Source organism: Cervus elaphus, chromosome 1 (assembly GCF_910594005.1).
Source record: "Cervus elaphus chromosome 1, mCerEla1.1, whole genome shotgun sequence".
Taxonomy (NCBI): domain Eukaryota; kingdom Metazoa; phylum Chordata; class Mammalia; order Artiodactyla; family Cervidae; genus Cervus; species Cervus elaphus.
The window spans coordinates 9,264,373-9,408,551 of NC_057815.1; positions in this window are offsets into that span (position 1 = coordinate 9,264,373).

Sequence of the window (144,179 nt, forward strand, 5' to 3'; positions counted from 1 at the left end):
GATAGACTTTATCTTTCACACGGTCCGTGGCTGTGTGGTAGACTTTATCTTTATATATTCCGTGGCTGTGGGAGTAGACTTTATCTTTCACACGGTCCGTGGCTGAGGGAATAGACTTTATGTTTCACAAGGTCCGTTGGTCTGCGAATATACTTTATCTTTCACATGGTCCGTGACTGTGGGGTAGACTTTATGTTTCACACGGTCCATGCCTGTGGGATAGACTTTATCTTTCACACGGTCCGTGGCTTTGGGAATACACTCTATCTTTCACACGGTCCGTGCCTGTGGGATAGACTTTATCTTTCACACGGTCCCTGGCTGTGTGGTAGACTTTATCTTTCACACGGTCCGTGGCTGTGGGGTTGACTTTATTTTTCACACGGTCCGTGCCTGTGGGATAGACTTTATCTTTCACACGGTCCGTGGCTGTGGGATAGACTTAATTTTCACATGGTCCGTGGCTGTGGGATAGACTTTATCTTTCACACGGTCCGTGCCTGTGGGATAGACTTTTTCTTTCACACGGTCCGTGGCTGTGGGATAGACTTTATCTTTCACACGGTCCGTGGCTGTTGGAGTAGACTTTATCTTTCACACGGTCCATGGCTGTGGGAGTAGAGTTTATGTTTCACACGGTCCGTGGCTGTGGGAATAGCCTGTATCTGTCACACGGTCCGTGCCTGTGGGTTAGACTTTGTCTTTCACACGGTCCGTGGCTTTGGGGTAGACTTTGTCTTTCACATGGTCCATGCCTGTGAGATAGACTTTTTCACAGGGTCCGTGCCTGTGGGATAGACTTTATGTTTCACACGGTCCGTGGCTGTGGGATTGATTTTTTCACACGGTCCTTGGCTGTGGGATAGAGTTTATCTTTCACCCGGTCCGTGCCTGTGGGGTAGACTTTATCTTTCACACGGTCCGTGGCTGTGGGATACACTTTAGCTTTAACATGGTGCGTGGCTGTGGGATAGACTTTACCTTTCACACGCTGTGTGGCTGTGGGGTAGACTTTATCTTTCACACGGTCCGTGCCTGTGGGATAGACTTTATCTTTCACATGTTCCGTGCCTGTGGGATAGACTCTATCTTTCACATGGTCCGTGCCTGTGGGATAGACTCTATCTTTCACATGGTCCGTTGCTCTGGGATTAGACTCTATCTTTCACACTGTCCATGGCTGTGGGGTAAACTTTATCTTTCACATGGTCCGTGGCTGTGAGGTAGACTTTATCTTTCACACGGTATGTGGCTGTGGGATAGATTTCATCTTTCACATGGTCCGTGGCTGTGGGATAGACTTTATCTTTCACACGGTCCGTGGCTGGGGGGTAGACTTTATCTTTCAAATGGCCCGTGGCAATGGGGTAGACTTTATCTTTCACACGGCCCATGCCTGTTGGATAGAGTTTATCTTTCACACGGCCCGTGGTTGTGGAGTAGACTTTATCTTTCATATGGCCCGTTCCTGTGGGATAGACTTTATCTTTCACACGGTCCGTGCCTATGGGATAGACTTTGTCTTTCACTCGGCCCGTGGCTGCGGGGTAGACTTTACCTTTCACACGGTCTGTGGCTGTGGGGCAAACTTTATCTTTCACATGGTCCGTGCCTCTAGGACAGACTTTGTCTTTCACACGGTCCGTGCCTGTGGGATAGACTTTTTCACAAGGTCCGTGGCTGTGGGATAGACTTTATCTTTCACACGGTCCGTGCCTGTGGGATAGACTTTATCTTTCACATGGTCCGTGCCTGTGGGATAGACTCTATCATTCACCCGGTCCGTGGCTGTGGGATAGACTCTATCTTTCACATGGCCCGTGGCTGTGGGATTAGACTCTGTCTTTCACACGGTCCATGGCTGTCGGGTAGACTTTATCTTTCACATGGTCCGTGGCTGTGGGGTAGACTTTATCTTTCACACGGTATATGGCTGTGGGATAGATTTTATCTTTCACATGGTCCGTGGCTGTGGGGTAGACTTTATCTTTCACACGGTCCAAGGCTGTGGGAACAGACTCTATTTTTCACACTGTCCGTGCCTGTGGGAAAGACTTTCTCTTTCACACGGTGGTGCCTGTGGGATAGACATTATATTTCACATGGTCCGTGGCTGTGGGATAGACTTTATCTTTCACGCGGTCCGTACCTGTGGGATAGACTTTATCTTTCACATGGTCCGTGGCTGTGGGATAGACTTTATCTTTCACACGGTCCGTGGCTGTGGAAATAGACTTTATCTTTCACACGGTCCGTGCCTGTGGGGTAGACATTATCTTTCACACGGTCCGTGGATGTGGGGTAGACTTTATCTTTCACACGGTCTGTGGCTGTGGGGTAGACTTTATCTTTCACACGGCCCGTGGCTGTGGGGTAGAGTTTATCTTTCACACGGCCTGTGGCTGTGGAGTAGACTTTATCTTTCACATGGTCCGTGGCTGAGGGGTAGACTCTATCTTTCACGCGGTCCGTGCCTGTGGGATAGACTTTATCTTTCAAACGGTCCCTGGCTGTGTGGTAGACTTTATCTTTCACACGGTCCGTGGCTGTGGGGTTGACTTTATTTTTCACACGGTCCGTGCCTGTGGGATAGACTTTATCTTTCACACGGTCCGTGGCTGTGGGATAGACTTAATTTTCACATGGTCCGTGGCTGTGGGATAGACTTTATCTTTCACACGGTCCGTGGCTGTTGGAGTAGACTTTATCTTTCACACGGTCCATGGCTGTGGGAGTAGAGTTTATGTTTCACACGGTCCGTGGCTGTGGGAATAGCCTGTATCTGTCACACGGTCCGTGCCTGTGGGTTAGACTTTATCTTTCACACGGTCCGTGGCTGTGGGATAGACTTTATCTTTCACACGCTCCGTGGCTCTGGGATAGACTTTATATTTCACATGGTCCGTGGCTGTGGGATAGACTTTGTCTTTCACACGGTCCGTGGCTTTGGGGTAGACTTTGTCTTTCACATGGTCCATGCCTGTGAGATAGACTTTTTCACAGGGTCCGTGCCTGTGGGATAGACTTTATGTTTCACACGGTCCGTGGCTGTGGGATTGATTTTTTCACACGGTCCTTGGCTGTGGGATAGAGTTTATCTTTCACCCGGTCCGTGCCTGTGGGGTAGACTTTATCTTTCACACGGTCCGTGCCTGTGGGATACACTTTAGCTTTAACATGGTGCGTGGCTGTGGGATAGACTTTATCTTTCACACGGTCCGTGGCTGTGGGGTAGACTTTATCTTTCACACGGTCCGTGCCTGTGGGATAGACTTTATCTTTCACATGTTCCGTGCCTGTGGGATAGACTCAATCTTTCACATGGTCCGTGCCTGTGGGATAGACTCTATCTTTCACATGGTCCGTTGCTCTGGGATTAGACTCTATCTTTCACACTGTCCATGGCTGTGGGGTAAACTTTGTCTTTCACATGGTCCGTGGCTGTGAGGTAGACTTTATCTTTCACACGGTATGTGGCTGTGGGATAGATTTCATCTTTCACATGGTCCGTGGCTGTGGGATAGACTTTATCTTTCACACGGTCCGTGGCTGAGGGGTAGACTTTATCTTTCAAATGGCCCGTGGCAATGGGGTAGACTTTATCTTTCACACGGCCCATGCCTGTTGGATAGAGTTTATCTTTCACACGGCCCGTGGTTGTGGAGTAGACTTTATCTTTCATATGGCCCGTTCCTGTGGGATAGACTTTATCTTTCACACGGTCCGTGCCTATGGGATAGACTTTGTCTTTCACTCGGCCCGTGGCTGCGGGGTAGACTTTACCTTTCACACGGTCTGTGGCTGTGGGGCAAACTTTATCTTTCACATGGTCCGTGCCTCTAGGACAGACTTTGTCTTTCACACGGTCCGTGCCTGTGGGATAGACTTTTTCACAAGGTCCGTGGCTGTGGGATAGACTTTATCTTTCACACGGTCCGTGCCTGTGGGATAGACTTTATCTTTCACATGGTCCGTGCCTGTGGGATAGACTCTATCATTCACCCGGTCCGTGGCTGTGGGATAGACTCTATCTTTCACATGGTCCGTGGCTGTGGGATTAGACTCTGTCTTTCACACGGTCCATGGCTGTCGGGTAGACTTTATCTTTCACATGGTCCGTGGCTGTGGGGTAGACTTTATCTTTCACACGGTATATGGCTGTGGGATAGATTTTATCTTTCACATGGTCCGTGGCTGTGGGGTAGACTTTATCTTTCACACGGTCCAAGGCTGTGGGAACAGACTCTATGTTTCACACTGTCCGTGCCTGTGGGAAAGACTTTCTCTTTCACTCGGTGGTGCCTGTGGGATAGACATTATCTTTCACACGGTCCGTGGCTGTGGGATAGACTTAATTTTCACATGGTCCGTGGCTGTGGGATAGACTTTATCTTTCACGCGGTCCGTACCTGTGGGATAGACTTTATCTTTCACATGGTCCGTGGCTGTGGGATAGACTTTATCTTTCACACGGTCCGTGGCTGTGGAAATAGACTTTATCTTTCACACGGTCCGTGCCTGTGGGGTAGACATTATCTTTCACACGGTCCGTGGATGTGGGGTAGACTTTATCTTTCACACGGTCTGTGGCTGTGGGGTAGACTTTATCTTTCACACGGCCCGTGGCTGTGGGGTAGAGTTTATCTTTCACACGGCCTGTGGCTGTGGAGTAGACTTTATCTTTCACATGGTCCGTGGCTGTGGGGTAGACTTTATCTTTCACGCGGTCCTGTCCTGTGGGAAAGACTCTATCTTTCACACGGTCCGTGGCTGTTGGATAGACTTTTTCTTTCACATGGTCCGTGGCTGTGGGAATAGACTCTATCTTTCACACGGTCCGTGGCTGTGGGATAGATTCTATCTTTCAACGGTCCCTGGCTGTGGGAATAGACTCTATCTTTCACACGGTCCGTGGCTGTGGGAAAGACTTTATCTTTCACACGGTCCGTGGCTGTGTGGTAGACGTTATCTTTCTTAGAGTCCGTGGCTGTGGGGTAGACTTTATCTTTCACACGGTCCGTGCCTGTGGGGTAGACTTTATCTTTCACATGGTCCGTGGCTCTGGTACAGACTTTATCTTTCACACGGTAAGTGGCTGTGTGATAGAATTTTTCACACGGTCCATGCCTGTGGGATAGACTTTATCTTTCACATGGTCCGTGGCTGTGGGATAGACTTTTTGACACGGTCCGTGCCTGTGGGATAGACTTTATCTTTCACACGGTCCGTGGCTGTCGGATAGACTTTATCTTTCACAAGGTCCGTGCCTGTGGGATAGACTTTATCTTTCACACGGTCCGTGGCTGTGGGAATAGATTCTATCTTTCACACGGTCCGTGCCTGTGGGATAGACTTTATCTTTCACACGGTCCGTGGCTGTGGGGTAGACTTTATCTCTCACACGGCCCGTGGCCGTGGGGTAGAGTTTATGTTTCACACGTCCCGTAGCTATGGATTAGACTTTATCTTTCACACGGTCCGTGGCTGTGGGGTAGACTTTATCTTTCATACGGTCCGTGCCTGTGGGAAAGACTCTATCTTTCACACGGTCTGTGGCTGTGGGAGAGACGTTATCTTTCACACGGTCCGTGCCTGTGGGATAGACTTTATTTTTCACACGGTCCGTGGCTGTGGTATAGACTTTATCTTTCACACGGTCCGTGCCTGTGGGACAGACTTTATCTTTCACACGGTCCGTGGCTTTCGGATAGACTTTATCTTTCACACGGTCCGTGGCTGTGGGTAGACTTTGTCCTTCACACGGTCCGTGGCTGTGGTGTAGACATTATCTTTCACACGGCCCATGGCTGTGCGGTAGACTTTATGTTTCACACGGCCTGTGGATGTGGGGTAGACTTTATCTTTCACACGGACCATGGCTGTGGGGTAGACTTTATCTTTCACACGGTCCGTGACTGTGGGGTAGTCTTTATCTTTCACACGGTCCGTGCCTGTGTGAAAGACTCTATCTTTCACACGGTCAGTGGCTGTGGGATAGACTTTTTCTTTCACATGATCCGTGGCTGTGGGAATAGACTCTATCTTTCACACGGTCCATGGCTGTGGGTTAGACTTTATCTTTCACACGGTCCGTGGCTGTGTGGTAGACTTTATCTTTATATATTCCGTGGCTGTGGGAGTAGACTTTATCTTTCACACGGTCCGTGGCTGAGGGAATAGACTTTATGTTTCACAAGGTCCGTTGGTCTGCGAATATACTTTATCTTTCACATGGTCCGTGACTGTGGGGTAGACTTTATGTTTCACACGGTCCGTGCCTGTGGGATAGACTTTATCTTTCACACGGTCCGTGGCTTTGGGAATACACTCTATCTTTCACACGGTCCGTGCCTGTGGGATAGACTTTATCTTTCACACGGTCCCTGGCTGTGTGGTAGACTTTATCTTTCACACGGTCCGTGGCTGTGGGGTTGACTTTATTTTTCACACGGTCCGTGCCTGTGGGATAGACTTTATCTTTCACACGGTCCGTGGCTGTGGGATAGACTTAATTTTCACATGGTCCGTGGCTGTGGGATAGACTTTATCTTTCACACGGTCCGTGGCTGTGGGATAGACTTTATCTTTCACACGGTCCGTGGCTGTTGGAGTAGACTTTATCTTTCACACGGTCCATGGCTGTGGGAGTAGAGTTTATGTTTCACACGGTCCGTGGCTGTGGGAATAGCCTGTATCTGTCACACGGTCCGTGCCTGTGGGTTAGACTTTATCTTTCACACGGTCCGTGGCTGTGGGATAGACTTTATCTTTCACACGCTCCGTGGCTCTGGGATAGACTTTATCTTTCACATGGTCCGTGGCTGTGGGATAGACTTTGTCTTTCACACGGTCCGTGGCTTTGGGGTAGACTTTGTCTTTCACATGGTCCATGCCTGTGAGATAGACTTTTTCACAGGGCCCGTGCCTGTGGGATAGACTTTATGTTTCACACGGTCCGTGGCTGTGGGATTGATTTTTTCACACGGTCCTTGGCTGTGGGATAGAGTTTATCTTTCACCCGGTCCGTGCCTGTGGGGTAGACTTTATCTTTCACACGGTCCGTGGCTGTGGGATACACTTTAGCTTTAACATGGTGCGTGGCTGTGGGATAGACTTTATCTTTCACACGGTCCGTGGCTGTGGGGTAGACTTTATCTTTCACACGGTCCGTGCCTGTGGGATAGACTTTATCTTTCACACGTTCCGTGCCTGTGGGATAGACTCTATCTTTCACATGGTCCGTGGCTGTGGGATAGACTCTATCTTTCACATGGTCCGTTGCTCTGGGATTAGACTCTATCTTTCACACTGTCCATGGCTGTGGGGTAAACTTTATCTTTCACATGGTCCGTGGCTGTGAGGTAGACTTTATCTTTCACACGGTATGTGGCTGTGGGATAGATTTCATCTTTCACATGGTCCGTGGCTGTGGGATAGACTTTATCTTTCACACGGTCCGTGGCTGGGGGGTAGACTTTATCTTTCAAATGGCCCGTGGCAATGGGGTAGACTTTATCTTTCACACGGCCCATGCCTGTTGGATAGAGTTTATCTTTCACACGGCCCGTGGTTGTGGATTAGACTTTATCTTTCATATGGCCCGTTCCTGTGGGATAGACTTTATCTTTCACACGGTCCGTGCCTATGGGATAGACTTTGTCTTTCACTCGGCCCGTGGCTGCGGGGTAGACTTTACCTTTCACACGGTCTGTGGCTGTGGGGCAAACTTTATCTTTCACATGGTCCGTGCCTCTAGGACAGACTTTGTCTTTCACACGGTCCGTGCCTGTGGGATAGACTTTTTCACAAGGTCCGTGGCTGTGGGATAGACTTTATCTTTCACACGGTCCGTGGCTGTGGGATAGACTTTATCTTTCACATGGTCCGTGCCTGTGGGATAGACTCTATCATTCACCCGGTCCGTGGCTGTGGGATAGACTCTATCTTTCACATGGCCCGTGGCTGTGGGATTAGACTCTGTCTTTCACACGGTCCATGGCTGTCGGGTAGACTTTATCTTTCACATGGTCCGTGGCTGTGGGGTAGACTTTATCTTTCACACGGTATATGGCTGTGGGATAGATTTTATCTTTCACATGGTCCGTGGCTGTGGGGTAGACTTTATCTTTCACACGGTCCAAGGCTGTGGGAACAGACTCTATCTTTCACACTGTCCGTGCCTGTGGGAAAGACTTTCTCTTTCACACGGTGGTGCCTGTGGGATAGACATTATATTTCACATGGTCCGTGGCTGTGGGATAGACTTTATCTTTCACGCGGTCCGTACCTGTGGGATAGACTTTATCTTTCACATGGTCCGTGGCTGTGGGATAGACTTTATCTTTCACACGGTCCGTGGCTGTGGAAATAGACTTTATCTTTCACACGGTCCGTGCCTGTGGGGTAGACATTATCTTTCACACGGTCCGTGGATGTGGGGTAGACTTTATCTTTCACACGGTCTGTGGCTGTGGGGTAGACTTTATCTTTCACAAGGCCCGTGGCTGTGGGGTAGAGTTTATCTTTCACACGGCCTGTGGCTGTGGAGTAGACTTTATCTTTCACATGGTCCGTGGCTGAGGGGTAGACTTTATCTTTCACGCGGTCCGTGCCTGTGGGAAAGACTCTATCTTTCACACGGTCCGTGGCTGTGGGGTAGACTTTATCTTTCACACGGTCCGTGGCTGTCGGATAGACTTTATCTTTCACAAGGTCCGTGCCTGTGGGATAGACTTTATCTTTCACACGGTCCGTGGCTGTGGGAATAGATTCTATCTTTCACACGGTCCGTGCCTGTGGGATAGACTTTATCTTTCACACGGTCCGTGGCTGTGGGGTAGACTTTATCTCTCACACGGCCCGTGGCCGTGGGGTAGAGTTTATGTTTCACACGGCCCGTAGCTATGGATTAGACTTTATCTTTCACACGGTCCGTGGCTGTGGGGTAGACTTTATCTTTCATACGGTCCGTGCCTGTGGGAAAGACTCTATCTTTCACACGGTCTGTGGCTGTGGGAGAGACGTTATCTTTCACACGGTCCGTGCCTGTGGGATAGACTTTATTTTTCACACGGTCCGTGGCTGTGGTATAGACTTTATCTTTCACACGGTCCGTGCCTGTGGGACAGACTTTATCTTTCACACGGTCCGTGGCTTTCGGATAGACTTTATCTTTCACACGGTCCGTGGCTGTGGGTAGACTTTGTCCTTCACACGGTCCGTGGCTGTGGTGTAGACATTATCTTTCACACGGCCCATGGCTGTGCGGTAGACTTTATGTTTCACACGGCCTGTGGATGTGGGGTAGACTTTATCTTTCACACGGACCATGGCTGTGGGGTAGACTATATCTTTCACACGGTCCGTGACTGTGGGGTAGTCTTTATCTTTCACACGGTCCGTGCCTGTGTGAAAGACTCTATCTTTCACATGGTCAGTGGCTGTGGGATAGACTTTTTCTTTCACATGATCCGTGGCTGTGGGAATAGACTCTATCTTTCACACGGTCCATGGCTGTGGGATAGACTTTATCTTTCACACGGTCCGTGGCTGTGTGGTAGACTTTATCTTTATATATTCCGTGGCTGTGGGAGTAGACTTTATCTTTCACACGGTCCGTGGCTGAGGGAATAGACTTTATGTTTCACAAGGTACGTTGGTCTGCGAATATACTTTATCTTTCACATGGTCCGTGACTGTGGGGTAGACTTTATGTTTCACACGGTCCGTGCCTGTGGGATAGACTTTATCTTTCACACGGTCCGTGGCTTTGGGAATACACTCTATCTTTCACACGGTCCGTGCCTGTGGGATAGACTTTATCTTTCACACGGTCCCTGGCTGTGTGGTAGACTTTATCTTTCACACGGTCCGTGGCTGTGGGGTTGACTTTATTTTTCACACGGTCCGTGCCTGTGGGATAGACTTTATCTTTCACACGGTCCGTGGCTGTGGGATAGACTTAATTTTCACATGGTCCGTGGCTGTGGGATAGACTTTATCTTTCACACGGTCCGTGGCTGTGGGATAGACTTTATCTTTCACACGGTCCGTGGCTGTTGGAGTAGACTTTATCTTTCACACGGTCCATGGCTGTGGGAGTAGAGTTTATGTTTCACACGGTCCGTGGCTGTGGGAATAGCCTGTATCTGTCACACGGTCCGTGCCTGTGGGTTAGACTTTATCTTTCACACGGTCCGTGGCTGTGGGATAGACTTTATCTTTCACACGCTCCGTGGCTCTGGGATAGACTTTATCTTTCACATGGTCCGTGGCTGTGGGATAGACTTTGTCTTTCACACGGTCCGTGGCTTTGGGGTAGACTTTGTCTTTCACATGGTCCATGCCTGTGAGATAGACTTTTTCACAGGGTCCGTGCCTGTGGGATAGACTTTATGTTTCACACGGTCCGTGGCTGTGGGATTGATTTTTTCACACGGTCCTTGGCTGTGGGATAGAGTTTATCTTTCACCCGGTCCGTGCCTGTGGGGTAGACTTTATCTTTCACACGGTCCGTGCCTGTGGGATACACTTTAGCTTTAACATGGTGCGTGGCTGTGGGATAGACTTTATCTTTCACACGGTCCGTGGCTGTGGGGTAGACTTTATCTTTCACACGGTCCGTGCCTGTGGGATAGACTTTATCTTTCACATGTTCCGTGCCTGTGGGATAGACTCTATCTTTCACATGGTCCGTGCCTGTGGGATAGACTCTATCTTTCACATGGTCTGTTGCTCTGGGATTAGACTCTATCTTTCACACTGTCCATGGCTGTGGGGTAAACTTTATCTTTCACATGGTCCGTGGCTGTGAGGTAGACTTTATCTTTCACACGGTATGTGGCTGTGGGATAGATTTCATCTTTCACATGGTCCGTGGCTGTGGGATAGACTTTATCTTTCACACGGTCCGTGGCTGGGGGGTAGACTTTATCTTTCAAATGGCCCGTGGCAATGGGGTAGACTTTATCTTTCACACGGCCCATGCCTGTTGGATAGAGTTTATCTTTCACACGGCCCGTGGTTGTGGAGTAGACTTTATCTTTCATATGGCCCGTTCCTGTGGGATAGACTTTATCTTTCACACGGTCCGTGCCTATGGGATAGACTTTGTCTTTCACTGGGCCCGTGGCTGCGGGGTAGACTTTACCTTTCACACGGTCTGTGGCTGTGGGGCAAACTTTATCTTTCACATGGTCCGTGCCTCTAGGACAGACTTTGTCTTTCACACGGTCCGTGCCTGTGGGATAGACTTTTTCACAAGGTCCGTGGCTGTGGGATAGACTTTATCTTTCACACGGTCCGTGCCTGTGGGATAGACTTTATCTTTCACATGGTCCGTGCCTGTGGGATAGACTCTATCATTCACCCGGTCCGTGGCTGTGGGATAGACTCTATCTTTCACATGGCCCGTGGCTGTGGGATTAGACTCTGTCTTTCACACGGTCCATGGCTGTCGGGTAGACTTTATCTTTCACATGGTCCGTGGCTGTGGGGTAGACTTTATCTTTCACACGGTATATGGCTGTGGGATAGATTTTATCTTTCACATGGTCCGTGGCTGTGGGGTAGACTTTATCTTTCACACGGTCCAAGGCTGTGGGAACAGACTCTATCTTTCACACTGTCCGTGCCTGTGGGAAAGACTTTCTCTTTCACACGGTGGTGCCTGTGGGATAGACATTATATTTCACATGGTCCGTGGCTGTGGGATAGACTTTATCTTTCACGCGGTCCGTACCTGTGGGATAGACTTTATCTTTCACATGGTCCGTGGCTGTGGGATAGACTTTATCTTTCACACGGTCCGTGGCTGTGGAAATAGACTTTATCTTTCACACGGTCCGTGCCTGTGGGGTAGACATTATCTTTCACACGGTCCGTGGATGTGGGGTAGACTTTATCTTTCACACGGTCTGTGGCTGTGGGGTAGACTTTATCTTTCACAAGGCCCGTGGCTGTGGGGTAGAGTTTATCTTTCACACGGCCTGTGGCTGTGGAGTAGACTTTATCTTTCACATGGTCCGTGGCTGAGGGGTAGACTTTATCTTTCACGCGGTCCGTGCCTGTGGGAAAGACTCTATCTTTCACACGGTCCGTGGCTGTTGGATAGACTTTTTCTTTCACATGGTCCGTGGCTGTGGGAATAGACTCTATCTTTCACACGGTCCGTGGCTGTGGGATAGACTCTATCTTTCAACGGTCCCTGGCTGTGGGAATAGACTCTATCTTTCACACGGTCCGTGGCTGTGGGAAAGACTTTATCTTTCGCACGGTCCGTGGCTGTGTGGTAGACGTTATCTTTCTTACAGTCCGTGGCTGTGGGGTAGACTTTACCTTTCACACGGTCCGTGCCTGTGGGGTAGACTTTATCTTTCACATGGTCCGTGGCTCTGGTACAGACTTTATCTTTCACACGGTAAGTGGCTGTGTGATAGAAGTTTTCACACGGTCCATGCCTGTGGGATAGAGTTTATCTTTCACATGGTCCGTGGCTGTGGGATAGACTTTTTGACACGGTCCGTGCCTGTGGGATAGACTTTATCTTTCACACGGTCCGTGGCTGTCGGATAGACTTTATCTTTCACAAGGTCCGTGCCTGTGGGATAGACTTTATCTTTCACACGGTCCGTGGCTGTGGGAATAGATTCTATCTTTCACACGGTCCGTGCCTGTGGGATAGACTTTAACTTTCACACGGTCCGTGGCTGTGGGGTAGACTTTATCTCTCACACGGCCCGTGGCCGTGGGGTAGAGTTTATGTTTCACACGGCCCGTAGCTATGGATTAGACTTTATCTTTCACACGGTCCTTGGCTGTGGGGTAGACTTTATCTTTCATACGGTCCGTGCCTGTGGGAAAGACTCTGTCTTTCACACGGTCTGTGGCTGTGGGAGAGACGTTATCTTTCACACGGTCCGTGCCTGTGGGATAGACTTTATTTTTCACACGGTCCGTGGCTGTGGTATAGACTTTATCTTTCACACGGTCCGTGCCTGTGGGACAGACTTTATCTTTCACACGGTCCGTGGCTTTCGGATAGACTTTATCTTTCACACGGTCCGTGGCTGTGGGTAGACTTTGTCCTTCACACGGTCCGTGGCTGTGGTGTAGACATTATCTTTCACACGGCCCATGGCTGTGCGGTAGACTTTATGTTTCACACGGCCTGTGGATGTGGGGTAGACTTTATCTTTCACACGGACCATGGCTGTGGGGTAGACTTTATCTTTCACACGGTCCGTGACTGTGGGGTAGTCTTTATCTTTCACACGGTCCGTGCCTGTGTGAAAGACTCTATCTTTCACACGGTCAGTGGCTGTGGGATAGACTTTTTCTTTCACATGATCCGTGGCTGTGGGAATAGACTCTATCTTTCACACGGTCCATGGCTGTGGGATAGACTTTATCTTTCACACGGTCCGTGGCTGTGTGGTAGACTTTATCTTTATATATTCCGTGGCTGTGGGAGTAGACTTTATCTTTCACACGGTCCGTGGCTGAGGGAATAGACTTTATGTTTCACAAGGTCCGTTGGTCTGCGAATATACTTTATCTTTCACATGGTCCGTGACTGTGGGGTAGACTTTATGTTTCACACGGTACGTGCCTATGGGATAGACTTTATCTTTCACACGGTCCGTGGCTTTGGGAATACACTCTATCTTTCACACGGTCCGTGCCTGTGGGATAGACTTTATCTTTCACACGGTCCCTGGCTGTGTGGTAGACTTTATCTTTCACACGGTCCGTGGCTGTGGGGTTGACTTTATTTTTCACACGGTCCGTGCCTGTGGGATAGACTTTATCTTTCACACGGTCCGTGGCTGTGGGATAGACTTAATTTTCACATGGTCCGTGGCTGTGGGATAGACTTTATCTTTCACACGGTCCGTGCCTGTGGGATAGACTTTATCTTTCACACGGTCCGTGGCTGTTGGAGTAGACTTTATCTTTCACACGGTCCATGGCTGTGGGAGTAGAGTTTATGTTTCACACGGTCCGTGGCTGTGGGAATAGCCTGTATCTGTCACACGGTCCGTGCCTGTGGGTTAGACTTTATCTTTCACACGGTCCGTGGCTGTGGGATAGACTTTATCTTTCACACGCTCCGTGGCTCTGGGATAGACTTTATCTTTCACATGGTCCGTGGCTGTGGGATAGACTTTGTCTTTCACACGGTCCGTGGCTTTGGGGTAGACTTTGTCTTTCACATGGTCCATGCCTGTGAGATAGACTTTTTCACAGGGTCCGTGCCTGTGGGATAGACTTTATGTTTCACACGGTCCGTGGCTGTGGGATTGATTTTTTCACACGGTCCTTGGCTGTGGGATAGAGTTTATCTTTCACCCGGTCCGTGCCTGTGGGGTAGACTTTATCTTTCACACGGTCCGTGGCTGTGGGATACACTTTAGCTTTAACATGGTGCGTGGCTGTGGGATAGACTTTATGTTTCACACGCTGTGTGGCTGTGGGGTAGACTTTATCTTTCACACGGTCCGTGCCTGTGGGATAGACTTTATCTTTCACATGTTCCGTGCCTGTGGGATAGACTCTATCTTTCACATGGTCCGTGCCTGTGGGATAGACTCTATCTTTCACATGGTCCGTTGCTCTGGGATTAGACTCTATCTTTCACACTGTCCATGGCTGTGGGGTAAACTTTATCTTTCACATGGTCCGTGGCTGTGAGGTAGACTTTATCTTTCACACGGTATGTGGCTGTGGTATAGATTTCATCTTTCACATGGTCCGTGGCTGTGGGATAGACTTTATCTTTCACACGGTCCGTGGCTGGGGGGTAGACTTTATCTTTCAAATGGCCCGTGGCAATGGGGTAGACTTTATCTTTCACACGGCCCATGCCTGTTGGAGAGAGTTTATCTTTCACACGGCCCGTGGTTGTGGAGTAGACTTTATCTTTCATATGGCCCGTTCCTGTGGGATAGACTTTATCTTTCACACGGTCCGTGCCTATGGGATAGACTTTGTCTTTCACTCGGCCCGTGGCTGCGGGGTAGACTTTACCTTTCACACGGTCTGTGGCTGTGGGGCAAACTTTATCTTTCACATGGTCCGTGCCTCTAGGACAGACTTTGTCTTTCACACGGTCCGTGCCTGTGGGATAGACTTTTTCACAAGGTTCGTGGCTGTGGGATAGACTTTATCTTTCACACGGTCCGTGCCTGTGGGATAGACTTTATCTTTCACATGGTCCGTGCCTGTGGGATAGACTCTATCATTCACCCGGTCCGTGGCTGTGGGATAGACTCTATCTTTCACATGGCCCGTGGCTGTGGGATTAGACTCTGTCTTTCACACGGTACATGGCTGTCGGGTAGACTTTATCTTTCACATGGTCCGTGGCTGTGGGGTAGACTTTATCTTTCACACGGTATATGGCTGTGGGATAGATTTTATCTTTCACATGGTCCGTGGCTGTGGGGTAGACTTTATCTTTCACACGGTCCAAGGCTGTGGGAACAGACTCTATCTTTCACACTGTCCGTGCCTGTGGGAAAGACTTTCTCTTTCACACGGTGGTGCCTGTGGGATAGACATTATATTTCACATGGTCCGTGGCTGTGGGATAGACTTTATCTTTCACGCGGTCCGTACCTGTGGGATAGACTTTATCTTTCACATGGTCCGTGGCTGTGGGATAGACTTTATCTTTCACACGGTCCGTGGCTGTGGAAATAGACTTTATCTTTCACACGGTCCGTGCCTGTGGGGTAGACATTATCTTTCACACGGTCCGTGGATGTGGGGTAGACTTTATCTTTCACACGGTCTGTGGCTGTGGGGTAGACTTTATCTTTCACACGGCCCGTGGCTGTGGGGTAGAGTTTATCTTTCACACGGCCTGTGGCTGTGGAGTAGACTTTATCTTTCACATGGTCCGTGGCTGTGGGGTAGACTTTATCTTTCACGCGGTCCGTGCCTGTGGGAAAGACTCTATCTTTCACATGGTCCGTGGCTGTTGGATAGACTTTTTCTTTCACATGGTCCGTGGCTGTGGGAATAGACTCTATCTTTCACACGGTCCGTGGCTGTGGGATAGACTCTATCTTTCAACGGTCCCTGGCTGTGGGAATAGACTCTATCTTTCACACGGTCCGTGGCTGTGGGAAAGACTTTATCTTTCGCACGGTCCGTGGCTGTGTGGTAGACGTTATCTTTCTTACAGTCCGTGGCTGTGGGGTAGACTTTACCTTTCACACGGTCCGTGCCTTTGGGGTAGACTTTATCTTTCACATGGTCCGTGGCTCTGGTATAGACTTTATCTTTCACACGGTAAGTGGCTGTGTGATAGAATTTTTCACACGGTCCATGCCTGTGGGATAGACTTTATCTTTCACATGGTCCGTGGCTGTGGGATAGACTTTTTGACACGGTCCGTGCCTGTGGGATAGACTTTATCTTTCACACGGTCCGTGGCTGTCGGATAGACTTTATCTTTCACAAGGTCCGTGCCTGTGGGATAGACTTTATCTTTCACACGGTCCGTGGCTGTGGGAATAGATTCTATCTTTCACACGGTCCGTGCCTGTGGGATAGACTTTAACTTTCACACGGTCCGTGGCTGTGGGGTAGACTTTATCTCTCACACGGCCCGTGGCCGTGGGGTAGAGTTTATGTTTCACACGGCCCGTAGCTATGGATTAGACTTTATCTTTCACACGGTCCGTGGCTGTGGGGTAGACTTTATCTTTCATACGGTCCGTGCCTGTGGGAAAGACTCTATCTTTCACACGGTCTGTGGCTGTGGGAGAGACGTTATCTTTCACACGGTTCGTGCCTGTGGGATAGACTTTATTTTTCACACGGTCCGTGGCTGTGGTATAGACTTTATCTTTCACACGGTCCGTGCCTGTGGGACAGACTTTATCTTTCACATGGTCCGTGGCTTTCGGATAGACTTTATCTTTCACACGGTCCGTGGCTGTGGGTAGACTTTGTCCTTCACACGGTCCGTGGCTGTGGTGTAGACATTATCTTTCACACGGCCCATGGCTGTGCGGTAGACTTTATGTTTCACACGGCCTGTGGATGTGGGGTAGACTTTATCTTTCACACGGACCATGGCTGTGGGGTAGACTTTATCTTTCACACGGTCCGTGACTGTGGGGTAGTCTTTATCTTTCACACGGTCCGTGCCTGTGTGAAAGACTCTATCTTTCACACGGTCAGTGGCTGTGGGATAGACTTTTTCTTTCACATGATCCGTGGCTGTGGGAATAGACTCTATCTTTCACACGGTCCATGGCTGTGGGATAGACTTTATCTTTCACACGGTCCGTGGCTGTGTGGTAGACTTTATCTTTATATATTCCGTGGCTGTGGGAGTAGACTTTATCTTTCACACGGTCCGTGGCTGAGGGAGTAGACTTTATGTTTCACAAGGTCCGTTGGTCTGCGAATATACTTTATCTTTCACATGGTCCGTGACTGTGGGGTAGACTTTATGTTTCACACGGTCCGTGCCTGTGGGATAGACTTTATCTTTCACACGGTCCGTGGCTTTGGGAATACACTCTATCTTTCACACGGTCCGTGCCTGTGGGATAGACTTTATCTTTCACACGGTCCCTGGCTGTGTGGTAGACTTTATCTTTCACACGGTCCGTGGCTGTGGGGTTGACTTTATTTTTCACACGGTCCGTGCCTGTGGGATAGACTTTATCTTTCACACGGTCCGTGGCTGTGGGATAGACTTAATTTTCACATGGTCCGTGGCTGTGGGATAGACTTTATCTTTCACACGGTCCGTGCCTGTGGGATAGACTTTTTCTTTCACACGGTCCGTGGCTGTGGGATAGACTTTATCTTTCACACGGTCCGTGGCTGTTGGAGTAGACTTTATCTTTCACACGGTCCATGGCTGTGGGAGTAGAGTTTATGTTTCACACGGTCCGTGGCTGTGGGAATAGCCTGTATCTGTCACACGGTCCGTGCCTGTGGGTTAGACTTTATCTTTCATACGGTCCGTGGCTGTGGGATAGACTTTATCTTTCACACGCTCCATGGCTCTGGGATAGACTTTATCTTTCACATGGTCCGTGGCTGTGGGATAGACTTTGTCTTTCACACGGTCCGTGGCTTTGGGGTAGACTTTGTCTTTCACATGGTCCATGCCTGTGAGATAGACTATTTCACAGGGTCCGTGCCTGTGGGATAGACTTTATGTTTCACACGGTCCGTGGCTGTGGGATTGATTTTTTCACACGGTCCTTGGCTGTGGGATAGAGTTTATCTTTCACCCGGTCCGTGCCTGTGGGGTAGACTTTATCTTTCACACGGTCCGTGGCTGTGGGATACACTTTAGCTTTAACATGGTGCGTGGCTGTGGGATAGACTTTATCTTTCACACGGTCCGTGGCTGTGGGGTAGACTTTATCTTTCACACGGTCCGTGCCTGTGGGATAGACTTTATCTTTCACAGGGTCCGTGGCTGTGGGATAGACTTTATCTTTCACACGGTCTGTGCCTGTGGGAATAGACTTTATCTTTCACACGGTCCGTGGCTGTGGGATAGACTTTTTCACACGGTTCTTGGCTGTGGGAATAGACTTTATCTTTCACATGGTCCGTGGCTGTGGGATAGACTTTATCTTTCACAGGTTCCGTGCCTGTGGGATAGACTTTATCTTTCACACGGTCCGTGACTGTGGGATAGACTTTATCTTTCACACAGCCCGTGGCTGTGGGAAGAGACTCTATCTTTCACACGGTCCGTGCCTGAGGGATAGACTCTATCTGTCACACGGTCCGTGGCTGTGGGGTAGACTTTATCTTTCAGACGGTCCATGGCTGTGGGATAGACTTTATCTTTCACACGGCCCGTGGCTGTGTGGTAGACGTTATCTTTCACACGGTCCGTGTCTGTGGTGTAGACTTTATCTTTCACACGGCCCGTGCCTGTGGGGTAGACTTTATCTTTCACACGGCCCATGGCTGTGGGGTAGACTTTATCTTTCACACGGTCCTTGGCTGTGGGGTAGACTTTATCTTTCACACGGTCCGTGGCTTTGAGTAGACTTAAACTTTCACAAGGTCCGTGGCTTTGTGTAGACTTTATCTTTCACACGGCCCGTGTCTGTGGGGTAGACTTTATCTTTCACATGGCCCGTGGCTGTGAAGTGGACTTTATCTTTAACTCGGTCAGTGGCTGTGCGATAGACATTATCTTTCACACGGTCCATGGCTGTGGGGTAGACTTTATCTTTCACACGGTCCATGGCTGTGGGAATAGACTTTATTTTTCACACGGTCCGTTCCTGTGGGCATATACTTTATGTTTCACACGGTCGGTGGCTGTGGGAATAGTCTTTAACTTTCACACGGTCCGTGCCTGTGTGTTAGACTTTATCTTTCACACGGTCCGTGGCTTTGGGATAGACTCTATCTTTCACACGGTCCGTGCCTGTGGGATAGACTCTATCTTTAACACGGTCCGTGCCTGTGGGATAGACTCTATCTTTCACAAGGTCCGGGGCTGGGGGTAGACTTTATCTTTCACATGGCCCGTGGCTGTGGAGTAGAGTTTATCTTTCACACGGCCCGTGCCTGTGGATTAGACTTTATCTTTCACATGCTCCGTGGCTGTGGGGTAGACTATATCTTTCACACGGTCCGTGCCTGTGGGAAAGACTCTGTCTTTCACACGGTCCGTGGCCGTGTGATAGACTTTTTCTTTCACATGGTCCGTAGCTGTGGGAATAGACTCTATCTTTCACACGGTTCATGGCTTTGGGATAGACTTTATCTTTCACACGGTCCGTGGCTGTGGGAATAGACTCTATCTTTCACACGGTCCGTGCCTGTGGGATAGACCTTATCTTTCACACGGTCCGTGGCTGTGAGGTAGACTTTATTTGTCACACGGTCCGTGGCTGTGGTAGTAGACTTTATCTTTCACACGGTCCGTGGCTGTGGGAATAGACTTTATGTTTCACACGGTCCCTGGCTCAGGGAATAGACTTTATCTTTCACACGGTCCGTGCCTGTGGGGTAGACTTTATCTTTCACACGGTCCGTGCCTGTGGGATAGACTCTATCTTGCACATGGTCTGTCGCTTTGGGAATAGCCTCTATCTTTCACACGGTCCATGGCTGTGGTTTAGACTTTATCTTTCACACGGTCCATGGCTGTGGGGTAGACTTTATCTTTCACACGATCCATGCCTGTGGGACAGACTTTATATTTCACACCGTCCATGCCTGTCGGATAGACTTTTTCACATGGTCCGTGGCTGTGGATAGACTTTATCTTTCACACGGTTCGTTCCTGTGGGTTAGACTTTATCTTTCACACGGTCCGTGGCTGTGGGATAGACTTTTTCACACGGTCCGTGACTGTGGGAAAGACTTTATCTTTCACACTGTCCGTGTCTGTGGGATAGACTTTATCTTTCACACGGTCCGTGGCTGTGGGAATAGACTATATCTTTCACACGGTCCGTGCCTGTGGGATAGACTTTATCTTTCACACGGTCCCCGGCTGTGGGATAGACTTTATCTTTCACACGGTCCATGTCTGTGGGGTAGACTTTATCTTTTACACGGTCCTTGCCTGTGGGAGTAGACTTTATCTTTCATACGGTCCGTGGCTGTGGGAATAGACTTTATGTTTCACAAGGTCCGTGGCTCTGGGAATAGACTTTATCTTTCACATGGTCTGTGCCTGTGGGATAGAGTTTATTTTTCACATGGTCCGTGGCTGTGGTATAGTCTACATTTTTCACACGGTCCGTAGCTGTGGGATAGACTTTATCTTTCGCATGGTCCGTGGCTGAGGGATAGACTTTTTCACAAGGTCCGTGGCTGTGGGATAGACTTTATCTTTCACAGAGTCCGTGCCTGTGGGATAGACTTTATCTTTCACACGGTCCGTGCCTGTGGGATAGACTTTATCTTTCACATGATCCGTGGCTGTGGGATAGATTTATCTTTCACACGGTCGTTGGCTGTGGGAATAGACACTATCTTTCACACGGTCCGTGGCGGTGGGGTAGACTTTATCTATCACACGGCCCGTGGCTGTGAGGTAGACTTTCTCTTTCACACGGCCCGTGGCTGTGGATTAGACTTTATCATTTACACGGTCCATGGCTGTGAGATAGACTTTATCTTTCACACGGTCCGTGCCTGTGGGAAAGACTCTATCTTTCACACGGTCCGTGGCTATGGGATAGCCTCTATCTTTCACACGGTCCGTGGCTGTGGGAATGGACTCTATCTTTCACACGGTCCATGGCTGTGGGATAGATTTTATCTTTCACACGGTCCGTGGCTGTGGGAATAGACTTTATGTTTCAAAAGGTCCGTGGCTGTGGGAATAGAATTTATCTTTCACATGGTCCGTGGTTGTGGGGTAGATTTTATTTTTCATACGGTCCGTGCCTGTGGAACAGACGTTATCTTTCACATGGTCCGTGGCTGTCGTATAGACTTTATCTTTCACACGGTCCGTGGATGTGTCATAGACTTTATCTTTAACACGGTCCGTGTCTGTGAGACAGACTCTATCTTTCACCCTGTCCGTGGCTGTGGGATAGACTCTATCGTGCACATGGTCTGTGGCTTTGGGAATAGACTGTATCTTTCACACGTTCCCTGGCTGTGGGGTAGACTTTATCTTTCACACGGTCCGTGGCTGCAGTGTAGACTTTATCTTTCACACGGTCCGTGGCTGCGAGATAGACTTTATCTTTCACACGGTCCGTGGCTGTGGGGTAGACTTTATCTTTCACATGGCCCGTGGCTGTGGGGTAGTCTTTATCTTTCACTCGGTCCATACCTATGGGATAGCCTCTATCTTTCACACGGTCCGTGGCTGTGGGATAGCCTCTATCTTTCACATGGTCCGTGGCTGTGGGGTAGACTTTATCTTTCACAAGCTCCGTGGCTGTGGGATAGACTTTATCTTTCACACGGTCCGTGTCTTTGTGGTAGACTTTATCTTTCACACGGTCCGTGGCTGTGGGAGTAGACTTTATCTTTCACACGGTCCGTGGCTGTGGGAATAGAGATTATCTTTCACATGGTCCGTGGCTGTGGGATAGACTTTTTCACACGGTCCGTGGCTGTGGGATAGACTTTATCTTTCAAACGGTCCGTCCCTGTGGGATAGACTTTATCTTTCACACGGTCCGTGCCTGTGGGATAGACTTTACCTTTCACATTATCCGTGGCTGTGGGATAGACTTTATCTTTCACAAGGTCCGTGCCTGTGGGATAGACTTTATCTTTCACACGGTCCGTGGCTGTGGGGTAGACTTTATCTTTCACACGGTCCATGCCTGTGGGATAGACTTTATCTTTCACACGGTCCGTGGATGTGTCATAGACTTTATCTTTAACACGGTCCGTGTCTGTGAGATAGACTCTATCTTTCACCCTGTCCGTGGCTGTGGAATGGACTCTATCGTGCACATGGTCTGTGGCTTTGGGAATAGACTGTATCTTTCACACGTTCCCTGGTTGTGGGGTAGACTTTATCTTTCACACGGTCCGTGGCTGCAGTGTAGACTTTATCTTTCACATGGTCCGGGGCTGCGAGATAGACTTTATCTTTCACACGGTCCGTGGCTGTGGGGTAGACTTTATCTTTCACATGGCCCGTGGCTGTGGGGTAGTCTTTATCTTTCACTCGGTCCATACCTCTGGGATAGCCTCTATCTTTCACACGGTCCGTGGCTGTGGGATAGCCTCTATCTTTCACACGGTCCGTGGCTGTGGGATAGCCTCTATCTTTCACACGGTCCGTGGCTGTGGGGTAGACTTTATCTTTCACAAGCTCCGTGGCTGTGGGATAGACTTTATCTTTCACACGGTCCGTGTCTTTGTGGTAGACTTTATCTTTCACACGGTCCGTGGCTGTGGGAGTAGACTTTATCTTTCACACGGTCCGTGGCTGTGGGAATAGACTTTATCTTTCACATGGTCCGTGGCTGTGGGATAGACTTTTTCACACGGTCCGTGGCTGTGGGATAGACTTTATCTTTCACACGGTCCGTCTCTGTGGGATAGACTTTATCTTTCACACGGTCCGTGCCTGTGGGATAGACTTTACCTTTCACATTATCCGTGGCTATGGGATAGACTTTATCTTTCACACGGTCGTTAGATGTGGGAACAGACTCTATCTTTCACACGGTCCGTGGCTGTGGGATAGACTCTATCTTTCACACGGTTCGTGGCTGTGGGGTAGACTTTATCTTTCACACGGTCCGTGGCTGTGGGGTAGACTTCATCTTTCACACGGCCCGTGGCTGTGGGGTAGACTTTATCTTTCACACGGCCCGTGGCTGTGGGGCAGACTTTATCTTTCACACGGTCCGTGCCTGTGGGGTAGACATTATCTTTCACACGGTCCGTGGCTGTGGGGTAGACTTTATCTTTCACACGGTCCGTGGCTGTGGGGTAGACTTTATCTCTCATACGGCCCGTGGCCGTGGGGTAGAGTTTATGTTTCACACGGCCCGTAGCTGTGGATTAGACTTTATCTTTCACACGGTCCGTGGCTGTGGGGTAGACTTTATCTTTCATACGGTCCGTGCCTGTGGGAAAGACTATATCTTTCACACGGTCTGTGGCTGTGGGATAGACTTTATCTTTCACAAGGTCCGTGCCTGTGGGATAGACTTTATCTTTCACACGGGCCGTGGCTGTGGGATAGACTCTATCTTTCACATGGTCCTTTCCTGTGGGATAGACTCTATCTTTCACACGGTTCATGGCTGTTGGAATAGACTTTATCTTTCACACGGTCCGTGGCTGTGGGATAGACTTTATTTTTCACACGGACGTGGATGTGGGGTAGACATTTTTCTTCCACAAGGTCCGTGCCTGTGGGACAGACTTTATCTTTCACACGGTCCGTGGCTTTCGGATAGACTTTATCTTTCACACGGTCCGTGGCTGTGGGTAGACTTTGTCCTTCACACGGTCCGTGGCTGTGGTGTAGACTTTATCTTTCACACGGCCCATGGCTGTGTGGTAGACATTATGTTTCACAAGGCCCGTGGATGTGAGGTAGACTTTATCTTTCACACGGACCGTGGCTGTGGGGTAGACTTTATCTTTCACATGGCCCATGGCTGTGGGGTAGACTTTATGTTTCACACGGTCCGTGCCTGTGTGAAAGACTCTATCTTTCACACGGTCTGTGGCTGTGGGATAGACTTTTTCTTTCACATGGTCCGTGGCTGTGGGAATAGACTCTATCTTTCACACGGTCCATGGCTGTGGGATAGACTTTATCTTTCCCACGGTCCGTGGCTGTGTGGTAGACTTTATCTTTATATATTCCGTGGCTGTGGGAGTAGACTTTATCTTTCACATGGTCCGTGGCTGTGGGAATAGACTTTATGTTTCAAAAGGTCTGTGGCTCTGCGAATAGACTTTATCTTTCACACGGTCCGTGACTGTGGGGTAGACTTTATCTTTCACACGGTCCGTGCCTGTGGGATAGACTTTATCTTTAACCGGTCTGTGGCTGTCGGTAGACTTCATCTTTCACATGGTCCGTGCCTGTGGGATAGACTTTATCTTTCACACGGTCCGTGGCTGTGGGAATACTCTGTATATTTCACACGGTCCGTGCCTGTGGGATAGAGTTTATCTTTCACACGGTCCCTGGCTGTGGGGTAGACTTTATCTTTCACACGGTCCATGGCTGTGGGAGTAGACTTTATGTTTCACACGGTCTGTGGCTGTGGGAATAGCCTGTATCTTTCACACGGTCCTTGCCTGTGGGGTAGACTTTATCTTTCACACGGTCCGTGGCTGTGGGATAGATTTTATCTTTCACACGCTCCGTGGCTCTGGGATAGACTTTATCTTTCACACGGTCCGTGGCTATGGAATAGACTTTGTCTTTCACACGGTCCGTGGCTTTCGGGTAGAGTTTGTCTTTCACATGGTCCATGCCTGTGGGATAGACTTTTTCACACGGTCCGTGGATGTGGGATAGACTTTATCTTTCACACGGTCCGTGCCTGTGGGATAGACTTTATGTTTCACACGGTCCGTGGCTGTGGGATTGATTTTTTCACACGGTCCGTGGCTGTGGGATAGAGTTTATCTTTCACCCGATCCGTGCCTGTGGGATAGACTTAATCTTTCACACGGTCCGTGGCTGTGGGATACACTTTAGCTTTCACACGGTGCGTGGCTGTGGGATAGACTTTATCTTTCACATGGTCCGTGGCTGTGGGGTAGACTTTATCTTTCACACGGTCCGTGCCTCTGGGGTATACATTATCTTTCACACGGTCCGTGCCTGTGGGGTAGACTTTATCTTTCACACGGTCCGTGGATGTGGGGTATACTTTATCTTTTACACTGCCCGTGGCTGTGGAGTAGAGTTTATCTTTCACACGGCCCGTGGCTGTGGATTAGACTTTATCTTTCACATGGTCCGTGGCTGTGGGGTAGGCTTTATCTTTCACACGGTCCGTGCCTGTGGGAAAGACTCTATCTTTCACACGGTCCGTGGCTGTGTGATAGACTTTTTCTTTCACATGGTCCGTGGCTGTGGGAATAGACTCTATCTTTCACACGGTCCATTGCTGTGGGATAGACTTTATCTTTCACACGGTCCATGGCTGTGGGAATAGACTCTATCTTTCACACGGTCCGTGGCTGTGGGAAAGACTTTATCTTTCGCACGGTCCGTGGCTGTGTGGTAGACTTTATCTTTCATACAGTCCGTGGCTGTGTGGTAGACTTTATCTTTCACACGGTCCTTGCCTGTGGGGTAGACTTTATCTTTCACTTGGTCCGTGGCTCTGGTATAGACTTTATCTTTTACATGGTAAGTGGCTGTTTGATAGACTTTTTCACACGGTCCGTGCCTGTGGGATAGACTTTATCTTTCACATGGTCCGTGGCTGTGGGATAGACTTTTTCACACGGTCCGTGGCTGTGGGATAGACTTTATCTTTCACACGGTCCGTGCCTGAGGGATAGACTTTATCTTTCACACGGTCCGAGGCTGTCGGATAGACTTTATCTTTCACATGGTCCGTGCCTGTAGGATAGACTTTATCTTTCACACGGTCCGTGGCTGTGGGAATAGACTCTATCTTTCACACGGTCCGTGCCTTTGGGATAGACCTTATCTTTCACACGGTCCGTGCCTGTGAGGTAGACTTTATCTTTCACATGGCCCGTGGCCGTGGGGTAGAGTTTATGTTTCACACGGCCCATAGCTGTGGATTAGACTTTATCTTTCACACGGTCCGTGGCTGTGGGGTAGAGTTTATCTTTCACACGGTCCGTGCCTGCGGGAAAGACTCTATCTTTCACCCGGTCTGTGGCTGTGGGATAGACTTTTTCTTTCACATGGTCCGTGGCTGTGGGAAAAGACTCTATCTTTCACACGGTCCATGGCTGTGGGATAGACTTTATCTTTCACACGGTCCGTGCTTGTGGGATAGACTTTATCTTTCAAACGGTCCGTTTCTTTCGGGTAGACTTTATGTTTCACACGGTCCATGGCTGTGGGATAGACTTTATCTTTCACACGGTCCGTGCCTGTGGGATAGACTTTATCTTTCACACGGTCCGTGGCTTTCGGGTAGACTTTATCTTTCACACGGTCCGTGGCTGTGGGTAGACTTTATCTTTCACACGGTCCGTGGCTGTGGTGTAGACTTTATCTTTCAAACGGCCCGTGGCTGTGCGGTAGACTTTATCTTTCACACGGCCCGTGGATGTGGGGTAGACTTTATCTTTCACACGGTCCGTGGCTGGGGGTAGACTTTATCTTTCACATGGTCCGTGGCTGTGGGGTAGACTTTATCTTGCACACGGTCCATGGTTGTGGGATGAGACTTTATCTTTCACACGGTCCGTGGCAGTGGGAATAGACTTTATGTTTCACATGGTCCGTGACTGTGGAATAGATTTTATCTTTCACATAGTCCGTGCATGTGGGATAGACTTTATCTTTCACACGGTCCGTGGCTGTGGGGTAGACTTTATCTTTCACATGGCCCGTGGCTGTGGGGTAGTCTTTATCTTTCACTCGGTCCATACCTCTGGGATAGCCTCTATCTTTCACACGGTCCGTGGCTGTGGGATAGCCTCTATCTTTCACATGGTCCGTGGCTGTGGGGTAGAATTTATCTTTCACAAGCTCCGTGGCTGTGGGATAGACTTTATCTTTCACACGGTCCGTGTCTTTGTGGTAGACTTTATCTTTCACACGGTCCGTGGCTGTGGGAGTAGACTTTATCTTTCACACGGTCCGTGGCTGTGGGAATAGATATTATCTTTCACATGGTCCGTAGCTGTGGGATAGACTTTTTCACACGGTCCGTGGCTGTGGGATAGACTTTATCTTTCACACGGTCCGTCCCTGTGGGATAGACTTTATCTTTCACACGGTCCGTGCCTGTGGGAAAGACTTTACCTTTCACATTATCCGTGGCTGTGGGATAGACTTTATCTTTCACAAGGTCCGTGCCTGTGGGATAGACTTTATCTTTCACACGGTCCGTGGCTGTGGGGTAGACTTTATCTTTCACACGGTCCATGCCTGTGGGATAGACTTTATCTTTCACACGGTCCGTGGATGTGTCATAGACTTTATCTTTAACACGGTCCGTGTCTGTGAGATAGACTTTATCTTTCACCCTGTCCGTGGCTGTGGGATAGACTCTATCGTGCACATGGTCTGTGGCTTTGGGAATAGACTGTATCTTTCACACGTTCCCTGGCTGTGGGGTAGACTTTATCTTTCACACGGTCCGTGGCTGCAGTGTAGACTTTATCGTTCACATGGTCCGGGGCTGCGAGATAGACTTTATCTTTCACACGGTCCGTGGCTGTGGGGTAGACTTTATCTTTCACATGGCCCGTGGCTGTGGGGTAGTCTTTATCTTTCACTCGGTCCATACCTCTGGGATAGCCTCTATCTTTCACACGGTCCGTGGCTGTGGGAATAGACTTTATCTTTCACACAGTCCATGCCTGTGGGATAGACTCTATCTTTCACATGGTCCGTGGCTGTGGGATAGCCTCTATCTTTCACACGGTCCGTGGCTGTGGGATAGCCTCTATCTTTCACACGGTCCGTGGCTGTGGGGTAGACTTTATCTATCACAAGCTCCGTGGCTGTGGGATAGACTTTATCTTTCACACGGTCCGTGTCTTTGTGGTAGACTTTATCTTTCACACGGTCCGTGGCTGTGGGAGTAGACTTTATCTTTCACACGGTCCGTGGCTGTGGGAATAGACTTTATCTTTCACATGGTCCGTGGCTGTGGGATAGACTTTTTCAACGGTCCGTGGCTGTGGGATAGACTTTATCTTTCACACGGTCCGTCTCTGTGGGATAGACTTTATCTTTCACACGGTCCGTGCCTGTGGGATAGACTTTACCTTTCACATTATCCGTGGCTATGGGATAGACTTTATCTTTCACACGGTCGTTAGATGTGGAAACAGACTCTATCTTTCACACGGTCCGTGGCTGTGGGATAGACTCTATCTTTCACACGGTTCGTGGCTGTGGGGTAGACTTTATCTTTCACACGGTCCGTGGCTGTGGGGTAGACTTCATCTTTCACATGGCCCGTGGCTGTGGGGTAGACTTTATCTTTCACACGGCCCGTGGCTGTGGGGCAGACTTTATCTTTCACACGGTCCGTGCCTGTGGGGTAGACATTATCTTTCACACGGTCCGTGGATGTGGGATAGACTTTATCTTTCACACGGTCCGTGGCTGTGGGAATAGATTCTATCTTTCACACGGTCCGTGCCTGTCGGATAGACTTTATCTTTCACACGGTCCGTGGCTGTGGGGTAGACTTTATCTCTCATACGGCCCGTGGCCGTGGGGAAGAGTTTATGTTTCACACGGCCCGTAGCTGTGGATTAGACTTTATCTTTCACACGGTCCGTGGCTGTGGGGTAGACTTTATCTTTCACACGGTCCGTGCCTGTGGGAAAGACTATATCTTTCACACGGTCTGTGGCTGTGGGATAGACTTTATCTTTCACAAGGTCCGTTCCTGTGGGATAGACTTTATCTTTCACACGGGCCGTGGCTGTGGGATAGACTCTATCTTTCACATGGTCCTTTCCTGTGGGATAGACTCTATCTTTCACACGGTTCATGGCTGTTGGAATAGACTTTATCTTTCACACGGTCCGTGGCTGTGGGATAGACTTTATTTTTCACACGGACGTGGCTGTGGGGTAGACATTTTTCTTTCACAAGGTCCGTGCCTGTGGGACAGACTTTATCTTTCACACGGTCCGTGGCTTTCGGATAGACTTTATCTTTCACACGGTCCGTGGCTGTGGGTAGACTTTGTCCTTCACACGGTCCGTGGCTGTGGTGTAGACTTTATCTTTCACACGGCCCGTGGCTGTGTGGTAGACTTTATGTTTCACATGGCCCGTGGATGTGGGGTAGACTTTATCTTTCACACGGACCGTGGCTGTGGGGTAGACTTTATCTTTCACATGGCCCATGGCTGTGGGGTAGACTTTATCTTTCACACGGTCCGTGCCTGTGTGAAAGACTCTATCTTTCACACGGTCTGTGGCTGTGGGATAGACTTTTTCTTTCACATGGTCCGTGGCTGTGGGAATAGACTCTATCTTTCACACGGTCCGTGGCTGTGGGGTAGACTTTATCTTTCACACGGCCCGTGGCTGTGTGGTAGACTTTATCTTTATATATTCCGTGGCTGTGGGAGTAGACTTTATCTTTCACATGGTCCGTGGCTGTGGGAATAGACTTTATGTTTCAAAAGGTCTGTGGCTCTGCGAATAGACTTTATCTTTCACACGGTCCGTGACTGTGGGGTAGACTTTATCTTTCACACGGTCCGTGCCTGTGGGATAGACTTTATCTTTAACCGGTCTGTGGCTGTCGGTAGACTTCATCTTTCACATGTTCCGTGCCTGTGGGATAGACATTATCTTTCACACGGTCCGTGGCTGTGGGAATACACTGTATATTTCACACGGTCCGTGCCTGTGGGATAGCGTTTATCTTTCACATGGTCCCTGGCTGTGGGGTAGACTTTATCTTTCACACGGTCCATGGCTGTGGGAGTAGACTTTATGTTTCACACGGTCTGTGGCTGTGGGAATAGCCTGTATCTTTCACACGGTCCTTGCCTGTGGGGTAGACTTTATCTTTCACACGGTCCGTGGCTGTGGGATAGATTTTATCTTTCACACGCTCCGTGGCTCTGGGATAGACTTTATCTTTCACACGTTCCGTGGCTATGGAATCGACTTTGTCTTTCACACGGTCCGTGGCTTTGGGGTAGAGTTTGTCTTTCACATGGTCCATGCCTGTGGGATAGACTTTTTCACACGGTCCGTGGATGTGGGATAGACTTTATCTTTCACACGGTCCGTGCCTGTGGGATAGACTTTATGTTTCACACGGTCCGTGGCTGTGGGATTGATTTTTTCACACGGTCCGTGGCTGTGGGATAGAGTTTATCTTTCACCCGATCCGTGCCTGTGGGATAGACTTAATCTTTCACACGGTCCGTGGCTGTGGGATACACTTTAGCTTTCACACGGTGCGTGGCTGTGGGATAGACTTTATCTTTCACATGGTCCGTGGCTGTGGGGTAGACTTTATCTTTCACACGGTCCGTGCCTCTGGGGTATACATTATCTTTCACACGGTCCGTGGATGTGGGGTATACTTTATCTTTTACACTGCCCGTGGCTGTGGAGTAGAGTTTATCTTTCACACGGCCCGTGGCTGTGGATTAGACTTTATCTTTCACATGGTCCGTGGCTGTGGGGTAGACTTTATCTTTCACACGGTCCGTGCCTGTGGGAAAGACTCTATCTTTCACACGGTCCGTGGCTGTGTGATAGACTTTTTCTTTCACATGGTCCGTGGCTGTGGGAATAGACTCTATCTTTCACACGGTCCATTGCTGTGGGATAGACTTTATCTTTCACACGGTCCATGGCTGTGGGAATAGACTCTATCTTTCACACGGTCCGTGGCTGTGGGAAAGACTTTATCTTTCGCACGGTCCGTGGCTGTGTGGTAGACTTTATCTTTCATACAGTCCGTGGCTGTGTGGTAGACTTTATCTTTCACACGGTCCTTGCCTGTGGGGTAGACTTTATCTTTCACTTGGTCCGTGGCTCTGGTATAGACTTTATCTTTTACATGGTAAGTGGCTGTTTGATAGACTTTTTCACACGGTCCGTGCCTGTGGGATAGACTTTATCTTTCACATGGTCCGTGGCTGTGGGATAGACTTTTTCACACGGTCCGTGGCTGTGGGATAGACTTTATCTTTCACACGGTCCGTGCCTGAGGGATAGACTTTATCTTTCACACGGTCCGAGGCTGTCGGATAGACTTTATCTTTCACATGGTCCGTGCCTGTAGGATAGACTTTATCTTTCACACGGTCCGTGGCTGTGGGAATAGACTCTATCTTTCACACGGTCCGTGCCTTTTGGATACACCTTATCTTTCACACGGTCCGTGGCTGTGAGGTAGACTTTATCTTTCACACGGCCCGTGGCCGTGGGGTAGACTTTATCTTTCACACGGCCCGTAGCTGTGGATTAGACTTTATCTTTCACACGGTCCGTGGCTGTGGGGTAGACTTTATCTTTCACACGGTCCGTGCCTGCGGGATAGACTCTATCTTTCACCCGGTCTGTGGCTGTGGGATAGACTTTTTCTTTCACATGGTCCGTGGCTGTGGGAAAAGACTCTATCTTTCACACGGTCCATGGCTGTGGGATAGACTTTATCTTTCACACGGTCCGTGCTTGTGGGATAGACTTTATCTTTCAAACGGTCCGTTTCTTTCGGGTAGATTTTATGTTTCACACGGTCCGTGGCTGTGGATAGACTTTATCTTTCACACGGTCTGTGGCTGTGGGGCAGACTTTATCTTTCACACGGTCCGTGCCTGTGGGATAGACTTTATCTTTCACACGGTCCGTGGCTTTCGGGTAGACTTTATCTTTCACACGGTCCGTGGCTGTGGGTAGACTTTATCTTTCACACGGTCCGTGGCTGTGGTGTAGACTTTATCTTTCAAACGGCCCGTGGCTGTGCGGTAGACTTTATCTTTCACACGGCCCGTGGATGTGGGGTAGACTTTATCTTTCACACGGTCCGTGGCTGTGGGGTAGAGTTTATCTTTCACACGGTCCGTGCCTGCGGGAAAGACTCTATCTTTCACCCGGTCTGTGGCTGTGGGATAGACTTTTTCTTTCACATGGTCCGTGGCTGTGGGAAAAGACTCTATCTTTCACACGGTCCATGGCTGTGGGATAGACTTTATCTTTCACACGGTCCGTGCTTGTGGGATAGACTTTATCTTTCAAACGGTCCGTTTCTTTCGGGTAGACTTTATGTTTCACACGGTCCATGGCTGTGGGATAGACTTTATCTTTCACACGGTCCGTGCCTGTGGGATAGACTTTATCTTTCACACGGTCCGTGGCTTTCGGGTAGACTTTATCTTTCACACGGTCCGTGGCTGTGGGTAGACTTTATCTTTCACACGGTCCGTGGCTGTGGTGTAGACTTTATCTTTCAAACGGCCCGTGGCTGTGCGGTAGACTTTATCTTTCACACGGCCCGTGGATGTGGGGTAGACTTTATCTTTCACACGGTCCGTGGCTGGGGGTAGACTTTATCTTTCACATGGTCCGTGGCTGTGGGGTAGACTTTATCTTGCACACGGTCCATGGTTGTGGGATGAGACTTTATCTTTCACACGGTCCGTGGCAGTGGGAATAGACTTTATGTTTCACATGGTCCGTGACTGTGGAATAGATTTTATCTTTCACATAGTCCGTGCATGTGGGATAGACTTTATCTTTCACACGGTCCGTGGCTGTGGGGTAGACTTTATCTTTCACATGGCCCGTGGCTGTGGGGTAGTCTTTATCTTTCACTCGGTCCATACCTCTGGGATAGCCTCTATCTTTCACACGGTCCGTGGCTGTGGGATAGCCTCTATCTTTCACATGGTCCGTGGCTGTGGGGTAGACTTTATATTTCACAAGCTCCGTGGCTGTGGGATAGACTTTATCTTTCACACGGTCCGTGTCTTTGTGGTAGACTTTATCTTTCACACGGTCCGTGGCTGTGGGAGTAGACTTTATCTTTCACACGGTCCGTGGCTGTGGGAATAGATATTATCTTTCACATGGTCCGTGGCTGTGGGATAGACTTTTTCACACGGTCCGTGGCTGTGGGATAGACTTTATCTTTCACACGGTCCGTCCCTGTGGGATAGACTTTATCTTTCACACGGTCCGTGCCTGTGGGAAAGACTTTACCTTTCACATTATCCGTGGCTGTGGGATAGACTTTATCTTTCACAAGGTCCGTGCCTGTGGGATAGACTTTATCTTTCACACGGTCCGTGGCTGTGGGGTAGACTTTATCTTTCACACGGTCCATGCCTGTGGGATAGACTTTATCTTTCACACGGTCCGTGGATGTGTCATAGACTTTATCTTTAACACGGTCCGTGTCTGTGAGATAGACTCTATCTTTCACCCTGTCCGTGGCTGTGGGATAGACTCTATCGTGCACATGGTCTGTGGCTTTGGGAATAGACTGTATCTTTCACACGTTCCCTGGCTGTGGGGTAGACTTTATCTTTCACACGGTCCGTGGCTGCAGTGTAGACTTTATCGTTCACATGGTCCGGGGCTGCGAGATAGACTTTATCTTTCACACGGTCCGTGGCTGTGGGGTAGACTTTATCTTTCACATGGCCCGTGGCTGTGGGGTAGTCTTTATCTTTCACTCGGTCCATACCTCTGGGATAGCCTCTATCTTTCACACAGTCCGTGGCTGTGGGAATAGACTTTATCTTTCACACAGTCCATGCCTGTGGGATAGACTCTATCTTTCACATGGTCCGTGGCTGTGGGATAGCCTCTATCTTTCACACGGTCCGTGGCTGTGGGATAGCCTCTATCTTTCACACGGTCCGTGGCTGTGGGGTAGACTTTATCTATCACAAGCTCCGTGGCTGTGGGATAGACTTTATCTTTCACACGGTCCGTGTCTTTGTGGTAGACTTTATCTTTCACACGGTCCGTGGCTGTGGGAGTAGACTTTATCTTTCACACGGTCCGTGGCTGTGGGAATAGACTTTATCTTTCACATGGTCCGTGGCTGTGGGATAGACTTTTTCAACGGTCCGTGGCTGTGGGATAGACTTTATCTTTCACACGGTCCGTCTCTGTGGGATAGACTTTATCTTTCACACGGTCCGTGCCTGTGGGATAGACTTTACCTTTCACATTATCCGTGGCTATGGGATAGACTTTATCTTTCACACGGTCGTTAGATGTGGAAACAGACTCTATCTTTCACACGGTCCGTGGCTGTGGGATAGACTCTATCTTTCACATGGTTCGTGGCTGTGGGGTAGACTTTATCTTTCACACGGTCCGTGGCTGTGGGGTAGACTTCATCTTTCACATGGCCCGTGGCTGTGGGGTAGACTTTATCTTTCACACGGCCCGTGGCTGTGGGGCAGACTTTATCTTTCACACGGTCCGTGCCTGTGGGGTAGACATTATCTTTCACACGGTCCGTGGATGTGGGATAGACTTTATCTTTCACACGGTCCGTGGCTGTGGGAATAGATTCTATCTTTCACACGGTCCGTGCCTGTCGGATAGACTTTATCTTTCACACGGTCCGTGGCTGTGGGGTAGACTTTATCTCTCATACGGCCCGTGGCCGTGGGGAAGAGTTTATGTTTCACACGGCCCGTAGCTGTGGATTAGACTTTATCTTTCACACGGTCCGTGGCTGTGGGGTAGACTTTATCTTTCACACGGTCCGTGCCTGTGGGAAAGACTATATCTTTCACACGGTCTGTGGCTGTGGGATAGACTTTATCTTTCACAAGGTCCGTGCCTGTGGGATAGACTTTATCTTTCACACGGGCCGTGGCTGTGGGATAGACTCTATCTTTCACATGGTCCTTTCCTGTGGGATAGACTCTATCTTTCACACGGTTCATGGCTGTTGGAATAGACTTTATCTTTCACACGGTCCGTGGCTGTGGGATAGACTTTATTTTTCACACGGACGTGGCTGTGGGGTAGACATTTTTCTTTCACAAGGTCCGTGCCTGTGGGACAGACTTTATCTTTCACACGGTCCGTGGCTTTCGGATAGACTTTATCTTTCACACGGTCCGTGGCTGTGGGTAGACTTTGTCCTTCACACGGTCCGTGGCTGTGGTGTAGACTTTATCTTTCACACGGCCCGTGGCTGTGTGGTAGACTTTATGTTTCACATGGCCCGTGGATGTGGGGTAGACTTTATCTTTCACACGGACCGTGGCTGTGGGGTAGACTTTATCTTTCACATGGCCCATGGCTGTGGGGTAGACTTTATCTTTCACACGGTCCGTGCCTGTGTGAAAGACTCTATCTTTCACACGGTCTGTGGCTGTGGGATAGACTTTTTCTTTCACATGGTCCGTGGCTGTGGGAATAGACTCTATCTTTCACACGGTCCATGGCTGTGGGATAGACTTTATCTTTCCCACGGTCCGTGGCTGTGTGGTAGACTTTATCTTTATATATTCCGTGGCTGTGGGAGTAGACTTTATCTTTCACATGGTCCGTGGCTGTGGGAATAGACTTTATGTTTCAAAAGGTCTGTGGCTCTGCGAATAGACTTTATCTTTCACACGGTCCGTGACTGTGGGGTAGACTTTATCTTTCACACGGTCCGTGCCTGTGGGATAGACTTTATCTTTAACCGGTCTGTGGCTGTCGGTAGACTTCATCTTTCACATGTTCCGTGCCTGTGGGATAGACATTATCTTTCACACGGTCCGTGGCTGTGGGAATACACTGTATATTTCACACGGTCCGTGCCTGTGGGATAGCGTTTATCTTTCACATGGTCCCTGGCTGTGGGGTAGACTTTATCTTTCACACGGTCCATGGCTGTGGGAGTAGACTTTATGTTTCACACGGTCTGTGGCTGTGGGAATAGCCTGTATCTTTCACACGGTCCTTGCCTGTGGGGTAGACTTTATCTTTCACACGGTCCGTGGCTGTGGGATAGATTTTATCTTTCACACGCTCCGTGGCTCTGGGATAGACTTTATCTTTCACACGGTCCGTGGCTATGGAATCGACTTTGTCTTTCACACGGTCCGTGGCTTTGGGGTAGAGTTTGTCTTTCACATGGTCCATGCCTGTGGGATAGACTTTTTCACACGGTCCGTGGATGTGGGATAGACTTTATCTTTCACACGGTCCGTGCCTGTGGGATAGACTTTATGTTTCACACGGTCCGTGGCTGTGGGATTGATTTTTTCACACGGTCCGTGGCTGTGGGATAGAGTTTATCTTTCACCCGATCCGTGCCTGTGGGATAGACTTAATCTTTCACACGGTCCGTGGCTGTGGGATACACTTTAGCTTTCACACGGTCCGTGGCTGTGGGATAGACTTTATCTTTCACACGGTCCGTGGCTGTGGGGTAGACTTTATCTTTCACACGGTCCGTGCCTCTGGGGTATACATTATCTTTCACACGGTCCGTGGATGTGGGGTATACTTTATCTTTTACACTGCCCGTGGCTGTGGAGTAGAGTTTATCTTTCACACGGCCCGTGGCTGTGGATTAGACTTTATCTTTCACATGGTCCGTGGCTGTGGGGTAGACTTTATCTTTCACACGGTCCGTGCCTGTGGGAAAGACTCTATCTTTCACACGGTCCGTGGCTGTGTGATAGACTTTTTCTTTCACATGGTCCGTGGCTGTGGGAATAGACTCTATCTTTCACACGGTCCATTGCTGTGGGATAGACTTTATCTTTCACACGGTCCATGGCTGTGGGAATAGACTCTATCTTTCACACGGTCCGTGGCTGTGGGAAAGACTTTATCTTTCGCACGGTCCGTGGCTGTGTGGTAGACTTTATCTTTCATACAGTCCGTGGCTGTGTGGTAGACTTTATCTTTCACACGGTCCTTGCCTGTGGGGTAGACTTTATCTTTCACTTGGTCCGTGGCTCTGGTATAGACTTTATCTTTTACATGGTAAGTGGCTGTTTGATAGACTTTTTCACACGGTCCGTGCCTGTGGGATAGACTTTATCTTTCACATGGTCCGTGGCTGTGGGATAGACTTTTTCACACGGTCCGTGGCTGTGGGATAGACTTTATCTTTCACACGGTCCGTGCCTGTGGGATAGACTTTATCTTTCACACGGTCCGAGGCTGTCGGATAGACTTTATCTTTCACATGGTCCGTGCCTGTAGGATAGACTTTATCTTTCACACGGTCCGTGGCTGTGGGAATAGACTCTATCTTTCACACGGTCCGTGCCTTTTGGATACACCTTATCTTTCACACGGTCCGTGGCTGTGAGGTAGACTTTATCTTTCACACGGCCCGTGGCCGTGGGGTAGAGTTTATGTTTCACACGGCCCGTAGCTGTGGATTAGACTTTATCTTTCACACGGTCCGTGGCTGTGGGGTAGACTTTATCTTTCACACGGTCCGTGCCTGCGGGAAAGACTCTATCTTTCACCCGGTCTGTGGCTGTGGGATAGACTTTTTCTTTCACATGGTCCGTGGCTGTGGGAAAAGACTCTATCTTTCACACGGTCCATGGCTGTGGGATAGACTTTATCTTTCACACGGTCCGTGCTTGTGGGATAGACTTTATCTTTCAAACGGTCCGTTTCTTTCGGGTAGATTTTATGTTTCACACGGTCCGTGGCTGTGGATAGACTTTATCTTTCACACGGTCCGTGGCTGTGGGGCAGACTTTATCTTTCACACGGTCCGTGCCTGTGGGATAGACTTTATCTTTCACACGGTCCGTGGCTTTCGGGTAGACTTTATCTTTCACACGGTCCGTGGCTGTGGGTAGACTTTATCTTTCACACGGTCCGTGGCTGTGGTGTAGACTTTATCTTTCAAACGGCCCGTGGCTGTGCGGTAGACTTTATCTTTCACACGGCCCGTGGATGTGGGGTAGACTTTATCTTTCACACGGTCCGTGGCTGGGGGTAGACTTTATCTTTCACATGGTCCGGGGCTGTGGGGTAGACTTTATCTTGCACACGGTCCATGGTTGTGGGATGAGACTTTATCTTTCACACGGTCCGTGGCAGTGGGAATAGACTTTATGTTTCACATGGTCCGTGACTGTGGGAATAGATTTTATCTTTCACATAGTCCGTGCATGTGGGATAGACTTTATCTTTCACACGGTCCGTGGCTGTGGGGTAGACTTTATCTTTCACATGGCCCGTGGCTGTGGGGTAGTCTTTATCTTTCACTCGGTCCATACCTCTGGGATAGCCTCTATCTTTCACACGGTCCGTGGCTGTGGGATAGCCTCTATCTTTCACATGGTCCGTGGCTGTGGGGTAGACTTTATCTTTCACAAGCTCCGTGGCTGTGGGATAGACTTTATCTTTCACACGGTCCGTGTCTTTGTGGTAGACTTTATCTTTCACACGGTCCGTGGCTGTGGGAGTAGACTTTATCTTTCACACGGTCCTTGGCTGTGGGAATAGATATTATCTTTCACATGGTCCGTGGCTGTGGGATAGACTTTTTCACACGGTCCGTGGCTGTGGGATAGACTTTATCTTTCACACGGTCCGTCCCTGTGGGATAGACTTTATCTTTCACACGGTCCGTGCCTGTGGGATAGACTTTACCTTTCACATTATCCGTGGCTGTGGGATAGACTTTATCTTTCACAAGGTCCGTGCCTGTGGGATAGACTTTATCTTTCACACGGTCCGTGGCTGTGGGGTAGACTTTATCTTTCACACGGTCCATGCCTGTGGGATAGACTTTATCTATCACACGGTCCGTGGATGTGTCATAGACTTTATCTTTAACACGGTCCGTGTCTGTGAGATAGACTCTATCTTTCACCCTGTCCGTGGCTGTGGGATAGACTCTATCGTGCACATGGTCTGTGGCTTTGGGAATAGACTGTATCTTTCACACGTTCCCTGGCTGTGGGGTAGACTTTATCTTTCACACGGTCCGTGGCTGCAGTGTAGACTTTATCTTTCACATGGTCCGGGGCTGCGAGATAGACTTTATCTTTCACACGGTCCGTGGCTGTGGGGTAGACTTTATCTTTCACATGGCCCGTGGCTGTGGGGTAGTCTTTATCTTTCACTCGGTCCATACCTCTGGGATAGCCTCTATCTTTCACACGGTTCGTGGCTGTGGGAATAGACTTTATCTTTCACACAGTCCATGCCTGTGGGATAGACTCTATCTTTCACATGGTCCGTGGCTGTGGGATAGCCTCTATCTTTCACACGGTCCGTGGCTGTGGGATAGCCTCTATCTTTCACACGGTCCGTGGCTGTGGGGTAGACTTTATCTTTCACAAGCTCCGTGGCTGTGGGATAGACTTTATCTTTCACACGGTCCGTGTCTTTGTGGTAGACTTTATCTTTCACACGGTCCGTGGCTGTGGGAGTAGACTTTATCTTTCACACGGTCCGTGGCTGTGGGAATAGACTTTATCTTTCACATGGTCCGTGGCTGTGGGATAGACTTTTTCAAACGGTCCGTGGCTGTGGGATAGACTTTATCTTTCACACGGTCCGTCTCTGTGGGATAGACTTTATCTTTCACAAGGTCCGTGCCTGTGGGATAGACTTTACCTTTCACATTATCCGTGGCTATGGGATAGACTTTATCTTTCACACGGTCGTTAGATGTGGGAACAGACTCTATCTTTCACACGGTCTGTGGCTGTGGGATAGACTCTATCTTTCACACGGTTCGTGGCTGTGGGGTAGACTTTATCTTTCACACGGTCCGTGGCTGTGGGGTAGACTTCATCTTTCACACGGCCCGTGGCTGTGGGGTAGACTTTATCTTTCACACGGCCCGTGGCTGTGGGGCAGACTTTATCTTTCACACGGTCCGTGCCTGTGGGGTAGACATTATCTTTCACACGGTCCGTGGATGTGGGGTAGACTTTATCTTTCACACGGTCCGTGGCTGTGGGAATAGATTCTATCTTTCACACGGTCCGTGCCTGTCGGATAGACTTTATCTTTCACACGGTCCGTGGCTGTGGGGTAGACTTTATCTCTCATACGGCCCGTCGCCGTGGGGTAGAGTATATGTTTCACACGGCCCGTAGCTGTGGATTAGACTTTATCTTTCACACGGTCCGTGGCTGTGGGGTAGACTTTATCTTTCATACGGTCCGTGCCTGTGGGAAAGACTATATCTTTCACACGGTCTGTGGCTGTGGGATAGACTTTATCTTTCACAAGGTCCGTGCCTGTGGGATAGACTTTATCTTTCACATGGTCCTTTCCTGTGGGATAGACTCTATCTTTCACACGGTTCATGGCTGTTGGAATAGACTTTATCTTTCACACGGTCCGTGGCTGTGGTATAGACTTTATCTTTCACACGGTCCGTGCCTGTGGGACAGACTTTATCTTTCACACGGTCCGTGGCTTTCGGATAGACTTTATCTTTCACACGGTCCGTGGCTGTGGGTAGACTTTGTCCTTCACACGGTCCGTGGCTGTGGTGTAGATTTTATCTTTCACACGGCCCGTGGCTGTGTGGTAGACTTTATGTTTCACATGGCCCGTGGATGTGGGGTAGACTTTATCTTTCACACGGACCGTGGCTGTGGGGTAGACTTTATCTTTCACATGGCCCATGGCTGTGGGGTAGACTTTATCTTTCACACGGTCCGTGCCTGTGTGAAAGACTCTATCTTTCACACGGTCTGTGGCTGTGGGATAGACTTTTTCTTTCACATGGTCCGGGGCTGTGGGAATAGACTCTATCTTTCACACGGTCCATGGCTGTGGGATAGACTTTATCTTTCCCACGGTCCGTGGCTGTGTGGTAGACTTTATCTTTATATATTCCGTGGCTGTGGGAGTAGACTTTATCTTTCACACGGTCCGTGGCTGTGGGAATAGACTTTATGTTTCAAAAGGTCTGTGGCTCTGCGAATAGACTTTATCTTTCACACGGTCCGTGACTGTGGGGTAGACTTTATCTTTCACACGGTCCGTGCCTGTGGGATAGACTTTATCTTTAACCGGTCTGTGGCTGTCGGTAGACTTCATCTTTCACATGGTCCGTGCCTGTGGGATAGACTTTATCTTTCACACGGTCCGTGGCTGTGGGAATACACTGTATATTTCACACGGTCCGTGCCTGTGGGATAGAGTTTATCTTTCACACGGTCCCTGGCTGTGGGGTAGACTTTATCTTTCACACGGTCCATGGCTGTGGGAGTAGACTTTATGTTTCACACGGTCTGTGGCTGTGGGAATAGCCTGTATCTTTCACACGGTCCTTGCCTGTGGGGTAGACTTTATCTTTCACACGGTCCGTGGCTGTGGGATAGATTTTATCTTTCACACGCTCCGTGGCTCTGGGATAGACTTTATCTTTCACACGGTCCGTGGCTATGGAATAGACTTTGTCTTTCACACGGTCCGTGGCTTTCGGGTAGAGTTTGTCTTTCACATGGTCCATGCCTGTGGGATAGACTTTTTCACACGGTCCGTGGATGTGGGATAGACTTTATCTTTCACACGGTCCGTGCCTGTGGGATAGACTTTATGTTTCACACGGTCCGTGGCTGTGGGATTGATTTTTTCACACGGTCCGTGGCTGTGGGATAGAGTTTATCTTTCACCCGATCCGTGCCTGTGGGATAGACTTAATCTTTCACACGGTCCGTGGCTGTGGGATACACTTTAGCTTTCACACGGTGCGTGGCTGTGGGATAGACTTTATCTTTCACATGGTCCGTGGCTGTGGGGTAGACTTTATCTTTCACACGGTCCGTGCCTCTGGGGTATACATTATCTTTCACACGGCCGTGGATGTGGGGTAGACTTTATCTTTCACACGGTCCGTGGATGTGGGGTATACTTTATCTTTTACACTGCCCGTGGCTGTGGAGTAGAGTTTATCTTTCACACGGCCCGTGGCTGTGGATTAGACTTTATCTTTCACATGGTCCGTGGCTGTGGGGTAGACTTTATCTTTCACACGGTCCGTGCCTGTGGGAAAGACTCTATCTTTCACACGGTCCGTGGCTGTTTGATAGACTTTTTCTTTCACATGGTCCGTGGCTGTGGGAATAGACTCTATCTTTCACACGGTCCATTGCTGTGGGATAGACTTTATCTTTCACACGGTCCATGGCTGTGGGAATAGACTCTATCTTTCACACGGTCCGTGGCTGTGGGAAAGACTTTATCTTTCGCACGGTCCGTGGCTGTGTGGTAGACTTTATCTTTCATACAGTCTGTGGCTGTGTGGTAGACTTTATCTTTCACACGGTCCTTGCCTGTGGGGTAGACTTTATCTTTCACTTGGTCCGTGGCTCTGGTATAGACTTTATCTTTTACATGGTAAGTGGCTGTTTGATAGACTTTTTCACACGGTCCGTGCCTGTGGAATAGACTTTATCTTTCACATGGTCCGTGGCTGTGGGATAGACTTTTTCACACGGTCCGTGGCTGTGGGATAGACTTTATCTTTCACACGGTCCGTGCCTGAGGGATAGACTTTATCTTTCACACGGTCCGAGGCTGTCGGATAGACTTTATCTTTCACATGGTCCGTGCCTGTAGGATAGACTTTATCTTTCACACGGTCCGTGGCTGTGGGAATAGACTCTATCTTTCACACGGTCCGTGCCTTTGGGATAGACCTTATCTTTCACACGGTCCGTGGCTGTGAGGTAGACTTTATCTTTCACACGGCCCGTGGCCGTGGGGTAGAGTTTATGTTTCACACGGCCCGTAGCTGTGGATTAGACTTTATCTTTCACACTGTCCGTGGCTGTGGGGTAGACTTTATCTTTCACACGGTCCGTGCCTGCGGGAAAGACTCTATCTTTCACCCGGTCTGTGGCTGTGGGATAGACTTTTTCTTTCACATGGTCCGTGGCTGTGGGAAAAGACTCTATCTTTCACACGGTCCATGGCTGTGGGATAGACTTTATCTTTCACACGGTCCGTGCTTGTGGGATAGACTTTATCTTTCAAACGGTCCGTTTCTTTCGGGTAGACTTTATGTTTCACACGGTCCGTGGCTGTGGATAGACTTTATCTTTCACACGGTCCGTGGCTGTGGGGCAGACTTTATCTTTCACACGGTCCGTGCCTGTGGGATAGACTTTATCTTTCACACGGTCCGTGGCTTTCGGGTAGACTTTATCTTTCACACGGTCCGTGGCTGTGGGTAGACTTTATCTTTCACACGGTCCGTGGCTGTGGTGTAGACTTTATCTTTCAAACGGCCCGTGGCTGTGCGGTAGACTTTATCTTTCACACGGCCCGTGGATGTGGGGTAGACTTTATCTTTCACACGGTCCGTGGCTGGGGGTAGACTTTATCTTTCACATGGTCCGTGGCTGTGGGGTAGACTTTATCTTGCACACGGTCCATGGTTGTGGGATGAGACTTTATCTTTCACACGGTCCGTGGCAGTGGGAATAGACTTTATGTTTCACATGGTCCGTGACTGTGGGAATAGATTTTATCTTTCACATAGTCCGTGCATGTGGGATAGACTCTATCTTTCACACGGTCCGTGGCTGTGGGATAGACTCTATCTTTCACATGGTCCGTGGCTGTGGTATAGACTTTATCCTTCACACGGTCCGTGTCTGTGGGATAGACTTTATCTTTCACATTGTCTGTGCCTGTGGGATAGACTTTATCTTTCACACAGTCCGTGCCTGTGTGATAGACTCTATCTTTCACACGGTCCGTGGCTGTGGGATAGAGTTTATCTTTCACACGGTCCGTGCCTGTGGGATAGACTTTATCTTTCACATAGTCCGTGCCTGTGTGATAGACTCTATCTTTCACACGGTCCGTGGCTGTGGGATAAACTCTATCTTTCACATGGTCCATGGCTGTGGGAATAGACTCTATCTTTCACACGGTCCGTGGCTGTGGGGTAGACACTATCTTTCACACGGTCCATGGCTCTGGGGTAGAATCTATCTTTCACACGGTCCGTGGCTGTGGGATAGACTCTATCTTTCACACGGTCCATGGCTGTGGGAATAGACTCTATCTTTCACACGGTCTGTGCCTGTGGGATAGACTTTATCTTTCACACGGTCCGTGCCTGAGGGATAGACTTTATCTTTCACACGGTCCGAGGCTGTCGGATAGACTTTATCTTTCACATGGTTCGTGCCTGTAGGATAGACTTTGTCTTTCACACGGTCCGTGCCTTTGTGATAGACTCTATCTTTCACACGGTCCGTGGCTGTGGGGTAGACTTTATCTTTCACACGGTCCGTGCCTGCGGGAAAGACTCTATCTTTCACCCGTTCTGTGGCTGTGGGATAGACTTTATCTTTCACACGGTCCGTGGATGTGGAGTAGACTTTATCTTTCACTCGGTCCGTGGCTGTGGGATTGAATTTTTCACACGGTCCGTGGCTGTGGGATAGACTTTATCTTTCACACGGTCCGTGGCTGTGGGATAGACTTTATCTTTCACACGGTCCGTGGCTGTGGGATACATTTTACCTTTCACACGGTCCGTGGCTGTGGGATAGAGTTTATCTTTCCCACGGTCCGTGGCTGTGAAGTAGACTTTATCTTTCACACGGTCCGTGGCTGTGGGATAGACTTTATCTTTCACACGGTCCGTGGCTGTGGGATAGACTTTATCTTTCACACGGTCCATGGCTGGGGGGTAGACTTTATCTTTCACACGGCCTGTGGCAGTGGGGTAGACTTTATCTTTCACACGGCCCGTGCCTGAGGGATAGACTTTATCTTTCACATGGTCCGTGGCTCTGGTATAGACTTTATCTTTTACATGGTAAGTGGCTGTGTGATAGACTTTTTCACACGGTCCGTGCCTGTGGGATAGACTTTATCTTTCACATGATCCGTGGCTGTGGGATAGACTTTTTCACACGGTCCGTGGCTGTGGGATAGACTTTATCTTTCACACGGTCCGTGCCTGAGGGATAGACTTTATCTTTCACACGGTCCGAGGCTGTCGGATAGACTTTATCTTTCACATGGTCCGTGCCTGTAGGATAGACTTTGTCTTTCACACGGTCCGTGGCTGTGGGAATAGACTCTATCTTTCACACGGTCCGTGCCTTTTGGATACACCTTATCTTTCACACGGTCCGTGGCTGTGAGGTAGACTTTATCTTTCACACGGCCCGTGGCCGTGGGGTAGAGTTTATGTTTCACACGGCCCGTAGCTGTGGATTAGACTTTATCTTTCACACGGTCCGTGGCTGTGGGGTAGACTTTATCTTTCACACGGTCCGTGCCTGCGGGAAAGACTCTATCTTTCACCCGGTCTGTGGCTGTGGGATAGACTTTTTCTTTCACATGGTCCGTGGCTGTGGGAAAAGACTCTATCTTTCACACGGTCCATGGCTGTGGGATAGACTTTATCTTTCACACGGTCCGTGCTTGTGGGATAGACTTTATCTTTCAAACGGTCCGTTTCTTTCGGGTAGATTTTATGTTTCACACGGTCCGTGGCTGTGGATAGACTTTATCTTTCACACGGTCTGTGGCTGTGGGGCAGACTTTATCTTTCACACGGTCCGTGCCTGTGGGATAGACTTTATCTTTCACACGGTCCGTGGCTTTCGGGTAGACTTTATCTTTCACACGGTCCGTGGCTGTGGGTAGACTTTATCTTTCACACGGTCCGTGGCTGTGGTGTAGACTTTATCTTTCAAACGGCCCGTGGCTGTGCGGTAGACTTTATCTTTCACACGGCCCGTGGATGTGGGGTAGACTTTATCTTTCACACGGTCCGTGGCTGGGGGTAGACTTTATCTTTCACATGGTCCGTGGCTGTGGGGTAGACTTTATCTTGCACACGGTCCATGGTTGTGGGATGAGACTTTATCTTTCACACGGTCCGTGGCAGTGGGAATAGACTTTATGTTTCACATGGTCCGTGACTGTGGGAATAGATTTTATCTTTCACATAGTCCGTGCATGTGGGATAGACTTTATCTTTCACACGGTCCGTGGCTGTGGGGTAGACTTTATCTTTCACATGGCCCGTGGCTGTGGGGTAGTCTTTATCTTTCACTCGGTCCATACCTCTGGGATAGCCTCTATCTTTCACACGGTCCGTGGCTGTGGGATAGCCTCTATCTTTCACATGGTCCGTGGCTGTGGGGTAGACTTTATCTTTCACAAGCTCCGTGGCTGTGGGATAGACTTTATCTTTCACACGGTCCGTGTCTGTGGGATAGACTTTATCTTTCACACGGTCCGTGGCTGTGGGAGTAGACTTTATCTTTCACACGGTCCTTGGCTGTGGGAATAGATATTATCTTTCACATGGTCCGTGGCTGTGGGATAGACTTTTTCACACGGTCCGTGGCTGTGGGATAGACTTTATCTTTCACACGGTCCTTCCCTGTGGGATAGACTTTATCTTTCACACGGTCCGTGCCTGTGGGATAGACTTTACCTTTCACATTATCCGTGGCTGTGGGATAGACTTTATCTTTCACAAGGTCCGTGCCTGTGGGATAGACTTTATCTTTCACACGGTCCGTGGCTGTGGGGTAGACTTTATCTTTCACACGGTCCATGCCTGTGGGATAGACTTTATCTATCACACGGTCCGTGGATGTGTCATAGACTTTATCTTTAACACGGTCCGTGTCTGTGAGATAGACTCTATCTTTCACCCTGTCCGTGGCTGTGGGATAGACTCTATCGTGCACATGGTCTGTGGCTTTGGGAATAGACTGTATCTTTCACACGTTCCCTGGCTGTGGGGTAGACTTTATCTTTCACACGGTCCGTGGCTGCAGTGTAGACTTTATCTTTCACATGGTCCGGGGCTGCGAGATAGACTTTATCTTTCACACGGTCCGTGGCTGTGGGGTAGACTTTATCTTTCACATGGCCCGTGGCTGTGGGGTAGTCTTTATCTTTCACTCGGTCCATACCTCTGGGATAGCCTCTATCTTTCACACGGTCCGTGGCTGTGGGAATAGACTTTATCTTTCACACAGTCCATGCCTGTGGGATAGACTCTATCTTTCACATGGTCCGTGGCTGTGGGATAGCCTCTATCTTTCACACGGTCCGTGGCTGTGGGATAGCCTCTATCTTTCACACGGTCCGTGGCTGTGGGATAGACTTTATCTTTCACAAGCTCCGTGGCTGTGGGATAGACTTTATCTTTCACACGGTCCGTGTCTTTGTGGTAGACTTTATCTTTCACACGGTCCGTGGCTGTGGGAGTAGACTTTATCTTTCACACGGTCCGTGGCTGTGGGAATAGACTTTATCTTTCACATGGTCCGTGGCTGTGGGATAGACTTTTTCAAACGGTCCGTGGCTGTGGGATAGACTTTATCTTTCACACGGTCCGTCTCTGTGGGATAGACTTTATCTTTCACAAGGTCCGTGCCTGTGGGATAGACTTTACCTTTCACATTATCCGTGGCTATGGGATAGACTTTATCTTTCACACGGTCGTTAGATGTGGGAACAGACTCTATCTTTCACACGGTCCGTGGCTGTGGGATAGACTCTATCTTTCACACGGTTCGTGGCTGTGGGGTAGACTTTATCTTTCACACGGTCCGTGGCTGTGGGGTAGACTTCATCTTTCACACGGCCCGTGGCTGTGGGGTAGACTTTATCTTTCACACGGCCCGTGGCTGTGGGGCAGACTTTATCTTTCACACGGTCCGTGCCTGTGGGGTAGACATTATCTTTCACACGGTCCGTGGATGTGGGGTAGACTTTATCTTTCACACGGTCCGTGGCTGTGGGAATAGATTCTATCTTTCACACGGTCCGTGCCTGTCGGATAGACTTTATCTTTCACACGGTCCGTGGCTGTGGGGTAGACTTTATCTCTCATACGGCCCGTCGCCGTGGGGTAGAGTTTATGTTTCACACGGCCCGTAGCTGTGGATTAGACTTTATCTTTCACACGGTCCGTGGCTGTGGGGTAGACTTTATCTTTCATACGGTCCGTGCCTGTGGGAAAGACTATATCTTTCACACGGTCTGTGGCTGTGGGATAGACTTTATCTTTCACAAGGTCCGTGCCTGTGGGATAGACTTTATCTTTCACATGGTCCTTTCCTGTGGGATAGACTCTATCTTTCACACGGTTCATGGCTGTTGGAATAGACTTTATCTTTCACACGGTCCGTGGCTGTGGTATAGACTTTATCTTTCACACGGTCCGTGCCTGTGGGACAGACTTTATCTTTCACACGGTCCGTGGCTTTCGGATAGACTTTATCTTTCACACGGTCCGTGGCTGTGGGTAGACTTTGTCCTTCACACGGTCCGTGGCTGTGGTGTAGACTTTATCTTTCACACGGCCCGTGGCTGTGTGGTAGACTTTATGTTTCACATGGCCCGTGGATGTGGGGTAGACTTTATCTTTCACACGGACCGTGGCTGTGGGGTAGACTTTATCTTTCACATGGCCCATGGCTGTGGGGTAGACTTTATCTTTCACACGGTCCGTGCCTGTGTGAAAGACTCTATCTTTCACACGGTCTGTGGCTGTGGGATAGACTTTTTCTTTCACATGGTCCGTGGCTGTGGGAATAGACTCTATCTTTCACACGGTCCATGGCTGTGGGATAGACTTTATCTTTCCCACGGTCCGTGGCTGTGTGGTAGACTTTATCTTTATATATTCCGTGGCTGTGGGAGTAGACTTTATCTTTCACACGGTCCGTGGCTGTGGGAATAGACTTTATGTTTCAAAAGGTCTGTGGCTCTGCGAATAGACTTTATCTTTCACACGGTCCGTGACTGTGGGGTAGACTTTATCTTTCACACGGTCCGTGCCTGTGGGATAGACTTTATCTTTAACCGGTCTGTGGCTGTCGGTAGACTTCATCTTTCACATGGTCCGTGCCTGTGGGATAGACTTTATCTTTCACACGGTCCGTGGCTGTGGGAATACACTGTATATTTCACACGGTCCGTGCCTGTGGGATAGAGTTTATCTTTCACACGGTCCCTGGCTGTGGGGTAGACTTTATCTTTCACACGGTCCATGGCTGTGGGAGTAGACTTTATGTTTCACACGGTCTGTGGCTGTGGGAATAGCCTGTATCTTTCACACGGTCCTTGCCTGTGGGGTAGACTTTATCTTTCACACGGTCCGTGGCTGTGGGATAGATTTTATCTTTCACACGCTCCGTGGCTCTGGGATAGACTTTATCTTTCACACGGTCCGTGGCTATGGAATAGACTTTGTCTTTCACACGGTCCGTGGCTTTCGGGTAGAGTTTGTCTTTCACATGGTCCATGCCTGTGGGATAGACTTTTTCACACGGTCCGTGGATGTGGGATAGACTTTATCTTTCACACGGTCCGTGCCTGTGGGATAGACTTTATGTTTCACACGGTCCGTGGCTGTGGGATTGATTTTTTCACACGGTCCGTGGCTGTGGGATAGAGTTTATCTTTCACCCGATCCGTGCCTGTGGGATAGACTTAATCTTTCACACGGTCCGTGGCTGTGGGATACACTTTAGCTTTCACACGGTGCGTGGCTGTGGGATAGACTTTATCTTTCACATGGTCCGTGGCTGTGGGGTAGACTTTATCTTTCACACGGTCCGTGCCTCTGGGGTATACATTATCTTTCACACGGCCGTGGATGTGGGGTAGACTTTATCTTTCACACGGTCCGTGGATGTGGGGTATACTTTATCTTTTACACTGCCCGTGGCTGTGGAGTAGAGTTTATCTTTCACACGGCCCGTGGCTGTGGATTAGACTTTATCTTTCACATGGTCCGTGGCTGTGGGGTAGACTTTATCTTTCACACGGTCCGTGGCTGTGGGAAAGACTTTATCTTTCACACGGTCCGTGGCTGTTTGATAGACTTTTTCTTTCACATGGTCCGTGGCTGTGGGAATAGACTCTATCTTTCACACGGTCCATTGCTGTGGGATAGACTTTATCTTTCACACGGTCCATGGCTGTGGGAATAGACTCTATCTTTCACACGGTCCGTGGCTGTGGGAAAGACTTTATCTTTCGCACGGTCCGTGGCTGTGTGGTAGACTTTATCTTTCATACAGTCTGTGGCTGTGTGGTAGACTTTATCTTTCACACGGTCCTTGCCTGTGGGGTAGACTTTATCTTTCACTTGGTCCGTGGCTCTGGTATAGACTTTATCTTTTACATGGTAAGTGGCTGTTTGATAGACTTTTTCACACGGTCCGTGCCTGTGGGATAGACTTTATCTTTCACATGGTCCGTGGCTGTGGGATAGACTTTTTCACACGGTCCGTGGCTGTGGGATAGACTTTATCTTTCACACGGTCCGTGCCTGAGGGATAGACTTTATCTTTCACACGGTCCGAGGCTGTCGGATAGACTTTATCTTTCACATGGTCCGTGCCTGTAGGATAGACTTTATCTTTCACACGGTCCGTGGCTGTGGGAATAGACTCTATCTTTCACACGGTCCGTGCCTTTGGGATAGACCTTATCTTTCACACGGTCCGTGGCTGTGAGGTAGACTTTATCTTTCACACGGCCCGTGGCCGTGGGGTAGAGTTTATGTTTCACACGGCCCGTAGCTGTGGATTAGACTTTATCTTTCACACTGTCCGTGGCTGTGGGGTAGACTTTATCTTTCACACGGTCCGTGCCTGCGGGAAAGACTCTATCTTTCACCCGGTCTGTGGCTGTGGGATAGACTTTTTCTTTCACATGGTCCGTGGCTGTGGGAAAAGACTCTATCTTTCACACGGTCCATGGCTGTGGGATAGACTTTATCTTTCACACGGTCCGTGCTTGTGGGATAGACTTTATCTTTCAAACGGTCCGTTTCTTTCGGGTAGATTTTATGTTTCACACGGTCCGTGGCTGTGGATAGACTTTATCTTTCACACGGTCCGTGGCTGTGGGGCAGACTTTATCTTTCACACGGTCCGTGCCTGTGGGATAGACTTTATCTTTCACACGGTCCGTGGCTTTCGGGTAGACTTTATCTTTCACACGGTCCGTGGCTGTGGGTAGACTTTATCTTTCACACGGTCCGTGGCTGTGGTGTAGACTTTATCTTTCACACGGCCCGTGGCTGTGCGGTAGACTTTATCTTTCACACGGCCCGTGGATGTGGGGTAGACTTTATCTTTCACACGGTCCGTGGCTGGGGGTAGACTTTATCTTTCACATGGTCCGTGGCTGTGGGGTAGACTTTATCTTGCACACGGTCCATGGTTGTGGGATGAGACTTTATCTTTCACACGGTCCGTGGCAGTGGGAATAGACTTTATGTTTCACATGGTCCGTGACTGTGGGAATAGATTTTATCTTTCACATAGTCCGTGCATGTGGGATAGACTCTATCTTTCACACGGTCCGTGGCTGTGGGATAGACTCTATCTTTCACATGGTCCGTGGCTGTGGTATAGACTTTATCCTTCACACGGTCCGTGTCTGTGGGATAGACTTTATCTTTCACATTGTCTGTGCCTGTGGGATAGACTTTATCTTTCACACAGTCCGTGCCTGTGTGATAGACTCTATCTTTCACACGGTCCGTGGCTGTGGGATAGAGTTTATCTTTCACACGGTCCGTGCCTGTGGGATAGACTTTATCTTTCACATAGTCCGTGCCTGTGTGATAGACTCTATCTTTCACACGGTCCGTGGCTGTGGGATAAACTCTATCTTTCACATGGTCCATGGCTGTGGGAATAGACTCTATCTTTCACACGGTCCGTGGCTGTGGGGTAGACACTATCTTTCACACGGTCCATGGCTCTGGGGTAGAATCTATCTTTCACACGGTCCGTGGCTGTGGGATAGACTCTATCTTTCACACGGTCCATGGCTGTGGGAATAGACTCTATCTTTCACACGGTCTGTGCCTGTGGGATAGACTTTATCTTTCACACGGTCCGTGCCTGAGGGATAGACTTTATCTTTCACACGGTCCGAGGCTGTCGGATAGACTTTATCTTTCACATGGTTCGTGCCTGTAGGATAGACTTTGTCTTTCACACGGTCCGTGCCTGTGTGATAGACTCTATCTTTCACACGGTCCGTGGCTGTGGGGTAGACTTTATCTTTCACACGGTCCGTGCCTGCGGGAAAGACTCTATCTTTCACCCGTTCTGTGGCTGTGGGATAGACTTTATCTTTCACACGGTCCGTGGATGTGGAGTAGACTTTATCTTTCACTCGGTCCGTGGCTGTGGGATTGAATTTTTCACACGGTCCGTGGCTGTGGGATAGACTTTATCTTTCACACGGTCCGTGGCTGTGGGATAGACTTTATCTTTCACACGGTCCGTGGCTGTGGGATACATTTTACCTTTCACACGGTCCGTGGCTGTGGGATAGAGTTTATCTTTCCCACGGTCCGTGGCTGTGAAGTAGACTTTATCTTTCACACGGTCCGTGGCTGTGGGATAGACTTTATCTTTCACACGGTCCGTGGCTGTGGGATAGACTTTATCTTTCACACGGTCCATGGCTGGGGGGTAGACTTTATCTTTCACACGGCCTGTGGCAGTGGGGTAGACTTTATCTTTCACACGGCCCGTGCCTGTGGGGTAGACTTTATCTTTCACTTGGTCCGTGGCTCTGGTATAGACTTTATCTTTTACATGGTAAGTGGCTGTTTGATAGACTTTTTCACACGGTCCGTGCCTGTGGGATAGACTTTATCTTTCACATGGTCCGTGGCTGTGGGATAGACTTTTTCACACGGTCCGTGGCTGTGGGATAGACTTTATCTTTCACACGGTCCGTGCCTGAGGGATAGACTTTATCTTTCACACGGTCCGAGGCTGTCGGATAGACTTTATCTTTCACATGGTCCGTGCCTGTAGGATAGACTTTATCTTTCACACGGTCCGTGGCTGTGGGAATAGACTCTATCTTTCACACGGTCCGTGCCTTTTGGATACACCTTATCTTTCACACGGTCCGTGGCTGTGAGGTAGACTTTATCTTTCACACGGCCCGTGGCCGTGGGGTAGAGTTTATGTTTCACACGGCCCGTAGCTGTGGATTAGACTTTATCTTTCACACGGTCCGTGGCTGTGGGGTAGACTTTATCTTTCACACGGTCCGTGCCTGCGGGAAAGACTCTATCTTTCACCCGGTCTGTGGCTGTGGGATAGACTTTTTCTTTCACATGGTCCGTGGCTGTGGGAAAAGACTCTATCTTTCACACGGTCCATGGCTGTGGGATAGACTTTATCTTTCACACGGTCCGTGCTTGTGGGATAGACTTTATCTTTCAAACGGTCCGTTTCTTTCGGGTAGATTTTATGTTTCACACGGTCCGTGGCTGTGGATAGACTTTATCTTTCACACGGTCTGTGGCTGTGGGGCAGACTTTATCTTTCACACGGTCCGTGCCTGTGGGATAGACTTTATCTTTCACACGGTCCGTGGCTTTCGGGTAGACTTTATCTTTCACACGGTCCGTGGCTGTGGGTAGACTTTATCTTTCACACGGTCCGTGGCTGTGGTGTAGACTTTATCTTTCAAACGGCCCGTGGCTGTGCGGTAGACTTTATCTTTCACACGGCCCGTGGATGTGGGGTAGACTTTATCTTTCACACGGTCCGTGGCTGGGGGTAGACTTTATCTTTCACATGGTCCGTGGCTGTGGGGTAGACTTTATCTTGCACACGGTCCATGGTTGTGGGATGAGACTTTATCTTTCACACGGTCCGTGGCAGTGGGAATAGACTTTATGTTTCACATGGTCCGTGACTGTGGGAATAGATTTTATCTTTCACATAGTCCGTGCTTGTGGGATAGACTTTATCTTTCACACGGTCCGTGGCTGTGGGGTAGACTTTATCTTTCACATGGCCCGTGGCTGTGGGGTAGTCTTTATCTTTCACTCGGTCCATACCTCTGGGATAGCCTCTATCTTTCACACGGTCCGTGGCTGTGGGATAGCCTCTATCTTTCACATGGTCCGTGGCTGTGGGGTAGACTTTATCTTTCACAAGCTCCGTGGCTGTGGGATAGACTTTATCTTTCACACGGTCCGTGTCTTTGTGGTAGACTTTATCTTTCACACGGTCCGTGGCTGTGGGAGTAGACTTTATCTTTCACACGGTCCTTGGCTGTGGGAATAGATATTATCTTTCACATGGTCCGTGGCTGTGGGATAGACTTTTTCACACGGTCCGTGGCTGTGGGATAGACTTTATCTTTCACACGGTCCTTCCCTGTGGGATAGACTTTATCTTTCACACGGTCCGTGCCTGTGGGATAGACTTTACCTTTCACATTATCCGTGGCTGTGGGATAGACTTTATCTTTCACAAGGTCCGTGCCTGTGGGATAGACTTTATCTTTCACACGGTCCGTGGCTGTGGGGTAGACTTTATCTTTCACACGGTCCATGCCTGTGGGATAGACTTTATCTATCACACGGTCCGTGGATGTGTCATAGACTTTATCTTTAACACGGTCCGTGTCTGTGAGATAGACTCTATCTTTCACCCTGTCCGTGGCTGTGGGATAGACTCTATCGTGCACATGGTCTGTGGCTTTGGGAATAGACTGTATCTTTCACACGTTCCCTGGCTGTGGGGTAGACTTTATCTTTCACACGGTCCGTGGCTGCAGTGTAGACTTTATCTTTCACATGGTCCGGGGCTGCGAGATAGACTTTATCTTTCACACGGTCCGTGCCTGTGTGAAAGACTCTATCTTTCACACGGTCTGTGGCTGTGGGATAGACTTTTTCTTTCACATGGTCCGTGGCTGTGGGAATAGACTCTATCTTTCACACGGTCCATGGCTGTGGGATAGACTTTATCTTTCCCACGGTCCGTGGCTGTGTGGTAGACTTTATCTTTATATATTCCGTGGCTGTGGGAGTAGACTTTATCTTTCACACGGTCCGTGGCTGTGGGAATAGACTTTATGTTTCAAAAGGTCTGTGGCTCTGCGAATAGACTTTATCTTTCACACGGTCCGTGACTGTGGGGTAGACTTTATCTTTCACACGGTCCGTGCCTGTGGGATAGACTTTATCTTTAACCGGTCTGTGGCTGTCGGTAGACTTCATCTTTCACATGGTCCGTGCCTGTGGGATAGACTTTATCTTTCACACGGTCCGTGGCTGTGGGAATACACTGTATATTTCACACGGTCCGTGCCTGTGGGATAGAGTTTATCTTTCACACGGTCCCTGGCTGTGGGGTAGACTTTATCTTTCACACGGTCCATGGCTGTGGGAGTAGACTTTATGTTTCACACGGTCTGTGGCTGTGGGAATAGCCTGTATCTTTCACATGGTCCTTGCCTGTGGGGTAGACTTTATCTTTCACACGGTCCGTGGCTGTGGGATAGATTTTATCTTTCACACGCTCCGTGGCTCTGGGATAGACTTTATCTTTCACACGGTCCGTGGCTATGGAATAGACTTTGTCTTTCACACGGTCCGTGGCTTTCGGGTAGAGTTTGTCTTTCACATGGTCCATGCCTGTGGGATAGACTTTTTCACACGGTCCGTGGATGTGGGATAGACTTTATCTTTCACACGGTCCGTGCCTGTGGGATAGACTTTATGTTTCACACGGTCCGTGGCTGTGGGATTGATTTTTTCACACGGTCCGTGGCTGTGGGATAGAGTTTATCTTTCACCCGATCCGTGCCTGTGGGATAGACTTAATCTTTCACACGGTCCGTGGCTGTGGGATACACTTTAGCTTTCACACGGTGCGTGGCTGTGGGATAGACTTTATCTTTCACATGGTCCGTGGCTGTGGGGTAGACTTTATCTTTCACACGGTCCGTGCCTCTGGGGTATACATTATCTTTCACACGGCCGTGGATGTGGGGTAGACTTTATCTTTCACACGGTCCGTGGATGTGGGGTATACTTTATCTTTTACACTGCCCGTGGCTGTGGAGTAGAGTTTATCTTTCACACGGCCCGTGGCTGTGGATTAGACTTTATCTTTCACATGGTCCGTGGCTGTGGGGTAGACTTTATCTTTCACACGGTCCGTGCCTGTGGGAAAGACTCTATCTTTCACACGGTCCGTGGCTGTTTGATAGACTTTTTCTTTCACATGGTCCGTGGCTGTGGGAATAGACTCTATCTTTCACACGGTATACTGCTGTGGGATAGACTTTATCTTTCACACGGTCCGTGGCTGTGGGAATAGACTCTATCTTTCACACGGTCCGTGGCTGTGGGAAAGACTTTATCTTTCGCACGGTCCGTGGCTGTGTGGTAGACTTTATCTTTCATACAGTCTGTGGCTGTGTGGTAGACTTTATCTTTCACACGGTCCTTGCCTGTGGGGTAGACTTTATCTTTCACTTGGTCCGTGGCTCTGGTATAGACTTTATCTTTTACATGGTAAGTGGCTGTTTGATAGACTTTTTCACACGGTCCGTGCCTGTGGGATAGACTTTATCTTTCACATGGTCCGTGGCTGTGGGATAGACTTTTTCACACGGTCCGTGGCTGTGGGATAGACTTTATCTTTCACACGGTCCGTGCCTGAGGGATAGACTTTATCTTTCACACGGTCCGAGGCTGTCGGACAGACTTTATCTTTCACATGGTCCGTGCCTGTAGGATAGACTTTATCTTTCACACGGTCCGTGGCTGTGGGAATAGACTCTATCTTTCACACGGTCCGTGCCTTTGGGATAGACCTTATCTTTCACACGGTCCGTGGCTGTGAGGTAGACTTTATCTTTCACACGGCCCGTGGCCGTGGGGTAGAGTTTATGTTTCACACGGCCCGTAGCTGTGGATTAGACTTTATCTTTCACACTGTCCGTGGCTGTGGGGTAGACTTTATCTTTCACACGGTCCGTGCCTGCGGGAAAGACTCTATCTTTCACCCGGTCTGTGGCTGTGGGATAGACTTTTTCTTTCACATGGTCCGTGGCTGTGGGAAAAGACTCTATCTTTCACACGGTCCATGGCTGTGGGATAGACTTTATCTTTCACACGGTCCGTGCTTGTGGGATAGACTTTATCTTTCAAACGGTCCGTTTCTTTCGGGTAGATTTTATGTTTCACACGGTCCGTGGCTGTGGATAGACTTTATCTTTCACACGGTCCGTGGCTGTGGGGCAGACTTTATCTTTCACACGGTCCGTGCCTGTGGGATAGACTTTATCTTTCACACGGTCCGTGGCTTTCGGGTAGACTTTATCTTTCACACGGTCCGTGGCTGTGGGTAGACTTTATCTTTCACACGGTCCGTGGCTGTGGTGTAGACTTTATCTTTCAAACGGCCCGTGGCTGTGCGGTAGACTTTATCTTTCACACGGCCCGTGGTTGTGGGGTAGACTTTATCTTTCACACGGTCCGTGGCTGGGGGTAGACTTTATCTTTCACATGGTCCGTGGCTGTGGGGTAGACTTTATCTTGCACACGGTCCATGGTTGTGGGATGAGACTTTATCTTTCACACGGTCCGTGGCAGTGGGAATAGACTTTATGTTTCACATGGTCCGTGACTGTGGGAATAGATTTTATCTTTCACATAGTCCGTGCATGTGGGATAGACTCTATCTTTCACACGGTCCGTGGCTGTGGGATAGACTCTATCTTTCACATGGTCCGTGGCTGTGGTATAGACTTTATCCTTCACACGGTCCGTGTCTGTGGGATAGACTTTATCTTTCACATTGTCTGTGCCTGTGGGATAGACTTTATCTTTCACACAGTCCGTGCCTGTGTGATAGACTCTATCTTTCACACGGTCCGTGGCTGTGGGATAGAGTTTATCTTTCACACGGTCCGTGCCTGTGGGATAGACTTTATCTTTCACATAGTCCGTGCCTGTGTGATAGACTCTATCTTTCACACGGTCCGTGGCTGTGGGATAAACTCTATCTTTCACATGGTCCATGGCTGTGGGAATAGACTCTATCTTTCACACGGTCCGTGGCTGTGGGGTAGACACTATCTTTCACACGGTCCATGGCTCTGGGGTAGAATCTATCTTTCACACGGTCCGTGGCTGTGGGATAGACTCTATCTTTCACACGGTCCATGGCTGTGGGAATAGACTCTATCTTTCACACGGTCTGTGCCTGTGGGATAGACTTTATCTTTCACACGGTCCGTGCCTGAGGGATAGACTTTATCTTTCACACGGTCCGAGGCTGTCGGATAGACTTTATCTTTCACATGGTTCGTGCCTGTAGGATAGACTTTGTCTTTCACACGGTCCGTGCCTGTGTGATAGACTCTATCTTTCACACGGTCCGTGGCTGTGGGGTAGACTTTATCTTTCACACGGTCCGTGCCTGCGGGAATGACTCTATCTTTCACCCGTTCTGTGGCTGTGGGATAGACTTTATCTTTCACACGGTCCGTGGATGTGGAGTAGACTTTATCTTTCACTCGGTCCGTGGCTGTGGGATTGAATTTTTCACACGGTCCGTGGCTGTGGGATAGACTTTATCTTTCACACGGTCCGTGGCTGTGGGATAGACTTTATCTTTCACACGGTCCGTGGCTGTGGGATACATTTTACCTTTCACACGGTCCGTGGCTGTGGGATAGAGTTTATCTTTCCCACGGTCCGTGGCTGTGAAGTAGACTTTATCTTTCACACGGTCCGTGGCTGTGGGGTAGACTTTATCTTTCACACGGTCCGTGGCTGTGGGATAGACTTTATCTTTCACACGGTCCATGGCTGGGGGGTAGACTTTATCTTTCACACGGCCTGTGGCAGTGGGGAAGACTTTATCTTTCACACGGCCCGTGCCTGTGGGGTAGACTTTATCTTTCACTTGGTCCGTGGCTCTGGTATAGACTTTATCTTTTACATGGTAAGTGGCTGTTTGATAGACTTTTTCACACGGTCCGTGCCTGTGGGATAGACTTTATCTTTCACATGGTCCGTGGCTGTGGGATAGACTTTTTCACACGGTCCGTGGCTGTGGGATAGACTTTATCTTTCACACGGTCCGTGCCTGAGGGATAGACTTTATCTTTCACACGGTCCGAGGCTGTCGGATAGACTTTATCTTTCACATGGTCCGTGCCTGTAGGATAGACTTTATCTTTCACACGGTCCGTGGCTGTGGGAATAGACTCTATCTTTCACACGGTCCGTGCCTTTTGGATACACCTTATCTTTCACACGGTCCGTGGCTGTGAGGTAGACTTTATCTTTCACACGGCCCGTGGCCGTGGGGTAGAGTTTATGTTTCACACGGCCCGTAGCTGTGGATTAGACTTTATCTTTCACACGGTCCGTGGCTGTGGGGTAGACTTTATCTTTCACACGGTCCGTGCCTGCGGGAAAGACTCTATCTTTCACCCGGTCTGTGGCTGTGGGATAGACTTTTTCTTTCACATGGTCCGTGGCTGTGGGAAAAGACTCTATCTTTCACACGGTCCATGGCTGTGGGATAGACTTTATCTTTCACACGGTCCGTGCTTGTGGGATAGACTTTATCTTTCAAACGGTCCGTTTCTTTCGGGTAGATTTTATGTTTCACACGGTCCGTGGCTGTGGATAGACTTTATCTTTCACACGGTCCGTGGCTGTGGGGCAGACTTTATCTTTCACACGGTCCGTGCCTGTGGGATAGACTTTATCTTTCACACGGTCCGTGGCTTTCGGGTAGACTTTATCTTTCACACGGTCCGTGGCTGTGGGTAGACTTTATCTTTCACACGGTCCGTGGCTGTGGTGTAGACTTTATCTTTCAAACGGCCCGTGGCTGTGCGGTAGACTTTATCTTTCACACGGCCCGTGGATGTGGGGTAGACTTTATCTTTCACACGGTCCGTGGCTGGGGGTAGACTTTATCTTTCACATGGTCCGTGGCTGTGGGGTAGACTTTATCTTGCACACGGTCCATGGTTGTGGGATGAGACTTTATCTTTCACACGGTCCGTGGCAGTGGGAATAGACTTTATGTTTCACATGGTCCGTGACTGTGGGAATAGATTTTATCTTTCACATAGTCCGTGCATGTGGGATAGACTTTATCTTTCACACGGTCCGTGGCTGTGGGGTAGACTTTATCTTTCACATGGCCCGTGGCTGTGGGGTAGTCTTTATCTTTCACTCGGTCCATACCTCTGGGATAGCCTCTATCTTTCACACGGTCCGTGGCTGTGGGATAGCCTCTATCTTTCACATGGTCCGTGGCTGTGGGGTAGACTTTATCTTTCACAAGCTCCGTGGCTGTGGGATAGACTTTATCTTTCACACGGTCCGTGTCTTTGTGGTAGACTTTATCTTTCACACGGTCCGTGGCTGTGGGAGTAGACTTTATCTTTCACACGGTCCTTGGCTGTGGGAATAGATATTATCTTTCACATGGTCCGTGGCTGTGGGATAGACTTTTTCACACGGTCGTGGCTGTGGGATAGACTTTATCTTTCACACGGTCCTTCCCTGTGGGATAGACTTTATCTTTCACACGGTCCGTGCCTGTGGGATAGACTTTACCTTTCACATTATCCGTGGCTGTGGGATAGACTTTATCTTTCACAAGGTCCGTGCCTGTGGGATAGACTTTATCTTTCACACGGTCCGTGGCTGTGGGGTAGACTTTATCTTTCACACGGTCCATGCCTGTGGGATAGACTTTATCTATCACACGGTCCGTGGATGTGTCATAGACTTTATCTTTAACACGGTCCGTGTCTGTGAGATAGACTCTATCTTTCACCCTGTCCGTGGCTGTGGGATAGACTCTATCGTGCACATGGTCTGTGGCTTTGGGAATAGACTGTATCTTTCACACGTTCCCTGGCTGTGGGGTAGACTTTATCTTTCACACGGTCCGTGGCTGCAGTGTAGACTTTATCTTTCACATGGTCCGGGGCTGCGAGATAGACTTTATCTTTCACACGGTCCGTGGCTGTGGGGTAGACTTTATCTTTCACATGGCCCGTGGCTGTGGGGTAGTCTTTATCTTTCACTCGGTCCATACCTCTGGGATAGCCTCTATCTTTCACACGGTTCGTGGCTGTGGGAATAGACTTTATCTTTCACACAGTCCATGCCTGTGGGATAGACTCTATCTTTCACATGGTCCGTGGCTGTGGGATAGCCTCTATCTTTCACACGGTCCGTGGCTGTGGGATAGCCTCTATCTTTCACACGGTCCGTGGCTGTGGGGTAGACTTTATCTTTCACAAGCTCCGTGGCTGTGGGATAGACTTTATCTTTCACACGGTCCGTGTCTTTGTGGTAGACTTTATCTTTCACACGGTCCGTGGCTGTGGGAGTAGACTTTATCTTTCACACGGTCCGTGGCTGTGGGAATAGACTTTATCTTTCACATGGTCCGTGGCTGTGGGATAGACTTTTTCAAAAGGTCCGTGGCTGTGGGATAGACTTTATCTTTCACACGGTCCGTCTCTGTGGGATAGACTTTATCTTTCACAAGGTCCGTGCCTGTGGGATAGACTTTACCTTTCACATTATCCGTGGCTATGGGATAGACTTTATCTTTCACACGGTCGTTAGATGTGGGAACAGACTCTATCTTTCACACGGTCCGTGGCTGTGGGATAGACTCTATCTTTCACACGGTTCGTGGCTGTGGGGTAGACTTTATCTTTCACACGGTCCGTGGCTGTGGGGTAGACTTCATCTTTCACACGGCCCGTGGCTGTGGGGTAGACTTTATCTTTCACACGGCCCGTGGCTGTGGGGCAGACTTTATCTTTCACACGGTCCGTGCCTGTGGGGTAGACATTATCTTTCACACGGTCCGTGGATGTGGGGTAGACTTTATCTTTCACACGGTCCGTGGCTGTGGGAATAGATTCTATCTTTCACACGGTCCGTGCCTGTCGGATAGACTTTATCTTTCACACGGTCCGTGGCTGTGGGGTAGAATTTATCTCTCATACGGCCCGTCGCCGTGGGGTAGAGTTTATGTTTCACACGGCCCGTAGCTGTGGATTAGACTTTATCTTTCACACGGTCCGTGGCTGTGGGGTAGACTTTATCTTTCATACGGTCCGTGCCTGTGGGAAAGACTATATCTTTCACACGGTCTGTGGCTGTGGGATAGACTTTATCTTTCACAAGGTCCGTGCCTGTGGGATAGACTTTATCTTTCACATGGTCCTTTCCTGTGGGATAGACTCTATCTTTCACACGGTTCATGGCTGTTGGAATAGACTTTATCTTTCACACGGTCCGTGGCTGTGGTATAGACTTTATCTTTCACACGGTCCGTGCCTGTGGGACAGACTTTATCTTTCACACGGTCCGTGGCTTTCGGATAGACTTTATCTTTCACACGGTCCGTGGCTGTGGGTAGACTTTGTCCTTCACACGGTCCGTGGCTGTGGTGTAGACTTTATCTTTCACACGGCCCGTGGCTGTGTGGTAGACTTTATGTTTCACATGGCCCGTGGATGTGGGGTAGACTTTATCTTTCACACGGACCGTGGCTGTGGGGTAGACTTTATCTTTCACATGGCCCATGGCTGTGGGGTAGACTTTATCTTTCACACGGTCCGTGCCTGTGTGAAAGACTCTATCTTTCACACGGTCTGTGGCTGTGGGATAGACTTTTTCTTTCACATGATCCGTGGCTGTGGGAATAGACTCTATCTTTCACACGGTCCATGGCTGTGGGATAGACTTTATCTTTCCCACGGTCCGTGGCTGTGTGGTAGACTTTATCTTTATATATTCCGTGGCTGTGGGAGTAGACTTTATCTTTCACACGGTCCGTGGCTGTGGGAATAGACTTTATGTTTCAAAAGGTCTGTGGCTCTGCGAATAGACTTTATCTTTCACACGGTCCGTGACTGTGGGGTAGACTTTATCTTTCACACGGTCCGTGCCTGTGGGATAGACTTTATCTTTAACCGGTCTGTGGCTGTCGGTAGACTTCATCTTTCACATGGTCCGTGCCTGTGGGATAGACTTTATCTTTCACACGGTCCTTGCCTGTGGGGTAGACTTTATCTTTCACACGGTCCGTGGCTGTGGGATAGATTTTATCTTTCACACGCTCCGTGGCTCTGGGATAGACTTTATCTTTCACACGGTCCGTGGCTATGGAATAGACTTTGTCTTTCACACGGTCCGTGGCTTTCGGGTAGAGTTTGTCTTTCACATGGTCCATGCCTGTGGGATAGACTTTTTCACACGGTCCGTGGATGTGGGATAGACTTTATCTTTCACACGGTCCGTGCCTGTGGGATAGACTTTATGTTTCACACGGTCCGTGGCTGTGGGATTGATTTTTTCACACGGTCCGTGGCTGTGGGATAGAGTTTATCTTTCACCCGATCCGTGCCTGTGGGATAGACTTAATCTTTCACACGGTCCGTGGCTGTGGGATACACTTTAGCTTTCACACGGTGCGTGGCTGTGGGATAGACTTTATCTTTCACATGGTCCGTGGCTGTGGGGTAGACTTTATCTTTCACACGGTCCGTGCCTCTGGGGTATACATTATCTTTCACACGGCCGTGGATGTGGGGTAGACTTTATCTTTCACACGGTCCGTGGATGTGGGGTATACTTTATCTTTTACACTGCCCGTGGCTGTGGAGTAGAGTTTATCTTTCACACGGCCCGTGGCTGTGGATTAGACTTTATCTTTCACATGGTCCGTGGCTGTGGGGTAGACTTTATCTTTCACACGGTCCGTGCCTGTGGGAAAGACTCTATCTTTCACACGGTCCGTGGCTGTTTGATAGACTTTTTCTTTCACATGGTCCGTGGCTGTGGGAATAGACTCTATCTTTCACACGGTCCATTGCTGTGGGATAGACTTTATCTTTCACACGGTCCATGGCTGTGGGAATAGACTCTATCTTTCACACGGTCCGTGGCTGTGGGAAAGACTTTATCTTTCGCACGGTCCGTGGCTGTGTGGTAGACTTTATCTTTCATACAGTCTGTGGCTGTGTGGTAGACTTTATCTTTCACACGGTCCTTGCCTGTGGGGTAGACTTTATCTTTCACTTGGTCCGTGGCTCTGGTATAGACTTTATCTTTTACATGGTAAGTGGCTGTTTGATAGTCTTTTTCACACGGTCCGTGCCTGTGGGATAGACTTTATCTTTCACACGGTCCGTGGCTGTGGGATAGACTTTTTCACACGGTCCGTGGCTGTGGGATAGACTTTATCTTTCACACGGTCCGTGCCTGAGGGATAGACTTTATCTTTCACACGGTCCGAGGCTGTCGGATAGACTTTATCTTTCACATGGTCCGTGCCTGTAGGATAGACTTTATCTTTCACACGGTCCGTGGCTGTGGGAATAGACTCTATCTTTCACACGGTCCGTGCCTTTGGGATAGACCTTATCTTTCACACGGTCCGTGGCTGTGAGGTAGACTTTATCTTTCACACGGCCCGTGGCCGTGGGGTAGAGTTTATGTTTCACACGGCCCGTAGCTGTGGATTAGACTTTATCTTTCACACGGTCCGTGGCTGTGGGGTAGACTTTATCTTTCACACGGTCCGTGCCTGCGGGAAAGACTCTATCTTTCACCCGGTCTGTGGCTGTGGGATAGACTTTTTCTTTCACATGGTCCGTGGCTGTGGGAAAAGACTCTATCTTTCACACGGTCCATGGCTGTGGGATAGACTTTATCTTTCACACGGTCCGTGCTTGTGGGATAGACTTTATCTTTCAAACGGTCCGTTTCTTTCGGGTAGACTTTATGTTTCACACGGTCCGTGGCTGTGGATAGACTTTATCTTTCACACGGTCCGTGGCTGTGGGGTAGACTTTATCTTTCACACGGTCCGTGCCTGTGGGATAGACTTTATCTTTCACACGGTCCGTGGCTTTCGGGTAGACTTTATCTTTCCCACGGTCCGTGGCTGTGGGTAGACTTTATCTTTCACACGGTCCGTGGCTGTGGTGTAGACTTTATCTTTCAAACGGCCCGTGGCTGTGCGGTAGACTTTATCTTTCACACGGCCCGTGGATGTGGGGTAGACTTTATCTTTCACACGGTCCGTGGCTGGGGGTAGACTTTATCTTTCACATGGTCCGTGGCTGTGGGGTAGACTTTATCTTGCACACGGTCCATGGTTGTGGGATGAGACTTTATCTTTCACACGGTCCGTGGCAGTGGGAATAGACTTTATGTTTCACATGGTCCGTGACTGTGGGAATAGATTTTATCTTTCACATAGTCCGTGCATGTGGGATAGACTCTATCTTTCACACGGTCCGTGGCTGTGGGATAGACTCTATCTTTCACATGGTCCGTGGCTGTGGTATAGACTTTATCCTTCACACGGTCCGTGTCTGTGGGATAGACTTTATCTTTCACATTGTCTGTGCCTGTGGGATAGACTTTATCTTTCACACAGTCCGTGCCTGTGTGATAGACTCTATCTTTCACACGGTCCGTGGCTGTGGGATAGAGTTTATCTTTCACACGGTCCGTGCCTGTGGGATAGACTTTATCTTTCACATAGTCCGTGCCTGTGTGATAGACTCTATCTTTCACACGGTCCGTGGCTGTGGGATAAACTCTATCTTTCACATGGTCCATGGCTGTGGGAATAGACTCTATCTTTCACACGGTCCGTGGCTGTGGGGTAGACACTATCTTTCACACGGTCCATGGCTCTGGGGTAGAATCTATCTTTCACACGGTCCGTGGCTGTGGGATAGACTCTATCTTTCACACGGTCCATGGCTGTGGGAATAGACTCTATCTTTCACACGGTCTGTGCCTGTGGGATAGACTTTATCTTTCACACGGTCCGTGCCTGAGGGATAGACTTTATCTTTCACACGGTCCGAGGCTGTCGGATAGACTTTATCTTTCACATGGTTCGTGCCTGTAGGATAGACTTTGTCTTTCACACGGTCCGTGCCTGTGTGACAGACTCTATCTTTCACACGGTCCGTGGCTGTGGGGTAGACTTTATCTTTCACACGGTCCGTGCCTGCGGGAAAGACTCTATCTTTCACCCGTTCTGTGGCTGTGGGATAGACTTTATCTTTCACACGGTCCGTGGATGTGGAGTAGACTTTATCTTTCACACGGTCCGTGGCTGTGGGATTGAATTTTTCACACGGTCCGTGGCTGTGGGATAGACTTTATCTTTCACACGGTCCGTGGCTGTGGGATAGACTTTATCTTTCACACGGTCCGTGGCTGTGGGATACATTTTACCTTTCACACGGTCCGTGGCTGTGGGATAGAGTTTATCTTTCCCACGGTCCGTGGCTGTGAAGTAGACTTTATCTTTCACACGGTCCGTGGCTGTGGGGTAGACTTTATCTTTCACACGGTCCGTGGCTGTGGGATAGACTTTATCTTTCACACGGTCCATGGCTGGGGGGTAGACTTTATCTTTCACACGGCCTGTGGCAGTGGGGTAGACTTTATCTTTCACACGGCCCGTGCCTGTGGGGTAGACTTTATCTTTCACACGGCCCGTGGCTGTGGGGTAGACATTTCTTTCATATGACCCGTTCCTGTAGGATAGACTTTATCTTTCACAGGGTCCGTGCCTATGGGATAGACTTTGTCTTTCACACGGCCCGTGGCTGCAGGGTAGACTTTTTCTTTAACACGGCCCGTGGCTGTGGGGTAGACTTTATCTTTCACATGTTCCATGCCTGTGGGGTAGACTTTATCTTTCACACGGTCCGTGCCTGTGGGATAGACTTTATCTTTCACATGGTCCGTGCCTGTGGAATGGACTCTATCTTTCACACGGTCCGTGGCTGTGGAATAGACTCTAACTTTCACATGGTCCGTGGCTGTGGGATTAGACTCTATCTTTCACACGGTCCATGGCTGTGGGGTAGACTTTATCTTTCACATGGTCCGTGGCTGTCAGGTAGACTTTATCTTTCACACGGTATACGGCTGTGGGATAGATTTTATCTTTCACACGGTACGTGCCTGTGGAATAGACTTTATCTTTCACACGGTCCGTGCCTCTAGGACAGACTTTATCTTTCACACGGTCCGTGCCTGTGGGATGGACTTTTTCACACGGCCCGTGCCTCTGGGATAGACTTTATCTTTCACACGGTCCATGCCTGTGGAATAGACTTTATCTTTCACACGGTCCGTGGCTGTGGGATAGACTTTTTCACACGGTCCCTGCCTGTGGGATAGACTTTATCTTTCACACGGTCCTTTCCTGTGGGATAGACTAAATCTTTCACACGGTCCGTGACTGTGGGATAGACTTTATCTTTCACATGGTCCGTTGCTGTGGGATAGACTTTATCTTTCACACGGTCCGTGGCTGTGGAAATAGACTCTATCTTTCACACGCTCCGTGCTTGGGGGATAGACTTTATCTTTCACACGGTCCGTGCCTGTGGGATAAACTTTATCTTTCACACGGTCCGTGGATGTGGGGTAGACTTTATCTTTCACACGGTCCGTGCCTGTGGGATAGACTTTATCTTTCACACATTCCGTGTCTGTGGGGTAGACTTTATCTTTCACACGGTCCCAGGCTGTGGAAGTAGACTTTATCGTTCATACGGACCATGTCTGTGGGAATAGGCTTTATGTTTCACAAGGTCCGTGGCTCTGGGAAGAGACTTTATGTTTAACATGGTCCGTGGCTGTGGGGTAGACTTTATCTTTCACATGGTCCGTGGCTGTGGGATAGACTTTATCTTTCACACGGTCCGTGGCTGTGGGGTAGACTTTATTTTTCACACGGTCCGTGGCTGTGGTAGTAGACTTTATCTTTCACACGGTCCGTGGGTGTGGGAATAGTCTTTATGTTTCACACAGTCCGTGGCTCTGGAATAGACTTTATCTTTCACACGGTCCGTGCCTGTGGGGTAGACTATATCTTTCACATGGTCCGTGCCTGTGGGATAGACTCTATCTTGCACATGGTCTGTCGCTGTGGGAATAGACTCTATGTTTCACACGGTCCGTGCCTGCGGTATAAACTTTATCTTTCACACGGTCCGTGGCTGTGGGATAGACTTTATCTTTCACACAGTCCGTGGCTCTGGGAATAGAGTTTATCTTTCTCACAGTCCGTGCCTGTGGGATAGACTCTATCATTCACACGGTCCGTGCCTGTGTGATAGACTCTATCTTTCACAGGGTCCGTGGCTGTGGGATTAGACTCTATCTTTCACATGGTCCGTGGCTGTGGGATTAGACTCTATCTTTCACACGGTCCATGGCTGTGGGGTAGACTTTATCTTTCACATGGTCCGTGGCTGTGGGGTAGACTTTATCATTCACATGTTCCGTGCCTGTGGGATAGACTCTATCTTTCACATGGTCCGTGCCTGTGGGATAGACTCTATCTTTCACATGGTCTGTTGCTCTGGGATTAGACTCTATCTTTCACACTGTCCATGGCTGTGGGGTAAACTTTATCTTTCACATGGTCCGTGGCTGTGAGGTAGACTTTATCTTTCACACGGTATGTGGCTGTGGGATAGATTTCATCTTTCACATGGTCCGTGGCTGTGGGATAGACTTTATCTTTCACACAGTCCGTGGCTGGGGGGTAGACTTTATCTTTCAAATGGCCCGTGGCAATGGGGTAGACTTTATCTTTCACACGGCCCATGCCTGTTGGATAGAGTTTATCTTTCACACGGCCCGTGGTTGTGGAGTAGACTTTATCTTTCATATGGCCCGTTCCTGTGGGATAGACTTTATCTTTCACACGGTCCGTGCCTATGGGATAGACTTTGTCTTTCACTCGGCCCGTGGCTGCGGGGTAGACTTTACCTTTCACACGGTCTGTGGCTGTGGGGCAAACTTTATCTTTCACATGGTCCGAGCCTCTAGGACAGACTTTGTCTTTCACACGGTCCGTGCCTGTGGGATAGACTTTTTCACAAGGTCCGTGGCTGTGGGATAGACTTTATCTTTCACACGGTCCATGCCTGTGGGATAGACTTTATCTTTCACATGGTCCGTGCCTGTGGGATAGACTCTATCATTCACCCGGTCCGTGGCTGTGGGATAGACTCTATCTTTCACATGGTCCGTGGCTGTGGGATTAGACTCTGTCTTTCACACGGTCCATGGCTGTCGGGTAGACTTTATCTTTCACATGGTCCGTGGCTGTGGGGTAGACTTTATCTTTCACACGGTATATGGCTGTGGGATAGATTTTATCTTTCACATGGTCCGTGGCTGTGGGGTAGACTTTATCTTTCACACGGTCCAAGGCTGTGGGAACAGACTCTATCTTTCACACTGTCCGTGCCTGTGGGGAAGACTTTCTCTTTCACACGGTGGTGCCTGTGGGATAGACATTATATTTCACATGGTCCGTGGCTGTGGGATAGACTTTATCTTTCACGCGGTCCGTACCTGTGGGATAGACTTTATCTTTCACATGGTCCGTGGCTGTGGGATAGACTTTATCTTTCACACGGTCCGTGGCTGTGGAAATAGACTTTATCTTTCACACGGTCCGTGCCTGTGGGGTAGACATTATCTTTCACACGGTCCGTGGATGTGGGGTAGACTTTATCTTTCACACGGTCTGTGGCTGTGGGGTAGACTTTATCTTTCACACGGCCCGTGGCTGTGGGGTAGAGTTTATCTTTCACACGGCCTGTGGCTGTGGAGTAGACTTTATCTTTCACATGGTCCGTGGCTGTGGGGTAGACTTTATCTTTCATGCGGTCCGTGCCTGTGGGAAAGACTCTATCTTTCACACGGTCCGTGGCTGTTGGATAGACTTTTTCTTTCACATGATCCGTGGCTGTGGGAATAGACTCTATCTTTCACACGGTCCGTGGCTGTGGGATAGACTCTATCTTTCAACGGTCCCTGGCTGTGGGAATAGACTCTATCTTTCACACGGTCCGTGGCTGTGGGAAAGACTTTATCTTTCGCACGGTCCGTGGCTGTGTGGTAGACGTTATCTTTCTTACAGTCCGTGGCTGTGGGGTAGACTTTATCTTTCACACGGTCCGTGCCTGTGGGGTAGACTTTATCTTTCACATGGTCCGTGGCTCTGGTATAGACTTTATCTTTCACACGGTAAGTGGCTGTGTGATAGAATTTTTCACACGGTCCATGCCTGTGGGATAGACTTTATCTTTCACATGGTCCGTGGCTGTTGGAGAGACTTTTTGACACGGTCCGTGCCTGTGGGATAGACTTTATCTTTCACACGGTCCGTGGCTGTCGGATAGACTTTATCTTTCACAAGGTCCGTGCCTGTGGGATAGACTTTATCTTTCACACGGTCCGTGGCTGTGGGAATAGATTCTATCTTTCACACGGTCCGTGCCTGTGGGATAGACTTTATCTTTCACACGGTCCGTGGCTGTGGGGTAGACTTTATCTCTCACACGGCCCGTGGCCGTGGGGTAGAGTTTATGTTTCACACGGCCCGTAGCTATGGATTAGACTTTATCTTTCACACGGTCCGTGGCTGTGGGGTAGACTTTATCTTTCATACGGTCCGTGCCTGTGGGAAAGACTCTATCTTTCACACGGTCTGTGGCTGTGGGAGAGACGTTATCTTTCACACGGTCCGTGCCTGTGGGATAGACTTTATTTTTCACACGGTCCGTGGCTGTGGTATAGACTTTATCTTTCACGCGGTCCGTGCCTGTGGGACAGACTTTATCTTTCACACGGTCCGTGGCTTTCGGATAGACTTTATCTTTCACACGGTCCGTGACTGTGGGGTAGTCTTTATCTTTCACACGGTCCGTGCCTGTGTGAAAGACTCTATCTTTCACACGGTCAGTGGCTGTGGGATAGACTTTTTCTTTCACATGATCCGTGGCTGTGGGAATAGACTCTATCTTTCACACGGTCCATGGCTGTGGGATAGACTTTATCTTTCACACGGTCCGTGGCTGTGTGGTAGACTTTATCTTTATATATTCCGTGGCTGTGGGAGTAGACTTTATCTTTCACACGGTCCGTTGCTGAGGGAATAGACTTTATGTTTCACAAGGTCCGTTGGTCTGCGAATATACTTTATCTTTCACATGGTCCGTGACTGTGGGGTAGACTTTATGTTTCACACGGTCCGTGCCTGTGGGATAGACTTTATCTTTCACACGGTCCGTGGCTTTGGAAATACACTCTATCTTTCACACGGTCCGTGCCTGTGGGATAGACTTTATCTTTCACACGGTCCCTGGCTGTGTGGTAGACTTTATCTTTCACACGGTCCGTGGCTGTGGGGTTGACTTTATTTTTCACACGGTCCGTGCCTGTGGGATAGACTTTATCTTTCACACGGTCCGTGGCTGTGGGATAGACTTAATTTTCACATGGTCCGTGGCTGTGGGATAGACTTTATCTTTCACACGGTCCGTGCCTGTGGGATAGACTTTTTCTTTCACACGGTCCGTGGCTGTGGGATAGACTTTATCTTTCACACGGTCCGTGGCTGTTGGAGTAGACTTTATCTTTCACACGGTCCATGGCTGTGGGAGTAGAGTTTATGTTTCTCACGGTCCGTGGCTGTGGGAATAGCCTGTATCTGTCACACGGTCCGTTCCTGTGGGTTAGACTTTATCTTTCACACGGTCCGTGGCTGTGGGATAGACTTTATCTTTCACACGCTCCGTGGCTCTGGGATAGACTTTATCTATCACATGGTCCGTGGCTGTGGGATAGACTTTGTCTTTCACACGGTCCGTGGCTTTGGGGTAGACTTTGTCTTTCACATGGTCCATGCCTGTGAGATAGACTTTTTCACAGGGTCCGTGCCTGTGGGATAGACTTTATGTTTCACACGGTCCGTGGCTGTGGGATTGATTTTTTCACACGGTCCTTGGCTGCGGGATAGAGTTTATCTTTCACCCGGTCCGTGCCTGTGGGGTAGACTTTATCTTTCACACGGTCCGTGGCTGTCGGATACACTTTAGCTTTAACATGGTGCGTGGCTGTGGGATAGACTTTATCTTTCACACGGTCCGTGGCTGTGGGGTAGACTTTATCTTTCACACGGTCCGTGCCTGTGGGATAGACTTTATCTTTCACATGTTCCGTGCCTGTGGGATAGACTCTATCTTTCACATGGTCCGTGCCTGTGGGATAGACTCTATCTTTCACATGGTCCGTTGCTCTGGGATTAGACTCTATCTTTCACACTGTCCATGGCTATGGGGTAAACTTTATCTTTCACATGGTCCGTGGCTGTGAGGTAGACTTTATCTTTCACACGGTACGTGGCTGTGGGATAGATTTCATCTTTCACATGGTCCGTGGCTGTGGGATAGACTTTATCTTTCACACGGTCCGTGGCTGGGGGGTAGACTTTATCTTTCAAATGGCCCGTGGCAATGGGGTAGACTTTATCTTTCACACGGCCCATGCCTGTTGGATAGAGTTTATCTTTCACACGGCCCGTGGTTGTGGAGTAGACTTTATCTTTCATATGGCCCGTTCCTGTGGGATAGACATTATCTTTCACACGGTCCGTGCCTATGGGATAGACTTTGTCTTTCACTCGGCCCGTGGCTGCGGGGTAGACTTTACCTTTCACACGGTCTGTGGCTGTGGGGCAAACTTTATCTTTCACATGGTCCGTGCCTCTAGGACAGACTTTGTCTTTCACACGGTCCGTGCCTGTGGGATAGACTTTTTCACAAGGTCCGTGGCTGTGGGATAGACTTTATCTTTCACACGGTCCGTGCCTGTGGGATAGACTTTATCTTTCACATGGTCCGTGCCTGTGGGATAGACTCTATCATTCACCCGGTCCGTGGCTGTGGGATAGACTCTATCTTTCACATGGTCCGTGGCTGTGGGATTAGACTCTGTCTTTCACACGGTCCATGGCTGTCGGGTAGACTTTATCTTTCACATGGTCCGTGGCTGTGGGGTAGACTTTATCTTTCACACGGTATATGGCTGTGGGATAGATTTTATCTTTCACATGGTCCGTGGCTGTGGGGTAGACTTTATCTTTCACACGGTCCGTGCCTGTGGGGTAGACTTTATCTTTCACATGGTCCGTGGCTCTGGTATAGACTTTATCTTTCACACGGTAAGTGGCTGTGTGATAGAATTTTTCACACGGTCCATGCCTGTGGGATAGACTTTATCTTTCACACGGTCCGTGGCTGTCGGATAGACTTTATCTTTCACAAGGTCCGTGCCTGTGGGATAGACTTTATCTTTCACACGGTCCGTGGCTGTGGGAATAGATTCTATCTTTCACACGGTCCGTGCCTGTGGGATAGACTTTATCTTTCACACGGTCCGTGGCTGTGGTGTAGACTTTATCTCTCACACGCCCCGTGGCCGTGGGGTAGAGTTTATGTTTCACACGGCCCGTAGCTATGGATTAGACTTTATCTTTCACACGGTCCGTGGCTGTGGGGTAGACTTTATCTTTCATACGGTCCGTGCCTGTGGGAAAGACTCTATCTTTCACACGGTCTGTGGCTGTGGGAGAGACGTTATCTTTCACACGGTCCGTGCCTGTGGGATAGACTTTATTTTTCACACGGTCCGTGGCTGTGGTATAGACTTTATCTTTCACACGGTCCGTGCCTGTGGGACAGACTTTATCTTTCACACGGTCCGTGGCTTTCGGATAGACTTTATCTTTCACACGGTCCGTGGCTGTGGGTAGACTTTGTCCTTCACACGGTCCGTGGCTGTGGTGTAGACATTATCTTTCACACGGCCCATGGCTGTGCGGTAGACTTTATGTTTCACATGGCCTGTGGATGTGGGGTAGACTTTATCTTTCACAGGGACCATGGCTGTGGGGTAGACTTTATCTTTCACACGGTCCGTGACTGTGGGGTAGTCTTTATCTTTCACACGGTCCGTGCCTGTGTGAAAGACTCTATCTTTCACACGGTCAGTGGCTGTGGGATAGACTTTTTCTTTCACATGATCCGTGGCTGTGGGAATAGACTCTATCTTTCACACTGTCCATGGCTATGGGGTAAACTTTATCTTTCACATGGTCCGTGGCTGTGAGGTAGACTTTATCTTTCACACGGTACGTGGCTGTGGGATAGATTTCATCTTTCACATGGTCCGTGGCTGTGGGATAGACTTTATCTTTCACACGGTCCGTGGCTGGGGGGTAGACTTTATCTTTCAAATGGCCCGTGGCAATGGGGTAGACTTTATCTTTCACACGGCCCATGCCTGTTGGATAGAGTTTATCTTTCACACGGCCCGTGGTTGTGGAGTAGACTTTATCTTTCATATGGCCCGTTCCTGTGGGATAGACATTATCTTTCACACGGTCCGTGCCTATGGGATAGACTTTGTCTTTCACTCGGCCCGTGGCTGCGGGGTAGACTTTACCTTTCACACGGTCTGTGGCTGTGGGGCAAACTTTATCTTTCACATGGTCCGTGCCTCTAGGACAGACTTTGTCTTTCACACGGTCCGTGCCTGTGGGATAGACTTTTTCACAAGGTCCGTGGCTGTGGGATAGACTTTATCTTTCACACGGTCCGTGCCTGTGGGATAGACTTTATCTTTCACATGGTCCGTGCCTGTGGGATAGACTCTATCATTCACCCGGTCCGTGGCTGTGGGATAGACTCTATCTTTCACATGGTCCGTGGCTGTGGGATTAGACTCTGTCTTTCACACGGTCCATGGCTGTCGGGTAGACTTTATCTTTCACATGGTCCGTGGCTGTGGGGTAGACTTTATCTTTCACACGGTATATGGCTGTGGGATAGATTTTATCTTTCACATGGTCCGTGGCTGTGGGGTAGACTTTATCTTTCACACGGTCCGTGCCTGTGGGGTAGACTTTATCTTTCACATGGTCCGTGGCTCTGGTATAGACTTTATCTTTCACACGGTAAGTGTCTGTGTGATAGAATTTTTCACACGGTCCATGCCTGTGGGATAGACTTTATCTTTCACACGGTCCGTGGCTGTCGGATAGACTTTATCTTTCACAAGGTCCGTGCCTGTGGGATAGACTTTATCTTTCACACGGTCCGTGGCTGTGGGAATAGATTCTATCTTTCACACGGTCCGTGCCTGTGGGATAGACTTTATCTTTCACACGGTCCGTGGCTGTGGTGTAGACTTTATCTCTCACACGCCCCGTGGCCGTGGGGTAGAGTTTATGTTTCACACGGCCCGTAGCTATGGATTAGACTTTATCTTTCACACGGTCCGTGGCTGTGGGGTAGACTTTATCTTTCATACGGTCCGTGCCTGTGGGAAAGACTCTATCTTTCACACGGTCTGTGGCTGTGGGAGAGACGTTATCTTTCACACGGTCCGTGCCTGTGGGATAGACTTTATTTTTCACACGGTCCGTGGCTGTGGTATAGACTTTATCTTTCACACGGTCCGTGCCTGTGGGACAGACTTTATCTTTCACACGGTCCGTGGCTTTCGGATAGACTTTATCTTTCACACGGTCCGTGGCTGTGGGTAGACTTTGTCCTTCACACGGTCCGTGGCTGTGGTGTAGACATTATCTTTCACACGGCCCATGGCTGTGCGGTAGACTTTATGTTTCACATGGCCTGTGGATGTGGGGTAGACTTTATCTTTCACAGGGACCATGGCTGTGGGGTAGACTTTATCTTTCACACGGTCCGTGACTGTGGGGTAGTCTTTATCTTTCACACGGTCCGTGCCTGTGTGAAAGACTCTATCTTTCACACGGTCAGTGGCTGTGGGATAGACTTTTTCTTTCACATGATCCGTGGCTGTGGGAATAGACTCTATCTTTCACACGGTCCATGGCTGTGGGATAGACTTTATCTTTCACACGGTCCGTGGCTGTGTGGTAGACTTTATCTTTATATATTCCGTGGCTGTGGGAGTAGACTTTATCTTTCACACGGTCCGTGGCTGAGGGAATAGACTTTATGTTTCACAAGGTACGTTGGTCTGCAAATATACTTTATCTTTCACATGGTCCGTGACTGTGGGGTAGACTTTATGTTTCACACGGTCCGTGCCTGTGGGGTTGACTTTATTTTTCACACGGTCCGTGCCTGTGGGATAGACTTTATCTTTCACACGGTCCGTGGCTGTGGGATAGACTTAATTTTCACATGGTCCGTGGCTGTGGGATAGACTTTATCTTTCACACGGTCCGTGCCTTTGGGATAGACTTCTTCTTTCACACGGTCCGTGGCTGTGGGATAGACTTTATCTTTCACACGGTCCGTGGCTGTTGGAGTAGACTTTATCTTTCACACGGTACATGGCTGTGGGAGTAGAGTTTATGTTTCACACGGTCCGTGGCTGTGGGAATAGCCTGTATCTGTCACACGGTCCGTGCCTGTGGGTTAGACTTTATCTTTCACACGGTCCGTGGCTGTGGGATAGACTTTATCTTTCACACGCTCCGTGGCTCTGGGATAGACTTTATCTTTCACATGGTCCGTGGCTGTGGGATAGACTTTGTCTTTCACACGGTCCGTGGCTTTGGGGTAGACTTTGTCTTTCACATGGTCCATGCCTGTGAGATAGACTTTTTCACAGGGTCCGTGCCTGTGAGATAGACTTTATGTTTCACACGGTCCGTGGCTGTGGGATTGATTTTTTCACACGGTCCTTGGCTGTGGGATAGAGTTTATCTTTCACCCGGTCCGTGCCTGTGGGGTAGACTTTATCTTTCACACGGTCCGTGGCTGTGGGATACACTTTAGCTTTAACATGGTGCGTGGCTGTGGGATAGACTTTATCTTTCACACGGTCCGTGGCTGTGGGGTAGACTTTATCTTTCACACGGTCCGTGCCTGTGGGATAGACTTTATCTTTCACAGGGTCCGTGGCTGTGGGATAGACTTTATCTTTCACACGGTCTGTGCCTGTGGGAATAGACTTTATCTTTCACACGGTCCGTGGCTGTGGGATAGACTTTTTCACACGGTCCTTGGCTGTGGGAATAGACTTTATCTTTCACATGGTCCGTGGCTGTGGGATAGACTTTATCTTTCACAGGTTCCGTGCCTGTGGGATAGACTTTATCTTTCACACGGTCCGTGACTGTGGGATAGACTTTATCTTTCACACAGCCCGTGGCTGTGGGAAGAGACTCTATCTTTCACACGGTCCGTGCCTGAGGGATAGACACTATCTGTCACACGGTCCGTGGCTGTGGGGTAGACTTTATCTTTCACACGGTCCATGGCTGTGGGATAGACTTTATCTTTCACACGGCCCGTGGCTGTGTGGTAGACGTTATCTTTCACACGGTCCGTGTCTGTGGTGTAGACTTTATCTTTCACACGGCCCGTGCCTGTGGGGTAGACTTTATCTTTCACACGGCCCATGGCTGTGGGGTAGACTTTATCTTTCACACGGTCCTTGGCTGTGGGGTAGACTTTATCTTTCACACGGTCCGTGGCTGTGGGTAGACTTAAACTTTCACAAGGTCCGTTGCTTTGTGTAGACTTTATCTTTCACACGGCCCGTGGCTGTGGGATAGACTTTATCTTTCACACGGTCCATGCCTGTGGGATAGACTTTATCTTTCACATGGTCCGTGCCTGTGGGATAGACTCTATCATTCACCCGGTCCGTGGCTGTGGGATAGACTCTATCTTTCACATGGTCCGTGGCTGTGGGATTAGACTCTGTCTTTCACACGGTCCATGGCTGTCGGGTAGACTTTATCTTTCACATGGTCCGTGGCTGTGGGGTAGACTTTATCTTTCACACGGTCCAAGGCTGTGGGAACAGACTCTATCTTTCACACTGTCCGTGCCTGTGGGGAAGACTTTCTCTTTCACACGGTGGTGCCTGTGGGATAGACATTATATTTCACATGGTCCGTGGCTGTGGGATAGACTTTATCTTTCACGCGGTCCGTACCTGTGGGATAGACTTTATCTTTCACATGGTCCGTGGCTGTGGGATAGACTTTATCTTTCACACGGTCCGTGGCTGTGGAAATAGACTTTACCTTTCACACGGTCCGTGCCTGTGGGGTAGACATTATCTTTCACACGGTCCGTGAATGTGGGGTAGACTTTATCTTTCACACGGTCTGTGGCTGTGGGGTAGACTTTATCTTTCACACGGCCCGTGGCTGTGGGGTAGAGTTTATCTTTCACACGGCCTGTGGCTGTGGAGTAGACTTTATCTTTCACATGGTCCGTGGCTGTGGGGTAGACTTTATCTTTCACGCGGTCCGTGCCTGTGGGAAAGACTCTATCTTTCACACGGTCCGTGGCTGTTGGATAGACTTTTTCTTTCACATGGTCCGTGGCTGTGGGAATAGACTCTATCTTTCACACGGTCCGTGGCTGTGGGATAGACACTATCTTTCAACGGTCCCTGGCTGTGGGAATAGACTCTATCTTTCACACGGTCCGTGGCTGTGGGAAAGACTTTATCTTTCGCACGGTCCGTGGCTGTGTGGTAGACGTTATCTTTCTTACAGTCCGTGGCTGTGGGGTAGACTTTATCTTTCACACGGTCCGTTCCTGTGGGGTAGACTTTATCTTTCACATGGTCCGTGGCTCTGGTATAGACTTTATCTTTCACACGGTAAGTGGCTGTGTGATAGAATTTTTCACACGGTCCATGCCTGTGGGATAGACTTTATCTTTCACATGGTCCGTGGCTGTTGGATAGACTTTTTGACACGGTCCGTGCCTGTGGGATAGACTTTATCTTTCACACGGTCCGTGGCTGTCGGATAGACTTTATCTTTCACAAGGTCCGTGCCTGTGGGATAGACTTTATCTTTCACACGGTCCGTGGCTGTGGGAATAGATTCTATCTTTCACACGGTCCGTGCCTGTGGGATAGACTTTATCTTTCACACGGTCCGTGGCTGTGGGGTAGACTTTATCTCTCACACGGCCCGTGGCCGTGGGGTAGAGTTTATGTTTCACACGGCCCGTAGCTATGGATTAGACTTTATCTTTCACACGGTCCGTGGCTGTGGGGTAGACTTTATCTTTCATACGGTCCGTGCCTGTGGGAAAGACTCTATCTTTCACACGGTCTGTGGCTGTGGGAGAGACGTTATCTTTCACACGGTCCGTGCCTGTGGGATAGACTTTATTTTTCACACGGTCCGTGGCTGTGGTATAGACTTTATCTTTCACACGGTCCTTGCCTGTGGGACAGACTTTATCTTTCACACGGTCCGTGGCTTTCGGATAGACTTTATCTTTCACACGGTCCGTGGCTGTGGGTAGACTTTGTCCTTCACACGGTCCGTGGCTGTGGTGTAGACATTATCTTTCACACGGCCCATGGCTGTGCGGTAGACTTTATGTTTCACACGGCCTGTGGATGTGGGGTAGACTTTATCTTTCACACGGACCATGGCTGTGGGGTAGACTATATCTTTCACACGGTCCGTGACTGTGGGGTAGTCTTTATCTTTCACACGGTCCGTGCCTGTGTGAAAGACTCTATCTTTCACATGGTCAGTGGCTGTCGGATAGACTTTTTCTTTCACATGATCCGTGGCTGTGGGAATAGACTCTATCTTTCACACGGTCCATGGCTGTGGGATAGACTTTATCTTTCACACGGTCCGTGGCTGTGTGGTAGACTTTATCTTTATATATTCCGTGGCTGTGGGAGTAGACTTTATCTTTCACACGGTCCGTGGCTGAGGGAATAGACTTTATGTTTCACAAGGTCCGTTGGTCTGCGAATATACTTTATCTTTCACATGGTCCGTGACTGTGGGGTAGACTTTATGTTTCACACGGTCCGTGCCTGTGGGATAGACTTTATCTTTCACACGGTCCGTGGCTTTGGAAATACACTCTATCTTTCACACGGTCCGTGCCTGTGGGATAGACTTTATCTTTCACACGGTCCCTGGCTGTGTGGTAGACTTTATCTTTCACACGGTCCGTGCCTGTGGGATAGACTTTATCTTTCACACGGTCCGTGGCTGTGGGATAGACTTAATTTTCACATGGTCCGTGGCTGTGGGATAGACTTTATCTTTCACACGGTCCGTGCCTGTGGGATAGACTTTTTCTTTCACACGGTCCGTGGCTGTGGGATAGACTTTATCTTTCACACGGTCCGTGGCTGTTGGAGTAGACTTTATCTTTCACACGGTCCATGGCTGTGGGAGTAGAGTTTATGTTTCACACGGTCCGTGGCTGTGGGAATAGCCTGTATCTGTCACACGGTCCGTTCCTGTGGGTTAGACTTTATCTTTCACACGGTCCGTGGCTGTGGGATAGACTTTATCTTTCACACGCTCCGTGGCTCTGGGATAGACCTTATCTTTCACATGGTCCGTGGCTGTGGGATAGACTTTGTCTTTCACACGGTCCGTGGCTTTGGGGTAGACTTTGTCTTTCACATGGTCCATGCCTGTGAGATAGACTTTTTCACAGGGTCCGTGCCTGTGGGATAGACTTTATGTTTCACACGGTCCGTGGCTGTGGGATTGATTTTTTCACACGGTCCTTGGCTGTGGGATAGAGTTTATCTTTCACCCGGTCCGTGCCTGTGGGGTAGACTTTATCTTTCACACGGTCCGTGGCTGTCGGATACACTTTAGCTTTAACATGGTGCGTGGCTGTGGGATAGACTTTATCTTTCACACGGTCCGTGGCTGTGGGGTAGACTTTATCTTTCACACGGTCCGTGCCTGTGGGATAGACTTTATCTTTCACATGTTCCGTGCCTGTGGGATAGACTCTATCTTTCACATGGTCCGTGCCTGTGGGATAGACTCTATCTTTCACATGGTCCGTTGCTCTGGGATTAGACTCTATCTTTCACACGGTCCATGGCTGTGGGGTAAACTTTATCTTTCACATGGTCCGTGGCTGTGAGGTAGACTTTATCTTTCACACGGTATGTGGCTGTGGGATAGATTTCATCTTTCACATGGTCCGTGGCTGTGGGATAGACTTTATCTTTCACACGGTCCGTGGCTGGGGGGTAGACTTTATCTTTCAAATGGCCCGTGGCAATGGGGTAGACTTTATCTTTCACACGGCCCATGCCTGTTGGATAGAGTTTATCTTTCACACGGCCCGTGGTTGTGGAGTAGACTTTATCTTTCATATGGCCCGTTCCTGTGGGATAGACTTTATCTTTCACACGGTCCGTGCCTATGGGATAGACTTTGTCTTTCACTCGGCCCGTGGCTACGGGGTAGACTTTACCTTTCACACGGTCTGTGGCTGTGGGGCAAACTTTATCTTTCACATGGTCCGTGCCTCTAGGACAGACTTTGTCTTTCACACGGTCCGTGCCTGTGGGATAGACTTTTTCACAAGGTCCGTGGCTGTGGGATAGACTTTATCTTTCACACGGTCCGTGCCTGTGGGATAGACTTTATCTTTCACATGGTCCGTGCCTGTGGGATAGACTCTATCATTCACCCGGTCCGTGGCTGTGGGATAGACTCTATCTTTCACATGGTCCGTGGCTGTGGGATTAGACTCTGTCTTTCACACGGTCCATGGCTGTCGGGTAGACTTTATCTTTCACATGGTCCGTGGCTGTGGGGTAGACTTTATCTTTCACACGGTATATGGCTGTGGGATAGATTTTATCTTTCACATGGTCCGTGGCTGTGGGGTAGACTTTATCTTTCACACGGTCCGTGCCTGTGGGGTAGACTTTATCTTTCACATGGTCCGTGGCTCTGGTATAGACTTTATCTTTCACACGGTAAGTGGCTGTGTGATAGAATTTTTCACACGGTCCATGCCTGTGGGATAGACTTTATCTTTCACACGGTCCGTGGCTGTCGGATAGACTTTATCTTTCACAAGGTCCGTGCCTGTGGGATAGACTTTATCTTTCACACGGTCCGTGGCTGTGGGAATAGATTCTATCTTTCACACGGTCCGTGCCTGTGGGATAGACTTTATCTTTCACACGGTCCGTGGCTGTGGGGTAGACTTTATCTCTCACACGGCCCGTGGCCGTGGGGTAGAGTTTATGTTTCACACGGCCCGTAGCTATGGATTAGACTTTATCTTTCACACGGTCCGTGGCTGTGGGGTAGACTTTATCTTTCATACGGTCCGTGCCTGTGGGAAAGACTCTATCTTTCACACGGTCTGTGGCTGTGGGAGAGACGTTATCTTTCACACGGTCCGTGCCTGTGGGATAGACTTTATTTTTCACATGGTCCGTGGCTGTGGTATAGACTTTATCTTTCACACGGTCCGTGCCTGTGGGACAGACTTTATCTTTCACACGGTCCGTGGCTTTCGGATAGACTTTATCTTTCACACGGTCCGTGGCTGTGGGTAGACTTTGTCCTTCACACGGTCCGTAGCTGTGGTGTAGACATTATCTTTCACACGGCCCATGGCTGTGCGGTAGACTTTATGTTTCACATGGCCTGTGGATGTGGGGTAGACTTTATCTTTCACAGGGACCATGGCTGTGGGGTAGACTTTATCTTTCACACGGTCCGTGACTGTGGGGTAGTCTTTATCTTTCACACGGTCCGTGCCTGTGTGAAAGACTCTATCTTTCACACGGTCAGTGGCTGTGGGATAGACTTTTTCTTTCACATGATCCGTGGCTGTGGGAATAGACTCTATCTTTCACACGGTCCATGGCTGTGGGATAGACTTTATCTTTCACACGGTCCGTGGCTGTGTGGTAGACTTTATCTTTATATATTCCGTGGCTGTGGGAGTAGACTTTATCTTTCACACGGTCCGTGGCTGAGGGAATAGACTTTATGTTTCACAAGGTCCGTTGGTCTGCGAATATACTTTATCTTTCACATGGTCCGTGACTGTGGGGTAGACTTTATGTTTCACACGGTCCGTGCCTGTGGGATAGACTTTATCTTTCACACGGTCCGTGGCTTTGGGAATACACTCTATCTTTCACACGGTCCGTGCCTGTGGGATAGACTTTATCTTTCACACGGTCCCTGGCTGTGTGGTAGACTTTATCTTTCACACGGTCCGTGGCTGTGGGGTTGACTTTATTTTTCACACGGTCCGTGCCTGTGGGATAGACTTTATCTTTCACACGGTCCGTGGCTGTGGGATAGACTTAATTTTCACATGGTCCGTGGCTGTGGGATAGACTTTATCTTTCACACGGTCCGTGCCTTTGGGATAGACTTCTTCTTTCACACGGTCCGTGGCTGTGGGATAGACTTTATCTTTCACACGGTCCGTGGCTGTTGGAGTAGACTTTATCTTTCACACGGTACATGGCTGTGGGAGTAGAGTTTATGTTTCACACGGTCCGTGGCTGTGGGAATAGCCTGTATCTGTCACACGGTCCGTGCCTGTGGGTTAGACTTTATCTTTCACACGGTCCGTGGCTGTGGGATAGACTTTATCTTTCACACGCTCCGTGGCTCTGGGATAGACTTTATCTTTCACATGGTCCGTGGCTGTGGGATAGACTTTGTCTTTCACACGGTCCGTGGCTTTGGGGTAGACTTTGTCTTTCACATGGTCCATGCCTGTGAGATAGACTTTTTCACAGGGTCCGTGCCTGTGAGATAGACTTTATGTTTCACACGGTCCGTGGCTGTGGGATTGATTTTTTCACACGGTCCTTGGCTGTGGGATAGAGTTTATCTTTCACCCGGTCCGTGCCTGTGGGGTAGACTTTATCTTTCACACGGTCCGTGGCTGTGGGATACACTTTAGCTTTAACATGGTGCATGGCTGTGGGATAGACTTTATCTTTCACACGGTCCGTGGCTGTGGGGTAGACTTTATCTTTCACACGGTCCGTGCCTGTGGGATAGACTTTATCTTTCACAGGGTCCGTGGCTGTGGGATAGACTATATCTTTCACACGGTCTGTGCCTGTGGGAATAGACTTTATCTTTCAGACGGTCCGTGGCTGTGGGATAGACTTTTTCACACGGTCCTTGGCTGTGGGAATAGACTTTATCTTTCACATGGTCCGTGGCTGTGGGATAGACTTTATCTTTCACAGGTTCCGTGCCTGTGGGATAGACTTTATCTTTCACACGGTCCGTGACTGTTGATAGACTTTATCTTTCACACAGCCCGTGGCTGTGGGAAGAGACTCTATCTTTCACACGGTCCGTGCCTGAGGGATAGACTCTATCTGTCACACGGTCCGTGGCTGTGGGGTAGACTTTATCTTTCACACGGTCCATGGCTGTGGGATAGAATTTATCTTTCACACGGCCCGTGGCTGTGTGGTAGACGTTATCTTTCACACGGTCCGTGTCTGTGGTGTAGACTTTATCTTTCACAGGGCCCGTGCCTGTGGGGTAGACTTTATCTTTCACACGGCCCATGGCTGTGGGGTAGACTTTATCTTTCACACGGTCCTTGGCTGTGGGGTAGACTTTATCTTTCACACGGTCCGTGGCTGTGGGTAGACTTAAACTTTCACAAGGTCCGTGGCTTTGTGTAGACTTTATCTTTCACACGGCCCGTGTCTGTGGGGTAGACTTTATCTTTCACATGGCCCGTAGCTGTGAAGTGGACTTTATCTTTAACTCGGTCAGTGGCTGTGCGATAGACATTATCTTTCACACGGTCCATGGCTGTGGGGTAGACTTTATCTTTCACACGGTCCATGGCTGTGGGAATAGACTTTATTTTTCACACGGTCCGTTCCTGTGGGCATATACTTTATGTTTCACACGGTCGGTGGCTGTGGGAATAGTCTTTAACTTTCACACGGTCCGTGCCTGTGTGTTAGACTTTATCTTTCACACGGTCCGTGGCTTTGGGATAGACTCTATCTTTCACACGGTCCGTGCCTGTGGGATAGACTCTATCTTTAACACGGTCCGTGCCTGTGGGATAGACTCTATCTTTCACAAGGTCCGGGGCTGGGGGTAGACTTTATCTTTCACATGGCCCGTGGCTGTGGAGTAGAGTTTATCTTTCACACGGCCCGTGGCTGTGGATTAGACTTTATCTTTCACATGCTCCGTGGCTGTGGGGTAGACTATATCTTTCACACGGTCCGTGCCTGTGGGAAAGACTCTGTCTTTCACACGGTCTGTGGCCGTGTGATAGACTTTTTCTTTCACATGGTCCGTAGCTGTGGGAATAGACTCTATCTTTCACACGGTTCATGGCTTTGGGATAGACTTTATCTTTCACACGGTCCGTGGCTGTGGGAATAGACTCTATCTTTCACACGGTCCGTGCCTGTGGGATAGACCTTATCTTTCACACGGTCCGTGGCTGTGAGGTAGACTTTATTTGTCACACGGTCCGTGGCTGTCGGGTAGACTTTATCTTTCACACGGTCCGTGGCTGTGGGAATAGACTTTATGTTTCACACGGTCCCTGGCTCTGGGAATAGACTTTATCTTTCACACGGTCCGTGCCTGTGGGATAGACTCTATCTTGCACATGGTCTGTCGCTGTGGGAATAGCCTCTATCTTTCACACGGTCCATGGCTGTGGGTTAGACTTTATCTTTCACACGGTCCATGGCTGTGGGGCAGACTTTATCTTTCACACGATCCATGCCTGTGGGACAGACTTTATATTTCACACGGTCCATGCCTGTCGGATAGACTTTTTCACATGGTCCGTGGCTGTGGATAGACTTTATCTTTCACACGGTTCGTTCCTGTGGGTTAGACTTTATCTTTCACACGGTCCGTGGCTGTGGGATAGACTTTTTCACACGGTCCGTGACTGTGGGATAGACTTTATCTTTCACACTGTCCGTGTCTGTGGGATAGACTTTATCTTTCACACGGTCCGTGGCTGTGGGAATAGACTATATCTTTCACACGGTCCGTGCCTGTGGGATAGACTTTATCTTTCACACGGTCCCCGGCTGTGGGATAGACTTTATCTTTCACACGGTCCGTGGCTGTGGGAATAGATATTATCTTTCACACGGTCCGTGGCTGTGGGATAGACTTTATCTTTCACAAGGTCCGTGCCTGTGGGATAGACTTTATCTTTCACACGGTCCGTGGCTGTGGGGTAGACTTTATCTTTCACATGGTCCATGCCTGTGGGATAGACTTTATCTTTCACACGGTCCGTGGATGTGTCACAGACTTTATCTTTAACACGGTCCGTGTCTGTGAGATAGACTCTATCTTTCACCCTGTCCGTGGCTGTGGGATAGACTCTATCGTGCACATGGTCTGTGGCTTTGGGAATAGACTGTATCTTTCACACGTTCCCTGGCTGTGCGGTAGACTTTATCTTTCACACGGTCCGTGGCTGCAGTGTAGACTTTATCTTTCACATGGTCCGGGGCTGCGAGATAGACTTTATCTGTCACACGGTCCGTGGCTGTGGGGTAGACTTTATCTTTCACATGGCCCGTGGCTGTGGGGTAGTCTTTATCTTTCACTCGGTCCATACCTCTGGGATAGCCTCTATCTTTCACACGGTCTGTGGCTGTGGGAATAGACTTTATCTTTCACACAGTCCATGCCTGTAGGATAGACTCTATCTTTCACATGGTCCGTGGCTGTGGGATAGCCTCTATCTTTCACACGGTCCGTGGCTGTGGGATAGCCTCTATCTTTCACACGGTCCGTGGCTGTGGGGTAGACTTTATCTTTCACAAGCTCTGTGGCTGTGGGATAGACTTTATCTTTCACACGGTCCGTGTCTTTGTGGTAGACTTTATCTTTCACACGGTCCGTGGCTGTGGGAGTAGACTTTATCTTTCACACGGTCCGTGGCTGTGGGAATAGACTTTATCTTTCACATGGTCCGTGGCTGTGGGATAGACTTTTTCACACGTTCCGTGGCTGTGGGATAGACTTTATCTTTCACACGGTCCGTCTCTGTGGGATAGACTTTATCTTTCACACGGTCCGTGCATGTGGGATAGACTTTACCTTTCACATTATCCGTGGCTATGGGATAGACTTTATCTTTCACACGGTCGTTAGATGTGGAAACAGACTCTATCTTTCACACGGTCCGTGGCTGTGGGATAGACTCTATCTTTCACACGGTCCGTGGCTGTGGGGTAGACTTTATCTTTCACACGGTCCGTGGCTGTGGGGTAGACTTCATCTTTCACACGGCCCGTCGCTGTGGGGTAGACTTTATCTTTCACACGGCCCGTGGCTGTGGGGCAGACTTTATCTTTCACACGGTCCGTGCCTGTGGGGTAGACATTATCTTTCACACGGTCCGTGGATGTGGGGTAGACTTTATCTTTCACACGGTCCGTGGCTGTGGGAATAGATTCTATCTTTCACACGGTCCGTGCCTGTCGGATAGACTTTATCTTTCACACGGTCCGTGGCTGTGGGGTAGACTTTATCTCTCATACGGCCCGTGGCCGTGGGGTAGAGTTTATGTTTCACACGGCCCGTAGCTGTGGATTAGACTTTATCTTTCACACGGTCCGTGGCTGTGGGGTAGACTTTATCTTTCATACGGTCCGTGCCTGTGGGAAAGACTCTATCTTTCACACGGTCTGTGGCTGTGGGATAGACTTTATCTTTCACAAGGTCCGTGCCTGTGGGATAGACTTTATCTTTCACACGGGCCGTGGCTGTGGGATAGACTCTATCTTTCACATGGTCCTTTCCTGTGGGATAGACTCTATCTTTCACACGGTTCATGGCTGTTGGAATAGACTTTATCTTTCACACGGTCCGTGGCTGTGGGATAGACTTTATTTTTCACACGGACGTGGCTGTGGGGTAGACATTTTTCTTTCACAAGGTCCGTGCCTGTGGGACAGACTTTATCTTTCACACGGTCCGTGGCTTTCGGATAGACTTTATCTTTCACACGGTCCGTGGCTGTGGGTAGACTTTGTCCTTCACACGGTCCGTGGCTGTGGTGTAGACTTTATCTTTCACACGGCCCGTGGCTGTGTGGTAGACTTTATGTTTCACATGGCCCGTGGATGTGGGGTAGACTTTATCTTTCACACGGACCGTGGCTGTGGGGTAGACTTTATCTTTCACATGGCCCATGGGTGTGGGGTAGAGTTTATCTTTCACACGGTCCGTGCCTGTGTGAAAGACTCTATCTTTCACACGGTCTGTGGCTGTGGGATAGACTTTTTCTTTCACATGGTCCGTGGCTGTGGGAATAGACTCTATCTTTCACACGGTCCATGGCTGTGGGATAGACTTTATCTTTCCCACGGTCCGTGGCTGTGTGGTAGACTTTATCTTTATATATTCCTTGGCTGTGGGAGTAGACTTTATCTTTCACACGGTCCGTGGCTGTGGGAATAGACTTTATGTTTCAAAAGGTCCGTGGCTCTGCGAATAGACTTTATCTTTCACACGGTCCGTGACTGTGGGGTAGACTTTATCTTTCACACGGTCCGTGCCTGTGGGATAGACTTTATCTTTAACCGGTCTGTGGCTGTCGGTAGACTTCATCTTTCACATGGTCCGTGCCTGTGGGATAGACTTTATCTTTCACACGGTCCGTGGCTGTGGGGCAGACTTTATCTTTCACACGGTCCGTGCCTGTGGGATAGACTTTATCTTTCACACGGTCCGTGGCTTTCGGGTAGACTTTATCTTTCACACGGTCCGTGGCTGTGGGTAGACTTTATCTTTCACACGGTCCGTGGCTGTGGTGTAGACTTTATCTTTCAAACGGCCCGTGGCTGTGCGGTAGACTTTATCTTTCACACGGCCCGTGGATGTGGGGTAGACTTTATCTTTCACACGGTCCGTGGCTGGGGGTAGACTTTATCTTTCACATGGTCCGTGGCTGTGGGGTAGACTTTATCTTGCACACGGTCCATGGTTGTGGGATCAGACTTTATCTTTCACACGGTCCGTGGCAGTGGGAATAGACTTTATGTTTCACATGGTCCGTGACTGTGGGAATAGATTTTATCTTTCACATAGTCCGTGCATGTGGGATAGACTCTATCTTTCACACGGTCCGTGGCTGTGGGATAGACTCTATCTTTCACATGGTCCGTGGCTGTGGTATAGACTTTATCCTTCACACGGTCCGTGTCTGTGGGATAGACTTTATCTTTCACATTGTCCGTGCCTGTGGGATAGACTTTATCTTTCCAACAGTCCGTGCCTGTGTGATAGACTCTATCTTTCACACGGTCCGTGGCTGTGGGATAGAGTTTATCTTTCACACGGTCCGTGCCTGTGGGATAGACTTTATCTTTCACATAGTCCGTGCCTGTGTGATAGACTCTATCTTTCACACGGTCCGTGGCTGTGGGATAAACTCTATCTTTCACATGGTCCATGGCTGTGGGAATAGACTTTATCTTTCACACGGTCCGTGGCTGTGGGGTAGACACTATCTTTCACACGGTCCATGGCTGTGGGGTAGAATCTATCTTTCACACGGTCCGTGGCTGTGGGATAGACTCTATCTTTCACACGGTCCATGGCTGTGGGATAGACTCTATCTTTCACACGGTCCGTGGCTGTGTGACAGAGTTTATCTTTCACACGGTCCGTGGCTTTGGGGTAGACTTTATCTTTCACATGGTCCATGCCTGTAGGATAGACTTTTTCACACGGTCCGTGCCTGTGGGATAGACTTTATCTTTCACACGGTCCGTGCCTCTGGGAAAGACTTTATCATTCACATGGTCCGTGGCTGTGGGATTGACTTTTTCACACGGTCCGTGGCTGTGGGATATAGTTTATCTTTCACATTGTCCGTGCCTGTGGGATAGACTTTATCTTTGACACGGTCCATGGCTGTGGGATACACTTTACCTTTCACACGGTCCGTGGCTGTGTGGTAGACTTTATCTTTCATACAGTAGGCGGCTGTGGTGTAGACTTTATCTTTCACACGGTCCGTGCCTGTGGGATAGACTTTATCTTTCACATGGTCCGTGGCTCTGGTATAGACTTTATCTTTCACACGGTGCGTGGCTGTGGGTAGACTTTATCTTTCACAAGGTCCGTGGGTTTGTGTAGACTTTATCTTTCACACGGCCCGTGGCTGTGGGGTAGAATTTATCTTTCACATGGCCCGTGGTTGTGAAGTGGACTTTATCTTTAACACCGTCCGTGGCTGTGTGGTAGACTTTATCTTTCACATGGTCCGTGGCTGTAGGGTAGACTTCATCTTTCACACGGTCCGTGGCTGTGGGAATAACTTTATTTTTCACACGGTCCCTGGCTGTGGGAATACACTTTATGTTTCACACGGTCCGTGGCTGTGGGAATAGACTTTATCTTTCACACGGTCCGTGCCTGTGGGATAGACTCTATCTTTCACACGGTCCGTGGCTGTGGGATAGACTCTATCTTTCACATGGTCCGTGCCTGTGGGATAGACTCTATCTTTCACACGGTCCATGGCTGTGGGAATAGACTTTATCTTTCACACGGTCCATGCCTGTCGGATAGACTCTATCTTTCAAATGGTCCGTGGCTGTGGGATAGCCTCTATCTTTCACACGGTCCATGGCTGTGGGATAGACTCTATCTTTCACACGCTCCGTGGCTCTGGGATAGACTTTATCTTTCACACGGTCTGTGGCTGTTGGAGTAGACTTTATCTTTCAAACGGTCCATGGCTGTGGGAATAGACTTTATGTTTCACACGTTCCGTGGCTGTGGGAATAGCCTGCATCTTTCAAACGGTCCGTGCCTGTGGGGTAGACTTTATGTTTCACACGGTCCGCTGCTGTGGGATAGACTTTATCTTTCACATGGTCCGTGGCTTTGGGGTAGACTTTACCTTTCACATGGTCCATGCCTGTGGGATAGACTTTTTCACACGGTCCGTGCCTGTGGGATAGACTTTATCTTTCACACGGTCCCTGCCTGTGGGATAGACTTCATCTTTCACACTGTCCGTTGCTGTGGGGCAGAATTTATCTTTCACATGGTCCGTGTCGGTGGGATAGACTTTATGTTTCACACGGCCCGTGCCTGTGGTGTAGACTTTATCTTTCACATGGTCCGGGGTGTTTCATAGACTTTATCTTTCACATGGTCCGTGTCTGTGGGGAAGACTTTATCTGACTCACGGTCCGTGGCTGTTGGGTTGACTTTATCTTTCACACGGTCCGTGGCTTTGGGATAGACTTTATCTTTCTCATGGTCCATGCCTGTGGGATAGACTTTATCTTTCACATGGTCTATGGCTGTGGGGTAGACTTTATCTTTCACACAGTCCGTGACTGTGGGGTAAACTTTAATTTTCACACGGTCCGTGGCTGTTTGATAGACTTTATCCTTCACACGGTCCGTGTCTGTGGAGTAGACTTTATCTGACTCACGGTCCGTGGCTGTGGGGTTGACTTTATCTATCACACTGTCCGTGGCTGTGGGATAGACTCTATCTTTCACATGGTCAGTGGCTGTGGGAATAGACTGTATTTTTCACAAGGTTTCTGGCTGTGGGGTAGACTTTATCTATCACACGGTCCGTGGCTGCGGTGTAGACTTTATCTTTCACACGGTCCGTGGCTGTGCGATAGACTGTATCGTTCACACGGTCCGTGCCTGTGGGATATATTGTATCCTTCAGACGGTCCGTGGCTGTGGGATAGACTTTATCTTTCACATGGTCTTTGCCTGTGGGATAGACTTTATCTTTCACACGGTCCATGCCTGTGGGATACACTTTATCTTTCACACGGTCCGTGCCTGTGAGATAGACTTTATCTTTCACACGGTCCGTGCCTGTGGGACAGACTCTATCTTTCACACGGTCCGTGGCTGTGGGATAGACTTTATCTTTCACACGGTCCGTGGCTGTGGGATAGACTTTATCATTCACACGGTCCGTGCCTTTGGGATAGTCTTTATCTTTCACACGGTCCGTGGCTGTGGGGTAGACTTTATCTTTCACACGGTCCGTGGTTGTTTGATAGACTCTATCTTTCACACGGTCTGTGTCTTTGGGGTAGACTTAATCCTTCACACGGCCCGTGCCTGTGGGGTAGACTTTATCTTTCACTCGGCCCTTGGCTGTGCGGTAGACTTTATCTTTCACATGGTCCGTGGCTCTGGGAATAGAGTTTATCTTTCACACGGTCCGTGGTTGTGGGATGGACTCTATCTTTCACACGGTCCGTGCCTGTGGGATAGACTCTATCTTTCACACGATCCGTGGATGAGGGAATAGACTTTATCTCTAACACGGTCCATGCCTGTGGGATAGACTCTATCTTTCACATGGTCCGTGGGTGTGGGATAGACTCTATTTTTCACACAGTCCGTGGCTGTGGGATAGACTCTATCTTTCACATGGTCCGTGGTTGTGGGAATAGACTCTATCTTTCACACGATCCGTGGCTGTGGGGTAGACTTTATCTTTCACACGGTATGTGGGTGTGGGATAGATTTTATCTTTCACACGGTCCGTTGCTGTGGGATAGACTTTATCTTTCACACGGCCCGTGCCTGTGGGATAGACTTTTTCTTTCACACGGCCCGTGGCTGTGGGGTAGACTTTATCTTTCACATGGCCTTTGTCTGTGGGGTAGACTTTATCTTTCACACGGCCCGAGTCTGTGGGATAGACTTTTTCTTTCACACGGCCCGTGGCTGTAGGGTAGACTTTATCTTTCACTCGGTCCGTGTCTGTGGGATAGACTTTATGTTTCACACGGCCCGTGCCTGTGGGGTAGACTTTATCTTTCACATCGTCCGGGGTGTTTGATTGACTTTATCTTTCAAATGGTCCGTGTCTGTGGGGAAGACTTTATCTGACTCACGGTCCGTGGCTGTTGGGTTGACTTTATCTTTCACACGGTCCGTGGCTGTGGGATAGACTTTATCTTTCTCATGGTCCATGCCTGTGGGATAGACTTTATCTTTCACACGGTCCATGGCTGTGGGGTAGACTTTATCTTTCACACGGTCCGTGGCTGTGGGGTAAACTTTAATTTTCACACGGTCCGTGGCTGTTTGATAGACTTTATCCTTCACACGGTCCGTGTCTGTGGAGTAGACTTTATCTGACTCACGGTCCGTGGCTGTTTGGTTGACTTTATCTGTCACACTGTCCGTGGCTGTGGGATAGACTCTATCTTTCACATGGTCAGTGGCTGTGGGAATAGACTGTATTTTTCACAAGGTCCCTGGCTGTGGGGTAGACTTTATCTATCACACGGTCCGTGGCTGTGGGGTAGACTTTATCTTTCACATGGTCCGTGGCTGTGGGGTAGACTTTATCTTTCACATGGTCTGTGGCTGTGGGAATAGACTGTATTTTTCACAAGGTCCCTGGCGGTGGGGTAGACTTTATCTTTCACACGGTCCGTGGCTGTGGGGTAGACTTTATCTTTCACATGGTCCGTGGCTGTGGGGTAGACTTTATCTTGCACACGGTCCGTTTCTTGGGAATAGACTTTATCTTTCACACGGTCCGTGGCTGTGGGAATACTTTATTTTTCACATGGTCCGTGACTGTGGGAATAGACTTTATCTTTCACATAGTCCGTGCCTGTAGGATCGACTCTATGTTTCACACGGTCCATGGCTGTGGGATAGACTCTATCTTACACATGGTCCGTGGCTGTGGTATAGACTTTATCCTTCACACGGTCCATGCCTGTGGGAAAGACTTTATCATTCACATGGTCCGTGGCTGTGGGATTGACTTTTTCACACGGTCCTTGGCTGTGAGATAGACTTTATCTTTCACATTGTCCGTGCCTGTGGGATAGACTTTATCTTTCACACGGTCCGTGGCTGTGGGATACACTTTACATTTCACACGGTCCGTGGCTGTGGGGTAAAGTTTAACTTTCATACAGTCCGCGGCTGTGGGGTAGACTTTATCTTTCACACGGTCCGTGCCTGTGGGATAGACTTTATCTTTCACATGGTCCATGGCTCTGGTATAGACTTTATCGTTCACACAGTAAGTGGCTGTGTGATAGACTTTTTCACACGGTCCGTGCCTGTGGGATAGACTTTATCTTTCACACGGTCCGTGGCTATGGGGTAGACTTTATCTTTCATACGGTCCGTGGCTGTGGGAATAGATTTTATGTTTCACACGGTCCGTGGATGTGGAGTAGACTTTATCTTTCACACGGTCCGTGGCTGTGGGATTGACTTTTTCACACGGTCCGTGGCTGTGGGATAGACTTTATCTTTCACACGGTCTGTGGCTGTGGGGTAGACTTTATCTTTCACATGGTCCGTGGCTGTGGGGTAGACTTTATCTTTCACACGGTGCGTGGCTGTGGGATAGACTTTATCTTTCACACGGTCCGTGGCTGTGGGATAGACTTTATCTTTCACACGGTCCGTGGCTGTGGGGTAGACTTTATCTTTCACACGGTCCGTGGCTGTCGGGTAGACTTTATCTTTCACACGGTCCGTGGCTGTGGGTAGAATTTATCTTTCACAAGGTCCGTGGCTTTGTGTAGACTTCATCTTTCACACGACCGATGGCTCTGGGGTAGACTTTATCTTTCACTCGGCCCGTGGCTGTGAAGTGGACTTTATCTTTAACACCGTCCGTGGCTGTGCGGTAGACTTTATCTTTCACATGGTCCGTCGCTGTAGGGTAGACTTTATCTTTCACACGGTCCGTGGCTGTGGGAATAGACTTTATTTTTCATACGGTCCGTGGCTGTGGCAATACAATTTATGTTTCACACGGTCCGTGGCTGTGGGAATAGACTTTATCTTTCACACGGTCCGTGCCTGTGGGATAGACTCTATCTTTTACACGATCCATGGCTGTGGGATAGACTCTATCTTTCACATGGTCCGTGCCTGTGGGATAGACTCTATCTTTCACACGGTCCATGGCTGTGGGAATAGACTTTATCTTTCACACGGTCCATGCCTGTCGGATAGACTCTATCTTTCACATGGTCCGTGGCTGTGGGATAGCCTCTATCTTTCACACGGTCCATGGCTGTGGGATAGACTCTATCTTTCACACGCTCCGTGGCTCTGGGATAGACTTTATCTTTCACACGGTCTGTGGCTGTTGGAGTAGACTTTATCTTTCACACGGTCCATGGCTGTGGGAATAGACTTTATGTTTCACACGTTCCGTGGCTGTGGGAATAGCCTGCATCTTTCACACGGTCCGTGCCTGTGGGGTAGACTTTATCTTTCACACGGTCCGCGGCTGTGGGATAGACTTTATCTTTCACACGCTACGTGGCACTGGGATAGACTTTATCTTTCACATGGTTCGTGGTTGTGGGATAGACTTTATCTTTCACACGGTCCATGGCTTTGGGGTAGACTTTACCTTTCACAAGGTCCATGCCTGTGGGTTAGACTTTTTCACACGGTCCGTGCCTGTGGGATAGACTTTATCTTTCACACGGTCCCTGCCTGTGGGATAGACTTCATCTTTCACACGGTCCGTTGCTGTGGGGCAGACTTTATCTTTCACACGGTCCGTGTCTGTGGGATAGACTTTATGTTTCACACGGCCCGTGCCTGTGGGGTAGACTTTATCTTTCAAACGGTCCGTGGCTGTGGTGTAGACTTTATCTTTCACACGGCCCGTGCCTGTGGGGTAGACTTTAACTTTCACACTGTCCTTGGCTGTGCGGTAGACTTTATCTTTCACACGGTCCATGGCTGTGGTGTAGACTTTATCTTTCACACGGTCCATGGCTGTGGGAATAGACTTTATTTTTCACACGGTCCGTTCCTGTGGTCATATACTTTATGTTTCACACGGTCGGTGGCTGTGGGAATAGTCTTTAACTTTCACACGGTCCGTGCCTGTGGGTTAGACTTTATCTTTCACACGGTCCGTGGCTTTGGGATAGACTCTGTCTTTCACACGGTCCGTGCCTGTGGGATAGAATATATCTTTAACACGGTCCGTGCCTGTGGGATAGACTCTATCTTTCACACGGTCCGTGGCTGTGGGGTGGACTTTATCTTTCACACGGCCCGTGGCTGTGGGGTAGACTTTATCTTTCACACGGTCCGTGCCTGTGGGGTAGACATTATCTTTCACACGGTCCGTGGATGTGGGGTAGACTTTATCTTTCACACGGTCCGTGGATGTGGGGTAGACTTTATCTTTCACACGGTCCGTGGATGTGGGGTAGACTTTATCTTTCACACGGTCCGTGGCTGTGGGTTAGACTTTATCTCTCACACGGTCCATGGCTGTGGGAATAGACTCTATCTTTCACGCGGTCCGTGCCTGTGGGATAGAGTTTATCTTTCACACGGTCCGTGGCTGTGGGGTAGACTTTATCTTTCACACAGTCCGTGCCTGTGGGATTGACTTTATCTTTCACACGGTCCCTGCCTGTGGGATAGACTTTTTCACACGGTCCGTGCCTGTGGGTTAGACTCTATCTTTCACACGGTCCGTGGCTGTGGGATAGACTCTATCTTTCACATGGTCCGTGGTTGTGGGAATTGACTCTATCTTTCACACGATCCGTGGCTGTGGGGTAGACTTTATCTTTCACACGGTCCATGGCTGTGGGGTAGACTTTATCTTTCACACGGTATGTGGGTGTGGGATAGATTTTATCTTTCACATGGTCCGTTGCTGTGGGATAGACTTTATCTTTCACACGGTCCATGGCTGGGGGGTAGACATTATCTTTCACATGGCCTTTGGTTGTGGGGTAGTCTTTATCTTTCACACGGCCCGTGCCTGTGGGATAGACTTTTTCTTTCACACGGTCCGTGCCTGTGGGATAGACTTTATCTTTCACACACTCCGTGGCTGTGGGAATACACTCTATCTTTCACATGGTCCGTGCCTGTGGGATAGACTTTATCTTTCACACGGTCCCTGGCTGTGGGGTAGACTTTATCTTTCACACGGTCCCTGGCTGTGGGGTAGAGTTTATGTTTCACACGGCCCGTGGCTGTGGATTAGACTTTATCTTTCACATGGTCCGTGGCTGTGGGGTAGACTATATCTTTCACACGTTCCGTGCCTGTGGGAAAGACTCTATCTTTCACATGGTCTGTGTCTGTGGGATAGACTTTTTCTTTCAAACGGTCCGTGGCTGTGGGAATAGACTCTATCTTTCACACGGTCCATGGCTGTGGGATAGACTTTATCTTTCACACGGTCCGTGGCTGTGGTGTAGACTTTATCTTTCATACGGTCCGTGGCTGTGGGAGTAGACTTTATATTTCACACGGACTGTGGCTGTGGGAATACACTTTATGTTTCACAAGGTCCGTGGCTGTGGGATTGATTTTTTCACACGGCCCGTGGCTGTGGGGTAGACGTTATCTTTCACACGGTCCGTGTCTGTGGTGTAGACTTTATCTTTCACACGGCCCGTTCCTGTGGGGTAGACTTTATCTTTCATACGGCCCGTGGCTGTGGGGTAGACTTTATCTTTCACACGGTCCTTGGCTGTGGGGTAAACTTTATCTTTCACACGGTCCGTGGCTGTGGGTAGACTTAAACTTTCACAAGGTTCGTGGCTTTGTGTAGACTTTATCTTTCACACGGCCCGTGCCTGTGGGGTAGACTTTATCTTTCACACGGCCCGTGGCTGTGAAGTGGACTTTATCTTTAACTCGGTGAGTGGCTGTGCGGTAGACTTTATCTTTCACACGGTCCATGGCTGTGGTGTAGACTTTATCTTTCACACGGTCCATGGCTGTGGGAATAGACTTTATTTTTCACACGGTCCGTTCCTGTGGTCATATACTTTATGTTTCACACGGTCGGTGGCTGTGGGAATAGTCTTTAACTTTCACACGGTCCGTGCCTGTGGGTTAGACTTTATCTTTCACATGGTCCGTGGCTGTGGGATAGACTTTATCTTTCACACGGTCCGTGCCTGTGGGATAGACTTTATCCTTCACACGGTCCGTGGCTGTGGGATAGACTTTATCTTTCACACGGTCCATGGCTGTGGGAGTAGACTTTATGTTTCACACGGTCCGTGGCTGTGGGAATAGCCTGTATCTTTCACACGGTCCGTGCCTGTGGGGTAGACTTTATCTTTCACACGGTCCGTGGCTGTGGGATAGACTTTATCTTTCACACGCTCCATGGCTCTGGGATAGACTTTATCTTTCACACGGTCCGTGGCTGTGGGATAGACATTGTCTTTCACACGGTCCGTGGCTGTGGGATAGACTTTGTCTTTCACACGGTCCGTGGCTGTCGGATAGACTTTATCTTTCACATGGTCCGTGCCTGTGGGATAGACTTTATCTTTCCCACGGTCCGTGGCTGTGGGAATAGACTCTATCTTTCACACGGTCCGTGCCTGTGGGATAGACCTTGTCTTTCACACGGTCCGTGCCTGTGAGGTAGACTTTATCTTTCACATGGCCCGTGGCCGTGGGGTAGAGTTTATGTTTCACACGGCCCGTAGCTGTGGATTAGACTTTATCTTTCACACGGTCCGTGCCTGTGGGAAAGACTCTATCTTTCACACGCTCTGTGGCTGTGGGATAGACTTTTTCTTTAACATGGTCCCTGGCTGTGGGAATAGACTCTATCTTTCACACGGTCCATGGCTGTGGGATATACTTTATCTTTCACACATCCGTGGCTGTGGGGTAGTCTTTATCCTTCATACGGTCCGTGGCTGTGGGAGTAGACTTTATCTTTCACACGGTCTGTGGCTGTGGGAATAGACTTTATGTTTCACAAGGTCTGTGGCTCTGGGAATAGACTTTATCTTTCACATGGTCCGTTGTTGTGGGGTAGACTTTATCTTTCACACGGTCCGTGCCTGTGGGATAGACTTTATTTTTCACATGGTCCGTGGCTGTGGTATAGACTATCTTTAACTCGGTCAGTGGCTGTGCGGTAAACTTTATCTTTCACACGGTCCATGGCTGTGGTGTAGACTTTATCTTTCACACGGTCCATGGCTGTGGGAATAGACTTTATTTTTCACACGGTCCGTTCCTGTGGTTATATACTTTATGTTTCACGCGGTCGGTGGCTGTGGGAATAGTCTTTAACTTTCACACGGTCCGTGCCTGTGGGTTAGACTTTATCTTTCACACGGTCCGTGGCTTTGGGATAGACTCTGTCTTTCACACGGTCCGTGCCTGTGGGATAGACTCTATCTTTAACACGGTCCGTTGCTGTGGGATAGACTCTATCTTTCACACGGTCCGTGGCTGTGGGGTAGACTTTATCTTTCATACGGTCCGTGGTTGTGGGAGTAGCCTTTATCTTTCACAAGGTCCGTGCCTCTGGGGTAGACATTATCTTTCACACGGTCCGTGGATGTGGGGTAGACTTTATCTTTCACACGGTCCGTGGCTGTGGGGTAGACTTTATGTTTCACACGGCCCATGGCTGTGGAGTAGAGTTTATTTTTCACACGGCCCGTGGCTGTGGATTAGACTTTATCTTTCACATGGTTCGTGGCTGTGGGGTAGACTTTATCTTTCACACGGTCCGTGCCTGTGGGAAAGACTCTATCTTTCACTCGGTTCGTGCCTGTGGGATAGACTTTATCTTTCACAGGGTCCGTGGCTGTGGGGTAGACTTTATCTTTCACATGGCCCCTGGCCGTGGGGTAGAGTTTATGTTTCACACGGCCTGTAGATATTGATTAGACTTTATCTTTCACACGCTCCATGGCTCTGGGATAGACTTTATCTTTCACACGGTCCGTGGCTGTGGGATAGACTTTGTCTTTCACACGGTCCGTGGCTGTGGGATAGACTTTGTCTTTCACACGGTCCGTGGCTGTCGGATAGACTTTATCTTTCACATGGTCCGTGCCTGTGGGATAGACTTTATCTTTCACACGGTCCGTGGCTGTGGGAATAGACTCTATCTTTCACACGGTCCGTGCCTGTGGGATAGACCTTGTCTTTCACACGGTCCGTGGCTGTGAGGTAGACTTTATCTTTCACATGGCCCGTGGCCGTGGGGTAGAGTTTATGTTTCACACGGCCCGTAGCTGTGGATTAGACTTTATCTTTCACACGGTCCGTGCCTGTGGGAAAGACTCTATCTTTCACACGCTCTGTGGCTGTGGGATAGACTTTTTCTTTAACATGGTCCGTGGCTGTGGGAATAGACTCTATCTTTCACACGGTCCATGGCTGTGGGATAGACTTTATCTTTCACACGGTCCGTGGCTGTGGGGTAGTCTTTATCCTTCATACGGTCCGTGGCTGTGGGAGTAGACTTTATCTTTCACACGGTCTGTGGCTGTGGGAATAGACTTTATGTTTCACAAGGTCCGTGGCTCTGGGAATAGACTTTATCTTTCACATGGTCCGTTGTTGTGGGGTAGACTTTATCTTTCACACGGTCCGTGCCTGTGGGATAGACTTTATTTTTCACATGGTCCGTGGCTGTGGTATAGACTATCTTTAACTCGGTCAGTGGCTGTGCGGTAAACTTTATCTTTCACACGGTCCATGGCTGTGGTGTAGACTTTATCTTTCACACGGTCCATGGCTGTGGGAATAGACTTTATTTTTCACACGGTCCGTTCCTGTGGTTATATACTTTATGTTTCACACGGTCGGTGGCTGTGGGAATAGCCTTTAACTTTCACACGGTCCGTGCCTGTGGGTTAGACTTTATCTTTCACACGGTCCGTGGCTGTGGGATAGACTCTGTCTTTCACACGGTCCGGGCCTGTGGGATAGACTCTATCTTTAACACGGTCCGTTGCTGTGGGATAGACTCTATCTTTCACACGGTCCGTGGCTGTGGGGTAGACTTTATCTTTCATACGGTCCGTGGCTGTGGGAGTAGACTTTATCTTTCACACGGTCCGTGCCTCTGGGGTAGACATTATCTTTCACACGGTCCGTGGATGTGGGGTAGACTTTATCTTTCACACGGTGGTTGGCTGTGGGGTAGACTTTATGTTTCACACGGCCCATGGCTGTGGAGTAGAGTTTATTTTTCACACGGCCCGTGGCTGTGGATTAGACTTTATCTTTCACATGGTTCGTGGCTGTGGGGTAGACTTTATCTTTCACACGGTCCGTGCCTGTGGGAAAGACTCTATCTTTCACTCGGTTCGTGCCTGTGGGATAGACTTTATCTTTCACAGGGTCCGTGGCTGTGGGGTAGACTTTATCTTTCACACGGCCCCTGGCCGTGGGGTAGAGTTTATGTTTCACACGGCCTGTAGATATTGATTAGACTTTATCTTTCACACGGTCCGTGGCTGTGGGGTAGACTTTATCTTTCACTCGGTCCGTGCATGTGGGAAAGACTCTATCTTTCACACGGTCCGTGGCTGTGTGATAGACTTTTTCTTTCATATGGACCGTGGCTGTGGGAATAGACTCTATCTTTCACACGGTCCATGACTGTGGGATAGACTTTATCTTTCACACGGTCCATGGCTGTGGGAATAGACTCTATCTTTCACACGGTCCATGACTGTGGGATAGACTTTATCTTTCACACGGTCCATGGCTGTGCGAATAGACTCTATCTTTTGCACGGTCCGTGGCTGTGTGGTAGACTTTATCTTTCATACAGTCCGTGGCTGTCGGGTAGACTTTATCTTTCACACGGTCCGTGCCTGTAGGGTAGACTTTATCTTTCACATTGTCCCTGGCTCTGGTATAGACTTTATCTTTTAAACGGTAAGTGGCTGTGTGATAGACTTTTTCACACGGTCCCTACCTGTGGGATAGACTTTATCTTTCACACGGTCCGTGGCTGTGGGAATAGACTCTATCTTTCACTCGGTCGGTGCCTGTTGGATAGACTTTATCTTTCACACGGTCCGTGGCTGTGGGGTAGACTTTATCTTTCACACGGCCCCTGGCCGTGTGGTAGAGTTTATGTTTCACACGGCCTGTAGCTGTGGATTAGACTTTATCTTTCACACGGTCCGTGGCTGCGGGGTAGACTTTATCTTTCACATGGTCCGTGCCTGTGGGAAAGACTCTATCTTTCACACGGTCTGTGGCTGTGGGATAGACTTTTTCTTTCACATGGTCCGTGGCTGTGGGAATAGACTCTATCTTTCACACGGTCCATGGCTGTGGGATAGACTTTATCTTTCACATGGTCCGTGGCTGTGGGGTAGACTTTATCTTTCATACGGTCCGTGGCTGTGGGAGTAGACTTTATCTTTCACACGGTCTGTGGCTGTGGGAATAGACTTTATGTTTCACAAGGTCCGTGGCTCTGGGAATAGACTTTATCTTTCACATGGTCCGTTGCTGTGGGGTACACTTTATCTTTCACACGGTCCGTGCCTGTGGGATAGACTTTATTTTTCACATGGTCCGTGGCTGTGGTATAGACTATCTTTCACACGGTCCGTGGCTGTGGGGTAGACTTTATCTTTCACACAGTCCGTGCCTGTGGGATAGACTTTATCTTTCACACGGTCCGTGGCTCTGGCATACACTTTACATTTCACACGGTACTTTCCTGTGGGATAGACTCTATCTTTCACACGGTTCATGGCTGTTGGAATAGACTTTATCTTTCACACGGTCCGCGGCTGTGGGATAGACTTTATCTTTCACACGGTCCGTGGCTGTGGGTAGACTTTATCTTTCACACGGTCCGTGGCTGTGGTGTAGACTTTATCTTTCACACGGCCCGTGGCTGTGCGGTAGAGTTTATATTTCACACGGCCCGTGGATGTGGGGAAGACTTTATCTTTCACACGGTCCGTGGCTGTGGGGTAGACTTTATCTTTCACATGGTCCGTGGCTCTGGGGTAGATTTTATCTTGCACACGGTCCGTGGCTGTGGGAATAGACTTTATCTTTCACACGGTCCGTGGCTGTGGGAATAGACATTATTTTTAACATGGTCCGTGACTGTGGGAATAGACTTTATCTTTCACATAGTCCGTGCCTGTGGGATAGACTCTATGTTTCACACGGTCCGTGGCTTTGGGATAGACTCTATCTTACACATGGCCCGTGGCTGTGGTATAGACTTTATCCTTCACACGGTCCGTGTCTGTGGGATAGACTTTATCTTTCACATTGTCCGTGCCTGTGGGATAGACTTTATCTTTCACACAGTCCGTGCCTGTGTGATAGACTCTATCTTTCACACGGTCCGTGGCTCTGGGATAAACTCTATCTTTCACATGGTCCATGGCTGTGGGAGTAGACTCTATCTTTCACACGGTCCATGGCTGTGGGGTAGACTCTATCTTTCACACGGTCCGTGGCTGTGGGATAGACTCTATCTTTCACACGGTCCGTGGCTGTGGGATAGACTCTATCTTTCACACGGTCCATGGCTGTGTGATAGACTTTATCTTTCACACGGTCCGTGGCTTTCGGGTAGACTTTATCTTTCACATGGTCCATGCCTGTAGGATAGACTTTTTCACATGGTCCGTGCCTGTGGTATAGACTTTATCTTTCACACGGGCGGTGCCTGTGGGATAGACTTTATCATTCACATTGTCCGTGGCTGTGGGATTGACTTTATCTTTCACACGGTCCGTGGCTGTGGGATAGACTTTATCATTCTCACGGTCCGTGGCTGTGGGATAGACTTTATCTTTCACACGGTCCGTGCCTGTTGGATAGACTTTATCTTTCACACGGTCCGTGGCTGTGGGAATAGACTTTATGTTTTACATGGTCCGTGGCTGTGGGAATAGACTTTATCTTTCACATAGTCCGTGCCTGTGGGATAGACTCTCTCTATCACAGGGTCCGTGGCTGTGGGATAGACTCTATCTTTCACATGGTCCGTGGCTGTGGTATAGACTTTATCCTTCACACGGTCCGTGCCTGTGGGATAGACTTTATCTTTCACATTGTCCGTGCCTGTGGGATAGAGTTTATCTTTCACACAGTTCGTGCCTGTGTGATAGACTCTATCTTTCACACGGTCCGTGGCTCTGGGATAAACTCTATCTTTCACATGGTCCATGGCTGTGGGAATAGACTCTATCTTTCACACGGTCCGTGGCTGTGGAGTAGACTCTATCTTTCACACGGTCCGTGGCCGTGGGGTAGAATCTATCTTTCACACGGTCCTTGGCTGTGGGATAGACTCTATCTTTCACACGGTCCGTGGCTGTGGGATAGACTCTATCTTTCACACGGTCCGTGGCTGTGTGATAGACTTTATCTTTCACACGGTCCGTGGCTTTGGGGTAGACTTTATCTTTCACATGGTCCATGCCTGTAGGATAGACTTTTTCACACGGTCCGTGCCTGTGGGATAGACTTTATCTTTCACACGGTCCGTGCATGTGGGAAAGACTTTATCATTCACATGGTCCGTGGCTGTGGGATTGACTTTTTCACATGGTCCGTAGCTGTGGGATAGACTTTATCTTTCACATTGTCCGTGCCTGTGGGATAGACTTTATCTTTCACACGGTCCGTGGCTGTGGGATACACTTTACATTTCACACGGTCCGTGGCTGTGTGGTAGAGTTTATCTTTCATACAGTCCGCGGCTGTGGGGTAGACTTTATCTTTCACACGGTCCGTGCCTGTGGGATAGACTTTATCTTTCACATGGTCCGTGGCTCTGGTATAGTCTTTATCGTTCACACGGTAAGTGGATGTGTGATAGACTTTTTCACACGGTCCGTGCCTGTGGGATAGACTTTATCTTTCACACGGTCCGTGCCTGTGGGGTAGACTTTATCTTTCATACGGTCCGTGGCTGTGGGAATAGATTTTATATTTCACACGGTCCGTGGATGTGGAGTAGACTTTATCTTTCACACGGTCCGTGGCTGTGGGATTGACTTTTTCACGCGGTCCGTGGCTGTGGGATAGAGTTTATCTTTCACACGGTCCGTGGCTGTGGGATAGACTTTATCTTTCACACGGTCCGTGCTTGTGGGATAGACTTTATCTTTCCCACGGTCCGGGTCTGTAGGGTAGACTTTATCTTTCACACGGTCCGTGGCTGTCGGGTAGACTTTATCTTTCACACGGTGCGTGGCTGTGGGTAGAATTTATCTTTCACAAGGTCCGTGGCTTTGTGTAGACATTATCTTTCACTCGGCCCGTGGCTGTGGGGTAGACTTTATCTTTCACACGGCCCGTGGCTGTGAAGTGGACTTTATCTTTAACACCGTCCGCGGCTGTGCGGTAGACTTTATCTTTCACATGGTCCGTGGCTGTGGGATAGCCTCTATATTTCACACGGTCCATGGCTGTGGGATAGACTTTATCTTTCACACGGTCCGTGCCTGTGGGATAGACTTTATCTTTCACACGGTCCATGCCTGAGGGATAGACTTTTTCACATGGTCTGTGCCTGTGGGATAGACTATATCTTTCACACGGTCCGTGGCTGTGGGGTAGACTTTATCTTTCACACGGTCCATGGCTGTGGGGTAGACTTTATCTTTCACACGGTATGTGGGTGTGGGATAGATTTTATCTTTCACACGGTCCGTTGCGGTGGGATAGACTTTATCTTTCACACGGTCCATGGCTGGGGGGTAGACTTTATCTTTCACACGGCCCGTGGCTGTGCGGTAGACTTTATGTTTCACACGGCCCGTGGATGTGGGGTAGACTTTATCTTTCACACGGACCGTGGCTGTGGGGTAGACTTTATCTTTCACATGGCCCGTGGCTGTGGGGTAGACTTTATCTTTCACACGGTCCGTGCCTGTGTGAAAGACTCTATCTTTCACACGGTCTGTGGCTGTGGGATAGACTTTTTCTTTCACATGGTCCGTGGCTGTGGGAATAGACTCTATCTTTCACACGGTCCATGGCTGTGGGATAGACTGTATCTTTCACACGGTCCGTGGCTGTGTGGGAGACTTTATCTTTATATATTCCGTGGCTGTGGGAGTAGACTTTATCTTTCACACGGTCCGTGGCTGTGGGAATAGACTTTATGTTTCACAAGGTCCGTGGCTCTGCGAATAGACTTTATCTTTCACATGGTCCGTGACTGTGGGGTAGATTTTATCTTTCACACGGTCCGTGCCTGTGGGATAGACTTTATCTTTCACACGGTCCGTGGCTGTGGGATAGACTTTATCTTTCACACGGTCCGTGCCTGTGGGGTAGACTTTATCTTTCACACGGTCCGTGCCTGTGGGTTAGACTCTATCTGTCACACGGTCCGTGGCTGTGGGGTAGACTTTATCTTTCACACGGTCCGTGCCTGTGGGATAGACTTTATCTTTCACATGGACCCTGGCTGTGGGGTATACGTTATCTTTCACACGGTCCGTGTCTGTGGTGTAGACTTTACCTTTCACACGGCCCGTGCCTGTGGGGTAGACTTTATCTTTCACACGGCCAGTGGCTGTGGGGTAGACTTTATCTTTCACACGGTCCTTGGCTGTGGGGTAGACTTTATCTTTCACACGGTCCGTGGCTGTGGGTAGACTTAAACTTTCACAAGGTCCGTGGCTTTGTGTAGACTTTTTCTTTCACACGGCCCGTGCCTGTGGGGTAGACTTTATGTTTCACACGGCCCGTGGGTTTGAAGTGGACTTTATCTTTAACTCGGTCAGTGGCTGTGCGGTAGACTTTATCTTTCACACGGTCCATGGCTGTGGTGTAGACTTTATCTTTCACACGGTCCATGGCTGTGGGAATAGACTTTATTTTTCACACGGTCCGTTCCTGTGGTCATATACTTTATGTTTCACACGGTCGGTGGCTTTGGGAATAGTCTTTAACTTTCACACGGTCCGTGCCTGTGGGTTAGACTTTATCTTTCACACGGTCCGTGGCTTTGGGATAGACTCTGTCTTTCACACGGTCCGTGCCTGTGGGATAGAATCTATCTTTAACACGGTCCGTGCCTGTGGGATAGACTCTATCTTTCACACGGTCCGTGGCTGTGGGGTGGACTTTATTTTTCACACGGCCCGTGGCTGTGGGGTAAACTTTATCTTTCACAAGGTCCGTGCCTGTGGGGTAGACATTATCTTTCACACGGTCCGTGGATGTGGGGTAGACTTTATCTTTGACACGGTCCGTGGCTGTGGGTTAGACTTTATCTCTAACACGGTCCATGGCTGTGGGAATAGACTCTATTTTTCACGCGGTCCGTGCCTGTGGGATAGAGTTTATCTTTCACACGGTCCGTGGCTGTGGGGTATACTTTATCTTTCACACAGTCCGTGCCTGTGGGATTGATTTTATCTTTCACACGGTCCATGGCTGTGGGATAGTCTTTATCTTTCACACAGTATGTGGGTGTGGGATAGATTTTATCTTTCACACGGTCCGTTGCTGTGGGATAGACTCTATCTTTCACACGGTCCATGGCTGTGGGATAGACTTCATCTTTCACACGGTCCGTGGCTGTGGTGTAGACTTTATCTTTCATACGGTCCGTGGCTGTGGGAGTAGACTTTATCTTTCACACGGTCTGTGGCTGTGGGAATACACTTTATGTTTCACAACGTTCGTGGCTCTGGGAATAGACTTTATCTTTCACATGATCCGTTGCTGTGTGGTAGACTTTATCTTTCACACGGTCCGTGCCTGTGGGATAGACTCTATCTTTCACATGGTCCGAGGCTCTGGGATAAACTCTATCTTTCACATGGTCCATGGCTGTGGGATAGACTTTATTTTTCACACAGTCCGTGCCTGTGTGATAGACTCTATCTTTCACATGGTCCGAGGCTCTAGGATAAACTCTATCTTTCACATGGTCCATGGCTGTGGGAGTAGACTCTATCTTTCACACGGTCCATGGCTGTGGGGTAGACTCTATCTTTCACACGGTCCGTGGCTGTGGGATAGACTCTATCTTTCACACGGTCCGTGGCTGTGGGATAGACTCTATCTTTCACACGGTCCGTGGCTGTGGGATAGACTCTATCTTTCACACGGTCCGTGGCTGTGTGATAGACTTTATCTTTCACACGGTCCGTGGCTTTGGGGTAGACTTTATCTTTCACATGGTCCATGCCTGTAGGATAGACTTTTTCACACGGTCCGTGCCTGTGGGATAGACTTTATCTTTCACACAGTCCGTGCCTGTGTGATAGACTCTATCTTTCACACGGTCCGTGGCTCTGGGATAAACTCTATCTTTCACATGGTACATGGCTGTGGGAATAGACTCTATCTTTCACACGATCCGTGGCTATGGGATAGACTCTATCTTTCACACGGTCCGTGGCTGTGTGATAGACTTTATCTTTCACACGGTCCGTGGCTTTGGGGTAGACTTTATCTTTCACATGGTCCATGCCTGTAGGATAGACTTTTTCACACGGTCCGTGTCTGTGGGATAGACTTTATCTTTCACACGGTCCGTGCCTGTGGGAAAGACTTTACCATGCACATGGTCCGTGGCTGTGGGATTGACTTTTTCACACGGTCCGTGGCTGAGGGATAGACTTTATCTTTCACATTGTCCGTGCCTGTGGGATAGACTTTATCTTTCACTCGGTCCATGGCTGTGGGATACACTTTACCTTTCACACGGTCCGTGGCTGTGTGGTAGACTTTATCTTTCATACAGTCCGCGGCTGTGGGGTAGACTTTATCTTTCACACGGTCCGTGGCTGTGGGATAGACTTTATCTTTCACATGGTCCGTGGCTCTGGTATAGACTTTATCTTTCACACGGTAAGTGGCTGTGTGATAGACTTTTTCACACGGTCCGTGCCTGTGGGATAGACTTTATCTTTCACACGGTCCGTGGCTGTGGGGTAGACTTTATCTTTCATACGGTCCGCGGCTGTGGGAATACATTTTATGTTTCACATGGTCCGTGGATGTGGAGTAGACTTTATCTTTCACACGGTCCGTGGCTGTGGCATTGACTTTTTCACGTGGTCCGTGGCTGTGGGATAGACTTTATCTTTCACACGGTCCGTGGCTGTGGGATAGACTTTATCTTTCACACGGTCCGTGGCTGTGGGATACACTTTACCTTTCACACGGTCCGTGGCTGTGGGATAGATTTTATCTTTCACACGGTCCGTGGCTGTGGTGTAGACTTTATCTTTCACATGGTCCGTGGCTGTGGGGTAGACTTTATCTTTCACACGGTCCGTGGCTGTGGGATAGACTTTATCTTTCACACGGTCCGTGGCTGTGGGATAGACTTTATCTTTCACACGGTCCGTGGCTGTGGGATAGACTTTATCTTTCACACGGTCCATGCTTTTGGGATAGACTTTATCTTTCACACGGTCCGTGGCTGTGTGGTAGACTTTATCTTTCACACGGTCCGTGGCTGTCGGGTAGACTTTATCTTTCACACGGTGCGTGGTTGTGTGTAGACTTTATCTTTCACAAGTTCCGTGGCTTTGTGTAGACTTTATCTTTCACACGGCCCGTGGCTGTGGGGTAGACTTTATCTTTCACACGGCCCGTGGCTGTGAAGTGGACTTTATCTTTAACACCGTCCGTGGCTGTGCGGTAGACTTTATCTTTCACATGGTCCGTGGCTGTAGGGTAGACTTTATCTTTCACACGGTCCGTGGCTGTGGGAATAGACTTTATTTTTCACACGGTCCGTGGCTGTGGGAATACACTTTATGTTTCACATGGTCCATGCCTGTAGGATAGACTTTTTCACACGGTCCGTGCCTGTGGGATAGACTTAATCTTTCACACGGTCCGTGCCTGTGGGAAAGACTTTATCATTCACATGATCCTTGGCTATGGGATTGACTTTTTCAACGGTCCTTGGCTGTGGGATAGACTTTATCTTTCACATTGTCCGTGCCTGTGGGATAGACTTTATCTTTCACACGGTCCATGGCTGTGGGATACACTTTACCTTTCACACGGTCCGTGGCTGTGTGGTAGACTTTATCTTTCATACAGTCCGCGGCTGTGGGGTAGACTTTATCTTTCACATGGTCCGTGGCTCTGGTATAGACTTTATCTTTCACACGGTAAGTGGCTGTGTGATAGACTTTTTCACACGGTCCGTGCCTGTGGGAAAGACTTTATCTTTCACACGGTCCGTGGTTGTGGTGTAGACTTTATCTTTCATACGGTCCGTGGCTGTGGGAATAGATTTTATGTTTCACACGGTCCGTGGATGTGGAGTAGACTTTATCTTTCACACGGTCCGTGGCTGTGGGATTGACTTTTTCACACGGTCCATGGCTGTGGGATAGACTTTATCTTTCACACGGTCCGTGGCTGTGGGATAGACTTTATCTTTCTCACGGTCCGTGGCTGTGGGATACACTTTACCTTTCACATGGTCCGTGGCTGTGGGATAGACTTTATCTTTCACACGGTCCGTGGCTGTCGGGTAGACTTTATCTTTCACACGGTGCATGGCTCTGGGTAGACTTTATCTTTCACACGGCCCGTGGCTGTGGGGTAGAGTTTATCTTTCACACGGCCCGTGGCTGTGAAGTGGACTTTATCTTTAACAACGTCCGTGGCTGTGCGGTAGACTTTATCTTTCACACGGTCCGTGGCTGTGGGAGTAGACTCTATCTTTCACACGGTCCATGAGTGGTGTAGACTCTATCTTTCACACGGTCCGTGGCTGTGGAATAGACTCTATCTTTCACACGGTCTGTGGCTGTGGGATAGACTCTATCTTTCACACGGTCCATATCTGTGTGATAGAATTTATCTTTCACACGGTCCGTGGCTTTAGGGTAGACTTTATCTTTCACATGGTCCATGCCTGTAGGATAGACTTTTTCACACGGTCCGTGCCTGTGGGATAGACTTTATCTTTCACACGGTCCGTGCCTGTGGGATAGACTTTATCATTCACATGGTCCGTGGCTGTGGGATTGACTTTATCATTCACATGGTCCGTGGCTCTGGTATAGACTTTATCTTTCACAAGGTAAGTGGCTGTGTATTAGACTTTTTCACACGGTCCGTGCCTGTGGGATAGACTTTATCTTTCACACGGTCCGTTCCTGTGGGGTAAACTTTATCTTTCATACGGTCCATGCCTGGGGAATAGATTTTATGTTTCACACGGTCCGTGGATGTGGAGTAGACTTTATCTTTCACACGGTCCGTGGCTGTGGGATTGACTTTTTCTCACGGTCCGTGGCTGTGGGATAGACTTTATCTTTCACACGGTCCGTGGCTGTGGGGTAGACTTTATCTTTCACATGGTCCGTGGCTATGGGGTAGACTTTATCTTTCACACGGTCTGTGGCTGTGGGATAGACTTTATCTTTCACACGGTCCCTGGCTGTGGGATAGATTTTATCTTTCACACGGTCCGTGGCTGTGGGAGAGACTTTATCTTTCACACGGTCCGTGCTTGTGGGATAGACTTTATCTTTCACACGGTCCGTGGCTGTGTGGTAGACTTTATCTTTCACACGGTCCGTGGCTGTCGGGTAGACTTTATCTTTCACACGGTGCGTGGCTGTGGGTAGAATTTATCTTTTACAAGGTCCGTGGCTTTGTGTAGTCTTTATCTTTCACACGGCCCGTGGCTGTGGGGTAGACTTTATCTTTCACATGGCCCGTGGCTGTGAAGTGGACTTTATCTTTAACACCATCCGTGGCTGTGCGGTAGACTTTATCTTTCACATGGTCCGTGGCTGTAGGGTAGACTTTATCTTTCACATGGTCCGTAGCTGTGGGAAAAGACTTTATTTTTCACACGGTCCGTGGCTGTGGGAATACACTTTATGTTTCACACGGTCCGTGGCTTTGGGAATAGACTTTATCTTTCACACGGTCCGTGCCTGTGGGATAGACTCTATCTTTCACACGGTCCGTGGCTGTGGGATAGACTTTATCTTTCACACGGTCCATGCCTGTCGGATAGACTCTATCTTTCACATGGTCCGTGGCTGTGGGATAGCCTCTATCTTTCACACGGTCCATGGCTGTGGGATAGACTCTATCTTTCACATGCTCCGTGGCTCTGGGATAGACTTTATCTTTCACACGGTCTGTGGCTGTTGGAGTAGACTTTATCTTTCACACGGTCCATGGCTGTGGGAATAGACTTTATGTTTCACACGTTCCGTGGCTGTGGGAATAGCCTGCATCTTTCACACGGTCCGTGCCTGTGGGGTAGACTTTATCTTTCACACGGTTCGCGGTTGTGGGATAGACTTTATCTTTCACACGGTCCGTGGCTGTGGGATAGACTTTATCTTTCACACGGTTCGTGGCTTTGGGGTAGACTTTACCTTTCACATGGTCCATGCCTGTGGGATAGACTTTTTCACACGGTCCGTGCCTGTGGGATAGACTTTATCTTTCACACGGTCCCTGCCTGTGGGATAGACTTCATCTTTCACACGGTCCGTTGCTGTGGGGAAGACTTTATCTTTCACACGGTCCGTGTCTGTGGGATAGACTTTATCTTTCACACGGCCCGTGCCTGTGGGGTAGACTTTATCTTTCACACGGTCCGTGGCTGTGGGGTAACCTTTATCTTTCACATGGTCCGGGGTTTTTTATAGACTTTATCTTTCACATGGTCCGTGTCTGTGGGGAAGACTTTATCTGACTCACGGTCCGTGGCTGTTGGGTTGACTTTATCTTTCACACGGACCATGGCTGTAGGTTAGACTTTATCTTTCACACGGTCCATGGCTGTGGGAATAGACTCTATCTTTCACACCGTCCGTGGCTGTGGGAAAGACTTTATCTTTCGCACGGTCCGTGGCTGTGTGGTAGACTTTATCTTTCATACAGTTCGTGGCTGTCGGGTAGACTTTATCTTTCACACGGTCCGTGCCTGTGGGGTAGACTTTATCTTTCACATGGTCCGTGGCTCTGGTATAGACTTTATCTTTTACACGGTAAGTGGCTGTGTGATAGACTTTTTCACACGGTCCGTGCCTGTGGGATAGACTTTATCTTTCACACGGTCCGTGGCTGTGAGATAGACTTTTTCACACGGTCCGTGGCTGTGGGATAGACTTTATCTTTCACACGGTCCGTGCCTGTGGGATAGACTTTATCTTTCACACGGTCCGTGGCTGTCTGATAGACTTTATCTTTCACATGGGCCATGCCTGCGGGATAGACTTTATCTTTCACACGTTCCGTGGCTGTAGGAATAGACTCTATCTTTCACTCGGTCCGTGCCTGTGGGATAGACTTTATCTTTCACACGGTCCGTGGCTGTGGGGTAGACTTTATCTTTCACACGGTCCGTAGCTGTGGGAAAAGACTTTATTTTTCACACGGTCCGTGGCTGTGGGAATACACTTTATGTTTCACACGGTCCGTGGCTTTGGGAATAGACTTTATCTTTCACACGGTCCGTGCCTGTGGGATAGACTCTATCTTTCACACGGTCCGTGGCTGTGGGATAGACTTTATCTTTCACACGGTCCATGCCTGTCGGATAGACTCTATCTTTCACATGGTCCGTGGCTGTGGGATAGCCTCTATCTTTCACACGGTCCATGGCTGTGGGATAGACTCTATCTTTCACACGCTCCGTGGCTCTGGGATAGACTTTATCTTTCACACGGTCTGTGGCTGTTGGAGTAGACTTTATCTTTCACACGGTCCATGGCTGTGGGAATAGACTTTATGTTTCACACGTTCCGTGGCTGTGGGAATAGCCTGCATCTTTCACACGGTCCGTGCCTGTGGGGTAGACTTTATCTTTCACACGGTTCGCGGTTGTGGGATAGACTTTATCTTTCACACGGTCCGTGGCTGTGGGATAGACTTTATCTTTCACACGGTTCGTGGCTTTGGGGTAGACTTTACCTTTCACATGGTCCATGCCTGTGGGATAGACTTTTTCACACGGTCCGTGCCTGTGGGATAGACTTTATCTTTCACACGGTCCCTGCCTGTGGGATAGACTTCATCTTTCACACGGTCCGTTGCTGTGGGGCAGACTTTATCTTTCACACGGTCCGTGTCTGTGGGATAGACTTTATCTTTCACACGGCCTGTGCCTGTGGGGTAGACTTTATCTTTCACACGGTCCGTGGCTGTGGGGTAACCTTTATCTTTCACATGGTCCGGGGTTTTTTATAGACTTTATCTTTCACATGGTCCGTGTCTGTGGGGAAGACTTTATCTGACTCACGGTCCGTGGCTGTTGGGTTGACTTTATCTTTCACACGGACCATGGCTGTGGGTTAGACTTTATCTTTCACACGGTCCATGGCTGTGGGAATAGACTCTATCTTTCACACGGTCCGTGGCTGTGGGAAAGACTTTATCTTTCGCACGGTCCGTGGCTGTGTGGTAGACTTTATCTTTCATACAGTTCGTGGCTGTCGGGTAGACTTTATCTTTCACACGGTCCGTGCCTGTGGGGTAGACTTTATCTTTCACATGGTCCATGGCTCTGGTATAGACTTTATCTTTTACACGGTAAGTGGCTGTGTGATAGACTTTTTCACACGGTCCGTGCCTGTGGGATAGACTTTATCTTTCACACGGTCCGTGGCTGTGAGATAGACTTTTTCACACGGTCCGTGGCCGTGTGGTACAGTTTATGTTTCTCACGGCCTGTAGCTGTGGATTAGACTTTATCTTTCACACGGTCCGTGGCTGTGGGGTAGACTTTATCTTTCACACGGTCCGTGCCTGTGGGAAAGACTCTATCTTTCACATGGTCTGTGGCTGTGGGATAGACTTTTTCTTTCACATTGTCCGTCGCTGTGGGAATAGACTCTATCTTTCACACGGTCCATGGCTGTGGGATAGACTTTATCTTTCATACGGTCCGTGGCTGTGGGAGTAGACTTTATCTTTCACACGGTCTGTGGCTCTGGGAATAGACTTTATGTTTCACAAGGTCCGTGGTTCTGGGAATAGACTTTATCTTTCACATGGTCCGTTGCTGTGGGGTAGACTTTATCTTTCACACGGTCCGTGCCTGTGGGATAGACTTTATTTTTCACATGGTCCGTGGCTGTGGTATAGACTAACTTTCACATGGTCCGTGGCTGTGGGGTAGACTTTATCTTTCACACAGTCCGTGCCTGTGGGATAGACTTTATCTTTCACACGGTCCGTGGCTGTGGGATAGACTCTATCTTTCACACGGTCCTTTCCTGTGGGATAGACTCTATGTTTCACACGGTTCATGGCTGTTGGATTAGACTTTATCTTTCACAAGGTCCGTGGCTGTGGGATAGACTTTATCTTTCACACGGTCCGTGGCTGTGGGTAGACTTTAACTTTCACATGGTCCGTGGCTGTGGTGTAGACTTTATCCTTCACACGGCCCGTGGCTGTGCGGTAGACTTTATCTTTCACACGGCCCGTGGATGTGGGGTAGACTTTATCTTTCACATGGTCCGTGGCTGTGGGGTAGACTTTATCTTTCACATGGTCCGTGGCTGTGGGGTAGACTTTATCTTGCACACGGTCCGTGGCTGTGGGAATAGACTTTATCTTTCACACGGTACGTGGCTGTGGGAATAGACTTTATTTTTCACATGGTCCGTAACTGTGGGAATAGACTTTATCTTTCAAATAGTCCGTGCCTGTGGGATAGACTCTATGTTTCACACGGTCCGTCGCTGTGGGAGAGACTCTATCTTACACATGGTCCGTGGCTGTGGTATAGACTTTATCCTTCACACGGTCCGTGTCTGTGGGATAGACTTTATCTTTCACATTGTCCGTGCCTGTGGGATAGACTTTATCTTTCACACAGTCCGTGCCTGTGTGATAGACTCTATTTTTCACTCGGTCCGTGGCTCTGGGATAAACTCTATCTTTCACATGGTCCATGGCTGTGGGAGTAGACTCTATCTTTCACACGGTCCATGGCTGTGGGGTAGACTCTATCTTTCACACGGTCCGTGGCTGTGGGATAGACTCTATCTTTCACACGGTCTGTGGCTGTGGGATAGACTCTATCTTTCACAGGGTCCATGGCTGTGTGATAGAATTTATCTTTCACACGGTCCGTGGCTTTGGGGTAGACTTTATCTTTCACATGGTCCATGCCTGTAGGATAGACTTTTTCACACGGTCCGTGCCTGTGGGATAGACTTTATCTTTCACACGGTCCGTGCCTGTGGGATAGACTTTATCATTCACATGGTCCGTGGCTGTGGGATTGACTTTATCTTTCACATGGTCCGTGCCTGTGGGATAGACTTTATCATTCAAACGGTCCGTGGCTGTGGGATAGACTTTATCTTTCACACGGTCCGTGCCTGTGGGATAGACTTTATCATTCACAAGGTCCGTGGCTGTGGGAATAGACTTTATGTTTTACATGGTCCGTGGCTGTGGGAATAGACTTTGTCTTTCACACAGTCCGTGCCTGTGTGATAGACTCTATCTTTCACACGGTCCGTGGCTCTGGGATAAACTCTATCTTTCACATGGTCCATGGCTGTGTGAATAGACTCTATCATTCACACGGTCCGTGGCTGTGGGGTAGACTCTATCTTTCACACGGTCCGTGGCTGTGGGGTATAATCTATCTTTCACACGGTCCTTGGCTGTGGGATAGACTCTATCTTTCATACGGTCCGTGGCTGTGGGATAGACTCTATCTTTCACACGGTCCGTGGCTGTGTGATAGACTTTATCTTTCACACGGTCCGTGGCTTTGGGGTAGACTTTATCTTTCACATTGTCCATGCCTGTAGGATAGATTTTTTCACACGATCCGTGCCTGTGGGATAGACTTTATCTTTCACACGGTCCGTGCCTGTGGGAAAGACTGTATCATTCACATTGTCCGTGGCTTTGGGATTGACTTTTTCACACGGTCCGTGGCTGTGGGATAGAGTTTATCTTTCACATTGTCCGTGCCTGTGGGATAGACTTTATCTTTCACACGGTCCGTGGCTGTGGGATACACTTTACCTTTCACACGGTCCGTGGCTGTGTGGTAGACTTTATCTTTCATACAGTCCACGGCTGTGGGGTAGACTTTATCTTTCTCACGGTCCGTGCCTGTGGGATAGACTTTATCTTTCACATGGTCCGTGGCTCTGGTATAGACTTTATCTTTCACAAGGTAAGTGGCTGTGTATTAGACTTTTTCACACGGTCCGTGCCTGTGGGATAGACTTTATCTTTCACACGGTCCGTGGCTGTGGGGTAGACTTTATCTTTCATATGGTCCATGGCTGTGGGAATAGATTTTATGTTTCACACGGTCCGTGGATGTGGAGTAGACTTTATCTTTCACACGGTCCGTGGCTGTGGGATTGACTTTTTCTCACGGTCCGTGGCTGTGGGATAGACTTTATCTTTCACACGGTCCGTGGCTGTGGGGTAGACTTTATCTTTCACATGGTCCGTGGCTATGGGGTAGACTTTATCTTTCACACGGTCTGTGGCTGTGGGATAGACTTTATCTTTCACACGGTCCCTGGCTGTGGGATCGATTTTATCTTTCACACGGTCCGTGGCTGTGGGATAGACTTTATCTTTCACACGGTCCGTGCTTGTGGGATAGATTTTATCTTTCACACGGTCCGTGGCTGTGTGGTAGACTTTATCTTTCACACGGTCCGTGGCTGTCGGGTAGACTTTACCTTTCACACGGTGCTTGGCTGTGTTTAGAATTTATCTTTTACAAGGTCCGTGGCTTTGTGTAGTGTTTATCTTTCACACGGCCCGTGGCTGTGGGGTAGACTTTATCTTTCACCCGGCCCGTGGCTCTGAAGTGGACTTTATCTTTAACACCGTCCGTGGCTGTGCGGTAGACTTTATCTTTCACATGGTCCGTGGCTGTAGGGTAGACTTTATCTTTCACACGGTCCGTAGCTGTGGGAAAAGACTATTTTTCACACGGTCCGTGGCTGTGGGAATACACTTTATGTTTCACATGGTCCGTGGCTTTGGGAATAGACTTTATCTTTCACACGGTCCGTGCCTGTGGGATAGACTCTATCTTTCACACGGTCCGTGGCTGTGGGATAGACTTTATCTTTCACACGGTCCATGCCTGTCGGATAGACTCTATCTTTCACATGGTCCGTGGCTGTGGGATAGCCTCTATCTTTCACACGGTCCATGGCTGTGGGATAGACTCTATCTTTCACACGCTCCGTGGCTCTGGGATAGACTTTATCTTTCACACGGTCTGTGGCTGTTGGAGTACACTTTATCTTTCACACGGTCCATGGCTGTGGGAATAGACTTTATGTTTCACACGTTCCGTGGCTGTGGGAATAGCCTGCATCTTTCAGACGGTCCGTGCCTGTGGGGTAGACTTTATCTTTCACACGGTCCGTGGCTGTGGGATAGACTTTATCTTTCACACGGTTCGTGGCTTTGGGGTAGACTTTACCTTTCACATGGTCCATGCCTGTGGGATAGACTTTTTCACACGGTCCGTGCCTGTGGGATAGACTTTATCTTTCACACGGTCCCTGCCTGTGGGATAGACTTCATCTTTCACACGGTCCGTTGCTGTGGGGCAGACTTTATCTTTCACACGGTCCATGTCTGTGGGATAGACTTTATCTTTCACACGGCCCGTGCCTGTGGGGTAGACTTTATCTTTCACACGGTCCGTGGCTGTGGGGTAACCTTTATCTTTCAGATGGTCCGGGGTTTTTTATAGACTTTATCTTTCACATGGTCCGTGTCTGTGGGGAAGACTTTATCTGACTCACGGTCCGTGGCTGTTGGGTTGACTTTATCTTTCACACGGACCATGGCTGTGGGTTAGACTTTATCTTTCACACGGTCCATGGCTGTGGGAATAGACTCTATCTTTCACACGGTCCGTGGCTGTGGGAAAGACTTTATCTTTCGCACGGTCCGTGGCTGTGTGGTAGACTTTATCTTTCATACAGTTCGTGGCTGTGGGGTAGACTTTATCTTTCACACGGTCCGTGCCTGTGGGGTAGACTTTATCTTTCACATGGTCCGTGGCTCTGGTATAGACTTTATCTTTTACACGGTAAGTGGCTGTGTGATAGACTTTTTCACACGGTCCGTGCCTGTGGGATAGACTTTATCTTTCACACGGTCCGTGCCTGTGGGAAAGACTGTATCATTCACATTGTCCGTGGCTTTGGGATTGACTTTTTCACACGGTCCGTGGCTGTGGGATAGAGTTTATCTTTCACACTGTCCGTGCCTGTGGGATAGATTTTATCTTTCACACGGTCCGTGGCTGTGGGATACACTTTACCTTTCACACGGTCCGTGGCTGTGTGGTAGACTTTATCTTTCATACAGTCCACGGCTGTGGGGTAGACTTTATCTTTCTCACGGTCCGTGCCTGTGGGATAGACTTTATCTTTCACATGGTCCGTGGCTCTGGTATAGACTTTATCTTTCACAAGGTAAGTGGCTGTGTATTAGACTTTTTCACACGGTCCGTGCCTGTGGGATAGACTTTATCTTTCACACGGTCCGTGGCTGTGGGGTAGACTTTATCTTTCATACGGTCCATGGCTGTGGGAATAGATTTTATGTTTCACACGGTCCGTGGATGTGGAGTAGACTTTATCTTTCACACGGTCCGTGGCTGTGGGATTGACTTTTTCTCACGGTCCGTGGCTGTGGGATAGACTTTATCTTTCACACGGTCCGTGGCTGTGGGGTAGACTTTATCTTTCACATGGTCCGTGGCTATGGGGTAGACTTTATCTTTCACACGGTCTGTGGCTGTGGGATAGACTTTATCTTTCACACGGTCCCTGGCTGTGGGATAGATTTTATCTTTCACACGGTCCGTGGCTGTGGGATAGACTTTATCTTTCACACGGTCCGTGCTTGTGGGATAGACTTTATCTTTCACACGGTCCGTGGCTGTCGGGTAGACTTTATCTTTCACACGGTGCGTGGCTGTGGGTAGAATTTATCTTTTACAAGGTCCGTGGCTTTGTGTAGTCTTTATCTTTCACACGGCCCGTCGCTGTGGGGTAGACTTTATCTTTCACACGGCCCGTGGCTGTGAAGTGGACTTTATCTTTAACACCGTCCGTGGCTGTGCGGTAGACTTTATCTTTCACATGGTCCGTGGCTGTAGGGTAGACTTTATCTTTCACACGGTCCGTAGCTGTGGGAAAAGACTTTATTTTTCACATGGTCCGTGGCTGTGGGAATACACTTTATCTTTCACACGGTCCGTGCCTGTGGGATAGACTCTATCTTTCACACGGTCCGTGGCTGTGGGATAGACTTTATCTTTCACACGGTCCATGCCTGTCAGATAGACTCTATCTTTCACATGGTCCGTGGCTGTGGGATAGCCTCTATCTTTCACACGGTCCATGGCTGTGGGATAGACTCTATCTTTCACACGCTCCGTGGCTCTGGGATAGACTTTATCTTTCACACGGTCTGTGGCTGTTGGAGTAGACTTTATCTTTCACACGGTCCATGGCTGTGGGAATAGACTTTATGTTTCACACGTTCCGTGACTGTGGGAATAGCCTGCATCTTTCAGACGGTCCGTGCCTGTGGGGTAGACTTTATCTTTCACACGGTTCGCGGTTGTGGGATAGACTTTATCTTTCACACGGTCCGTGGCTGTGGGATAGACTTTATCTTTCACACGGTTCGTGGCTTTGGGGTAGACTTTACCTTTCACATGGTCCATGCCTGTGGGATAGACTTTTTCACACGGTCCGTGCCTGTGGGATAGACTTCATCTTTCACACGGTCCGTTGCTGTGGGGCAGACTTTATCTTTCACACGGTCCGTGTCTGTGGGATAGTCTTTATCTTTCACACGGCCCGTGCCTGTGGGGTAGACTTTATCTTTCACACGGTCCGTGGCTGTGGGGTAACCTTTATCTTTCACATGGTCCGGGGTTTTTTATAGACTTTATCTTTCACATGGTCCGTGTCTGTGGGGAAGACTTTATCTGACTCACGGTCCGTGGCTGTTGGGTTGACTTTATCTTTCACACGGACCATGGCTGTGGGTTAGACTTTATCTTTCACACGGTCCATGGCTGTGGGAATAGACTCTATCTTTCACACGGTCCGTGGCTGTGGGAAAGACTTTATCTTTCGCAAGGTCCGTGGCTGTGTGGCAGACTTTATCTTTCATACAGTTCGTGGCTGTGGGGTAGACTTTATCTTTCACACGGTCCGTGCCTGTGGGGTAGACTTTATCTTTCACATGGTCCGTGGCTCTGGTATAGACTTTATCTTTTACACGGTAAGTGGCTGTGTGATAGACTTTTTCACACGGTCCGTGCCTGTGGGATAGACTTTATCTTTCACACGGTCCGTGGCTGTGAGATAGACTTTTTCACACGGTCCGTGGCTGTGGGATAGACTTTATCTTTCACACGGTCCGTGCCTGTGGGATAGACTTTATCTTTCACACGGTCCGTGGCTGTCTGATAGACTTTATCTTTCACATTGGCCATGCCTGTGGGATAGACTTTATCTTTCACACGTTCCGTGGCTGTAGGAATAGACTCTATCTTTCACTCGGACCGTGCCTGTGGGATAGACTTTATCTTTCACACGGTCCGTGGCTGTGGGGTAGACTTTATCTTTCACACGGCCCCTGGCCGTGTGGTACAGTTTATGTTTCTCATGGCCTGTAGCTGTGGATTAGACTTTATCTTTCACACGGTCCGTGGCTGTGGGGTAGACTTTATCTTTCACACGGTCCGTGCCTGTGGGAAAGACTCTATCTTTCACATGGTCTGTGGCTGTGGGATAGACTTTTTCTTTCACATTGTCCGTCGCTGTGGGAATAGACTCTATCTTTCACACGGTTCATGGCTGTGGGATAGACTTTATCTTTCACACGGTCCGTGGCTGTGGGGTAGACTTTATCTTACATACGGTCCGTGGCTGTGGGAGTAGACTTTATCTTTCACACGGTCTGTGGCTCTGGGAATAGACTTTATGTTTCACAAGGTCCGTGGCTCTGGGAATAGACTTTATCTTTCACATGGTCCGTTGCTGAGGGGTAGACTTTATCTTTCACACGGTCCGTGCCTGTGGGATAGACTTTATTTTTCACATGGTCCGTGGCTGTGGTATAGACTATCTTTCACACGGTCCGTGGCTGTGGGGTAGACTTTATCTTTCACACAGTCCGTGCCTGTGGGATAGACTTTATCTTTCATACGGTCCGTGGCTGTGGGATAGACTCTATCTTTCACACGGTCCTTTCCTGTGGGATAGACTCTATCTTTCACACGGTTCATGGCTGTTGGAATAGACTTTATCTTTCACACGGTCCGTGGCTGTGGGATAGACTTTATCTTTCACACGGTCCGTGGCTGTGGGTAGACTTTAACTTTCACATGGTCCGTGGCTGTGGTGTAGACTTTATCTTTCACACGGTCTGTGGCTCTGGGAATAGACTTTATGTTTCACAAGGTCCGTGACTCTGGGAATAGACTTTATCTTTCACACGGTCCGTGGCTGTGGGGTAGACTTTATCTTTCACATGGTCCGTGGCTGTGGGGTAGACTTTATCTTGCACACGGTCCGTGGCTGTGGGAATAGACTTTATCTTTCACACGGTCCGTGGCTGTGGGAATAGACTTTATTTTTCACATGGTCCGTGACTGTGGGAATAGACTTTATCTTTCAAATTGTCCGTGCCTGTGGGATAGACTCTATGTTTCACACGGTCCATCGCTGTGGGAGAGACTCTATCTTACACATGGTCCGTGGCTGTGGTATAGACTTTATCCTTCACACGGTCCGTGTCTGTGGGATAGACTTTATCTTTCACATTGTCCGTGCCTGTGGGATAGACTTTATCTTTCACACAGTCCGTGCCTGTGTGATAGACTCTATTTTTCACTCGGTCCGTGGCTCTGGGATAAACTCTATCTTTCACATGGTCCATGGCTGTGGGAGTAGACTCTATCTTTCACACGGTCCATGGCTGTGGGGTAGACTCTATCTTTCACACGGTCCGTGGCTGTGGGATAGACTCTATCTTTCACACGGTCTGTGGCTGTGGGATAGACTCTATCTTTCACAGGGTCCATGGCTGTGTGATAGAATTTATCTTTCACACGGTCCGTGGCTTTGGGGTAGACTTTATCTTTCACATGGTCCATGCCTGTAGGATAGACTTTTTCACACGGTCCGTGCCTGTGGGATAGACTTTATCTTTCACACGGTCCGTGCCTGTGGGATAGACTTTATCATTCACATGGTCCGTGGCTGTGGGATTGACTTTATCTTTCACATGGTCCGTGCCTGTGGGATAGACTTTATCATTCAAACGGTCCGTGGCTGTGGGATAGACTTTATCTTTCACACGGTCCGTGCCTGTGGGATAGACTTTATCATTCACACGGTCCGTGGCTGTGGGAATAGACTTTATGTTTTACATGGTCCGTGGCTGTGGGAATAGACTTTGTCTTTCACACAGTCCGTGCCTGTCTGATAGACTCTATCTTTCACACGGTCCGTGGCTCTGGGATAAACTCTATCTTTCACATGGTCCATGGCTGTGGGAATAGACTCTATCTTTCACACGGTCCGTGGCTGTGGGGTAGACTCTATCTTTCACACGGTCCGTGGCTGTGGGGTAGAATCTATCTTTCACACGGTCCTTGGCTGTGGGATAGACTCTATCTTTCACACGGTCCGTGGCTGTGGGATAGACTCTATCTTTCACACGGTCCGTGGCTGTGTGATAGACTTTATCTTTCACACGGTCCGTGGCTTTGGGGTAGACTTTATCTTTCACATGGTCCATGCCTGTAGGATAGATTTTTTCACACGAACCGTGCCTGTGGGATAGACTTTATCTTTCACACGGTCCGTGCCTGTGGGAAAGACTTTATCATTCACATTGTCCGTGGCTTTGGGATTGACTTTTTCACACGGTCCGTGGCTGTGGGATAGATTTTATCTTTCACATTGTCCGTGCCTGTGGGATAGACTTTATCTTTCACACGGTCCGTGGCTGTGGGATACACTTTACCTTTCACACGGTCCGTGGCTGTGTGGTAGACTTTATCTTTCATACAGTCCACGGCTGTGGGGTAGACTTTATCTTTCTCACGGTCCGTGCCTGTGGGATAGACTTTATCTTTCACATGGTCCGTGGCTCTGGTATAGACTTTATCTTTCACAAGGTAAGTGGCTGTGTGATAGACTTTTTCACACGGTCCGTGCCTGTGGGATAGACTTTATCTTTCACACGGTCCGTGGCTGTGGGATTGACTTTTTCTCACGGTCCGTGGCTGTGGGATAGACTTTATCTTTCACACGGTCCGTTGCTGTGGGGTAGACTTTATCTTTCACATGGTCCGTGGCTATGGGGTAGACTTTATCTTTCACACGGTCGGTGGCTGTGGGATAGACTTTATCTTTCACACGGTCCCTGGCTGTGGGATAGATTTTATCTTTCACACGGTCCGTGGCTGTGGGATAGACTTTATCTTTCACACGGTCCGTGCTTGTGGGATAGACTTTATCTTTCACACGGTCCGTGGCTGTGGGGTAGACTTTATCTTTCACACGGTCCGTGGCTGTCGGGTAGACTTTATCTTTCACACGGTGCGTGGCTGTGGGTAGAATTTATCTTTTACAAGGTCCGTGGCTTTGTGTAGTCTTTATCTTTCACACGGCCCGTGGCTGTGGGGTAGACTTTATCTTTCACACGGCCCGTGGCTGTGAAGTGGACTTTATCTTTAACACCGTCCGTGGCTGTGCGGTAGACTTTATCTTTCACATGGTCCGTGGCTGTAGGGTAGACTTTATCTTTCACACGGTCCGTAGCTGTGGGAAAAGACTTTATTTTTTACACGGTCCGTGGCTGTGGGAATACACTTTATGTTTCACACGGTCCGTGGCTGTGGGAATAGACTTTATCTTTCACACGGTCCGTGCCTGTGGGATAGACTCTATCTTTCACACGGACCGTGGCTGTGGGATAGACTTTATCTTTCACACGGTCCATGCCTGTCGGATAGACTCTATCTTTCACATGGTCCGTGGCTGTGGGATAGCCTCTATCTTTCACACGGTCCATGGCTGTGGGATAGACTCTATCTTTCACATGCTCCGTGGCTCTGGGATAGACTTTATCTTTCACCCGGTCTGTGGCTGTTGGAGTAGACTTTATCTTTCACACGGTCCATGGCTGTGGGAATAGACTTTAAGTTTCACACGTTCCGTGGCTGTGGGAATAGCCTGCATCTTTCACACGGTCCGTGCCTGTGGGGTAGACTTTATCTTTCACACGGTTCGCGGTTGTGGGATAGACTTTATCTTTCACACGGTCCGTGGCTGTGGGATAGACTTTATCTTTCACACGGTTCGTGGCTTTGGGGTAGACTTTACCTTTCACATGGTCCATGCCTGTGGGATAGACTTTTTCACACGGTCCGTGCCTGTGGGATAGACTTTATCTTTCACACGGTCCCTGCCTGTGGGATAGACTTCATCTTTCACACGGTCCGTTGCTGTGGGGCAGACTTTATCTTTCACACGGTCCGTGTCTGTGGGATAGTCTTTATCTTTCACACGGCCCTTGCCTGTGGGGTAGACTTTATCTTTCACACGGTCCGTGGCTGTGGGGTAACCTTTATCTTTCACATGGTCCGGGGTTTTTTATAGACTTTATCTTTCACATGGTCCGTGTCTGTGGGGAAGACTTTATCTGACTCACGGTCCGTGGCTGTTGGGTTGACTTTATCTTTCACACGGACCATGGCTGTGGGTTAGACTTTATATTTCACACGGTCCATGGCTGTGGGAATAGACTCTATCTTTCACACGGTCCGTGGCTGTGGGAAAGACTTTATCTTTCGCACGGTCCGTGGCTGTGTGGCAGACTTTATCTTTCATACAGTTCGTGGCTGTGGGGTAGACTTTATCTTTCACACTGTCCGTGCCTGTGGGGTAGACTTTATCTTTCACATGGTCCGTGGCTCTGGTATAGACTTTATCTTTTACACGGTAAGTGGCTGTGTGATAGACTTTTTCACACGGTCCGTGCCTGTGGGATAGACTTTATCTTTCACACGGTCCGTGGCTGTGAGATAGACTTTTTCACACGGTCCGTGGCTGTGGGATAGACTTTATCTTTCACACGGTCCGTGCCTGTGGGATAGACTTTATCTTTCACACGGTCCGTGGCTGTCTGATAGACTTTATCTTTCACATGGGCCATGCCTGTGGGATAGACTTTATCTTTCACACGTTCCGTGGCTGTAGGAATAGACTCTATCTTTCACTCGGTCCTTGCCTGTGGGATAGACTTTATCTTTCACACGGTCCGTGGCTGTGGGGTAGACTTTATCTTTCACACGGCCCCTGGCCGTGTGGTACAGTTTATGTTTCTCACGGCCTGTAGCTGTGGATTAGACTTTATCTTTCACACGGTCCGTGGCTGTGGGGTAGACTTTATCTTTCACACGGTCCGTGCCTGTGGGAAAGACTCTATCTTTCACATGGTCTCTGGTTGTGGGATAGACTTTTTCTTTCACATTGTCCGTCGCTGTGGGAATAGACTCTATCTTTCACACGGTCCATGGCTGTGGGATAGACTTTAACTTTCACACGGTCCGTGGCTGTGGGGTAGACTTTATCTTTCATACGGTCCGTGGCTGTGGGAGTAGACTTTATCTTTCACACGGTCTGTGGCTCTGGGAATAGACTTTATGTTTCACAAGGTCCGTGGCTCTGGGAATAGACTTTATCTTTCACATGGTCCGTTGCTGTGGGGTAGACTTTATCTTTCACACGGTCCGTGCCTGTGGGATAGACTTTATTTTTCACATGGTCCGTGGCTGTGGTATAGACTAACTTTCACACGGTCCGTGGCTGTGGGGTAGACTTTATCTTTCACACGGTCCGTGCCTGTGGGATAGACTTTATCTTTCACACGGTCCGTGGCTGTGGGATAGACTCTATCTTTCACACGGTCCTTTCCTGTGGGATAGACTCTATCTTTCTCACGGTTCATGGCTGTTGGAATAGACTTTATCTTTCACACGGTCCGTGGCTGTGGGATAGACTTTATCTTTCACACGGTCCGTGGCTGTGGGTAGACTTTAACTTTCACATGATCCGTGGCTGTGGTGTAGACTTTATCTTTCACACGGCCCGTGGCTGTGCGGTAGACTTTATCTTTCACACGGCCCGTGGATGTGGGGTAGACTTTATCTTTCACACGGTCCGTGGCTGTGGGGTAGACTTTAACTTTCACATGGTCCGTGGCTGTGGGGTAGACTTTATCTTGCACACGGTCCGTGGCTGTGGGAATAGACTTTATCTTTCACACGGTCCGTGGCTGTGGGAATAGACTTTATTTTTCACATGGTCCGTGACTGTGGGAATGGACTTTATCTTTCAAATAGTCCGTGCCTGTGGGATAGACTCTATGTTTCACACGGTCCGTCGCTGTGGGAGAGACTCTATCTTACACATGGTCCGTGGCTGTGGTATAGACTTTATCCTTCACACGGTCCGTGTCTGTGGGATAGACTTTATCTTTCACATTGTCCGTGCCTGTGGGATAGACTTTATCTTTCACACAGTCCGTGCCTGTGTGATAGACTCTATTTTTCACTCGGTCCGTGGCTCTGGGATAAACTCTATCTTTCACATGGTCCATGGCTGTCGGAGTAGACTCTATCTTTCACACGGTCCATGGTTGTGGGGTAGACTCTATCTTTCACACGGTCCGTGCCTGTGGGATAGACTTTATCTTTCACACGGTCCGTGCCTGTGGGATAGACTTTATCATTCACACGGTCCGTGGCTGTGGGAATAGACTTTATGTTTTACATGGTCCGTGGCTGTGGGATAGACTTTATCTTTCACACGGTCCGTGCCTGTGGGATAGACTTTATCATTCAAACGGTCCGTGGCTGTGGGATAGACTCTATCTTTCACACGGTCCGTGGCTGTGGGGAAGAATCTATCTTTCACACGGTCCTTGGCTGTGGGATAGACTCTATCTTTCACACGGTCCGTGGCTGTGGGATAGACTCTATCTTTCACACGGTCCGTGGCTGTGTGATAGACTTTATCTTTCACACGGTCCGTGGCTTTGGGGTAGACTTTATCTTTCACATGGTCCATGCCTGTAGGATAGATTTTTTCACACGATCCTTGCCTGTGGGATAGACTTTATGTTTCACACGGTCCGTGCCTGTGGGAAAGACTTTATCATTCACATTGTCCGTGGCTTTGGGATTGACTTTTTCACATGGTCCGTGGCTGTGGGATAGAGTTTATCTTTCACATTGTCCGTGCCTGTGGGATAGACTTTATCTTTCACACGGTCCGTGGCTGTGGGATACACTTTACCTTTCACACGGTCCGTGGCTGTGTGGTAGACTTTATCTTTCATACAGTCCACGGCTGTGGGGTAGACTTTATCTTTCTCACGGTCCGTGCCTGTGGGATAGACTTTATCTTTCACATGGTCCGTGGCTCTGGTATAGACTTTATCTTTCACAAGGTAAGTGGCTGTGTGATAGACTTTTTCACACGGTCCGTGCCTGTGGGATAGACTTTATCTTTCACACGGTCCGTGGCTGTGGGGTAGACTTTATCTTTAATACGGTCCATGGCTGTGGGAATAGATTTTATGTTTCAAACGGTCCGTGCCTGTGGGATAGACTTTATCTTTCACATGGTCCGTGGCTATGGGGTAGACTTTATCTTTCACACGGTCTGTGGCTGTGGGATAGACTTTATCTTTCACACGGTCCCTGGCTGTGGGATAGATTTTATCTTTCACATGGTCCGTGGCTGTGGGATAGACTTTATCTTTCACACGGTCCGGGCTTGTGGGATAGACTTTATCTTTCACACGGTCCGTGGCTGTGGGGTAGACTTTATCTTTCACACGGTCCGTGGCTGTCGGGTAGACTTTATCTTTCACACGGTGCGTGGCTGTGGGTAGAATTTATCTTTTACAAGGTCCGTGGCTTTGTGTATTCTTTATCTTTCACACGGCCCGTGGCTGTGGGGTAGACTTTATCTTTCACACGGCCCGTGGCTGTGAAGTGGACTTTATCTTTAACACCGTCCGTGGCTCTGCGGTAGACTTTATCTTTCACATGGTCCGTGGCTGTAGGGTAGACTTTATCTTTCACACGGTCCGTAGCTGTGGGAAAAGACTTTATTTTTCACACGGTCCGTGGCTGTGGGAATATACTTTATGTTTCACACGGTCCGTGGCTGTGGGAATAGACTTTATCTTTCACACGGTCCGTGCCTGTGGGATAGACTCTATCTTTCACACGGTCCGTGGCTGTGGGATAGACTTTATCTTTCACACGGTCCATGCCTGTCGGATAGACTCTATCTTTCACATGGTCCGTGGCTGTGGGATCGCCTCTATCTTTCACACGGTCCATGGCTGTGGGATGGACTCTATCTTTCACACGCTCCGTGGCTCTGGGATAGACTTTATCTTTCACACGGTCTGTGGCTGTTGAAGTAGACTTTATCTTTCACACGGTCCATGGCTGTGGGAATAGACTTTTTGTTTCACACGTTCCGTGGCTGTGGGAATAGCCTGCATCTTTCAGACGGTCCGTGCCTGTGGGGTAGACTTTATCTTTCACACGGTCCGTGGCTGTGGGATAGACTTTATCTTTCACACGGTTCGTGGCTTTGGGGTAGACTTTACCTTTCACATGGTCCATGCCTGGGGGATAGACTTTTTCACACGGTCCGTGCCTGTGGGATAGACTTTATCTTTCACACGGTCCCTGCCTGTGGGATAGACTTCATCTTTCACACGGTCCGTGTCTGTGGGATAGACTTTATCTTTCACACGGTCCGTGTCTGTGGGATAGACTTTATCTTTCACACGGCCCGTGCCTGTGGGGTAGACTTTATCTTTCACACGGTCCGTGGCTGTGGGGTAACCTTTATCTTTCACACGGTCCGGGGTTTTTTATAGACTTTATCTTTCACATGGTCCGTGTCTGTGGGGAAGACTTTATCTGACTCACGGTCCGTGGCTGTTGGGTTGACTTTATCTTTCACACGGACCATGGCTGTGGGTTAGACTTTATATTTCACATGGTCTGTGGCTGTGGGGTAGACTGTATCTTTTACACGGTATGTGGCTTTGTGATAGATTTTATCTTTCACACGGTATGTGGCTTTGGGATAGATTTTATCTTTTACACGGTCAGTGGCTGTGGGGTAGACTTTATCTTTCACACGATCCATGGCTGTGGGAACAGACTCTATCTTTCAAACTGTCCGTGCCTGTGGGATAGACTTTATCGTTCACACTGTCCGTGGATGTGGGGTAGACTTTATCTTTCACACGGTCCGTGGCTGTGGGATACACTTTACCTTTCACACGGTCCGTGGCTGTGTGGTAGACTTTATCTTTCATACAGTCCACGGCTGTGGGGTAGACTTTATCTTTCTCACGGTCCGTGCCTGTGGGATAGACTTTATCTTTCACATGGTCCGTGGCTCTGGTATAGACTTTATCTTTCACAAGGTAAGTGGCTGTGTGATAGACTTTTTCACACGGTCCGTGCCTGTGGGATAGACTTTATCTTTCACACGGTCCGTGGCTGTGGGATTGACTTTTTCTCACGGTCCGTGGCTGTGGGATAGACTTTATCTTTCACACGGTCCGTTGCTGTGGGGTAGACTTTATCTTTCACATGGTCCGTGGCTATGGGGTAGACTTTATCTTTCACACGGTCGGTGGCTGTGGGATAGACTTTATCTTTCACACGGTCCCTGGCTGTGGGATAGATTTTATCTTTCACACGGTCCGTGGCTGTGGGATAGACTTTATCTTTCACACGGTCCGTGCCTGTGGGATAGACTTTATCTTTCACACGGTCCGTGGCTGTGGGGTAGACTTTATCTTTCACACGGTCCGTGGCTGTCGGGTAGACTTTATCTTTCACACGGTGCGTGGCTGTGGGTAGAATTTATCTTTTACAAGGTCCGTGGCTTTGTGTAGTCTTTATCTTTCACACGGCCCGTGGCTGTGGGGTAGACTTTATCTTTCACACGGCCCGTGGCTGTGAAGTGGACTTTATCTTTAACACCGTCCGTGGCTGTGCGGTAGACTTTATCTTTCACATGGTCCGTGGCTGTAGGGTAGACTTTATCTTTCACACGGTCCGTAGCTGTGGGAAAAGACTTTATTTTTCACACGGTCCATGGCTGTGGGAATACACTTTATGTTTCACACGGTCCGTGGCTGTGGGAATAGACTTTATCTTTCACACGGTCCGTGCCTGTGGGATAGACTCTATCTTTCACACGGACCGTGGCTGTGGGATAGACTTTATCTTTCACACGGTCCATGCCTGTCGGATAGACTCTATCTTTCACATGGTCCGTGGCTGTGGGATAGCCTCTATCTTTCACACGGTCCATGGCTGTGGGATAGACTCTATCTTTCACACGCTCCGTGGCTCTGGGATAGACTTTATCTTTCACCCGGTCTGTGGCTGTTGGAGTAGACTTTATCTTTCACACGGTCCATGGCTGTGGGAATAGACTTTATGTTTCACACGTTCCGTGGCTGTGGGAATAGCCTGCATCTTTCACACGGTCCGTGCCTGTGGGGTAGACTTTATCTTTCACACGGTTCGCGGTTGTGGGATAGACTTTATCTTTCACACGGTCCGTGGCTGTGGGATAGACTTTATCTTTCACACGGTTCGTGGCTTTGGGGTAGACTTTACCTTTCACATGGTCCATGCCTGTGGGATAGACTTTTTCACACGGTCCGTGCCTGTGGGATAGACTTTATCTTTCACACGGTCCCTGCCTGTGGGATAGACTTCATCTTTCACACGGTCCGTTGCTGTGGGGCAGACTTTATCTTTCACACGGTCCGTGTCTGTGGGATAGTCTTTATCTTTCACACGGCCCTTGCCTGTGGGGTAGACTTTATCTTTCACACGGTCCGTGGCTGTGGGGTAACCTTTATCTTTCACATGGTCCGGGGTTTTTTATAGACTTTATCTTTCACATGGTCCGTGTCTGTGGGGAAGACTTTATCTGACTCACGGTCCGTGGCTGTTGGGTTGACTTTATCTTTCACACGGACCATGGCTGTGGGTTAGACTTTATCTTTCACACGGTCCATGGCTGTGGGAATAGACTCTATCTTTCACACGGTCCGTGGCTGTGGGAAAGACTTTATCTTTCGCACGGTCCGTGGCTGTGTGGTAGACTTTATCTTTCATACAGTTCGTGGCTGTGGGGTAGACTTTATCTTTCACACGGTCCGAGCCTGTGGGGTAGACTTTATCTTTCACATGGTCCGTGGCTCTGGTATAGACTTTATCTTTTACACGGTAAGTGGCTGTGTGATAGACTTTTTCACACGGTCCGTGCCTGTGGGATAGACTTTATCTTTCACACGGTCCGTGGCTGTGAGATAGACTTTTTCACACGGTCCGTGGCTGTGGGATAGACTTTATCTTTCACACGGTCCGTGCCTGTGGGATAGACTTTATCTTTCACACGGTCCGTGGCTGTCTGATAGACTTTATCTTTCACATGGGCCATGCCTGTGGGATAGACTTTATCTTTCACACGTTCCGTGGCTGTAGGAATAGACTCTATCTTTCACTCGGTCCGTGCCTGTGGGATAGACTTTATCTTTCACACGGTCCGTGGCTGTGGGGTAGACTTTATCTTTCACACGGCCCCTGGCCGTGTGGTACAGTTTATGTTTCTCACGGCCTGTAGCTGTGGATTAGACTTTATCTTTCACACGGTCCGTGGCTGTGGGGTAGACTTTATCTTTCACACGGTCCGTGCCTGTGGGAAAGACTCTATCTTTCACATGGTCTCTGGTTGTGGGATAGACTTTTTCTTTCACATTGTCCGTCGCTGTGGGAATAGACTCTATCTTTCACACGGTCCATGGCTGTGGGATAGACTTTATCTTTCACACGGTCCGTGGCTGTGGGGTAGACTTTATCTTTCATACGGTCCGTGGCTGTGGGAGTAGACTTTATCTTTCACACGGTCTGTGGCTCTGGGAATAGACTTTATGTTTCACAAGGTCCGTGGCTCTGGGAATAGACTTTATCTTTCACATGGTCCGTTGCTGTGGGGTAGACTTTATCTTTCACACGGTCCGTGCCTGTGGGATAGACTTTATTTTTCACATGGTCCGTGGCTGTGGTATAGACTAACTTTCACACGGTCCGTGGCTGTGGGGTAGACTTTATCTTTCACACGGTCCGTGCCTGTGGGATAGACTTTATCTTTCACACGGTCCGTGGCTGTGGGATAGACTCTATCTTTCACACGGTCCTTTCCTGTGGGATAGACTCTATCTTTCACACGGTTCATGGCTGTTGGAATAGACTTTATCTTTCACACGGTCCGTGGCTGTGGGATAGACTTTATCTTTCACACGGTCCGTGGCTGTGGGTAGACTTTAACTTTCACATGGTCCGTGGCTGTGGTGTAGACTTTATCTTTCACACGGCCCGTGGCTGTGCGGTAGACTTTATCTTTCACACGGCCCGTGGATGTGGGGTAGACTTTATCTTTCACACGGTCCGTGGCTGTGGGGTAGACTTTAACTTTCACATGGTCCGTGGCTGTGGGGTAGACTTTATCTTGCACACGGTCCGTGGCTGTGGGAATAGACTTTATCTTTCACACGGTCCGTGGCTGTGGGAATAGACTTTATTTTTCACATGGTCCGTGACTGTGGGAATGGACATTATCTTTCAAATAGTCCGTGCCTGTGGGATAGACTCTATGTTTCACACGGTCCGTCGCTGTGGGAGAGACTCTATCTTACACATGGTCCGTGGCTGTGGTATAGACTTTATCCTTCACACGGTCCGTGTCTGTGGGATAGACTTTATCTTTCACATTGTCCGTGCCTGTGGGATAGACTTTATCTTTCACACAGTCCGTGCCTGTGTGATAGACTCTATTTTTCACTCGGTCCGTGGCTCTGGGATAAACTCTATCTTTCACATGGTCCATGGCTGTCGGAGTAGACTCTATCTTTCACACGGTCCATGGCTGTGGGGTAGACTCTATCTTTCACACGGTCCGTGGCTGTGGGATAGACTCTATCTTTCACACGGTCTGTGGCTGTGGGATAGACTCTATCTTTCACAGGGTCCATGGCTGTGTGATAGAATTTATCTTTCACACGGTCCATGGCTTTGGGGTAGACTTTATCTTTCACATGGTCCATGCCTGTAGGATAGACTTTTTCACACGGTCCGTGCCTGTGGGATAGACTTTATCTTTCACACGGTCCGTGCCTGTGGGATAGACTTTATCATTCACATGGTCCGTGGCTGTGGGATTGACTTTATCTTTCACATGGTCCGTGCCTGTGGGATAGACTTTATCATTCAAACGGTCCGTGGCTGTGGGATAGACTTTATCTTTCACACGGTCCATGCCTGTGGGATAGACTTTATCATTCACACGGTCCGTGGCTGTGGGAATAGACTTTATGTTTTACATGGTCCGTGGCTGTGGGAATAGACTTTGTCTTTCACACAGTCCGTGCCTGTCTGATAGACTCTATCTTTCACACGGTCCGTGGCTCTGGGATAAACTCTATCTTTCACATGGTCCATGGCTGTGGGAATAGACTCTATCTTTCACACGGTCCGTGGCTGTGGGGTAGACTCTATCTTTCACACGGTCCGTGGCTGTGGGGTAGAATCTATCTTTCACACGGTCCTTGGCTGTGGGATAGACTCTATCTTTCACACGGTCCGTGGCTGTGGAATAGACTCTATCTTTCACACGGTCCGTGGCTGTGTGATAGACTTTATCTTTCACACGGTCCGTGGCTTTGGGGTAGACTTTATCTTTCACATGGTCCATGCCTGTAGGATAGATTTTTTCACACGATCCGTGCCTGTGGGATAGACTTTATGTTTCACACGGTCCGTGCCTGTGGGAAAGACTTTATCATTCACATTGTCCGTGGCTTTGGGATTGACTTTTTCACACGGTCCGTGGCTGTGGGATAGAGTTTATCTTTCACATTGTCCGTGCCTGTGGGATAGACTTTATCTTTGACACGGTCCGTGGCTGTGGGATACACTTTACCTTTCACACGGTCCGTGGCTGTGTGGTAGACTTTATCTTTCATACAGTCCACGGCTGTGGGGTAGACTTTATCTTTCTCACGGTCCGTGCCTGTGGGATAGACTTTATCTTTCACATGGTCCGTGGCTCTGGTATAGACTTTATCTTTCACAAGGTAAGTGGCTGTGTGATAGACTTTTTCACACGGTCCGTGCATGTGGGATAGACTTTATCTTTCACACGGTCCGTGGCTGTGGGGTAGACTTTATCTTTAATACGGTCCATGGCTGTGGGAATAGATTTTATGTTTCACACGGTCCGTGCCTGTGGGATAGACTTTATCTTTCACACGGTCCGTGGCTGTGGGATTGACTTTTTCTCAACGTCCGTGGCTGTGGGATAGACTTTATCTTTCACACGGTCCGTTGCTGTGGGGTAGACTTTATCTTTCACATGGTCCGTGGCTATGGGGTAGACTTTATCTTTCACACGGTCTGTGGCTGTGGGATAGACTTTATCTTTCACACGGTCCCTGGCTGTGGGATAGATTTTATCTTTCACATGGTCCGTGGCTGTGGGATAGACTTTATCTTTCACACGGTCCGGGCTTGTGGGATAGACTTTATCTTTCACACGGTCCGTGGCTGTGGGGTAGACTTTATCTTTCACACGGTCCGTGGCTGTCGGGTAGACTTTATCTTTCACACGGTGCGTGGCTGTGGGTAGAATTTATCTTTTACAAGGTCCGTGGCTTTGTGTATTCTTTATCTTTCACACGGCCCGTGGCTGTGGGGTAGACTTTATCTTTCACACGGCCCGTGGCTGTGAAGTGGACTTTATCTTTAACACCGTCCGTGGCTCTGCGGTAGACTTTATCTTTCACATGGTCCGTGGCTGTAGGGTAGACTTTATCTTTCACACGGTCCGTGGCTGTGGGGTAACCTTTATCTTTCACATGGTCCGGGGTTTTTTATAGACTTTATCTTTCACATGGTCCGTGTCTGTGGGGAAGACTTTATCTGACTCACGGTCCGTGGCTGTTGGGTTGACTTTATCTTTCACACGGACCATGGCTGTGGGTTAGACTTTATATTTCACATGGTCTGTGGCTGTGGGGTAGACTGTATCTTTTACACGGTATGTGGCTTTGTGATAGATTTTATCTTTCACACGGTATGTGGCTTTGGGATAGATTTTATCTTTTACACGGTCAGTGGCTGTGGGGTAGACTTTATCTTTCACACGATCCATGGCTGTGGGAACAGACTCTATCTTTCAAACTGTCCGTGCCTGTGGGATAGACTTTATCGTTCACACTGTCCGTGGATGTGGGGTAGACTTTATCTTTCACACGGTCCGTTCCTGTGGGATAGACTTTATCTTTCACACGGTCCACACCTGAGGGATAGACTTTTTCACAGGGTCCGTGCCTGTGGGATAGACTTTATCTTTCACACGGTCCGTGCCTGTGGGATAGACTTTATGTTTCACACGGTCCGTGGCTGTGGGATAGACTTTTTCACACGATCCGTTGCTGTGGAATAGACATTATCTGTCACACGATCCGTGCCTGTGGGATAGATTTCATCTTTCACACGGTCCGTGGCTGTGGGGTAGACTTTATCTTTCACACGGTACGTTGTTAGGTAATAGAGTTTTTCTTTCACACGGTCCATGGCTGTGGGAATAGACTTTATGTTTCACACTGTCCGAGGCTGTTGGATAGACTTCATCGTTTACATGGTCCGTGGCTGTGGGATAGACTCTATCTTTCACACGGCCTGTGGCAGTGGGGTAGACTTTATCTTTCACACGGCCCGTGCCTGTGGGGTAGACTTTATCTTTCACACGGCCCGTGGCTGTGGGGTAGACATTTCTTTCATATGGCCCGTTCCTGTGGGATAGACTTTATCTTTCACATTGTCCGTGCCAGTGAGATAGACTTTATCTTTCACACAGTCCGTGCCTGTGTGATAGACTCTATCTATCACAGGGTCCTTGGCTGTGGGATAGATTCTATCTTTCACAAGGTCCGTGGCTGTGGTATAGACTTTATCCTTCACACGGTCCCTGCCTGTGGGATAGACTTCATCTTTCACACGGTCCGTTGCCGTGGGGCAGACTTTATCTTTCACACGGTGCTTGTCTGTGGTATAGACTTTATCTTTCACATGGCCCGTGCCTGTGGGGTAGACTTTATCTTTCACTCGGTCCGTGGCTGTGGGGTAACCTTTATCTTTCACATGGTCCGTGGTGTTTGATAGACTTTATCTTTCACATGGTCCATGTCTGTGGGGAAGACTTTATCTGACTCACGGTCCGTGGCTGTTGGGTTGACTTTATCTTTCACACGGTCCGTGGCTGTGGGATAGACTTTATCTTTCTCATGGTCCATGCCTGTGGGGTAGACTTTATCTTTCACACGGTCCGTGGCTGTGGGGTAAACTTTAATTTTCACACGGTCCGTGGCTGTTTGATAGACTTTATCTTTCACACCGTCCGTGGCTGTGGGATAGATTTTATCTTTCACACGGTCCGTGGCTTTGGGATAGACTTTATCTTTCACATGGTCCGTGGCTGTGGGGTTGACTTTATCTTTCACACGGTATGTGGCTGTGGGATAGATTTTATCTTTCACACGGTCCATGGCTCGGGGGTAGACTTTATCTTTCACACGGCCCGTGGCAGTGGGGTAGACTTTATCTTTCACACGGCCCGTGCCCATGGGGTAGACTTTATCTTTCACACGGCCCGTGGCTGTGGGGTAGACTTTATTTTTCATACGGCCCGTTCCTGTGGGATAGACTTTATGTTGCACACGGTCCGTGCCTATGGGGTAGACTTTATCTTTCACACGGCCCATGGCTGTGGGGCAGACTTTATCTTTCACTCGGTCCGAGCCTGTGGGATAGACTTTATCTTTCACACGGTCCGTGCCTGTGGGATAGACTTTATCTTTAACATATTCTGTGCCTGTGGGATAGACTCTATCTTTCACACGGTCCGTGGCTGTGGGATAGACTCTATCTTTCACATGGTCCGTGGCTGTGGGATTAGACTCTATCTTTCACACGGACCATGGCTGTGGGTTAGACTTTATATTTCACATGGTCTGTGGCTGTGGGGTAGACTGTATCTTTTACACGGAATGTGGCTTTGGGATAGATTTTATCTTTCACACGGTATGTGGCTTTGGGATAGATTTTATCTTTCACACGGTCAGTGGCTGTGGGGTAGACTTTATCTTTCACACGGTCCATGGCTGTGGGAACAGATTCTATCTTTCAAACTGTCCGTGCCTGTGGGATAGACTTTATCGTTAACACTGTCCGTGGCTGTGGGTAGACTTTATCTTTCACACGGTCCGTTCCTGTGGGATAGACTTTATCTTTCACACGGTCCACACCTGAGGGATAGACTTTTTCACATGGTCCGTGCCTGTGGGATAGACTTTATCTTTCACACGGTCCGTGCCTGTGGGATAGACTTTATGTTTCACACGGTCCGTGGCTGTGGGATAGACTTTTTCACAGGATCCGTTGCTGTGGAATAGACTTAATCTTTCACACGATCCGTGCCTGTGGGATAGATTTCATCTTTCACACGGTCCGTGGCTGTGGGGTAGACTTTATCTTTCACACGGTACGTTGCTAGGTAATAGAGTTTTTCTTTCACACGGTCCATGGCTGTGGGAATAGACTTTATGTTTCACACTGTCCGAGGCTGTTGGATAGACTTCATCGTTTACATGGTCCGTGGCTGTGGGATAGACTCTATCTTTCACACGGCCTGTGGCAGTGGGGTAGACTTTATCTTTCACACGGCCCGTGCCTGTGGGGTAGACTTTATTTTTCACACGGCCCGTGGCTGTGGGGTAGACATTTCTTTCATATGGCCCGTTCCTGTAGGATAGACTTTATCTTTCACACGGTCCGTGCCTATGGGATAGACTTTGTCTTTCACACGGCCCGTGGCTGTGGGGTAGACTTTATCTTTCATACGGTCCGTGGCTGTGGGAATACATTTTACATTTCACATGGTCCGTGGATGTGGAGTAGACTTTATCTTTCACACGGTCCGTGGCTGTGGGATTGACTTTTTCACGTGGTCCGTGGCTGTGGGATAGACTTTATCTTTCACACGGTCTGTGGCTGTGGGATAGACTTTATCTTTCACACGGTCCGTGGCTGTGGGATAGACTTTATCTTTCACACGGTCCGTGGCTGTGGGATAGACTTTATCTTTCACACGGTCCGTGGCTGTGGTGTAGACTTTATCTTTCACATTGTCCGTGGCTGTGGGGTAGACTTTATCTTTCACACGGTCCGTGGCTGTGGGATAGACTTTATCCTTCACACGGTCCGTGGCTGTGGGATAGACTTTATCTTTCACACGGTCCGTGGCTGTGGGATAGACTTTATCTTTCACACGGTCCGTGCTTTTGGGATAGACTTTATCTTTCACACGGTCCGTGGCTGTGGGGTAGACTTTATCTTTCACACGGTCTGTGGCTGTCGGGTAGACTTTATCTTTCACACGGTGCATGGTTGTGGGTAGACTTTATCTTTCACAAGGTCCGTGGCTTTGTGTAGACTTTATCTTTCACACGGCCCGTGGCTGTGGGGTAGACTTTATCTTTCACACGGCCCGTGGCTGTGAAGTGGACATTATCTTTAACACCGTCCGTGGCTGTGCGGTAGACTTTATCTTTCACATGGTCCGTGGCTGTAGGGTAGACTTTATCTTTCACACGGTCCGTGGCTGTGGGAATAGACTTTATTTTTCACACGGTCCGTGGCTGTGGGAATACACTTTATGTTTCACATGGTCCATGCCTGTAGGATAGACTTTTTCACACGGTCCGTGCCTGTGGGATAGACTTTATCTTTCACACGGTCCGTGCCTGTGGGAAAGACTTTATCATTCACATGGTCCGTGGCTATGGGATTGACTTTTTCACACGGTCCGTGGCTGTGGGATAGACTTTATCTTTCACATTGTCCATGCCTGTTGGATAGACTTTATCTTTCACACGGTCCATGGCTGTGGGATACACTTTACCTTTCACACGGACAGTGGCTGTGTGGTAGACTTTATCTTTCATAGAGTCCGCGGCTGTGGGGTAGACTTTATCTTTCATACGGTCCGTGCCTGTGGGATAGACTTTATCTTTCACATGGTCCGTGGCTCTGGTATAGACTTTATCTTTCACACGGTAAGTGGCTGTGTGATAGACTTTTTCACACGGTCCGTGCCTGTGGGAAAGACTTTATCTTTCACACGGTCCGTGGTTGTGGTGTAGACTTTATCTTTCATACGGTCCGTGGCTGTGGGAATAGATTTTATGTTTCACACGGTCCGTGGATGTGGAGTAGACTTTATCTTTCACACGGTCCGTGGCTGTGGGATTGAGTTTTTCACACGGTCCGTGGCTGTGGGATAGACTTTATCTTTCACAAGATCCGTGGCTGTGGGATAGACTTTATCTTTCTCACGGTCCGTGGCTGTGGGATACACTTTACCTTTCACATGGTCCGTGGCTGTGGGATAGACTTTATCTTTCACACGGTCCGTGGCTGTGGGGTAGACTTTATCTTTCACACGGTCCACACCTGAGGGATAGACTTTTTCACATGGTCCGTGCCTGTGGGATAGACTTTATCTTTCACACGGTCCGTGCCTGTGGGATAGACTTTATGTTTCACACGGTCCGTGGCTGTGGGATAGACTTTTTCACAGGATCCGTTGCTGTGGAATAGACTTAATCTTTCACACGATCCGTGCCTGTGGGATAGATTTCATCTTTCACACGGTCCGTGGCTGTGGGGTAGACTTTATCTTTCACACGGTACGTTGCTAGGTAATAGAGTTTTTCTTTCACACGGTCCATGGCTGTGGGAATAGACTTTATGTTTCACACTGTCCGAGGCTGTTGGATAGACTTCATCGTTTACATGGTCCGTGGCTGTGGGATAGACTCTATCTTTCACACGGCCTGTGGCAGTGGGGTAGACTTTATCTTTCACACGGCCCGTGCCTGTGGGGTAGACTTTATTTTTCACACGGCCCGTGGCTGTGGGGTAGACATTTCTTTCATATGGCCCGTTCCTGTAGGATAGACTTTATCTTTCACACGGTCCGTGCCTATGGGATAGACTTTATCTTTCACACGGCCCGTGGCTGTGGGGTAGACTTTATCTTTCATACGGTCCGTGGCTGTGGGAATACATTTTACGTTTCACATGGTCCGTGGATGTGGAGTAGACTTTATCTTTCACACGGTCCGTGGCTGTGGGATTGACTTTTTCACGTGGTCCGTGGCTGTGGGATAGACTTTATCTTTCACACGGTCTGTGGCTGTGGGATAGACTTTATCTTTCACACGGTCCGTGGCTGTGGGATACACTTTATCTTTCACACGGTCCGTGGCTGTGGGATAGACTTTATCTTTCACACGGTCCGTGGCTGTGGGGTAGACTTTATCTTTCACATTGTCCGTGGCTGTGGGGTAGACTTTATCTTTCACACGGTCCGTGGCTGTGGGATAGACTTTATCCTTCACACGGTCCGTGGCTGTGGGATAGACTTTATCTTTCACACGGTCCGTGGCTGTGGGATAGACTTTATCTTTCACACGGTCCGTGCTTTTGGGATAGACTTTATCTTTCACACGGTCCGTGGCTGTGGGGTAGACTTTATCTTTCACACGGTCTGTGGCTGTCGGGTAGACTTTATCTTTCACACGGTGCATGGTTGTGGGTAGACTTTATCTTTCACAAGGTCCGTGGCTTTGTGTAGACTTTATCTTTCACACGGCCCGTGGCTGTGGGGTAGACTTTATCTTTCACACGGCCCGTGGCTGTGAAGTGGACATTATCTTTAACACCGTCCGTGGCTGTGCGGTAGACTTTATCTTTCACATGGTCCGTGGCTGTAGGGTAGACTTTATCTTTCACACGGTCCGTGGCTGTGGGAATAGACTTTATTTTTCACACGGTCCGTGGCTGTGGGAATACACTTTATGTTTCACATGGTCCATGCCTGTAGGATAGACTTTTTCACACGGTCCGTGCCTGTGGGATAGACTTTATCTTTCACACGGTCCGTGCCTGTGGGAAAGACTTTATCATTCACATGGTCCGTGGCTATGGGATTGACTTTTTCACACGGTCCGTGGCTGTGGGATAGACTTTATCTTTCACATTGTCCATGCCTGTTGGATAGACTTTATCTTTCACACGGTCCATGGCTGTGGGATACACTTTACCTTTCACACGGACAGTGGCTGTGTGGTAGACTTTATCTTTCATAGAGTCCGCGGCTGTGGGGTAGACTTTATCTTTCATACGGTCCGTGCCTGTGGGATAGACTTTATCTTTCACATGGTCCGTGGCTCTGGTATAGACTTTATCTTTCACACGGTAAGTGGCTGTGTGATAGACTTTTTCACACGGTCCGTGCCTGTGGGAAAGACTTTATCTTTCACACGGTCCGTGGTTGTGGTGTAGACTTTATCTTTCATACGGTCCGTGGCTGTGGGAATAGATTTTATGTTTCACACGGTCCGTGGATGTGGAGTAGACTTTATCTTTCACACGGTCCGTGGCTGTGGGATTGAGTTTTTCACACGGTCCGTGGCTGTGGGATAGACTTTATCTTTCACAAGATCCGTGGCTGTGGGATAGACTTTATCTTTCTCACGGTCCGTGGCTGTGGGATACACTTTACCTTTCACATGGTCCGTGGCTGTGGGATAGACTTTATCTTTCACACGGTCCGTGGCTGTGGGGTAGACTTTATCTTTCACACGGTCCACACCTGAGGGATAGACTTTTTCACATGGTCCGTGCCTGTGGGATAGACTTTATCTTTCACACGGTCCGTGCCTGTGGGATAGACTTTATGTTTCACACGGTCCGTGGCTGTGGGATAGACTTTTTCACAGGATCCGTTGCTGTGGAATAGACTTAATCTTTCACACGATCCGTGCCTGTGGGATAGATTTCATCTTTCACACGGTCCGTGGCTGTGGGGTAGACTTTATCTTTCACACGGTACGTTGCTAGGTAATAGAGTTTTTCTTTCACACGGTCCATGGCTGTGGGAATAGACTTTATGTTTCACACTGTCCGAGGCTGTTGGATAGACTTCATCGTTTACATGGTCCGTGGCTGTGGGATAGACTCTATCTTTCACACGGCCTGTGGCAGTGGGGTAGACTTTATCTTTCACACGGCCCGTGCCTGTGGGGTAGACTTTATTTTTCACACGGCCCGTGGCTGTGGGGTAGACATTTCTTTCATATGGCCCGTTCCTGTAGGATAGACTTTATCTTTCACACGGTCCGTGCCTATGGGATAGACTTTGTCTTTCACACGGCCCGTGGCTGTGGGGTAGACTTTATCTTTCATACGGTCCGTGGCTGTGGGAATACATTTTACGTTTCACATGGTCCGTGGATGTGGAGTAGACTTTATCTTTCACACGGTCCGTGGCTGTGGGATTGACTTTTTCACGTGGTCCGTGGCTGTGGGATAGACTTTATCTTTCACACGGTCTGTGGCTGTGGGATAGACTTTATCTTTCACACGGTCCGTGGCTGTGGGATACACTTTATCTTTCACACGGTCCGTGGCTGTGGGATAGACTTTATCTTTCACACGGTCCGTGGCTGTGGTGTAGACTTTATCTTTCACATTGTCCGTGGCTGTGGGGTAGACTTTATCTTTCACACGGTCCGTGGCTGTGGGATAGACTTTATCCTTCACACGGTCCGTGGCTGTGGGATAGACTTTATCTTTCACACGGTCCGTGGCTGTGGGATAGACTTTATCTTTCACACGGTCCGTGCTTTTGGGATAGACTTTATCTTTCACACGGTCCGTGGCTGTGGGGTAGACTTTATCTTTCACACGGTCTGTGGCTGTCGGGTAGACTTTATCTTTCACACGGTGCATGGTTGTGGGTAGACTTTATCTTTCACAAGGTCCGTGGCTTTGTGTAGACTTTATCTTTCACACGGCCCGTGGCTGTGGGGTAGACTTTATCTTTCACACGGCCCGTGGCTGTGAAGTGGACATTATCTTTAACACCGTCCGTGGCTGTGCGGTAGACTTTATCTTTCACATGGTCCGTGGCTGTAGGGTAGACTTTATCTTTCACACGGTCCGTGGCTGTGGGAATAGACTTTATTTTTCACACGGTCCGTGGCTGTGGGAATACACTTTATGTTTCACATGGTCCATGCCTGTAGGATAGACTTTTTCACACGGTCCGTGCCTGTGGGATAGACTTCATCTTTCACACGGTCCGTGCCTGTGGGAAAGACTTTATCATTCACATGGTCCGTGGCTATGGGATTGACTTTTTCACACGGTCCGTGGCTGTGGGATAGACTTTATCTTTCACATTGTCCATGCCTGTTGGATAGACTTTATCTTTCACACGGTCCATGGCTGTGGGATACACTTTACCTTTCACACGGACAGTGGCTGTGTGGTAGACTTTATCTTTCATAGAGTCCGCGGCTGTGGGGTAGACTTTATCTTTCATACGGTCCGTGCCTGTGGGATAGACTTTATCTTTCACATGGTCCGTGGCTCTGGTATAGACTTTATCTATCACACGGTAAGTGGCTGTGTGATAGACTTTTTCACACGGTCCGTGCCTGTGGGAAAGACTTTATCTTTCACACGGTCCGTGGTTGTGGTGTAGACTTTATCTTTCATACGGTCCGTGGCTGTGGGAATAGATTTTA